Here is a 102,649-nt window from a genome sequence, read left to right on the forward strand (position 1 = left end):
GAGCTGTATGCAAAGCAAATAGTGTTGAAAAGGAGGGGCTTTTTTCAACCAGCCAGTCAAAAACAGCTCAAGAAAGGTTGAAGAGGCAAAGTAGTGCCATTGAAGAGGCAACAGTGTCAACACCGTAGGTGCCGACATGGGTTCGTTCTAACCTATAGTAGGTTTACTGCCAAAAGACAAGAGTTTTTGTGTAGAGAAATAATGGATGTCCACTTTCCAGTTTTATTTTATCATCCATTTTATCATCCATCCATTGTTTAACCATTCCAACTTCTCCTGCACTCAAAGCCGTGCTTGTTGGTAGAGCCTTCTCCAGCTGTCTTTGGTTGAAGGCAATGTACACCATGAACATGTTGTAGAGTGTGAGATTGTACCAAGCGCTGTACAAAACAAGACTGGAGTAGGAACAGTTCAAATGTTTATAGTCTTGAAGGTCAAAAGTCCCAAAACAAACGATAACTCAAACGCTGCGATGGCGAGCACTGTTAATGGGGCGAAAAACGATTGGAAAGTGAATCCTGGCAGACAATGAGTGATAACGATAGGCAGAAGGCAGTTCAGAATACTGGGGCAGAGACGGGGAGAACAGGTAATTCTGCATAAGAGGAAGTAGCAAGCTGGTAGAAATAAGAGTGTATGAGGGGGAAACCAGGAATGAACTGCGCTGGACCATGAGACATGACACGTCTCATGGTCCAGTCTATTGCAGGGCCACATAGAAAGACACACAGATTCAAAATTTAGAATTTGTAGAATTTAGCAATCAATTTTATTTTCAGCTATAACTGAGATTCCCTTTTTTCAGTCCCACACATGCATTTTATTATTATTCTTAAGAGGCGACATCCTGCTGAGGTTGCAAAGAGCAGTTCTCTGTATCTGCATGTTTTGAGGTCGCTGAGACTTTTCCATCACACTGCAGCTGGGATGGAAACTGGTGACAGGGAACATGTTTAAGGCGTCACAGAGTTTCTCATAAAGTTTCAAGCTCGCTGTCGGAATCAGCGACAGAGGGAGCAGAGACGTACTTCCTGTCTGTTTCATCTTCACAGAGTGTGTGGCTTTGATTTACCGTTAAAGGAGTCTCTGCATTGAGCTTGTTTTGTTTTTTAATCTCCCCTTCTTCTAATGAGCCTCAAGTCTAATTTGTTCTATAACAAGTGGTGCTTTTGAAGGGTACTGGTTTTGGGGCTCGGCTGACATGTTAACATAGTTAAGTGGTGGTCTAACAAGAAGTCACTATAAAGGGGACAGTGTATCTACTTCAAAAGCTGTCATTTCATATTTTACATGTGGAATCTGTGTTTCATGCCCGTGGTAATATAAAATGTTTTACAGTCACGTTTTACATTTTAAATAGCATGAAGCATTTCCAATAAACAAAGAAATGTGTAAATAAAAGCAATTCATGTAAAAATATTTAGGGTATAAACATGTATTGAAATTTATTTTGGAAACACCATGAGATTCTGCACAAAGTAATTCTGTAAAATCTTACCCATAGCCTCTGCATAAACTTAGCTTTTATTGAAATTGGTTATAAAAAGCAGTAAGTTGGCATAAAGTATACAAATGAATCATAAATAAAGGAAAACTTTAACTTGGCTTCTTTTCATGTCAATTGTGCTTCTTATCTGTATCATCTCAGTTGATTCAGATTTGCCATCCTGTGGGAGTGAGTGTGCGAGAAATCCCATCATCTGTCTACATGAATACAGTCACGTACGGCCTTCATTTGTTTATTGCTGTATTTACTGTCACAAACACAGGCGCTGTTGAGCACTCACATGCATGGACGCACACATGCACGCCACATATTTTCACAGCAAGTGACCCTAAAATAGGATGAACGACTACAATTGCAAACTTTTGGTGTTTTTGACGGTAAACCCACATTCATGCAGTATATAGACGGTAGGATATTACTTGTAGTTATAGTAGTAGTGGCAGTTTCTGACTTGGTGTAAAGCACTGTATATGATGTCTGGCATTGCTTCAAAGACTCCAGTAAAAAAAACATGTCAGTTTGTCGCTAAATGCTGCAATAAATTTAACTGCCTCAATTTCCACAACGCTGTTTAATAAAGGAGCTCTGAAGTGGGGAGAGGTTCAGAGCCACTTCTTGTCAGAGCATTTACGAGTTGTTCCACTGCAGACGAGTGAAAAAGCAAAAGGAGACAGACAAGGTCAAAAGAAGCAACAAGGGGAGGGAGAGAGAGGAAGAAGTGATAAGAAGAGAGCGGAGGGAGGAGTGCAGAGGACAAGAGAGGAGCGGAGAGGAGGCGACAGAGGACAGACTGATATAGTGCCGGGAAGTGTGCTGGTTTCAGCTGAAACCTGAATTCCCTGAGCTCGACTTGACAAGGAGTGATGAGGCAGAGCAGCTCAAGTGTCAACTGGCAGGATTTAATATGACATTCTCATAAACGGGTGAGATTTTTTTTTTTAATTATTGTTATTATTTCTCAGTGTTTCTATTGTCTAAAATCCAGGTCCAATTGAAGGTTTTGAGCCACAAAGCTAAGTATGTCTAAACCAGAGAGTCAAAATGATATCTATATATAACAGACTTCTTCTCCACTTTGCCATGGAGACTTGGCTGAACTTTGTTTGTTTGACCTTCTGGAAGAATTTGTCTTGAACCTTTGTCTGGTACATGCTGAAGACATCAGTGCCATATTATGGCCCTCTTATGTGTTCCAACAAGTAATCAGATTCATGAAGAGATCTGGATTTGAAGATCTGGTCATTCATGAATAGAATGAATTTTAGTTTTCATTTCAGAGTTTGTAAAAAAAAAAATTTTTTAAAAATGGTTGTATTGTGACTGTTTCTTTCAATCTCTTCTTTCAGATTTTTTTCCCAACTGGCACAAAGAAAATGCCAGATTGTTCTTTGTACCTGGACACCCTCTACTTTCGCTACTGATTTTCAACTGATCCACTTTGAAAGCATCCAATTAGTGGTTAAACACACTCAGTCGCTGCCTATGAAGTGAAAGGAGTCAGGTTTAAAAGACAAATGACAGGCTTAAGAATGGACTGCGCATTCAAAGATATGGACTCCACCAAAAGCTTTAGGATCCTGCTCCTTGTTGTCTGGTGTTCTCTCTTTGTCAGTCCCGGGGCCTCTGACAAAAACGCATCTTCTGACCCATCCCAAATACTGGACAGGATGATGGCAAGCATTCCAGATTTCCTCGCCACTGATGTGCCTCAAGCAGCAGTGATGGACCATCTCTTCGAGTCCTCAGACAGAAAGCCACATCTTGTACAGGACACTCTGAATAAGGCCTCGTCCCCGGCAGAGAAAGGAAAATCTAGTCGCAGGCTAAAACACGAGCGTGAAAGGAAACATCATCAGTCTCACTCCAACAACTCCTCCACAGACACACAGACATCATCAGTTCCGAGATGTCTGCAGGCCAACAGTATAAGGACGACCACAGCCTTCAAGTGCATCAACACAGTGCTCTCATGTCTGATATTATCTGTGGGGATCATTGGAAATGCCACCCTGCTCAGGATTATCTGTCAAAATAAAAGCATGAGGAATGGACCCAATGCTCTGATAGCCAGTCTGGCCCTGGGAGACTTGATGTATATCACCATTGACATTCCAATCAATGTCTACAAGGTAAGGCTCAGAGTATTGTACTTCAAGAAGAGGGAAACTTATTTCTGGATTAAGAAGTTTGACTGCAGCAGCAGAAATCTGCTGTGGGAGCAATGAGAGTGTGTGTTTGGTGTCTCAGTCGGGAGGCTGAGTGTTACAGCGATAACAGTAACTAAAATATCCCAGAGTGCCACTGATAAGACACCGCCTGCGTGTGCTGTGACGCTGACCTGCGAGTGTGTGTGTGTGTGTGTGTGTGTGTGTGTGTGTGTGTGTGTGTGTGTGTGTGTTTGTGTTGTTGTGCAGCTCCTGGCGATGGGCTGGCCGTTTGCCAACAGTTTCTTGGGACTCTTCCTGTGCAAGCTGCTTCCCTTCCTGCAGAAAGCGTCGGTCGGCATCACCGTGCTCAACCTGTGTGCTCTGAGTGTGGACAGGTAACACATGCAACACAATGTGTACTCACGGTGCAGCATTCATGGTGAGCATTTGAAATGAACTGTCCATCATTTAGATGGAAAGTCAGCCAGCCAGGTGGGACAAACCAAATAGAATTTATACACATGAAAAAAGTGAATTGGAAAAAGTATTAATAGTCAAGTAAATTACTATTTTTTCACACATTTTTATTACCAAGAGTGCAAGAGGAAGCTGGTATTGAAAATGGAAGGATGGATGGGTGGCCATTTCACATACAAAGAGGAACATTGAAATATTAACATCCCCTTTGACCTCAGGTATCGCGCAGTGGCGTCCTGGTCACGGGTGAAGCAGAGAGGTGTTCCCACTGTGACGGCAGTGAAGATTGTGGTGATCTGGCTGCTCTCCATGGTGCTGGCTGTGCCAGAGGTCATCGCCTTCGACATGAACAGTTTCGTCTTCAATAACGCCAACATCACCACCTGCATGATAGCGTGGCCCACGACACCCTTCATGATCGTGAGTGTTTACAGCACGTGGGTGTGTGAATGTTGTGGCCGTCTGCACGTGAGCATGATGGAGCAGTGAGAGCGTGAGTGTGTTTTGTTTGTGTTTAGCTGAGAGTGCAGACTGCTTCAACACAACACCGTTTTCTATAAACACTACCTTATAAGAGTGATGCTGTGAATATATTTTTGCTGCTAACTTAGGGCTGGAAGTGTCCACCACACTGATGGCTCAAATCCCCAGAGGTTGCCTTCAGGTGCAGGGGTGAATCAGAGTACCTCAGGCGCCCTGATGGGCAATACTGGTGGATTGGTCCCTTACTGCCAGGTTGTTCCACATAACTCATAACAAGTAGCAAGGCAGGTGGACTTCATAAGTGATGTGGAACCTAACTGGAAGCCAGGAAAAGTTAATTGAATAGAAATACAAGAGCAAGACAGACAACAAAATTATTAAAACACCATAGAATTAAAAACAAACATAGAACAATTGTAATATATTGTAATATATAAAATAAAGTGTCTACTGTCTTTTTCATGAATGAGGCTTGGAGTGACGGAAAGATCTAGAGAAAAGTCGGGGAAAACACACCATTACTTGAATGTTACACATGCTGGAGCCTGTCAAAGGCTCTGTTGGGACCAAGAACAGGTCTGCATCGCAACAATCCAGCAGGGATGTGATAAAGCCAGTGATGCAGGTCTCAGCAGACACAGAATCTCAGAGGCAGAGAGACAAAGTGTCGGGACGTTTCTAAGGGCACATATTTAAACAGAGGCATCAATACTGTGATATCACAAGACACATGTTTGACAAACATGACCTAATGCTGAGGTATATAATAGACCACAATATGAACCAACAACAAAACTTTTTTTTTTAATGCTTTGCAGTATGTGATACCTGATCAAATACTTCATTTTATGCAATGCTGTCAAATCTTTAAGAAAAAAATGGTTTGCTTGTTTACTTTCCTGTAGGGTGATATATGCTTTAGATAGAGAGAGAAGGGGGAAAAAAGACAATTTTTTTGGGTAACATTGTCAAAATTCTCCAGTTCTATCAGAATGCCAAGGACTGGTGGCTCTTTGGCTTCTATTTCTGCGTTCCTCTTGCCTGCTCAGCCCTCTTCTATGGCCTGATGACCTGTGAAATGCTTCGACACCAGAGAGGAAGCCTGAGGATATCATTTAGCGAACATCTCAAACAGGTAGTCACACACACACACACACACACACACACACACACACACACACACACACACACACGCACGCACACAGGACAGATTTCTGATGGTCTGTTTTTCTTCACAGCGTAGAGAAGTGGCTAAAACCGTGTTCAGCCTGGTGTTGATCTTTGCTCTGTGCTGGTTCCCACTTCACCTGAGTCGCCTGCTGAAATGGGCCTTCTACAAACCCCATGATGCAAACCGCTGTGAGCTGCTAAAGTATGTGAAAAATTTTTTAAAAATTGCATAGAAAGCTACATGTGTTCTAATGGCCATGAGTAATTATACAAGGAGGACTGATCCATCTCTCCAACCTCCAACAGACTGTGGTAGTGGTATTTATTTTTTAAATCAACCTTAAGATTGCATTGGTACATTGGAACCAAGTAGCTTTTTTGAGGTGTGAAAGAACCAGGAGGAAAGAAGACATAAGCAACAACTCATGCTAAATAGATTAGCATGTTTGCTGCATTATCAGCTGTTTGAGCAGAAACTGGCTGCATTTTCAACATAATAAAAAAAAAAAAAAAATCTAATAATAAATTGCACTGTGGGAGTTTATATCAGTGAATGCTATTTTGATTTGTTTCCAACCTGTCATGGCATATTATACACGCTGACTAGCCATCCATGTACTTTAAATAGTGCACTTTAACTTTTTATTTTTGAGAATAAAGCTACTAAAACGTGATTGAGATTATTTTTGTTTACCCTTTCACACATTCCCCTTTTGTTGTAAAATTATAACAACCCTCTGGCCCTCTATCTTCCATGGTTGCAGTTTTCTGCTAGTTCTGGACTTCTTCGGCATCAACATGGCAAAAATCAACTCCTGCATCAATCCCATAATCCTCTACTTTGTGTCCAAGAAGTTCAAAAACTGCTTCAAGGTAAAATACAAAATTGCTTTTTCAAATCAATGTTTTATGTTGGGGACAGCTGTGGCGCCTTTTTCAGGGTCAGTGTGACTTCAGAATAAGGTCAGCGAGGCTGTGAGACATAGAAAGGCGGGAGTGCAGCAGGGACATGATGTCGAATGGTTTGCTGTAACAAATGTTTTGAATTTGGTGAACTTTTGAAGACACGGGTCATAAATTGTGCTTCAAGCTTGTGAGACGTGACCAGAAACATGTCTGTTTAAAAGGGGCACTTTGTTGACATCATGAAGCTTTTTCTTTTCACCCAATGGAAAAGAATTTTCATTTCTGTTTAAGACCCTCTGAAAAGTTAGAAAATTACAAAAAATAGTTTTTTCAATTATGTGGTACTACCAGCATTTTTTTCTGCTTTTGCGAGGAATAGATAACAGGAAGTACATTTCTCTAAACAAAAACATGTTTTATATAAACAAAAATTGTCAACCAAATGAGTCCATGGTTTGGAGCTGAGACAACTATGGTTGACCATTGTGTGCATTGTGTAACTGAGAATGGCTTAAAATCAAACTGATCAGAGAAACGGCTCAAAATCTTCAAACCATGATTAAAATTACATGAAGTTGAAGAAGAGAATATTCAACTTCCTACTTTGACTTTGACAATTCAGATCATTATCTCCCCTCTGTGCAAACACAGAAGAGAGGGAGATTATAGCTGAAGCGACGTCCACCAATGAGGAGCAGCTGAAGGTGCTTCATTGTCAATATTATGCTGCTTTTTTGTCTCCCACTTTTGAAACTAATCAACAGTATATAGCATCTGCTAGTACCATGTGATGGTAAGAAGGCATACTGCAAACATGTCAGTGTCAATTTCTGCTGTTCTATGCCATTCTCTATTCCATTATTGCAGTTGTCAGTGGTGCTGCATCAGATCACGGCTGATTTCTTATTGTGCGCATGCTTGTTACAGCAGAGTAGTATTTTACATGTTAAACAATGTGTTCAAATAGGTAAAAATGTCATCTTTTAGCCTCTGGTTTGGGGTTTAGTCATATCTTTGCAAAAATCTGTTTAAATCTGTGAAGTTCAAATCAATGGATTACACCTTTTATCAAACCCACCCTCTGTCTGTCTGTCTGTCTGTCTGTCTGTCAATCTGTCTGTTTGTCTGCCTGCCTGCCTGTCTGTCTGCCTGCCTACCTGTCTGTCGTTCTGTAGTCCTGTCTGTGTTGTTGGTGTTATTCTGGCTCTCTCTCCAACAGCATGCTGCCTCTCAACCATGGGACAAGCCTGCAGTACAAACACACTGACCACTAAGGAGACAAAGGGAGCTGCTCACATCCGCTTGCGCAACACCCGAGGGACACAACGTTTATTCTCTCTCTTTTTTTAAAAAAATGTTCTGTTGTCTGCTCTGTTGCACAGTTTTAGCATCAAATTGTGTCTGTATATTATTATTGTTATATGTAATACTGTTACCCAATACAAACAAAAGTTTGTGGTGACACACTTTACTAGTTTGCTTTGTTTTACATCAAATATTATGTTCTTCGGACATGGAGTAACAGGAGTTTGAAAGATTATTAAAAGTCTAAACAAGGCGGGAAGTCAAGCATAAAAACAGCCAAAAATTAAGGTACTTAATAACAAATGAAAGATAACTATAGGAAAGCAGGCACACATGGTGAGAGCAGGTGAAAGAAGAATTAAACAAATGATCAAACTCAGGAACGAAGAAGGAAACGGAACAAGGACAGGTGTTCAGACACACAGAGAGAACTTTCACAATAAAAGAGAAAAAAAAACAGCCAAGCTCAAAATTCCTGGACAACGTATTTTTGAAGGTGCTTTTAATTAGTTTTTTGTTATTATTTCCATCAATAAAAACATTTTTCTGAATATTCTGAACATTGGTTGTTTTTTTTTTCAATATGAGAAGCGTTCGAAATGTAAAAGACACATGACTGGTACACAGGCACACAATTTAAAGCTAAAATTATACTCATGCCACTGATATTGATAATAATGACATAATAATTTATTACTAATGTTCATTAGCTTTTCTGTTATTTTAGTCAATATTCCTCTTCTGTCCAATTTAAATTCTAAAATTTTAATTATAATGTGTATTTCTTTCCAAAGATAAAAAAAAAAAAAAGCAGACGTCATTGTGAAGCCTTTAATTAATTAAACCTTTTATATTTAAGCCTTTAAGCCTTTAGTTTGATAACGACATTGGCTTTGATTGCTTTAATGTAATAAGAAATCCTAAAAAAAAAAATAAATAAATAAATGTATCAATATAAATGAAGAAAAAGGTTGAGGTTTTGTGGGGCGTTTGTTTACCCGCTCCCGTGACCACGTGACTGATGGGGCGCGATGACTGAGATTCGTACCCGTGACGTGAGCGCGTCAACACGGTGGACGGGAGCGACAACGTAGGACAACAGCATCCGCTGCCTGTCGCTACAAGTCTTTATTCCGCGACACTTCAGTCACTTTCTGCGATCGATTCGGGGGTTGATCGGCCGGTGTTCGACCAGTGATCGGCGGCTTTAGCTGCACTGTGCATCTGTTGGTGGTGGGTGGTCCTCGCCGGGAAGAGACATGACTGATGGGGCGGGACTGAAGAGGAAAACAGGCCAGCCGTCGCCCTGAATCAACATCCTCAGCTGCAACGGTACAGAAATGATTCACCATCCCATCGTAGCAAGGCTACATATTTTTAAATACGCAATGTCTAGTTTAAATCTACCTAATAAAACTGGCTCCGGTAGTTAAGTATGCGATGGTCATAGCATTAGAAGCATGTGACAGCATCTACACACAGGTGTGAGCATTTGTTCATCTGACGTTGTACTGTACTGTTACTGTTTAAATCCATATTTTTAGATTGTCATAATCCTCCTGAAAGAACTGACACATTTAACCAGAGACTGGTTAGTTAACCGATTGGAAAGCCAGAGCAGGGACATGCTTGAAGATCACCTGGTTGAAAACAAAGTAAATCACAAATAACATGTTTCTAGAATAAAATTACATTATTAATGAAGGACTATTGTTTGCCTAACTTGTCCACAGCAGGGAGGAAAAAATGTGTACAAAAAAATCCACATACACAATAGTCTTTGTTTTGTTTTTTTCCTTTGGGACATACAGTTTAGAAGAAAAATGCATGTGCTAGATTGCATGAACAGGACAAGGAGCAGGCCCCATTCGTTTTCTGTTCATCAAACCTTTTAAAGTACAATGCAATTAATGGAAACTATACATCTTTTAGACATAAATATGTGCTGCAAGTAATCGCAAACATTGACTTTGCGTATCAAATTTTCAAAACATGACCCTTCAATTTAACACTGATAGACACGTATCTCTTTGTAGAGTAAAACATGGGACTCACATTCCTACGTTATGCAGCTTGCTGTGGCAAACAGCTTTTTAGTACAGCTGACCGTAGACAGTAGACACTTTGTTTTTTTGTCAGCACACTGACTTTTCCATCCTTGGTATGTGCCTGTAGCCTGCCCTGAGGCTGAAGCTGCCAATATGCCCTGCTCATGGGCAGAGTGGCGGAGGTGGATCCGCCCACTGGTTCTGGTTCTCTACTGTCTCCTATTGGTGGCCGTGCTGCCCCTGTGCATCTGGGAGCTGCAGAAAGACAAGGTACACCTCACATGTGGATGAGTAGTGTCCGTTGCCCCCTGGTGGTCACTGTGCTGAGGGGCAATTTAACCTCGTGTTTTTTGTTTTGTGTTGTTGTTGTGGATTTGACACCCACTTCCCTCCCACAGGTCGGGACCCACAGCAAAGCCTGGTTCATAGCCGGTGTCTTTGTCTTTCTGACCATACCAATTTCTTTGTGGGGGATTTTACAGCACATTGTGCACTACACCCAGCCTGAACTGCAGAGACCCATTATCAGGTGACCAAACTCGTCTAACAACTCTATTATAGGACCAGTTACCCTACTTGACAAGACAGCAGTACACACTGTACATTCTAAAAAATAAAAAGAATGAAATAAAAATAACATTATGTTGCATTGAAATAATGCAAATCAGTTAATAATATAATAATTACTCTTCATATTATGATCTTTTCTTCTCTTTTTCACCAGAATACTGTGGATGGTGCCGATCTACAGTCTCGACAGTGTGAGTTATAATGCACACTCTGATCAGAGAGTGAGTGAGAGAGAGAGAGAGAGAAAGAGAGAGAGAGGGAGAGAGAGAGAAAGACAGAGAGAGAGAGAGAGAGAGAGAGAGAGAGAAAGAGAGGAAGTGACATTATTTGAATGCTGCATCATATTATGTTGCCTGGTAACATTCCCTAATCAGAGGTTGTTGTCACAAGACTGGACTGCTGGTCTGTTTTTAATGACCTCAAGAGGATTAGCAATGACTTGACTGTCCCATGATAAACATCTGTTGTTTTCATCACCTGACTTACTACTGTGTTTTAACCAAATCCAATGCTGTGATGAATCCCATCCCTCATCGTCCAGCCATAATTACTTACCGGTGTGTGTCACACTGCAGCTGCCTACCACACACAACACAGCAAACAAGGTTGCACTATTAAGAATAGACCCCTCTGCCGCACAACCCTGCCGGCTCTCACCACAGGGTTGGATTTGGTCTTGAGGCTAAAGTGAGCTTGTCCTTGTGCGTGTGTTGTCGACCAGTGGCTCGCTCTCCGCTATCCCAGCCTGGCCATCTACGTGGACACATGCAGGGAGTGCTACGAGGCCTACGTCATCTACAACTTCCTGGTGTTCCTGCTGAACTTCCTCAGCAACCAGTACCCCAGCCTGGTGCTCATGCTGGAGGTGCAGCAGCAGCAGCCACACCTGCCCCCGCTGTGCTGCTGCCCTCCGTGGGCCATGGGAGAGTAAGACGAGGAAGGGCATGGGGTCAATACCCGGTGGATGGATGGATGAATGGATGTTTGTTAAAGGGATTTTCTCTCGTTCTCCAATAGGGTGTTGCTCTTCAGATGTAAGCTGGGCGTTCTGCAGTACACTGTGGTCAGGCCTGTCACCACGGTGATAGCACTGTAAGTGTCCTAGCACTCAGTAATTTAGTACAGAGAGAAGAGTTTGACAAAGTGGTTAAAGTTTTCCCTTTCCACTGCTTCTCATTATGTCCTTACAGTGATACTTTCATCTGCTGCCTTGCTGCTGTGTGAGTGCTAAGATTTGCAACAAAAAAAAAAGTAATTGTTTGCTTCCTGTATTGTTTTCTTATTTGTGTGTAGGATATGTCAGCTCTGTGGAGTTTATGATGAAGCTAACTTCAGCTTCAGAAATGCCTGGTCCTACCTGGTTATCATCAACAACATATCCCAGCTGGTAATTTACATATGACATCATAATGATGGGCTAAAACCCTAGAATTGTGTTTGTTCTGCTTTAATTAAATGATCAAGACCTGCATTTATATACTTTTAAATCCCGCAGCTTCAACAAAAATCCAAGGTGTCTATTTTAGGAATAGGAGAAGTTCATCACTTTGTGCTCTGTGTCGGTGATTTGACACACAGCAAATATTTACTACTGTGGTTTTGTTGGCCATCAACTTGCTGGCAGTGGGAAATGAACTACATTTTGAGAAATATAGTGAAGCTTTTCTTCTCGGTGTTTGCCTCCCCCTCTCTCTAGTTTGCCATGTATTGTCTTGTGTTGCTGTACCGAGCACTCAAAGAGGAACTGATGCCAATCAGACCTGTGGGCAAGTTCCTCTGTGTCAAACTGGTGGTCTTTGTTTCCTTCTGGTAAGAACAGACTGATGAATCTAAGAGCCAAATACATTTTGTGATACATTTCTGATATGTTCCCAACACTTTATTTAATACATTCATTATACAAATGTTAAGCTACAAAAATGATTCTGTTTCTCCCTATAGGCAGGCGGTTGTAATAGCCTTCCTGGTAAAGGTGGGCGTCATCTCCGACAAACATACCTGGGACTGGGACAGTGTGGAGGCTGTGGCTACTGGACTGCAGGTGTGCACCCACACTTGGCCATTTTATAACCATGAATTTAAAATAAGAGAATAAAAGAAAAGCGATCTTTTAAGATTTCAGACGTAAAGGAGATAAAAACTCACTAACTGACGATTGATACAGGACTTCATCATCTGCATAGAGATGTTCCTCGCGGCCATTGCTCACCACTACACCTTCACCTATAAGCCATATGTACAGGTAAACCTGTGTCACTGACTGGTTCTGTCTAGCCATTCACCTTACATTGAACGTAATCTGATGAAATGGTCAACGTTTGCCTTTCCTCAACTTCCCCATCCAGGAAGCAGAGGAGGGCTCATGTTTTGACAGCTTCTTGGCCATGTGGGATTTCTCGGACATCAGAGCAGATGTAACAGAGCAGGTTCGCCATGCAGGTGCGTGCCTCACTCATCAATGTCATTTTTATCTTTTTTTTCATTCTGAGCCAATAACTTACTGTGTTGTTTGTTTTTTTATTAGCTACCTCAATTGTAACGATTACCAGCATTCATCCATGCAGTTACACAGAATTAATGGTAGAGACAGTGGCAGACACCAAACTGAATGACAATAAAATGGCATAAAAAATTCAGAGCTAGCACGTTTTTCCCTGTCATGAAATGAAAAATAGAAAAAGGGATGAACAGACAGACAATAAGATGCAGACACTGGACAACTAATACACTACTATTACTAATACACACATAGGGCAGGTGGTTTAGTTGACTTAGTTATAATGTTCTTTCAAAATATAGAGAGGACTAGAGCCAAGTACTAGAAGAAAATCAATAAATCAACTTTTATGTTTTATGTAACTCACACCTCTGTGCCATCCATAGGGCGGACATTTCTGGGGCGTCCCAACAAGATGTACTTTGGGTCGGTAGCCCGTCCTGAACACACAGAGCACACCGGCCTCCTCACGGCCACCTCGCAGGACCCCCTCTCTGCGGCAGCCACCTCGATGCCCTCCTCCCCTTCCTCAAAGGGCCGCTACCAAGGCCTCGGACACACACCTGCACCACACTCGATCTCTGCCCCTGCTGGATTCACTAATTCCTCCTGGGAGGACGGGGACAACTCACCTCCCAGTGCCGGGGACTCCCATTAACAGCGTGACACCTCTTGCAGCACAGGGGCAGGAGTTGGAACTTGTCTTTGTCTCTTTATGGCTCCCTCTTCTGATGTGCTGTGTGGCTATGGATAGTTGAATTCTGTATCAACAGGGGACTAAATATATTGTTGTGAATACTCGTCTCAAAACTTTGTGAAAATGCGACTTACTATTAATAATCAAAGGAAAGCAGAAGGAAGAGACTGCAGTCAGTGGTGTCAAAGCCATGGTTACCGAGAACCACATTTTTAACATGACTCAGAGGTAAATGTTTGAGAATTGTATTTTGAAGTGCAATGATGTAATTTTGATAAACATATTGGTTGAAGGGTAGTTGATGCTGTTATCAGAGAAGCAGCAGCTTGTTTGTTTTGTCCACATACACGGTGCTTATGTAAGTGTCCTTGGGCTGATGTTGATTTTGTTCAAAATCATAATAAACAGGCTCTTTCAACTGGACATACACGTTTTAATTGCAAACATTTTTGAGAACAAACATTTCAGTTATAAAACAAGACCTATCTTTTGTTCATCAGTTCTTCTCTGTCAGGTGTTGGTGGACTCAAATGCACGACAACCACTGATGCAGTTTAAGATGTTTATTGAAGTGGGGAGGTCGGGCAGTCCATGGTCGAGAACCAGTGCAAGCGGTGGGAGAGGCAGGCGAGATCGGCGTCAGGGACGGGCTGTTGTCAACCGGGGAATGAAGGAGCACAACAAGGAGACAGGCGCTGGATTACTGGTGCAATGTAAAACAGATAATCTGGCAAGGGGGAACATGGGAGACTGGTTAATAAAGGCGGTGCAGATGACAGGCGCAGACTGTTAGCTTTATAGACCGTGACATTCTCAATGACCCCAAGGTATATACATATCAAAAGTAAAATGAATGAAAGTTTAGAAAGAAAAAAATTAATAGATATCTGACACCTATTTTAATGAAATTGGCATAATTCACCCACCCCTGTTGTCATGCCAAATTTTTTTTGTGCCTCAAAAGCAATTCAATTGGATTCATTGACCCCTAAAATAATTTAATGGAAGCAAAGATACGTATTCTGCTGTATTGCTGAAAATGGTAGTCAATTTTCAAAGTGTTCAACCGTTCAATCATGACTTGAAGGTATTGGCATATTTTTAGGCATCAACCCCTTTACTGTATACTGAAGCTTGTTTCTGATTGTAGAAGAAAACAAATATTCTTAAAATAAATCAAAATGAATTAATTCATTTTCTATGCAGCTTCTAAAAGAAAGAAAATACATAACTAGCTTTAAATGGAATGGTTGTAAGCAAAATATTGTTGAAACGCCAAATGATGTAACAAATGGGTGGAGTTAACCAACTGTCATGAAAGCAAAAGGCGCGCGTGCGCGAAGAGGAACCACGTGACGCTGGTTTGTTTTTGTTTTGTTTTTCCTAAAGCAGGTTTGTTATGAAACTGAAACGCCAGCTGTTCGAAGAACCGAGGACGCGTTCTTTTGATAAATAATACTGGTTGTCTACTGCACTTTGGACTTTGGTAAGAATGAGGCGCTGATTTTCAAATTTGTCAAAAATATCTTTCAAATTTGTCCGATGTTTTCGTCGTTTTGTGTGATGCATATAATTGCACCGTAAAAAAACGCGTATTTCCGCAAAGTTTGCGCTTATGAAACGCTGGATGTTTGTACTACACAGATCTTTTAAATGTATTTTTGCAATACAAATATCAAGAAATGACTTGCACTGTTAGCTAACTTTGTTATTTAGTTAGTTCAGTCGGAACGCACAATTCGACGCTTTTGAACAAGGAAGTGAAAAGGAACAGGCGACGGACATTGGCTTGGGCGTTGTTAAATCCATAAATACATGAAGGCTGCCTCTGAAATTCCTGCTCTTCTGTTGTTCATCTGTATTATGGAAATAGCTGACTTGAAGACAAATGTGTTGAAAAGAAAAGAAAAAAGTATAATTCACATTTTCCTATGCGCTCCAGCTGCAACCAGGATCTTCATTGCCGTTTGTACGGTTAGGAAGGTAAACCGCCGCCTTCACTGACCCGTCGGTCAACTAATCTCACATTGCCAGTGCCCAGCTCTGACGTGTTGGTACTACTTTAAGAGCAAGGACGGAATTTTGAATTCAGAAGTGGCCACAACTGGCCAGAGCCGCGGGGCGGGGACCGGGGGGGGGCTGGTATCACCTCAAAGCAATACGAAGTTAAAAAAATATGCGTACAACCACAGCCTAAACTAGAGGCTTTTACATACAAAGTTGTCATACAGAAATTTCACATGCAAAAAAAAAAAAAAAAAAAAAAAAATCATTAAATCTCAAACTCTTTCAATCTCTCTTTCCAATTGCCACCATTACCACCAACACTTCTTTTTGGTATGTATGGTCAATTGACCTCATATATGTAAAATTATGTCTCATTTTTTTTGTAAAAAAAATAAGCAGAAATTCTGAATTACTTTGACTATACTTACACTCAGACATATAAATGGATAGATTACTGCAGACTAGTATAGAATCAAACAATTACATAATATGAACATATGCAATACATAAGTTTATCATAAAGTTATAAAATAATTTTCAAAAAATTAAAGTCATAGTATTACTACTAGTAGACTAATAATAATAATTATAAGTGAAAGGTGTCCGAGATGTCAGTTGTGTGGGGGTCAAGGTTCTGAGTTTGTTTTTGAAGGAGGTGAGTGAGTCTGAGTTTCTGATGGATGAGGAGTTCCAGAGGAGTTCCAGAGGGCCAGAGTGTAATGCGTTCCTTTGAGTAACTTTACACTTTGACTTCTAAAGAAGTCTCTTATGTCCATTTTCCTTTTTTTGGACAAACAGACACCTGGTTGCGCCTAATTACCAATTAACACACAGACACACATTCAAATGTTAATGTAAATGTGAATGAAACCTCTGATATTAAAATCCTTCTACCTGACGTGACCCAGGCAGAACAAACGCCCAACATGTCAACAACTTACAGTAGCAGATCGGACTGTAGCGATGACGAGCAACGACTTTCTCTTTTCTTTTTTTTCCACCGGAGAGCAAGTAGTCCACGCGCTGTTGCTAACCATATGGAGTGACAGCGGGGACAGCCAATCACACATTATTAGCAAGAAACAGCAGAGCCAATCGAAGAGCTTGGGGGCGGTCTCGAGGGAAACAGGCTTCAGTTAGAGCGGCCGTTTTCCGCTGGGTCCTAGTGCATGACCCGTCTCCATTTAATATAGCGTAACATTGTTTTTGGACAGTAAAAACTGCGGGGGACCGAAACTGCCTTTTGAAAAAGTGGGCGGGCCTTTAAGGCATGTTTCCACTGGCTTGCTTGGTGTCGGAAACACCGTTCCTTCACAGACCATCTTCTGATTGTAAACGCTCATTAGAGCCCGCTAGTGGTCAGATTTGATTGGCTCGGAAACTCCTCCTAACGCGATGGTTAAAAGTAAACCGAAACTCAGCTTATCATTAAAATAGAGAGGCGCTCTTGTTAAAATATGCAACAGTGATTTTCATATTCTAAATAAGAAAATACACACAATACCAATTTAGAAAAGACTTGCGTTTAATGCAAACAGTAATAAGTCAAAGTAATGTTTTTGTAGGCAGGATTTCATTTAGTTTTGTATGTTTTTAATGAGGACATTTTCTTCATACATTTTTTTTTTTAATTAATAAAGGATATAACAATGTTAGGCAAAATGCTAAAAGGGACATCCTTGTGTTTGCACTGTTTTGTGCTTTGGTATTTGCAAGGATACTATATATGTTTTTGGCTGCTGAAACTATTATGAGCAAATCTGTGATGGTGGGCATTTTTGAGACAATTAAACTCTCTATTCACAGGTTACAGAAGAGGAAAGAGTGCAACAAAGAGAGTTCAAGCAGTTTCAACAGTGATTTATCCACAGAGCACACAATGCCCTCAGTTTCTGAAAAGAAAAAGAGGCGGTAATATGCACTTCTTTAGAGCTTAAACTATTCACATTTTTATGTTATGTTCTATTGTTTGCCTGGAATGTTTTTTCTAGCTAAAGAAGGTTTGACACAAAACACACAATAGTGTTCTGTATTTCTAAGATAAATATTCCCCTCACACACACAGACACACACACACACACACACACACACACACACACACACACACACACACACACACACACACACACATAATTCATTCATTAATCCTTTCATTACTATTCATCCTTTAATTATGTCACATATCCACTGTTCTTTTAGCAAAAATTCAATATTTTTTTTCCAAACTTTCCAAAACGTATCTATGACTTATTTTAACAGCCTACAGGGAGCTGAGGAGGAGCCCATACAGCCCAGCTTTGTCTCTCTCAAAGGTTCTAGATCTATGGACGAGCCAGTCAGCTTTGGAGTTGATAAAACAAAATGGTACACATTTTATTCTTCACAATGAGTTGAAATTCATCAACACATTCACAATATTATGAGATTATTGTGTTTTTGGTTGCTTAAATTGTTGTTTTACATTGAGAGACAGTTGTATCCAGTTTCTAGGCTTTTGTGAGTTGATGAATCCTCTCTAAATAGTTTCCCCGTTCATCGGTCTACTGTCGGTTACAGTCGTCTTTCCTCAAGCAGTAACCGATCCATGGATGAGCCTCTCTCCTTTGGTGTTCAGCAGTCAAAACAGAGGAAGTTCTTTATGTAAGTATTACTGAATGTGTTGCCTTTTTTCAGATGAAATAAGCTGCATGAAGTTTTCCTTGTGGTGTCAACTAGAACAAAGTTAGGTAAAATGCTAAAAGGGACTTCCTTGTGTTTGCACTGTTTTGTGCTTTCCTATTTGCAAGGATACTATAATTCATCCATTAATCCTTTCATTACTATTCATGAGATGATATTAGAGAGAGGATATTGAACGTGTCAGATTTTGGACAATTCTAAAGTGTATTTTTTCTTATTACCCTGCAGCTGCCATGAAGTGCCTAGTACAGCTTCGGACAAACCCCAGAGAATCCTGGGTTTTGAGGATTACAGAGGTAGGTTTAAAAATCCTCTTACTACATCTAACTAGGTAGTAAATCAATTAAATAAACTACAACTAATCATTTGTCATATATATATGAATATATATATATATATATATATATCATCAAACCAAACAAATAATGTATTTTTGAGTTAATTCCAGATCACGTCCACATCCACTTTCCAACTCTTAGTTGTCAAATTCTTAATTCTTTATTCATACTTTAGAGTTTCAGTAAGCTGCTGTAAAGTTTTCATGCTGCTTTCATTCAATTATTGTTTTTTTCTTACTGAGTGCCAGACCTGTCTTGATTGTCTACAGAGAAAGTTTTGAAAGTGACCCAGGCTCACAAAGAAGCAATTAGAAAGCGGGTCACATTTACTTCTGAGGATAAGGACAAAGGAATATATTCAGAGCTTATCATCACCATTGGAGAAAGTGAAGGGCCACATGAGGAGCATACATTCAGGAACATGAAAAAGAATGAGATGTGGGGACTTTCGAGCATCAACCTTGCTGACATCTTCCAGTCTGTGTCTACCCAGAGTGGGTCCCACAGAACTGTCCTGACGAAGGGGGTTGCAGGCATTGGGAAATCATTCACTGTGCAGAGATTCCTTCTTGACTGGGCTGAAGAAAGAGCAAATCAAGACACAGACGTCATTTTCAGTCTTGTTTTCCGACAATTAAATCAGATTACAGATGACAAAAGCCTGCATGACCTCCTGGTTGAATTTCATCCTGAATTCCAGGATTGCATAACTTCAGATTTTTGTTCCAAAACCAAAATCATAGTGATCCTGGATGGTCTGGATGAGAGCAGCATTCAACTGGACTTTAGGAATAAGGTCATAACGTCTATTTCTGAGAAAACATCTGTTGGAAATCTCCTTGTAAATCTGATCCAGGGTAACCTTCTCCCTGATGCAAAACTGTGGATAACAACCCGTCCAGCAGCAGCCAGTCAGATCCCTCCAGAGTATATCAACATGGTGACAGAGATAAGAGGATTCAGCGACCAACAGAAAGAAGAGTACTTCAGGAAGAAATTCAGTCATGATCTTGGTCTTGCTGATAGGATAATTTCACACGTTCACTCTTCTCCGAGTCTTGACATCATGTGCCAAATCCCAATCTTCTGCTGGATATGTGCTCTGTTATTTCAGGAGATATTTGATGGGGGTAAGGTGGCTAAAGTCCCTCAAACACTTACAGAGATGATGGCACATTTTCTGCTGGCTCAGACAAAACGCAGAAACAGAAAGTATGAGGCAGAAAGCGCAAGTGACGGAGAGGGACTCCTGAAGAAATACAAAAATTTCATTCTTAAACTTGGCAAGCTGGCATTTGTCCATTTGCAGAAGAATAAGCTCATCTTCTACGATAAAGATCTAGAAGATCAAGGTATTGACATAAAGGAGGCAGCCATTTACTCTGGATTTTGCGCCACAATTTTCATTGATGAAGGAATTATTTCTCAGAGAAAGGTGTATTTCTTTGTGCACCTTACCATACAGGAGTTTTTTGCGGCTCTTTTTGTTCATGACTGTTTATCAAACAGTCATAAACAACAAGAACTTAAAGGATTCCTCAGTCTGGAGGATAAAGAATATGCCGTGCCTGATCTTCTAAAGATGATAGTCGACAAAGTGGTGACGAAGGAGCATGGCCACCTGGACTTTTTCTTGCGATTCAGTCTTGGTCTAATGGTCGAATCAAACAGTATAGTGCTTCGTGGTCTTCTGGAATCAAGAGAATCAAACCAGGAAACAGTCAAGAAGATCCTGATTTACCTGAAGGCCATCCATAGGAAGGGTCTCTCCCCAGACTTCAGTATCAGCCTGTTCCAGGCCATGGTGGAGATGAGAGATCATAAAGTCAAAGATGAGATTCAGGAATATCTCCAAAATCCAAGTGGTTCCCAAGCAGAACTTACACCAATGCATTGCTCTGCACTGGCGTTCATGCTGCTGGTATCAAAGGATGATCTTGAGGAGTTGAACCTGAAGAAATATAAAGCTTCAGATGAGGGCAGACGAAGGCTGATACCAGCTGTAAGGACGAGCAACAAGGCAGTGTAAGTTCTTTTTTAATGTTAACATTGACATGTTTTCCCTTGCCACCAATAAAACCTAAGTTCTAGTTTTATATTCTCACACTCTTCCACCCTATAATTTCACCCACCTCTAGATTAGCACACTGCAGAGTGACTCAGGAGTGGATTGAACACTTGGCCTTTGGTCTCAAGTTTCCCTACTTGCCTTTAAGAGAGCTGGATCTAAGTAACAACGACTTGACAGATTTGGGAGTAAAGCAGCTCTGCAATGCACTGGAATATCCGACATGCAGGCTGAACATCCTGAGGTACAGTATGCAATGGCCTTATCTATCTGTTGTCAGTTTACTTTTCACAGAGATGATGGCACTTTTTGCAGTTTTTGATTATTCCCTTCTTTTAAACATATAGCAAGCTTTTGTCTTATGTTAACACCATTTATCTTCCAATTTCAACATCCAGTTGTAAATCTATTACTTCATCAGCAGTAAAACAATCAATAATGTGAGTCAGTTGATTTGAGTTTTAAAAATCTTTTGTTTGTTTCTTTGTTTGTTTAGGTTGTCCGGTTGTCTGGTCACTGAGGTAGGCTCTTCCCATCTGGCCTCAGCTTTAGATGCCAACCCCTCCCATCTGACAGAGCTGGACCTGAGCTACAATCACCTAGGAGACAATGGGTCAAAAGTGATGATTCAGCAGAAGACTGATGAAAAATATGCACTCACCAAACTTGAGTGAGAACAACTCACCTTAAACTATTACACTTAATGTAGAATTTAAAATGTGTACACTATGTAGTCATGCCAAAATGGCAGAAAATACTGTAAATAACTGTCATTCTTTCCTTTATTTGTTTATTTAATAAAACTAATAGTTATTTTTTTCTGTGTTTTATTTCCCAATTAGTGTTAAATGGGGTGGAATTCAGCGGATGAAACCTGGACTCAAGAAATGTAAGTAACAGAAAGTCTTAAAGTGGCATAATAAATTATAATGGTTTTACATTATTACTGTATGCCCAATGGTTTAGAGTAGTCATTTTGTCATTTTCTATCATCACCAGTCCAAAAAGTACATTTGTGCTATAGTCTTTACATCAGCCCAGACAACAGAATTTGCATTCATTGCATATTTGATTGTTTTTTTCTTAAGATTTGATTCTGTATAATGTGCTGTAAAGGATGCATTTTTGTGAACTCTAGCCTCCCAGATATAAATGCATTTGATAAAAAGAGTCTTTACTATTATCAGTATGAAGTTTTTGCCTCAGTGTGCTATGTACCTCAAGGTCAATCCAATCTTAACTTGTCAGATACTTGTTTTCAACCCAGGTTCTGTTCCTCAATTCTCTTTACTTTAACAGATGCCTGTGATCTTACGTTTGACCCCGGCACAGCCCACAAGAACCTCTGTCTATCTGAGGGAAACCGAAAGGTCTCCTGGGTGAAAGAAATGCAGAATTATCGAAACAACAAAGAGAGATTTGAAAACTTTACACAGGTGCTGGCTTCACAGGGTCTAGAAAGGCGCTGCTACTGGGAGATGGAGGTGATGGAGCCTTTCACCATTGGGGTTGCTTACAAAACAATTGGAAGGAAAGGAGTTGAGGATGACTGTAAGCTTGGGCGGAACGACAAGTCTTGGTGTTTGACCTGTGGTGATGATGGCTATTATGTTTGGCACAACAACGAGAGCGTCAGTGTTTCTTCTCACTGCTCACGCTCCAGTCGGGTTGGGCTGTATCTCGATACTGTGGCAGGCACTTTGTCCTTCTACAGAGTTTCCTTGAACAGTCAGTTCTGCCTGCATACCTTTGAAAGCAGATTCAGTGACCTTCTGTACCCTGCAGTGGCACTTGACAATGTATCATCTGCAATGTATTGTCAACCAGAGTAGTCTGATTTTTGAGTTACAAAAATTTAAAATAGTGAGCAGGGCTGGGCTCACGCTACAGGAAAAGCACGATTCCCCCATTCCAAGAATTTGGGGAGTGGCCACCGACTCTCAAGGCTTCTCAAGGCCGATTCTCTGCCCAGATTATCTTGTAGTGGCTTAAAGATCCATTCGTAACCTCCTCGATCTGCATGGAGGCAGTCTGGGCGCGGCGGAACACATTTGATAACCGGGAATTGGAGTGTCCGCCCTAGGACTGGAAGGTTGTGGGTTCGATCTGCTGCTGCTACCCGCTCCCTCAGGTGATGCGTCAAATGCGGAGAACAAATTTCACTTCCTTTGGGACATGACAGTCAGTGGGACTTTAACTTTAATTTCATAAAAATTATTAGGCTGGGCAAGCAAGGCTTACCACTACTTCTACTACTACGTTCTTGTAACATTACAACTTTACAACCTGAACTCCTGTAGTGTGAGTCTGGCCTAAATCAAGCTGGATGATTAGATTAGATTGTATTCTTATTGTCCCGGTGGGAAATTATTTTCCATCGTGCTCCTCAAACACAGTACATACACACTTTAGACAGGACAGGACATATTGACATAGACATACTGTAGGCATAGTGCAGTTCATCGCCTTTCTCTCTGGGGTCTGTTGTTCAGAACCCCTCCCTTAAATGCTCACTGCCCAATTCTACATTAATACATTGGAGAGGTTGATGGCAGTTTTGTGTTTTCACACTTCACATTTCAATAGTTTTAAGTCTGTTTTGACTGTGCTTTCATAATCAAAATATACAATAAGATGTTAACAGTTAGACCTGAAATACATGTTGATGTGTGTTTTCCTGTAACCAGTCATGTTTTTTGGGGGAATTGTTTTAGCAGGTGACTGACTTTGCTTAGTTTTACGTTGATCACACTTAAAATTTATACGATTTTAACAGCTGCGTTTATTTTGTGTGCTATCATAAAATGTACAATAATCTATTGTACACTGTATTCAGAGTTTGTTCTAAATTGCATTTTGATATATGTTTTAATGTGGCCATACATTTTTAAAAAATTGATTTAGCCGGTGATTGATCCTTCCATGTGTACAATAAGATAATATACAATATGTTCACAGTTACACTTAACCGGCACAGTGCTGTGTGATTTTGTGTGTTTTCATTTAACCATTAAATGAAATAAAGCTTGACCAAATATTTCACTCTCAGACTCCAATTTCTGGTAAATACATACACTTCTCGCGCATGTCTGTCCCAGTGGCCGTTTTTCAGGTGCAACACTAACCTGTACAACTGGTTGACAGCTTTCCACTTATTAATACTGTTGATGTAAATTCTACAGTCAGACTGGTATGTTTCATTTTATATGTGCGGAGCAAATGGTTTAAGAACCATCTGAAAGCAAAATAGATGAGCTCGTGAGTTATTTTGTCTTGATGAAAATACAAAATTGTCTTGAAAAATTCCATTATGTCCGTTTTTTCACATGCATGCATTAACAAAAATAATCTGAATTCGTTTTTCCAAAGTTAACATTTATTTAAAATACAACATTTTATATTTATGATTTTTCAATTTTAAATAATATATTGAGCTATGCATAAACTCCTTGTACACACCTATACTCATACTATAACTAGCAACAACAAAGAATTTGAACTATTTTACTTGCCATTACAGAACAACCACAGTAAACAAATCATGTAGAATTGTTGCAGATGCTTGCTATGCTGCTGTGACCTTTTAAACAGTATTTAAATATTTGCCCACCTGACTGAATGCATCACACAAAACAAACAAACATCACAAATCCCTTTGACCACAAATGGTAATAGTAATGTAGTTTTGGGGTTAGTTTTTTTGCCTGACCCACTGTTTCATGGATAGTCATTTTTTTTAAAGTTAAACTGTAAATGCATGGCTGACACTTTGTTGATAATCAACAACTTAAAATTTAGGTTGATTATTGTCTGTGTAAAGGAAAAACTGACTGGGCCTTATCAAAGATGGTACATATTTAAGTCTGTATTTTTTCTTTCAAAAGAATTGCATCTTAATAAAATGTCGAGTTAAAAATCGTTACGACTATGAAAACAGTGGTATTTATCTTGTATATCTGTATTTAAGTGAATCCACTTAATAACATAGTTATCCAATTGGTCTTTGTGTAAAGGAACACAATAGCACTCCCACCTTGTCATATCTGGATGAATGGTTCAGTGGTTTGGCTTGAAGTGCAGGGCGGGGTCGTCTGGCTGCCTTGGGTCCCAGCTGTCACCCTCAGACATGCTGAGCAAGGGTGGGGCTTCCTTGTCACAATGAAACACAATGACAGCTCTGACTGTGGATGCCGGAGCAATACATGAGAAACATAATATTTCCAATTATTTTCAAGATACAACGACTGATGAAACATACTGGTGGCTTTAAAGCTTCTGCTAAAAAAAACAAAAAAACAAAATAAACCAGCAAACAAAATCCAAAGATTAGTGATCTTATTTCTGGGTATTTACTCTTAGCAGCACTAACAATGTTCAAAAAGGCCTTTGGTCCAATTGACATAAATGGGGTTGATCTAAAAAGGTTTCCCCAAAAACGTAAGAAGCATATTTGTCATATTGACTGGGCTTTGGTATGAACACATTTAAATGTTAATGACAGTGGAGGCTGTACTGTCTTTTAATGATATAAGGTTTTTGTAAATGGAAGCCAATATGTTGATTTCTTTTTGTTTGTTTGTTTTGATGTGTTAGTTACTCAAAGAGATTAAAATAAATCTATATCACATGGTTGCTGGAAGAATATGATGACATTTCCAGAAATCAGTTTTTTGGAATTTCTGAAACCATCTCTTGGGTGCTTTTGGGAGCTGTTACCATTAAGGTGTTGACTTTGTACACAAAACAAAGCCATATTCGAGTGTGATTCAGAAGTTACAGAAAAAGACCATAACACAATAATTATAACAACTTAATTGCATCATAGCCATGAAGAGGGACACCTTGGTGTACCCCACAGAGGTTAAACCTGGGGTTACAAAACTAACTTGAAAACTGAAGAAGCCTTAAGACAGTCACGAAAAGGAGTATTGACGTGCTGTGGCATTGACATGCAGCATAACAGTCATGTTAGCAAAAAGTTACAGGGAGACAGGAGCATTGGATTTTTTTTTCTTGGCCAGAGTGAAATCATGACTTACAATAAGTAAGATACCTGAAATGTCTACATTCCTTTTTTGTTATTTTCTTTTTAAAATATTATTGTAATTGTTCCTGTTGTTTGTATTTATCAAATCTTTTCAGAGTGACCTTATAACAGTAGGTCTATCATCATTACTATGAATTAAAGTGCAGCAAACCCTCATCAATGTTAATATTAATCATACTATAACTATTTCAGCTTGTTCCTGTTGTCATAGGGTCAGGGTTACATTCAATTTCTTCATTGAGTGTCTTGAACAAAAAAATCCAGGCCAATCATTGATGAAGAAATACATGTTGTTGTTGTTTTTTTTTCCAAAGATACATCAATCAACAAAGATATGACTGGAGATTCCCCCCCCCTTGCCCTCCTCCCCAACGCCATCCTGAACGACTGCAGCTATTGGGTTGTATAAATTAGCAGGTTCTTAACATTAGTCTTCCATCAACCAGAATTTCCCGTTCGTGGTCATGAAACGCTATTCGACGGTTGGGTGTGTTAATGCCCTGTGTCGAATCAGACTGCGTTCTGCAGTCGGGACAATAGAGGGTAGCTGAACTTGAATTCCACACACCGAGAACAGAACGACAAAAGAATGACAGGCAGGGAGGGGTAGAGAGGGCGGGAAGGAGGGCGCGAGGAGGGAGGGACGTTGTCATCACGTAGGGCCGCAGATGAGGAGGCAGGGGCGGGGTAGGGAGGCTGAGTCGAGCCGGTCTCTTCCCTCCCTCTCTGCTGCAGCGGCCATGCTGCTCTCCACCGCCCGTCTCGGTGCATCCCCCCGGTCTTCCGCCGGTGTGACCTGCTCCCGCTACAGCCATCCATCCCGGGTCGGCGGACCGGACCGGACCGGGCACTAGTAGTGGCTGCGTCTGCCCGGAAACAGCAGATCCACCGGAAGAGGGCAGAAAAGCCCGCACCGGGAGGAGAAAGAGGTGGGAACCTCCTTAGCAACAAACCGGCTTCACAGCATTATTGGTAGGTGTCTCCCTTTTAGTGCGCGTGCATCTACGGTGTGTGTGTGTGTGTGTGTGTGTGTGTGTGTGTGTGTGTGTGTGTGTGTGTGTGTGTGTGTGTGTGTGTGTGTGTGTGCCATTGATTGTGCGTTGTTAGTAAAGCGCAGCTTAGCGCTGTCTGTGCAGATGAATAAAATGAAGTATTTTCGTGCGTTGGACAGACCGGCAGCGCGCAGGTTTCACGACATTTACATGCGCAAACAAGCCCACGTTTGCAGGGATGCGTGAATTTGTCCGGGTATTAATCTAGTGGATCAATACGGGAAATCACAGCGAACTAAAATGAGAAGGGCGTGTAAGTCCTACACCATTCGCATGTTCTCCTTAATAGGATTACATCCATACATTACAACTATGCAGTGCATGTACAGTATGTCACTGACAGGGAGGATGGAGATGATTTCCAGAGAAAGCAAATACGAAGCCTCATTGAAATGCTTAGAACGACATTATCCTGCAAATTACTCTAATGAATATGACGCCAAATATGCCAATTTTTGAATTACAGATGTTGGTTCTCACTAATTAAAATGAATGTAATCTGTTTCTGCCAGCAAGGGAGGGATGTTGCAGTGGAAGCGTGACCAGGACGTGACTTCCACCACGGCTCTCTTCTGCCAGGTCCTGCAAAGGGTCCTCACAAAAATCTAGAACCAGATCACTGGGACTACTGCCGTTGCTGAGACAGCAGGAAGGTCACTGAGAGGACTCTTTGAATTTCGTGCCCTTCATGTTATTCAGTCAAGCTTGAAATTTGCAGGAAAACCGAAACAAAATTTGGAACCTAACTGCTTGAATTGATGGGTAAGTCCAACACTGTCCTGTAATTAGGTAGTCTGAGGTTTGGTGACACTGACATGGGTATACCAGTCTAAAGCCAGCATTGCAGCTTTCTTTAAATTAGTGAGTCTGTGGACTTGGATGAAAACATAGTAATTGAATTTCATACATCAGCAATTGAAAAGTATAAAATTTACTTTTTCGGTTATGTTTGAAGTTGGCTAAAATATAACTAATTTTCTTCATCAGATCTACAGACAAATTCTTAGATAGTTTCCTAAGGCCATAATAAGTTAAGTATTTATTTTGAAACAAGAAAATTGTGTTTTTTTTTTCTTCATCTAGATTACTGCCTCTACAGTTGTGCATGAAGGATTCTGACATATTGAAGAGTTGGAAGGTTTAACCTGTACTAGTTCTTCAAGCAAGTCAACATATGCAACACGTGTCATTGGGAGAAGGTTATTCTTCCTGGAATACATTCACGACTTAGTTCCCAGGGTAAGACTCATTTAAGCGAAGTGGATCATGCATTCGGAATAACAGAAGCATTCCTCTCAATACTCCTGGACCATTATTCATCATGTCTTTGAGTAAGACCCTTGAACTGGAGCACTTTGAAGAACGTGATAAGATTCGTCGGGGACGCTCCACCCGCACTAAGAGAGATGACTCCATTGCCAGTGCTGGCGGTGGGGGCTCTGGACCCAGCTCAAGGGGCAGCAGCCTGGTCCCTAGTCCTGCCCACAGTGCCAACTGTAGCTACTACCGTACCCGTACCCTTCAGGCGCTCACCTCGGAGAAGAAGGCCAAAAAGGTGCGCTTCTACCGCAATGGAGACAGATACTTCAAAGGTCTGGTCTATGCTGTCTCATGTGACCGGTTCCGCTCCTACGATGCGCTGTTGATGGAACTGACACGCTCGCTGTCAGATAACTTGCATCTGCCTCAAGGGGTGCGGTCGATCTACACCATCGATGGCAGCAAGAAGATCACCTCTTTGGACGAGCTAGTGGAAGGTAAGACTGCCTGCTCAGTTTCTTAGAATATGTACAGTCTTTGGGGCCCTACTATGGCCATTTCAGATTTAATAAACAGCCCTTATGATTGGGCAGCCGCTCACTACTAGCGCCAGCGAGTGGGGAAGATGGCTACTATCTCTCATGCAGTGTGGCCTCACCCACATTAAAAAAAAAGAAAAGGTCTTCAGGGGTGTTGCCATGATAATCAGCTCAATTTGTAGAAAATTGAGCGAAATCTCAACAGCTTGTTTCAGCCCAGTAACACGGACAAAGTCAACCCATCTAGCATTGCACATGTTGTCTTTTTTTCTACTTCGTGTGCTATAGTTGGCATGCCAGTAATGCATGAAGACATGCTAAAGAGCTGAAAAAGTCAACAACTCTGGCCATTTTTGGAAATTCACTTTAGAAGACTGAGGATATACAGCTAGCTGGTCGCCTTGTTTGTGCAATGATAACTAGTGGCTTCTGTGCTTAAGGGCACAGATGTTCAGAAAACAACATAGTGAACGCATGTATCTCCAAGAATATACAGCATGGCCGCAGCAGAGTTAATATAGGCTCTGATAACAAATGGTACACTCTGGTGTGTAATCAGCACCATGTCCATTGTCACTCATTCTCAATACACTGTGGTTAAGGAGGTTTCAACCTACTTATTAGGATCAAGACTGTCGCTGTCAGACTTTAAGATATAGCAGTTTGTTCAAAATAGAAAGGCCTGTTTCTGTCCCTATCGTTGCAGAACCAAAGTACAGTCGACAATGAAAGAAAAAGACATGAACGAAACAGGAATAGAAACTAGGCCCAACACATGTCTGTCGTGTGGTTACTTTTCTGTGGTCGTGAGGTCATGACTGTCATTGGGGCTTTAAAAAAAAGAAACGAAAAACTCTTGGTTAAGAAAACTGAATACTGCCTTGAAATGGCCCGATTGTGACATTGTAGCGTAAAGATAGGATATTGTGAACACAATGCAACTTATTTTTATGTGTGGAGGAAAATCACAATTACAAACATCAGCTGACAGTCGGGTTTCCCCAGTTTCTACATGTCAAGACAATCTGTCATATTCTTCATTGAAGCCTGTAGGTCTCTTCCCTCCTGCTATGGTTGTTATAATAAAACACAAGGACATATAAGTTAAATGAAGCTCCCTCCATAGACAAATGCCAGCCAGTTGTTTAAGGATAGTGATGTGTCAGCCTTGCCAACCTTAGAAATCTTATGCACAATTTGATGGCCCGGGTGAAGCACTCTACAAATGAAATAATGACCCTTGCCATGCCTAAAGAGAGCAGTACCATCCATTTCTCTAGACTTTTTTTTATAGGTACTGGACAGGGTGTCTTCCAGACATGTATATGTTATACTGTGTCCTGTTGTCTTGTGACAAATCATATGTCAATTTAACTTCAAAGACAAGCCACCTCTTATTTAATATGTTTTATGACATAGCGAATGTGAAATCTGTTCTAGCTGCTCTTTATTCCCCTGTCTAAGCTCATGAAGCCAGAGGCAGACCAGGGGATGAGTAACATCCTTTATTATCAATATTGATGTTTGACTGTGTGTAATGTCTGCTAATGAGGGTGTAAGAGACAGGAAGCTTTCAGCCAGGCACACACTAAAAGATGGATGATCACTTGTGAGCACTTTGTGGCATCAAACTACTGGAGAAGATTCTAATGTCCGGCAAGTGGAACATTTATAGTTTGTGTGTGCATCCAGGCTGCAAAAATGAATAGAACGGGCCTGCAAGTCGTGCAGATTGTTTCGCTACATTCCGGCCCTAGATGACTTTGAGGAAAAATAACACTGGTTTGGGAAATTTGGTTTAGTTGGGTGATAATTTGTGTCGTCTAAACGCCAGCTGAGAAAGCTTAGGTTAAGAACTGTATGAGCTGTGTGAGGTCTCTAAAGCCACGTTCAGACTGCCAGCCAAAATCAGATTTTCATCCCATCTAGATTGACACCTGATGGCTTTTTTGTAGTCTGAACAGTCACAAATCACATGAAATCCGATTCTTGCACGACGGATTGAAACCACCTTCGGGAGGTAGTTTCAATTCGCATTGGGACAGATGCGTCTCAGTCTGAACAACTCCAAACACACCGGCCGTCGCTTGACGTCACTCCAGGCGACGCAAGACCCAATGTGTCAGACCTGAGAGCGGTGGTGTGGAGCTGTAACGTCATGGATCAGACAGAAGAAATAGAAAGCAGCAGTCCCTGGACAGAGGAGGAAACTCATTGGCTCATCAGTCTGTGGGGAGATACAGTAGCTCCATTCAAGCCAAGCTTCAGGACATGTATCGCAGCAAGTCCTTTTAGTTTTTTCCGCCGTTGCAATAATATGACGTCACACACTACACGTGCTGGACAACGCTTCTGCTGCGACGTCGTTGCTCCAGCAACGTGTCAGATGGGTCAATAATGTGGCCCAGTCTGAACTGAGCGACATCCCATTTGGACACTTGCTAAAAACAGTATGGAGAGTCAGCCCTGCAGTCTGAATGCAGCCTAACAGACTGAGACACAAAGGAGAATTTTGATCTATTTGGGAGGATGTCGCCCAGAAGGGAGAAAGTCAATCGTGTGGGCAGCAGGGTGCCTTTGGTCTCGAGTAATGTCGCTTGACTTATCCAGGATCCTCTGTCTGAAGATGCTTTCCAAGCTTGGCAAAGTGCAGCCCAACAGTTGCATAGAATAGTGATATGATTTGTCTGACTCGCCTTTCTCTGCCCTGCAGTTGCAAGACAGGAGGTGTTCTATGCTTAGTGGGTCACATACTTGAACAAGCAAAGGTAGTCCTGTGCACTGGATTTAAATGACTGCCTGCAGAAGGACATTTTAACTGCAGAGAGATCCGATGTTTGGGGTTTAATGTGTAAAGAAAGCTGGGAGCTGGGTGAGGTAGGTGTGTTTCTGAGCACTGTACAGCCTGGCGGGTTCAGTGAGAAAGGTGCGTGTTTGTGTGTGTCTGTCTGCGTTGGAGAGATAGTGAGCATGGCTGAGAGATAAAGAGAGGAGGATAGAAAGAATAGTGAAGCAGAAGGTGAGCCATATTTATCCATAAAAGGCAAAACCACATCAGGAGTGTGCACGTGACTGGCTACAACCTGCAGGCGAGTTTTAATGGCATCGTCAGTTTCCTCTCAAGTTAAGGCTTACTGAAAGATAATAATAATGATAATAATGACGACTGTGTAAAGATGTTTTTTTCAGTTTAGCTAATTTGCTCTGGTGTGAATAGTTCATCTTTTAAAAATTAGTTTTTGAGGAAGTCCACATTGCATCCTGCACAGTGGATGAAAGAGGACAATACCCTCAGCAGATCATCCGCCGGCGAGGCGTTTCCCACCTCATGTTAGCGGCAGAGGGTCAACTGTGCAGGGAGACGAGAGAGGATGTGACGTCTGCTGTCACCTTCACTGCAGTCACTGTCCACTCTCTCTCTCTCTCTCTGTCTCTCTCTCCCAGACACACACACACACACACACACACACACACACACACACACACACAGACAGAGGGTGTGTTTCTAGAGTTTTTGACCAGTCTTTAGCCCTTGAACTGTGGTCCAATTGCAGGCGCAAGGCAGCAGAAGCAACTCTTGTTTTCTTTCTGCTCATTTTAACCGTTGCAGAAATGAAAATGAAAAGCGTATTCACTCAAAAAACAATTCTTCTTCTGTTCAAAATAACAAAAGAGATTGTTGGTTGTTGGTTCCAATTCATTTTTAAGCACAATAAAAATATAAAAAATATGTGGAGGAAAACAAACATGATTTTTCAATTTCCTTTGAAAATTGATTTAAGACTTTTGCTGTTTTATTATTATAGTTTTTTGTAGAAAAGCACATACATTTTTTTTTAATCACAAATTGAATTACTTTATATCATTTTGATCTTGCCTCTGAATCTAATTTATTAAAATGAAATGTCTTTTTGAACATTTATAAAGTGAAGGTTTTTTTTGTTTCATGATCTTTTATTTCATTGACTCGCCCTAAAATTTCTAAAGCTGTGGTCTCTGAAACATTTCACGGACCTTTTGTAAAAACAAACAAACCAACATTTGCTTCCTGTTTCTCCATGAAGGTGAATGCTACGTTTGTGCCTCCAACGAGCCCTACAGGAAGGCCGAGTACACCAAGATCTCCATCCCAAGCTGGAAGCCCGGCGCGGTCTCTGGCGCTGGGCCAGCGGGCGCCGGCCGTCCCGCAACGGCGTCGGCCGGGGTGTCGGCGAGCACCGTCCCCAGAGATCGTCCCGACGGCCGAGAGGGCCGGGAGAGCAAGGACTTCATCAAGCCCAAGCTGGTGACGGTGATCCGCAGCGGCGTGAAGCCCCGGAAAGCAGTGAGGATCCTGCTGAACAAGAAGACGGCTCACTCCTTCGAACAAGTGCTGGCCGACATCACCGAGGCCATCAAGCTGGACTCCGGGGCCGTCAAGAGACTGTACACACTGGACGGGAAACAGGTGAGGACGCTTTTCAGGTAGCACTTCTCCTCCATTATCGATTCATAAATTATATGGGAAGTCTTCTGCTGGTGGAGATTGAATTCTTTTGAAAAAGAGGGATCAAACTTTATTTCTATACAAAATGTTCCTGTTTCTTCCTAAAATGTTGATTGTCTTGATTAATAGAATTAATTGTATTAAACTCGGCTTTGATCGTTCATCGGTCACGACAGAACAAACAAAAGCTGCCAAAAGGTTTTCGCGTGTAAACGTTGTCTCAGGCAAACAACTGTTTTCTGAAATCTGGAGCCATTTTGCACAGATTGAGTTTCCTCTGCTCATTGTGAATGTATCCATCATGCTCAGCTCATGATAGAATCAGACAGAAAGGCAGCATTGGTTCACTGGAGACCAGGTTTACAGTATTTTGGTACCAAATAACTCTTGGAGTCGATTAAACGTACGAAGGCACAGCCAGCCCAAGCCTAACACTTCATACTTTTAGCCCAATCTGGTGTCTGTGTGTGAAGTTCTAAAATGACTGCAGTCGCTGCTGAGACTTTGGATATGCGCCGATCTTCTTTGAATCCCTTTTTGTGCACTAGTAATGAGTTGATAAGTCATTAAGTTTGTGGCTTTTAGTGTTCCATACATTCTATTTTTAACACACACACACCCACACACACCCACACACACACACACACTAACAGAGTTAGGTTGTGACACAAGACAGAGCTGAAGGAAAGCAGACAGAGCAGAGCGCTTGTTTGAGGGCATTGCTGCTCAGATTTACTTGCAGACAGACAGACAAAACGGAAGAGGAAGGAAGAGGTTTCTGTAATATGCATGACACTCATTTAGAAAACTGTAGTCTTTTGAAAGATAGACACACCAGCCCATAAGCTTTGGATGGTAATTAAATGGAAACAAATTACTTATTTGTGTCATTAGTTGAATGGATTTTCATGCATTTTAATGTGAAAATAGTGTTTAGCTTGGTCTGAAAGAAGGCTTTTATTTTGAAAAGCTGTGTGCCACAGCAAAGGCCCAGACGCCGTGCTCTCTTTAGACTAAATCTGTGTGTGTGTGTGAGTGTGTGTGTGTGTGTGTGTGTGTGTGTGTGTGTGTGTGCGTGCGCGCGCGTGTGTGAGTATGTGCGTGTGCTTGTGTGAGTGTGTTTTCCCTCCCTGGGCCCTTTCAGTATGTGCAGTCACTTTATGCATTGGGACAGAAAACCAGTCTCTCTCTCTCTCACACACGCACATATTGACACTGCAGTGCAGTTACCGTGGCAACCAGCCAGCCAGTAACGACTCATCTCTTACAATACACAGCATGCACACACACACGCACGTGCACACACGGAAAGAGCGTGCAGTTCTGGAGAAGTAGAGTAAGAGTGAAAGTGGAGGAAGAGGAGGAGGAGGAAAGAGAAGAGAAGAAGCAGAGGTGGAGGAGACGATGGAAACGGTGAAGTGAAGCAAGAACAAAGTGAAGTTTTGTGTAAATACACACTCTCACACTTGTGTGGTGTGTGCGTGTTTGCACATCATTAAAATTCATCCCTAGTACTCCTCCCTCTCTCTCCCAGGAGATAATTTTATGTTTTTGTCAGACAGTTCAGAAGATCGACACAAATCCTCTCCATTTATGAAAAGAATGAAATGCAACCAGTTGTTTCGCTCTTAAAAAAGAGAGAGAACTGCATTTTTGCTATTACTATTTATTTACACGTTTCTGGTGCAAACATCTTAGTGTAAATAAAACCTTGCAATCTTTAAATCTAACTTTGGTGAGTTTCTGGTTCAGTTTTGGAATGTATTATAATGTTAATTGTGGCCCTTTCAGAGTTTGGTTAACAGCACCTGGTTACAATCGTTGGCCCTCTTTCTTAAGTCAGTAAATTTAACATTTCAATGGAAACAAATAGCTAATTGTTGAATTAATTGTAAAGACAGTTTTATCGAAATTGAGGCCTGCAAGCTGCAAATACAAAATGTCGCCTCAATAATAATGCACACAGTGAAATGTGCGTCATTATTATTGCCTCTGCTGGTAACTTGTTCTCATTCCTGGGCAGTGCCATGACTTCGATTAGAAATGTATTGTGCTCATTATAGTGGCTCTTAAAGATGAAATGAAAAAAATGGAACAGTTTTTGCCAACAGTGCGTATACACGGTGACTTCTTTGTCAATCTGATTGAATAGTTCAGATTCTCCTGTTTAAAAGAACCATGAATGAAGAGATCGGAGTGATCTGTGGGTTCCGCTTCAGTCGTGCTCGGTGATCACGTCACAAATCTCTGTCTGATGATCATGATCACATGATCCCATGCGCAGCTACTCCTGGAATTTCACTAATATTTAAAATAGCGTTGTTAGCTGGAATAATCAAGCTGGTTGTGTTTGGTTTTGTGTTTCTTTTGAAGTGGTGAAATGAAACTGCCTCCTTGTTTAAAATGTCAGGGGGAAGAGCTGAGCAGGGAGCCATGATCTCTATCCACGATGTGACACCATCGTTTCTGTAGTGAGAAGACATCCGATGAGCCGTTTACACTCCGACCAGATCAAAAACAAGGCTGAACCTCCTCCTGCTCCTTGACATTTCGATCGATGAGGGCAATTTGATCGTGTTAACATGATGTGACTTAAAAAAAAAAGATAAATCAGGTCGCTGCAGAACCTGATTATTTACGGTCCATGTAAAGGCACATGGTGGCCATGTGTTGGCCAGATTGTGTCCTGCTCAGCGATTTATAATTCAGCACCACGGACAGTGACGGAGGCCTCAAGGTCAAGCACGTGACCTCTGACTATTGTATTGGGATTACTGATTAGGACACATGGCCTCACAGAGATTACCGCTGGTTTGCTTTCAAATGTGACTCGCGTAAAAACACCTTTCCCTTTTTATATCTGTTACAATCACCTCAATGCAGCATATGGATCAGAAAAACCTGTTCCAGCTCCCTCTTTAAGCCTTCCAGCCGCTCTGCTGTCTTCTCCTCGTCAGCCTCCGCTGGAGAGCAGCAAGCTTTCTGCTGCCTTGACACATTTGGAACAGCAAAATTGATTGTCTGAAAGTGAATAGCGGCGTCATTAATTAAAGTGGCTTCACCGTCAGTTGACATTGTTAATATGCTGCCGCGAGAGGTGGGAGGAGTTAAATGTCAAGCTTATTAGTAAAACGAGAGAACACACCGAATACACACGTCTCGTCTGCCGACTGCTCTTTTATATCGTTGATCCGAACCGTCTTTTTACATTGAACACATCACAATATGACTATAAACTCGTATTTCAGGTTTCCAGTGTCAACATCTGTTTTTTGTCTCTCATCATTCATCATTATACAGCGTCTTTGTTGTTAATATTAGAGTCCTGGTGTTGTTTTGTTTTAGTCAAACCGTGACCGTTTCTTAACGTCCGCTCATTTCCCAAATGCTTTGACTCTCCACTCAATCTGATTTGTATTTTAATCCAGGAGACAGTTCCTCGACAGCACAGCGTGTGTTTGTTCCCGCGTTCGTGTCCATTGAAACATTGCCAGTGGCCAAACATGATGAGAAAAGTCCTGGCTGTTTTCTGCCCAGTCACTAATGTGTTTTGTAAAATCTCTCTCTCTCTCTCTCTCTCTCTCTCTCTCGCTCTCTCTCTCTCTCTCTCTCTCTCTCTCTCTCCCTCTCTCTCTCTCTCTCTCTCCCTGTCTCTGTGTGTGTGTGTGTGTGTGTGTGTGTGTAGCTGACCAGCCTGCAGGATTTCTTTGGGGATGACGATGTGTTCATGGCTTGTGGGCCAGAGAAGTTTCGCTACGCTCAGGATGACTTTGTGTTGACACACAGCAGCAAAACACCAGCCTTTGTTAATGGTGAGCGACGCACACACCCTCACACACACACACACACACACACACACACACACACACACACACACACACACACACACACACACACACACACACAGCTAGGTATCTTCACAATTAATCCATTATTAATTAATTGTCAATTAAGAATTTAATCGATTATAATTAAATTAGTCGCAAATGAATTGAACATTTTTTACACGGGTAGTTGATATCATGATAACAGTGTAGGGGAAAGAAAGAGCAATTCACCTGTAGATACTGTGATGGTCATAATATACCTAGAACAAGTTACTTTTAAACAACTTAGAGGTCAACTGAAAGTCAGAGGATAAATGTTGAGGGTGTTTTTACTGTAATGTAAAAATGTGTCACACTGAACCCTCAACATTATTTAAGGTTTTAACTAATGTGTTCCTTACGTATTTTCCACAGTGAAATTAGGTTCTCAGGAAAAAACGCTGCTTATCAGTTAATCGTTAATCGATCGATAAGGTCAATCAACTATGGATTAATGAATTAATCTATAACCTGCATCCCCAGGGAAAGGTCAAGTCACTGGTCACTGGAGTGTGTAGATAACATCCTATTGACTCTTTCCAGAGTGCAGAGCTAAAGTATCGCGCGCCGCTGCCCCCCCCAAAAGTGGCAAGATGCCCAGCAGGACTCCACCCAAGAGCCTGTCCAGGACAAAGTCTCCAGGTCTGAGGAGGAGCCAATCACTGCCATCATTAAAATGTCACAGATGACATCACCTCTTCCTGAAAACTCACCATTGGTATTGCCCCTTTCTCTCTCGTGCAGCCAATGAGGCTTCAGGATCCCAGTCAGCTGTGAAGTCGGCCCGGTCCAGCCCCTCCCCCACCAGCCCGGGGACTCGGCGCAGCCTCAAGGTCAGATATTGAAGGATTGATTGGCTCTGTGACCAGTCAGTCATTCGACCATTACTGGGATGCTTCTGCTTTGGATTTACGTTGAATGTTTCTTTCCAAAGTCCTTTATTTACGAGCCGTTTGATGATTCTTTGGCTCAGACCGAAACATGAAATACCTCAATCCTCACAGTCCACATTTTGTCCCTTTTCCACTTGTGCATCCCAACTCTTTAGCCTCTCCTGAGTCCCTTCTTCTTAAGTCCAAATTCACATGATTAAAAAAGAATGTTGCCTCTCTTTGCTATTTTCAGATGTCTCCTCGTCGTTCCTCCTCCACTGACGTGAATGGAGAGGCCGAGCAGCCAGACGAGCCTGTGGAAGGTTTGTCTTTGTTGGTGTTTTGATGTACGCAAGCGTTCACGTTTTTTGGGACCAATTTGAAACTCCATTTGAAAGGCTTTGGAATTACAGCTTGGGTTCAGTGATGACGAGTCTCCGATTGATCAGAGTGCTTTTGTCCCCCACAACTGTGACATCCAAGCCTTTAAAAATATCTTCCTGAAACAGTGGCTGGGTATCAGGCAGCTGCTTGGAGGTTGTGAAGCCTGGAGTTTGGCAAAAATAGCATCCCAAAAAAGGAGCAGCGAGACGTTGAGAGAAAAAAGAAAGTCTGTATGTGTTATAATTCTGTCATGGTGTGTTTATTCAGTACATTGACTTAAATTAAGCCCCTAAAGCAGAGCAGGTTCTGTGCCTCAGTGTGAGTTTCTGGGTTGTCGCAGTGAACTACACAAGCTGACACGCCAGTGGAAGCTTTGTGCGAAGGTTACATTTGTGTAAAACCAGTAAGATACAAACACTTTGTCTTTTCTTCACACCTCACAGTAAATGGGAATCGGTCCGTTTCATCCTCCATCATCAACGACAAGTACCAAGTTGGAAAAGTGATTGGAGATGGAAACTTTGCTGTGGTGAAGGAGTGTGTGGAGAGGTGAGCAGCAAAACATCCATTTGTTCTGGCAAACACTGATGTTCATTTCAACATCTTTTCCACTGTTGTCTACTATGTTTACACCATAATACTGCAGTCACAGCAAGTGAAGGTGTGTTTCACAGACGAACTGATGGTTTTCTGTATTTAAAAAAAATAATAATTCAGGTTCTTTCTGTTCTTTAACAGATCAACGGGACAAGAGTACGCTCTGAAGATCATAGACAAGGCCCGCTGCTGTGGGAAGGTATGAAGAGCACTGACCTATTTCTCATGTAATACTTTGGAATTTTCATTTAGTCATTCCTAATTTAACTCCTTACAAAAAAGTCTTATGTTTTATATACTGAATTCACTGAATTCCCCTCCAATGTCTTATTTAATTTCACCAGGTTGGTCCCATTTAGATTAAGAGCTAAAGGACAACCAGCATCAAGTCAAAGAGAAAAGACACAGCTTGTGTCATTTACTTTATTAACTTAAATAGGGGAGCAAACCCCAAATTGTTAACCTGCATGGACTCCAAATCACAGAATTAGGTAACACTTTATAATAAGTACACACTATTAAGCAGTAGTTAATCATTAATAAATACTGAATGCATCATTTATAAATCATGTTTCTGACATGAATACTCATTAGTATGTAGTTTATAAACCCAGTTATAAAATCTATTGGATTGGATCTATGGATGAGCTTATTAATGATGAGTAAAACATTTATAACTATATATTATAACTGTGTCTATAAACTACATACCAATGATTATTTATGTCAGAAACATGATTTATAAATGAAGCATTCAGTATTTACTGATCCATAACTACTGTGCTTATTAATGATGAGTAAAACATTTATAACTGTGTTTATAACTGTGTTTATAACTGTGTTTATAAACTAATGAGTATTCATGTCAGAAAAAATGATTTATAAATTATGCATTCAGTATGTATTAATGCTTAACTAATGCTTACTAGTGTGTACTTATTCTAAAGTGTGACCCAAAACTAAAATTTTAAACTGCTTTATTCAATTTATTTCTATTGGAAGTGATTTAAAATAGTCCTAACAGCACCTAAATCTTTCTGATAGAGTTGTGGGAGCTGCTCCAGATCCTTTTAGTTTTTCATTAGCCTATATTTACCTTGAGCTCTTGATGTGATGGTGTCTTATCAGCATCAGCGTCTGCATCAGCATCAGCATCAGCAGCTGTGTCTGTGTGTGTCAACAGGAGCATCTGATAGAAAATGAAGTGGCAGTGCTGCGCAGGGTGCGACATCCCAGCATCATCCAGTTAATTGAGGTGGATGAAACTCCCAGTCAGCTCTTCCTGGTCATGGAGCTGGTCAAGGTAGCCCCTTCCTCCTCCTCCTCCTCCTCCTCCTCCTTCCACTTTTCATATCCTCGACTTGTTAAATATATTGACGGCTCTGCCTCTTCAGGGTGGAGACCTGTTTGACGCCATCACCTCATCCACCAAGTACAGCGAGCGGGACGCCAGCGCCATGGTGTACAACCTGGCCGGAGCCATCAAGTACCTGCACCGAATGAACATCGTCCACCGAGACATCAAGCCGGAAAACCTGCTGGTAGGCAAGCACACACACACACACACGCACACACACGCACACACACACACACACACACACACACACACACACACACTGTTTATTTTCTCTTTCAGTTTCTGCTGAGAGAAATACTGGATGTAAAATACTGAAAACAAATAAAGTAGAAACATAGTTCAAAGACAGACCATAGTAACTCAGTCAGTTGGGATAATGTGAACCTGTGAGGTTAAAAACACACTAAGGAACTAAAGGGGAAAAGCAAGTTTTGTATTGCTTTTTTATTTTAATACCAGAATTTGTTCTGTTTCACTGTTGTATAGCATTATGGCATCTTTTGAGTTGAAGTGAAGCATTTGTGCACTGCAGGTTTGTGAGTATCCAGACGGCACCAAGTCGCTGAAGCTGGGTGACTTTGGTCTGGCGACGGTGGTGGAGGGGCCGCTCTACACTGTGTGTGGGACGCCCACGTATGTGGCGCCGGAGATCATCGCTGAGACCGGGTGAGACAGCGGAGACGTTCAAGATCTCTCGGCTGGGGAAGAAATATGCAAGTATTTCAGTTGATGCCTAACAAGGGTGTGTGTGTGTGTGTGTGTGCAGTTATGGCCTGAAGGTGGACATCTGGGCGGCCGGAGTCATCACCTACATACTGCTGTGTGGATTCCCGCCATTTAGGAGGTTTGTGCATTTAGAACGTTTGAAATGACGACCATATTCTTCTTCAGAATAGTGTTTTCAATCATACGCAAACTTGATTTTACTGGGTTGGAGCAATAATGTGGCCTCGATAAGCCCTGTGAAACACGCTCTCAGTCTCTAGGAAGAGCCAAAGTGATGAGACACCAAATTAGCAAGAGAAGTAATGTTAACTGATAAATGATCGTTTGACTGAATAAGTTAAGGCAAGTTACGTTACGTTATGTTACGACAAGTTAAGTTATGTCAAGTTAGGTTAGGTGATGGCAGGTTAAGTGCAGTTAAGATACATCTAGTCATGTTAAGACAATGTAAGTCATGTTCAGTTATATTAGGGTGTGTGGACTTAAGTTGTGTCAAGTTTAGTTTGGTTATACTAAGTTAAGCCTAGTTATGCTAACTAACAGCAAATTGTGTTAAGTAATGGTAAATTGCGTTAACTTATGTTACGCTATGTTACATTGTGTTTGGTTATGATGCTGGCTCCCAGAATTGATCATTCCTCTTGTGAAGCTCATCCACTTGAGTCTGACATAAAGACTAGGTGTGTCATGTAGGAGCCTTCCAAAGCTTGCTCTGCTGTTGCCTCATAAACCTGTCGTCAGCTGGGTGCACTTTGGTTCCAGTCTTCTGTTCCTGTTTCTCCTCTCAGTGAGAATAATGTGCAGGAGGAGCTATTTGATCAGATCCTCAGAGGGAAGCTGGAGTTCCCGTCCCCGGACTGGGACACCGTAGGCCTGCCAGCAAAGGTACAAACTCAAGTCTGTGTTTACGAATGAGGCATTGTGTGCATGTTGCATTAAGCAAACAGAGCTTCGGGGCACCTTATGATTCAATAAGGAGGCTCAACTCTTCCTCTTCCTCTTCCTCTTCTGCAGCTGCTGATCAGCCAGATGCTGCAGGTGAACGTGGACAGTCGTTTCACTGCAGAGGAGGTCCTGTCGCACCCTTGGGTGACGGTGAGAGAGCCAACGCTCACATTCACACACAGAGAGAAAACAGGAACTTGACAAAAAAACAGAAATGTCATTTCCTCATGAGAAGCGTGATTGTGTTCCTCATTTTCGAGGAAAATATCTCAACGCCGAGGCCTCGGCTGGTTTTGTTTTTGCACAACTAAAAACTAACTCAAACACAAACCTGCACGTGCGCATTTTGTATTCAGTTTTCTATACCTCCCATCCCTGTGCGTGTTCAGGACGAGGCACCCGTCGACTCCAACACTGTGAGCAGCACCGAGGACCAAGCCAGCGGAGACACACTGGAACCGGAGCACGAGTCCCCCGCCCTGGAAACCAAACAAGTTCCTTCACCTTTGGTCTGAAAAACACCCACTTTCACAGCGGCCATCGAGCTAACGACGACTCAGCAGATCTCCTGACACACCGTCACCTCTCACCCCGGAGCTGAGCGTAGACCTCACCGTGACAACACTGAACTGGAGTGACCTCCGGCAGAGAACATGTCAGGACTTGGCCCCTTTTGGATACACGACTCACCTTCTGGAAGCCAACAGGTGCGCCGTCATCTCCGCCCGGAACCCATTTTTACTACAGAATGCCAAATTACCTCTTCATAAGCTGACAATGATTCTCTTGGTTCACCTGCAAGCTTCACATCATGACAGCTGGGGGTGAATTTTTACAACAGATTACAAATAAACCCTCCGTCACTACTTTCCATAGTGTTACAACTCCCCAGAATCTGGCTGAAGTTGAATCTTTTGCGATGCGCTGACGTCAAAATGAAGTTCTCAAGGCTTTGAGTGAGAACGAGCTGAGGGGCACAAGCTGTTGGTTTGAGCCTCTTTCGCAGTCAGCGATTATCCCTGTGTTTGAACTAGACAGACGACAAGCCGCTCGACTTACTACTGTGAAATGCTTCCTCTGCCATAGTTTGGTTTCCTTGACACGTTTTGTCTGAAACACTTGAATGTTAACAGGTGTAAATGGGGGACGACGTTCAAACGTGCAGCGAGTCAGTCTGTCTTGGCGCGTTTGGCTTAGAACATAGCATCATTTCACTCATCACACAACGCCAACGGGTTCCCCCATCCGTGGTCAGATGTTCCCTTTTATTCACCTGAAGTGAAATCTTCTGAAAATCTGCAATAGTAAACATCCGACTTTTAGCGCCAGACGTCGGCAGACATGTGGCTTCTTGACTTCAGACTTTATCTGCAAGTCTTAAGTCTTGTCTCAGCAACGTTTCTTCTCGCTTCTTTTTCTCATTTGGAGGAGCTTCGTTACAATGTTCAGTGCTGTTTAAGAGGCAGCCATCACATCCAGACTGGGACACCATGAAGGTGCTATGGGACACATCCTGTCTCCTCGCCCACTGTGCCATGGGACCTGACATCTCCTGAGAGCGACCCCGCTCTCCATAGGATCAACTCAGAGCCTTTTTTAGAGAACAAAAAAAGCTCTCACTGCTTTGATAGGAATATAAACAGTGCTCGCTCTAAAGAGGGGGATTATTTTCTCTATAGTCGCTGCCGCTTGGCAACCTGGATGTCTTCCACTTGTGATGGGAAACGGCCCATTTCTCCAGGATTCAGTCCCTGCCCTCTCTTTCCTCCGCTGACCTGAAGGTCTCACTTCACTCAAACAGGAGGATTGATTTGAGAACCGTGCCTGCTTAAGCTACTCATGAGTTCCTTCCCATAACCTGAATCTCAGCCCCCTCCCACCAGAGTCCAGCGCTTTGCCACTGGCTGTAGAGACAGAACAAGGCTTGTTGCTTTCAGTTATTGATTGATTGATTGATTGATTTGGCAGAAAAACACTGTTGCAGGGCAGTTAATCTTGTGAATTTAACAGTTTTAATGTAAAAAAGAAGCCAAAACCACCTGAAGTAAACCTGTAGGAAATCAAAGAGACAGCCAAGAATTTAAAGCGTCTTGGACCTCTAAATTTCTCAAGCTTGTCGTTGCCAAATTCACGACCACGACTCTCAGTGAAAACAATAAGCCTTGGCCGCATAGACTCCACCTTGTCTTGACTGAAGGACGCTTCCTGTCTCCTCTTTCTCTGTACTGTAACTCAGATTGTCTGAGGACCTCGAAAACCTCTTCTCCGGCACTCACTTTTCGACCTCCTCGAGGTTTTTACCTGCAGTATGGCCGAGGCCAAGGGCGCATTTCAGTCCGAGCCCAGAGCTCCTCCCACCTGCAGTCAGCAGAGAACACAGTGTTATGTAAATTATGTAAATATCATGCTGTCTGTCTGTGTCTGTCTGAGTCTGTTGTGCAGTAGGGAAACAGTAGCAGTTTGATGAAAATAAAAGAAATACGAAATTGAAGCCTCGTTCGTGACCTGACAGCAGCCCTGCTACGCCCTGGCCTTCCTAAACAGACACAGGCTGCGTTCAGACTGCAGGCGAATCGGATTCAAATCAGATTCCTTCTCAAATCAGATTTTTAGGGCTGACTGTCCACACTGTTTTAGCAAGTGTCCAAATGGGATGTGGCTCTGTTCAGACTGGACCACACATAGACGTGTTTGGAGCTGTTCAGACTGAGACGCATCTGCCCAAAATGCGGTTCCAAACTGCCTCCCGAAGGAAGGTGGTTTAAATCCGTTTTGCAAAATCGGATATTATGTGATTTGTGACTGTTCAGACTACAAAAGAGCCGTCCAGTTGCAATCTGGATGGGGTAAAATTCGGATTTTGGATGGCAGTCTGAACGCGCCCAGAGTGTGGCGTGACAAAAGGGACCTCATCGCATTATCAATGAATCTTTTAGATCCAGGAAGTCAGAGGTCATTTTCTTGATAAAACTTTTTAATGCTAAAAATTAGCTGTGTTGTGCAAGTACTTCCCTCTAGCTAAATGACCTTAGTGCTACTCCTTTACTTCTAAAATACATAGTTTCTGTCTCCACCTAACTGAGATGATAATGATATTGAAAAGAGGCCAAGTGTTTGTCAGGGTTGCTGTAGTGAAAGAGTTCTTACCTTGACCAACGCCGACTTCCTGCTTTTCCATCCGTGGAAACTCTTTCCTTCAGGTCATGTGACCGTGAGATTTGACCAATCATGGGTTCCATTCTATCATGTCTGTCCATCCATGCATCCGTTATATTGTGCGTTCATGAATTGTTGAATATGAAGGAGTCGCTGTGTGTTTGTAAATAAGGGTGCGAGATTTCAGTACTGTGATGTTTTAACTTAATTTCATGAAATGATTGAGGTTAACGATGTGATCTTTTTTATGACTGTACGTCTGCATTGAAGGGGTGGGGTCGAAGAGAAAACTTGAAGTCAGGATGCGGATGGATAAATGTGTCGACCTGATGCAGTGTTATGACCTTACCATGACCTTTGAACTTAGCACGATCTTTCCATGGCCTTGACCTTTGGCTGAAGCAGCTGATTGAAGAGTTTTGGGATCATTCTGATGGAGGTAGCAGTGTTTGGAGGGACGTTTCTTCTTCTTTATAACCCCAATTTGATTTTTTTTTTTTTTGTGTTTCATTTTGTCTTTAATTGTGTAAGATAATCTATGGAAGATTAGTGACGGAGCTCTTATGTTACACTAATTAAAGGTCTGAAACAACCTCTACTATTGCTTTGTGACAGTCTGCCCGCTCAGACAATCCCATGGCTAACTAAACATGTGGAAGGCACAGCGAAGCATCACACTCAGTGGGAAGCTAAAACAGAGCTTTTTGTGGGAGGCTGTAAACAGATGTTGGAGTGTATCATGGAACAAATAAGGATCTGAAAATGGGTACGATGGCAAAGGATCAAGTTTTGACAGTGTTTTTTCCCCCCCGTCGTCCCTACGTATTTAAACTTTGACAGAACTTATCACTTTGAATATTTATTTGTCCCCACTGATAGAAACGCACTGAGAGAGCTGCAGCTGAAACTCTTCCAATCAGCCGCTCGGTCTTTGACCTTCTATGCCTGCTATGAGCCCAGTAGTCTTAATTCCTTTCTCTTTGCTTTAAACCAAAAGGAGCCTTTTGTTCATGCTGTTAGCAGTGCAGCCACACCTGTGTCCTTTGTCGTGTTAATATGTTGTGGCTGTTTTGTCTCACTGCCACCCTGTAGCTTACAAAAAGAACTAGATTTGCACAACCGATGCAGTCGTCCTGTAACTATTCTGTTTTGTCACATTGGAAGATATTATATCCGGTTACTGTTGTCAGTAGATTCACAAATCGTACACAAAAAAAAAAAATCTGCTTTTTCTGTTTTGCATTAAATCTAAATAAATCGTGCCACCAAGTAAATTAAGAACAAAAATAAAGCGCCTCTTTTCTGTCAGTCTCTCAAACTGACACATTTGAGACTTGGTTGTAGCGATGGAAAACTCGCAGGTGTCAGTGTTGCTGCTGAGCGTTGTGACTCAGGGTGGCTGCACTGTCGAGCCCGTTGTAATGCTATGTGTGTGTAAATATGTATGCGTGTTTATGATCATTTCACATCATGCCTCATTTTAGATATTGCCAGATTTTTTTTAAGAGCAGTGGGAAATTTTGAATTTCGAACAAACTAGGCTGCGTTTATGTTCACATCAATTGGTACTAAAGGTAAAAAACAACAACTTTATTTTCATTTTTCTATCTGGTAAATATTTGCTTGAAATCAAAGGCAGCCTAGTCCAGCTTCTTTGAAATTGACAAAAAAAATCTAGAAATTGTTTTCTGCAATTCTTAGAGAAAATTGAAGCCATTTATTTTTCACTCTCTCAAACTTTTAACAGAGTTGTTTTTTCCCCCGTTTGTCTGTTTGAACTGCTTTTAGGAAAACCTGTCCTTTGTTGAAGTGGTAGGAGATGTGAGAAGAGTATTTCAAAGACATGATGTTGACATGTTACTGATAGCTAATGGTTTGTAATGTGGTGCGTGTTGAATCCTGAAGTATGATTTTTGGAATCAGGGTGTGAGGAGAGGTTAAAAAAAAAAAAACAACAAAAAAAAACCCGAGACCCCGACCTGGTTTGAGAAAAGATGCTTTCAACTGTGAAAATAAAATCTGATGCAGCAGCGTCATGTAAATCCCGAGTTTGTCATGTTTGAGCCGACAGTTTTCTTTGCACGCTGTGGACGATCAGTTAGACTTACACACAAATTCACTGTATTAACAAAAGAAATCTATGCAATATTTCTTTGGTTTGCTTTCCCACTGAAAATGTGTACAACATGAGGCAGCTGCTTCTGCCCTCCAACCGTCCGTTATTACTGATGCAGTGTTGCTGAAACGAGCCATCAAACACCTTAAAATCAACACATGACACACACCTGACACTGTTCAGCACTGGCTGTCATCAGATAACATTGATGCATCCTCCCACTGTTATTTGAATGAAGATGATGAATAAAGCAAGAATGGCCCCAGTTTGAGCTCAACATGACGGATTTTACACCGTGTGCTGTTGTTAACAAGCTAAATGTACATTGAGACTCCAACTCTTGGCTTGTTACCTGGTTTACTATTTCATCACCATGTTGAGCAGATGGTGGTGATCATAGAGTGATTCCTTGCCATTAAGAAAAATCTGTTCTGATACAGAATGGGAGAAGTACACATGTAGAAAAACCCTCAAACTGCAGTAAAACTCTAAATTGTTTGTGATTTTGACTAAATGGGACAGGAGTTTGATTCCGTTCAGAGTGTTCACAGTGTTGACACGTCTACATGCCTTCTCACAACACGGACACTGAACAAATGCTACAAAGCCAGTAGGGGGACAAAAACATGTATACATACAAAATGTCTTAAAACTTTATTTGTATTAAAAAAGTTGGAATGTTTGGTTACGCATACAATCTAGAACACACAGACACACTGGAGCGACACTCGTTACCTCCCAAAACAATCAGAACAGGTTAAAGGTGTTGCATGGGAAATCTTCTCTTTTGACGAGCATTAAGGAGGAGTGACGATGCTTCACTTCACAGACGCAAGTGAAACAAGACGAGAACATATTGACACACAATGACCTCTCGGCGTTCACGTCACTGTTTTGCCATTCCTTCTGTGAAGTGGAAAACAGATGCCCTTAAAGATGTCAAAAACACTGACAAACATTTAAATCCTCACGGGCCACTCTTTTCTGACTATATGTACCTTAGGAGACGATTGTTCTTCTCACACACTGTCTGATAGAAACCAGGTCAACCTCAGAGACTCAGCTGAGGACTGGATTCAGTCTGGAAATGCTGCTGGTGAGTTTGGAGTGTTGACACACAAGACAATTGCATGTTTAGACCCAAAGCTTAAGGCTCAGTGTTTAAGGAAGAGATCAAGTTTCATCATGTGACAAAGGAAACAGCTTGACGACATTGAAATGTGTAAATGAACAAACAAAACAAAAAATTGCTTGCGCACAGGAAATGAACTGAACTGAACTTGCGGCTTTTGCAGACCGTTGTCATGAGAGAAAGCAACAAATATGACCCACTACGATGAAAGATAAAGATATTATATGGTAACAAATGCGACGTTCAGCTAATCAGACACATCGACCCACTTTGTAGTGTGAACTTCTATATTGTGTTATATCATCATACTGTAGTGCAATATATTATCAGTCCCATTGTTCCACTCTGCAACTGCATTTCACTGTTGTTTTGCAGCAGTGGGCCACACACATGTAATAGTGTTGAAATACCATTGAACGAGGAGTTTCACAAAAGGTGAGCTGTGTGAAATGCTGAATTGACTTCAGGCATAAGAACCTTCATCATGGCTATTGGTCATATAGGTTGTTTTTTGAACACACAGCTAGTTTTGAGATTTTAATCCGATTGTAAAAAAAAAACAAAAAAAAAACTGTCACTTTAATCATGACATTCCATTTATCAGGACGACAATATGGCTTTAGAGAAGGATGTGCAGAGGTGCATTATTCCATTAGGGATGACAAGCAGAAACAGCCTCAGTGTTTAGTGAAATGATCGGGGTTAAGAGTCTAACCTGGAGGTGAGGTCCATTATAAATACACCTTTGTGTTGAAGAGGAACAACAAGTAGAAGCCACGTGCAAAAACTTGTGAGAAAAAGACTTAATAAATAGTGCGTAAGGTAAAGCCATTAATTAGAAGATGATTGCTTTTTTTTGCTTTTTTTTTTTTTTAATGATTTCACTGCTGTGCTTAAACATGGCCACTAGGTTTCTTACATGTGCAATTTTTAAAGTGTGAAATAATAACAACTACTTTGAGGCGGCTGCCAGCTCTACATAAAGCACAGCTGGTGCTTCCTGCTTCCAGGCGTCAGCAGTGACACACACACACACACACACACACACACACACACACACACACACACACACACACACACACACACACACACACACACACACACACACACACACACACACACACACACACACACACACAATATTGTTAGAATCCAGGCAGCAGATCAGCTTAAAGTCGTTCATTCTCATTGGGTTTTAAAATTCAGTTTTCTTATCTTGGGCCTGGGCTCGAGGAGAGAGAATGATGTTCTTTGCGGTCCAGTTTTAACTTGGTGAGGTGAATAAGCCCTCAGCTCTAAACCCTGCCGAGGTTGAATTTTCCATCCCAAATCCCTCCAGCCGCCGTGAAAATCATTCCGCTGACTCCGAGTAAGAAAGCCTACGTCAAACATCTGTGCAGCTAAAGCGGCCCACTGAAGCAGATGTTGAGGCATATTATCTATGCATCCTTTGCCATCACTTGCGTCCAGGCCAGTCGTGCTCTGAAGCAGCTGATGTTGAGCTTATTAGTTGAAGCTTACAGACGCGGAGACGGTGAAGAGTCTGAACTGAACGGTGTGAACACAGATCAGGGAGTCGCAGGGTAACACAACATTGAAGATGAATTGCATAGGATGAGTTTGACACCGTCGTGAAGGCAAAGGAGGTTGGTCATTCCAGTAGTAGGTGAACGGGCCTCGACTGAGCGCTGAGGAACCAGCCAATCGCAACGCCGAATTACTGTTTCTACTGGGTTTTGTGAAAAATGTTGGACAAATACACACGAGCACGTCCACGTGCACGTTGCAGGCACAGCCAATACCTCTGTCGCGTTCACAGGTGGCTGGTATTGTCAGTTCAAAGGCTTTGCCCAGCCTGCTCGTTGTTAAGGGATGGAAATGAAGCTTTTTGGAACGATCCCCCGCTTGCCGCCAGCAAAGCCCAGAATCCACTGCTCGTCCACAGACTCCACCTGTGTGATGACGTCACCAGCCTGCGGCAGGACGATGGAAGCAGCCCATTTACTCACCAACATAAATAATAAAAAGTGAAAATATTCCGCATTTTTAGTTCAATCAAAAGTAATTTAACTTTCAGACAATTTTCATTTCTGAAGCTATATTCAAAAAGCAAATATTAAACAAAGCCTTTTATTTCTGGCAGGCACAAACCTTCAGCGTTAGCTCATCCTCGCTCTCTGCTGTGAAGTCGAACTTGGCCACACCTTTCACCGCTGACTGCTCGCCTGGGATTGGCTGGCCTTGGGAAATGACACCAGAGAGAGCAATCATCATTTTACCAGGTCATTAACTGTCCAAGCAGTGCAGACAAGAAAACACTGATCAACACAAGTGTCCCACAAAACACACACAATCTCTCTTTTTAGCTTCAGGAAGCAGCTTCCCACTGTGATAATGACAGTGTCAATTTGAGAATAAACCGCAGGTTAATACAGAGTAAAATCTCACATTATTCAAATGTGATAAAGCTCTCAATGAGTTTAAACTGTGTGTGTGTGTGTGTGTGTGTGGTACCTTGGCAGGACTGTGTAAAGGCAGCAGGGTAGAGGCCCTCCTTGCCCTCCACTCTCCCTCTCCTCCACTCAGCATCAATGTGGTCGAGCACCTGGATCATCGCCCCCTTGTGGAAAGACAGGTCCTCTGCCGTTTGACCAGGGAAATCAAACAGGGCGACGGCCCACTCTTTAGCCTGCGCGAACACGAAGAGACACAAAACACAACAAAATCAAATGCTCTAAAAATCAAAACAACAAACGAGTGCAGATGATGAATAAAGCAAAATGCTCACTCACCTCGGACTGGAGGCCGTGCAATGTGTTTGGCTCTGTTGAGGACCACAGAGATTAAAATGATATTTCATTCTTAAGACAGTGTGTTGAAGCTGCTTGGAGTAATTGCACTGTACTTAGAGAAACAGATCAATGATGAAGGCTCAGTGACAAGACAGGGCAGTCTAGGTCATCACTCAGTCAATGTTAGCGTTGCAACTAGGGCTGTCCCGATCCGATATTGATATTGGTCCGATATCAGCCAAAAAAGGAATATCGGATTATATCGGACGTCATCTTAAGTCTCCGATATTAACACTCCGATAGAAAGCAGTCCATTCTACTCCGGCGCTTCTGCCCTATGCAAACAGGTGACTGCGGTTCATACTCCAACACAGCGGTAGGTGGTGGTAATACACCTGGTGCGCTCGCCAAGGAAGAGTGCTCGGCTCCAGCATGTAGAGCTCACATGACCTCAACAGTAACCGTCTATGTGCTCTAGGAAGAAATAATGTCGGCCGTGTGGCAGTACTTTTAGAATAAATAATGAAAGTATGTTTCATTTGTAGCATGCTGATACCGGATTGATATCGGTATCGGCCGATATTCAAGGTTGAAATATCGGTATTGTATCGGAAGTGAAACTACAGTATCGGGACAGCCCTGGTTGCAACGGTGCATGTGGCTCACCAGTTTTGCTCGTCATCTCCGCCGATGGGGACCCAGACTGCGCTAGCGGCTCCACCACCTCTGTGAAGCTGAGGGGAAATATTCCCACTCTGCCGTGGATCTCTCCTCGCGCCCACTCCTGTCCAATCAGCTGCAAGAGGGCGATGACGTCCCCCTGGGAGAACGTCAGCTCGTCCTCCTCCTCCCCCTCGTAATCAAACAGAGCCACGCACCTGGGACCCCTGCACACACACACACACACACACACACACACACACACACACACACACACACACACACACACACACACACACACACACACACACACACACACACACACACACTGAGGGCTGACTCTCCTAAAAAAAAATAGTATGAAGCAGGAAGTCCAGTTTGTCATTGTGAGTGTCTGACCTGGCTGGAGAAAGGTCTGGCTGCTCTTTCTGCTCAGGAGGCTGCAGAGGAAGAATGGACTGAAAGAAAAGGACAGCAAAGCTCACATCAATTTTTCTCCCCTTTGGAATACAGGAAAACAAGCACACCAGGAAGTCAAACATGTTTAAGCTAAGGACAAAATATAATATAATATAATATAAATATTATCACTGTAATGAAAATTGATCTCAGGTAGAAGCTCAACTAGCAAATTTGCAGCACATGGTAATTTACAAATGATTTAAAAGCTATTGTTGTTTAATGTAGGGACGGGCATTTGAAATGATTTTTGTGTTTGACGAAAGAGGCAAATTAAAGTCAATTCATCAAGAAATCATCATGAATGCTTGCCCTCCACCCAGATCATAACAATTGTAAAAAAAATAATAACTCAAATTTAACAGACTTTGCATAAAGTTTCAAACAAACTGCAAAACAAAGAAAAATATATCATGTTTATGCAAATAAACACACCCAGACTAAGCACATCCCTAACTGAAACTTTCTTGTGCTGCTGTTAGAATACAAAAGGCAACTTTCTGTCTGGTACCTGAGCATCAGGCAGGCTGTGGTCCATTAAGGCGGGTTTTGATTGGCCGTCACCTTCCGGCACTCGGTTTGGTTGGATGTCCAGGTCCAGGAGACACTGTGATGGGCTCATTATTGGAGTGACAGCGGTTTGACTTCTCCCGTCACCTGACGGATCCTCAGATGGCTTTGAGTCGTCCAGGACGATCAAGACTTCCTGTTTCTGTTTGAGCAAAGCGTCGAAAATTAACGGGGACGCTAAAACTCACCTCAGTGACAAAGACCTAGCGTGTAGCAGTGTGTGTGTGTTCATTACCGTGCAGCTGTTGAATAGAGGATGTCCAGGTTTGGGGCGCGGGGGCAGAGGCGGCCCTTTCTTTGGTGCCCTCTGAGTGGCTGAAACTGCAGAGGTAGCGTGTGAGGACAACGCCTTGCTGGTGGACGCGGGGACGGGAGTCGCTTTGGAAGCAGGGGGGGTTGTCAGGTGGCTGGAGGAGGTTGAGTCGATGGCTGCAGTGGCAGGAGGAGGGGGCCGTCCTGGGGTGGATTTAATCGGTGGAGGACGGAGAGGAAGCTGCTTCGTGTTTGAAGGGCTTTGAAAAAAAAAGAAAAAAAAAGTAAAAAAAAAGTAAAAAAAAAAAAAAAAAAAAAAAGGCACCCCAAAAGCCTTTCCTTAAAATCCCATGAAATTAAATTGATAAACCTTTGCCTTGCCCATTCAAAACGTCTCATTGCCATGTACTGGAAGAACACATCATGTCTCCCTATTAGTCATTGGCTTAATGAGTTATCATTGTGTCTGGCTTTAGAGAAGCTAACTTACAGTATCAAACAAAAACTTGGTGAATTCTATAAAATCTGGGGTCTTTTCTTGCAATACCTTCAAAGCACGGAATTACAGTCCACTTTAAACTCTTGAATCTCATTACTTGTCATTTGTTCTGCATTCTTGGGACTGCCACTCTGCTGCCTGTACATTCCTTTTTTTTTTTTTACATTTATTTTTTATTATTATCTATTTTTTTTCTATTATTCATCTTATTGTTCTCCTTTTATCTGTTGCTGCATTGAGTGTTTAATCCTAATTCTCTGCATTGAGTGTATAATCTTATATCTCCGTATTTCCTTAACTCTTGCATACTGTCGATCTATTTATTAGATACCTTCCTGTCTTTTTGTTTCTTTCTGTAGAACTGTTGGATGAGAGAGGGGTGGGGTTGTTCAAGTTTGTGTTTGTTTGTGTTTATATGTTAATGTTTACTCTGTATACCAATCCAAAATGTCAATAAACATATGTTTTAAAAAAAAAAAGGCCATTTGTTTTGAACAAGTTTCAAGATAAAGTCTGGTTATGAATTTGCCGTTCTTACCGAGGAGGAAGAGGAGGGTCTTCGTTGGTATTTTCTGGTTGGGGCTGGATCACAGAGCCTTTCCTCTGGGCTGGAACTGGAGCTACATGTTTCAAACTCGGACCTGCTCCCGGAGGTTTAGGCAGCGTTGGCTCTGAAGACGATGAAGAGGCTAAAGGCTGTTTGGTGGTCAGATTTGGAACTGGGATGGAGAACACGTTTAAGAGGTTAAGTGTTAAATATGTGGAGATTTTGAAGAAGAAACAGTGACATCAAGTGGTCACATTTTAGATCGCAGCGTATTTCACTCTCAAAACAGATTTTGGAAAAACGACAGGTTATTTAGTATTTTTTTCCTTTGATTTTATTTTGAAAAACGAAGGCTGCACAGATTCTCATCCATCTTGTTCTTCGTTGGTTTATTTGAAGATGCGAGCAGTCACTTCTTGTACTGTGATTATACACAATTATAAATGTATTTATGGGCAGTATATAAATGTTTTTGTTTTTTTTTTACACCAATTTAAAAAAAAATCATAAATCAAGCCAAATACTAGAAACTGGACCTTTAAGAGTTCTTTCATTGCCATTCAAGGGGATCACGTTATCCCATCAAACTACCAAATCATACAACTGAACTGAGGATGAGGGTAGAGACGGCAAACCAGATAAAGAGAAAAGGCGAGAAACTTCAGAAGGTATATTAGGTTTACAGTGACAAGGCAGGCCTGCAGTAACACAGCATGAGTTGTGCAGAGCCATGTGGCACAACTCTGCGTATCCACTGCTAACTTCTGACACTGAGGGTCTTTTTCTTCTTACACAATCGCAGCATTTTTCTTTGACAAGTGTGAGACGGAGCACTGCAGCCCTCTAATCTCTCTCTGGTGTTTCTGAAGCACACAGAAAATCTCTGCACATGTTTGCATATTTCTGTGAGAGGAATGAGGCAGCGAGATCTATGGGTCAAGGCTGTGAAGCGCTCCATTGTACACAGCATATCAACAAACACACACACACACACACACACACTTACCACTTGCCCTGCGCGGCGAGCTCAGTGCTGCTGGTTTAGCCGGGAGGCCGGGCCGAACACTTCCTCTCACTGGAACATCAACAAACAACATTTTGTTTGAACTGGACATGAATTCTTACAGATCACACCATGAGATGCTGCCACTACCTACTGAATGATTAAATAATGCACAAGCAACGTCCATCGAAGCGTCAACAGGTTTCAACAGTTCTCTTCCACGTGTAAGCGGGATGTTTTAAAACCTTTGCTGTTTAATACACCAACAATATTATTTACAATTCATTTTTCTTGCCTTTGTTTTCTGTTCCGCTGGCATAAACAGGGATTTTTGTTCCGCTTAATCGTCTCAGGCTACAATGAAACTCTTGTTTAGCAGTCAATCGGAGGCATCAGCAACAGCTCACGTCACATGAATACCAGACGAGTTTCAGGGTAAACACTGGAAAGTGTTTGTGTGTCAGCAGCAACACTCCTCTCATATTTCAACCGATGCATCACCCAGAAGTCCTGCAGCCTGCGTCAGGCACTCCCATCTGGATTCACGCTCAAATATTTGCCTAAACATGACCCCATTTACAATTCCAAAAGCCAAGACCAATGTGTATGTTGATCAAATCAGATTAAGAGTCCAGGATTGGTCTGGGACTTATTGACCAGAGAGCACCTGAATGACAAAATACACTTTCATATATTTGATTGTTTGCTGTTTAAAGAAATACATTGAAATAAATGAGTATGAAAAATAGCTGCATCATTGCAGATGGATAGAAAAGGTAAACAAATCTGACCCATAAACTAAACACAGCCAGGAAGCCACCAAAGTCGTCCAGTGACTAAAGCACCGCAATGAGGAAATGATACAGTCCATTCACAGCTAATGTCAATATTGAGCAAATCATTAAGTCGGCTGCAAATTTTTCAGTTTAATATTATCATGAAAAAGGTCACAGTATATGTTGAATGTTAACTGCAAATAAATGGCCAACCTTTAATTACAATACAAACCACTGTTCCAGAGTGTTGAGTGCGCAATCCACTGGAATTCCCTCCTCAATTACTTTTCCAAGGTAGAGAAGCTTCACTTAGCTTCGTTATCGAATAGAAAACAAATGTCACCTTCGAGTGCTGTGGAACCTCAGTGGCTCTTGGATTTGTGTACGTTAGTGAATCCTCTGAGCAATCCACTGATGCAGTGAGGAGGGAAACACTTACCAGTCGTATTCACAGCGTCCTGTGTCCCATCGCTTCCACTTCCTGCCCGGGTTCCACTACCGGGTCTTGGGGGCAGCGATGGAATGGTGTTCCCAGCCGGAGCGTCCATCTCCTGGTTGGCAGGACCCGCGCTGGCCCTGGGGGCCACGGCAGGTCTGGGGGGCAGTCTGGGCTGAGGTTCAGCTTTAGGCGGAGCGGGTCGGGGGGCCGGGACGGGGACAGCGGTGCTGGACAGGAGGGCCTCTGTCGACGGTTTTTGACTTAAAGGAGGTTTTTCAGTTTCTTTGCAGGGTTGCAGTGTCGAGTCTGAGCAAGATGTTGCGGTCAAAGAGTGCCTGTGCTCATCAGTCGTCTGCAGAGATCCTGCTGCTTCCACACCGTCGGAGCTACACGAGTCCGACGCCACTGGATTCGAGTCACTGGCTTCCCAGAACAGCTTGGCGGACGGCTTCGCGGTGTGCGAGAAGTTTTTGGGCTTGGGGGCGATGGTCGGGGGGGGAGATTTAGCGGGTTGCGGCTGGAGGCGGGGCCGTGGCCGAGGCTCGGGTCTCTTCGTGCCATCAAAGTCTCCGTTGTTGCTGCTTCCACAGCTTCCATCAGAAACTGGCTGCTGCTCAAAGGCTTGGATCCTGGCTTTTAAGGTTGCCATGTCTTGCCTGTCCTCCTTCTCGTCGTCCTCCTCGCTGTCCGATTGGCTGCACTCGCTGCCGTCGCTGCTGCGCTCGGGGAAGCCCCAGTCGTCGGCGCTGAAGGCCTCCAGCAGCTCCTGGAGGTACCTCCCCTGGCTCACCCCCTGGCTCACCCCCTGGTCGGCCTGGCTGGCTCCGGCTTGTGCAGCTAGCGTAGCCAAACCGTCCTCGCGCAACTTCACCAAAGTCTGAACTTTGACCTCGCTGCAGGTCGGCGGTGCGCTGAGTCTGGACCGGGGCCGTGGTCGGGGACGCTCCTGTGCGATCTGAGGGGGCGCCGCCGCTGACACAAAGGTCGGCTCGGTCTGAGCAGCAGAGTTTGAAGTGAAAGGCGAGCAGAGTTCAGGGAAGAGGTCACAGTATTGTGAGCGTGCAGGGCCGGATGTGTTGCCCTCAGGCAGGGCGCTCAACACAATGTCACTGTCCAGGGAGGTGCGTGGTGACTCATTTAGTAAGCCGTCATTAGCAGTCGCTGGTTTCAAAGGGTGAGGGAGAGCCGGCCTCGATGGTCTCACTGGTCTTTTCACTGCTGACAAGAAGACAAACATGTTTCAGCCACAACCACGGCAAACAACAGCGCACCAGAGAACAGCCACAACCACGGCAAACAACAGCGCACCGGAGAACACACACACACTTCTCCTCACCCTCTGACACTGGGGCAGATCCTGAGTCTGTCTGGGTGGCGATAGTTATCGTGGAAGCTGAGTGTGAAGACGAGGCACAGGAGGATGAAGAGGAGGAGGAGGGAAGGAGACCCTGCTCCTGTGTCTTCTCTCTGATCACCTCCTCATACGATGGTGGGGGCTAAGTTGGAGAAACGCAGCAAAAGCAGAATGTTTTTATAACAAATGTCATCATTTGAAACTGTTTTACCATGTTAGTGTCATGTAAGTTGCCAACCTGAATGGAGGGTGGGATCGTTGGGCCCCAAATTTGTGCCGCAGGCGGAGGGGGAGGTGGGAATCCTCCAGACGTTCCAGGAAACCAGGACGTCGGGGTCAGCGGCTCTGCTGACAGGATGGTGATCTCTGGTCGCCTAGCAACAGGGTGACAACAAAGGAAAATCACCCTCAAAGTTGCGCATGTATTTCTTTATCCCGAGAGCAATTAATGAGAGAGTTACCTCCTGTCTCTGTGCCTGTCTCGCTCTCGCTCTCTGGACGGCTCAGACGGCGGTGTGGTCCTTGCAGAGGCTTCATAAAAAGTCAAGCAAAAGACACATTTCATTATTCTACCTCGCAAAATGGACAAGTCAGACTTTTAGTAACTGGAATTAATACTCACTCCTCTTGATAGCTGCTCTGATGGATGAAAGAGGGCCCTGGCTAGAGGAGGAAATAAAGAAAAACATGAGTCACATTGGTTCAACAACAACAGCCTCGTCATCTGAGCCCAGTCTGACTTTTTTTCCGTTGCTCTTCCAGTCCAAGTGAAGTCTACCTCCAACATTTTCTAAGACTTCCATTATGTGTCGTCCCATGTGTTACTGCAGGGCACCGTGGCACTTTACAATAAAGATGACAGAGACAATGGCTCTATTCTTAAGAGCACATAAACAGAATCATTAAAAGGAGATTACGACCACCCTGTCTGTGAGTGTGTGCATAGATGTCCACGTTCCTGCAAACTCAAGCAGGTAAACTTGTCAATCAATTCCTGAGTCTGTGCTGCCCTTTCTAAATGTGCACAGGCCATTCTACTGACCTACAATCAAACATGACACATGGAACAACAAGACACAAATCACTGCTTAGACATTTACGAAATGTGCAGTGACAGCTGTGTGCTAGATGTGAGAGACGCGTTTCAATTTAGCTTTTGTCAACAGCTAACAGTGGCAACGGCGGCTGTTCTGACATCAATTTACGGCACACAAAAACTAAATTTTTTTTGTGGTTTCAGGTCAGAAATGATGCAACAAAAACTACAAGTTTTTTTCCACACAGATTTCAAAACAGTAGAGGAGGAGCTGGGAAACTTTCCAACACTCTAAGGTGGAACCTAAAGGCACGGAAGGAGCTTTTCAAACCGGGCTGTTGCTAGGCAGGCTGGGAGTGAACACTCACAGACCCCCCCCGCACGACAAGAGGTCAAACCTCTTTGCACTGCGCCTTCCCCACTGCTTTTCATCGTGTCTGGGGCTGCTGCGCTTTGTCTCAGGCTTTAGTCTCCCACACTCTACCTGCCATTGGGATGTTAACTACGAGCAGACACACATGACTCACCCTGTAATGGGCGATGAGGGAAGCTCCCCTACTTCACTCAAGCAGTTTGGTCATTTTTGAGGCTTTGGTTTGCTCTTTGATGGAGTGAGGGCTGTTTTTGTTACTTTTTGCTGATGCTGCCTTCCTGTGTCTCGCAGACTCCAAGGCTTTTTCTCTCTTTATTCCATTACATCATTCCGAGTGTGTGCCGCGAGGGTCAAACGGCTCAGATGGCACGACAAATGCAATAAACAAAAGTATTTTGTTTCTAAGAAATTCAGTCTTCACTAAACAAATGGAGACAGTGAGGTGGGAATTATAGAATGTCTCTATAGCACATTTTAAACACTAGAAACAAAGACACCAAAAAGTTTGTTCAATGTGACTTGACGTTGTCAACAGGCAGCTGCTTGTTCTTCGTCCCGTTTCTCTGTATTCTAACAGGCGAGTTTCTGTATTTCTATTTTTAAAGTTACAACCCAAAGTGTGGCTGTTTTCCCAAACCCCCTGTGCCCGCACCGACACTCAGGCACACAGTCTCAAACACTGACTTCTAAGTCAGGCTGGTTGTGTGTCAGAGTCTGAGACTGAAGAGCAGAAAAGCAGCTCCTGACAGCACTACAGAAAGCAGCCATCTGGAGAAAGATTGTTCACGTTCAAGTTCATGTGCAAAACAATATCACCACATTGGTGGCAAGGCTTTTAACACTTATGTGAAACTTAAAAATTGAGGTGAAATAAAAACAGGATAAAGTTTACCTGATGCGGTGCTCTGGTTTCCGCCTATTTGGACGACCTGAGAAAAGAAAGGAACAAAGCTTCTTTAAGAAAAATTAAAGGCAACAGTTGGGGTGCAACTGTTGACAAACTCATGAAAAAAATTTTCTCCTTGAACAAAAGGTGAAAAAACACAAACATCTCTCTTTCAAGAATTCTGCAGTATGTGGATCTAAAATCAAAGCTTCCTCAGCAACAATGATGATTTTTATTTCCATTAAAAGCTAAAAAAGCAGTTTTTTGACACAACTGGACAATTTTTCCATGTGTGTGCATTTTTCCATTCCCTACCCCCTCTCCTGTAACCGTCCGGCCAGCTGAGCGTCCAGCAGAACCCACAGCAACTAAACGTTGACTTGTTTGCAAAATGTATCAATAAAAATCTCTACTTTACCTTCTTTCCTCCACCCTGCAGTTTAAGAAATGTATTTTCTCTTCACTATGTTCGTCTTTGACTCTCTTCAACGCAGTTTTCTCCTTAGGACTCTATTTGGACTGCCCCTCTTTTCAGGCTACCTCACTTATTAGCCAAGAGGATACAGGAAGGAGGGCTGTGATTGGCTGCTGGGGGATTCTGCTGTAGTCATCGGGAGTTTTAACACTTCCAGATGTTTGTCCTGGAGCAGGATGGTAAAGCCCTGCGCTGAATTACACCACTGCAGACCGCAGCAAATTCTCTTGAGCCTTGGTGTTAAACGGGTGTCTTGTTTGACACGGAGGGGTGCAAGAGTAAGAGCCAGAGATCTTTAACTGGGCCACGTTGACGTGAGGTTGATCGACATACTCAATTTCCTTGAAAATACATTTTAAAACGTCAATATAGGAAAAGCCACGTTTAAAATGTGATTATGAATAAACAAAAGCGTACAAATTAAACTAGAAAGCCCAATTAGTCATTGTGCTCTTCAGGCTCAGTTGAGCCGGGACACAAGCCATCACGCATCTGCAGTGAGCTGCTGGTAAACAGTCATTAAATGACATTTCAGCCAAAGAGGAAACTTAGGTCACTGCCTTTTCACCACCATGCTGATAAGAGGTTTCCTTTTCAAAGCAACACTTACGGCACGTCACAAGAAAAAAAAAAACAACTGAACTTTGACCTCTGCGCAGAGCAAACTAGTCAAAATCAAGAATGTGTGTGTGCACTGCTGCTGAGACTCAAGTCAGTGACAAACTTTCAGCTCAACTTGACAAAACAACACCCCTAAAAAAAAAAAAAACTGTATGTGACTATTGTACACAGAGCAGGTTGGAGAAGTATGCGAGGGATGTGTCTGAAGGCGCTTTGATAATGACAGTGGTGGAGCTGCATTTTAAAACTTAGTAACCGACCAACCAGCAAGAAGCACATACCAACTCACTGTTTCTTGCCTGCATTTCCATGTTGCTCAGTTGCTGCAATACTGTGCTGCCGTCAGGTGACATTGTGTAAAATGAAACTGAGCATCGGTATCAACTGAGAAGTCGACTATTTCTTAATGAACAAAGACGCCAAGAACCCAAACAACTCACGATACAGCTGTAGTAATGGTACAAAATGTATTGCTGACCTAACAGTGTTCTAAGTGTGCAGTATTCCATAGCAGGGTCGCGTTCTGACAGACGGCCTTCAAAATATCCTAGATACTAAGGGAAGTATTCTCAAAGTCTTCTGCCACAGTTAAACTATAAAGGGCACTTAGACTTGGCCATAATTTCCCCCAGAGTTATTTCCAGCGCTCGTAAGAACCTCTTGTGGGTCTGTTCTCACACACTTGATACTCAGTGTGTGTGTATCAAAAAAGAAGCTTTGAAAAACCCTGTCAAAACTATAACTTGTGTTTACTTGAACGTGATCACAGATTAATGTATTAATGCTCACAATTGCTCACCAAGGCAAAAAGACCCTCCCCCAGTCACGCGTTTTTAATAACTGCATGTGTAAACTTTGACCCAAATGGTGAGGTTTCCACATGTTGATGCAAGAATGTATCACTTTGGTTACACCCAAGTTCACAGACAGCGCAGCCTAAAATTTGAATGTCTTTCGCAAGTTGTTAGAAATCCTGCTGAGATCCTCAAGTTTATTTTTGTTGTTGCAAGATTACAGTTCTGTCTTGCTATAAAACACTGAAAAATATCCCAACTGTGCGAACAGGCTGTGAGAACAAACTTAAAATTTCAGGCTGCACATTTGTTTTAATCCGGTTAAGACCTTTAATAAAACTCATTTCTCTGTAAAGTGCTCGATCAAACCGCAGCATCATTCCCACGAGAAATCATCCAAGCTTACAAATAATGTCACAACTGATTAGATGCTCGACTCGATGTAATCATACAAAGGCCAAAAGTGTCAAAGACTGAATATTGGGGACAATTGGAACAACATGCAGCAAATCTGAATGGCACCATGTGGCAGGTGTTTTCAGCAATCTCGTTAAAAAATTTTTACCATCTTGCAGGTGTGTCGACGTCTGTGTTTGGGTTTGCGACAAACTTTTCAGATGACACGGCAAAACCTATTCCACAAATAACAACGCATTACCATTTCCCCCATTACTGTTTAATTTGCTTTTACCTCCGGAACCGTTGGACTGTCGTCGAGCCACTTGTTGTTCCCGGGTGTCCCTCGTCATGTTTTCGTCCTCTTCTTCGGACCGTGCTTCGGCCATTTCTCCTCACTTGGTTCAACCAGCGGCTCCCCGCCGTTGAGAGTTTGTGTCTGTGGCCGCTGTCGCTGTTATTCCCTCTGCCGCCCGCCGGGCTTCACCAGGCGAAAATGGAGTCGACTCAAAACACAGCCAGTCTCAGCAACATGATTCCTCCCTCTTGTTTAGTCGACGTTAAAAGTCTCCGCGCGCGCGCGCGCGCGCGCGCGCGCACACACACACACACACACACACACACACACACACACACACACACACAGAGAGAGAGGGAGAGAGAGAGAGAGAGAACTCGGGATATGCTCGCCCAAACACCGTCAGTCACTCTCGAAACCGTCGGAACGTCTCGTAGCGTTGTTCGAAGATAAACTTGGACTCGGTGTTTACAGCCACTGCAGCGTTCCGCTCTAAAAAGTTTGTTACGTGTCTGGAAAGCAACAACAGCAACAAGCCACCGCTGGGTTTCGGTTCGACGCCAGTATCCGGGCTTCCCTGTTTGGCTCCCGATTCTCGAGTTCCTGATGCAGAGCCGCACGCGCGCCGGCTGCGTGACGTCACCGAGTGAAAACAAAACAAAACCATGAGAAAACAACACTATGACACAGTAAAAAGTAGTAGCTGCAAACTATTTTCATCAAACACGCAATTACAGACACATTACAGTTCATTAGTTTTGGTAACCAAAATGCAAAGCTTCATCACATTTTTTACAACATGTAGATTTGGATGAAATTAAATTATAAGAGATTCCTTTTCAAACGTGGCACATTGTTTCCATTTAATTGGATATTCAGTAATTCTTAAAATAAACAGTTTAAATGCTGACAAACACGAATCTACCCAAGAAACCAATTAAATTAACTTGTTGAGACCAATCTTCCAAAATGGCTAAAGAAATGAATTGCAATTTGGATATTCTACCGCTAGAGTGCAGCACTGGTTCCTCTGAAAGGTCCTGAACCCAGTTCTGTTTTTATGTTTTTATATAGTATTGTATATTACTAATTTATTTCCTCAGAGTTGCGTGATGGACAGTACGGGAATATAATTTTAAAAATGGTAATGCAATGTAACAGAGAACAAACAGCTTAAAGTTGTAAAACCCTTCCTTATTTCCAGCGCACCCAGTGAATTGCACCGCTTATCCCGCTCGTGGAAACCTTTGCTCCCGATCTCTGGACTGCCATTGGCTTACTAGATGTTAGGGGGCGGGGGCAGCAGCGGAGTGATTGACAGCTGAGCGGTTTAAATCCCTGGAAAAGAAGTGACGGTGAGAACCCAGGGAACCTTCTGCTGTAAAACGGGGGAAAAAAACCGTGGGATGTACACGTTTCTTCCGGAAGGAAATCTAAAGTCACCTTGCTAAAACTTTGTTCCTTTGTTTTGATTCATTTGGAACAAGGAGCAACAGCCAGGAGGAGTGAAATTCCTCCAGTGGAGGTAAGAGCTGCCTGTCAGTGTGAGTTGTGTCGAGTATTGAAGTATAAATTGTTTTAAAAGTCCAATTTTTAAAAATCTGACATAAATATGATTTTTTGTAATCGAAAAATAGCACCGTTTAAACTTAAATTTCAAAAATAATTAGAAGAGGTTTAACAAAAACATAAAACTTTTCGATCAAAAGTGATAAGACATCACATTTGTTATTGTGAACTCACTGTAATGGACCGGTATATGAAGAAAAAAAAAATTAGTAAAGCTCATATTGACATTTCAGAAAATGCAGGGCGAGTTTACAAACGTGCAATACTAATTAATGCTCATAATTATAAATTAATAATTATCAGTTATATTGTACAAATAAAACAATGGTACAAGTAAGGAGGTAAAAACGAAATAATTCTTGTTAGGAAGTTGTATTATGCTCATCCACAGTATTCCACTGGCTGCTCCAGATCAGGTTCTTGCTGAGTAATGCTGAATACTTGTACACATGCATGTGTGTCTGTGTCCTTCTCTTTTTCTCATTCTTTATGCAGCGTCCAGGGTCAGCTGTAGCTTTTTTGTTTTAGTGATCTAATAATGTGACAAGCCAATGCGATGACTGTCTTTGATTTATTTATGTATATATTGTTATTATTATGTTATTTTTTGACTGCTAATATTAATATTGGTAGGCACAACCTAATGATTTTACAAAGAAATGCTTCCTTGAGGCAATTCTTTTGCCATTATGAATGCCATAAAACCTGGTATTGCAGTACCAAACAAGCAAGAACAAAAAATACGTCAATGGTCAACAATTATGTCAACAATTACGTCAACAATTTCAACAATTGGGGCATCACAGATTCAACTACTGAACTAACTACTAAAAAGAGCTCTTAATCAGACCACGCACTGCACACATGGTTTTCTGTGAGAAACTAGCACCTGTGTTCACTGTGAAGTCACTCACTGGCATGAGATAAAACTCAGAAGCAGTGCCTGTCACCTGGTGTGAAGGCAGAACACTGTGCATCAATATTTCTGCAATTGCTGCAGGTTTGCCCTTCACATCAGACCGTACGTGACCTCATTATCAGAACAAATTTATTGCTCAATCAGTTAAATGCCTTCAAACACAGCATGAATTAATAACAATACAAAAAAAAAAACAAACAGGTCAGAGATCTGCAAACCTCGGGTCAGTGTGTGTTTAAGCTTCGTGATGGTGCGCACACACACACACACACACACATATACACACACACACACACACACACACACACACACAAGTGTTGGTTTGGGATTAAACACCACTGTCTCATCTCAGATTACTATTCTCTATTTTTTCTCCATCATCCTTTTTTAGCAACTCTATGACTCACTTCCCTCCTGAATGTGGCACGCACACGCACGCACGCACGCATGCACGCACGCACGCACACACGCACGCACGCACACACACACACACACACACACACACACACACACACACACACACACACACACACACACACATAATAACAACTACATTGGCAAAACAGGACAGTGGACCAAAATGCAGCTATTTGTCTTAAGCGCACTGAGATTAGAGACCCAGATGGTGAAGGATGGATTTATAAACTCTCTCTCTCTCTCTACTTCTCTCTTTTTCTCTCCCTCTTGCTGGGAAAAACAGACAGAGAGAGAAGTAGAACCTTTGGCTAACATCTCTTCATCTCTTCTCTCTCAGGACAACAGGCAGCGGGCCAGTTTATCCATGTCTCAACATCAGCACAGAGGTAGTTTCACCATTAAGGAATTCTTGGAGAGTCGGGTTTGGAATTTATGGAATGTCCTGGAACACCCTGGGTGGGACTTAGACATGTTCCTGTTTCCTGTTTGACTGCTACTTCCTGTTCCTTGTCGTGGTTGTTGTGGGAAAAGGAAATGAAAAGACATAAAGATGGACTGAAACACTTAGTCTTGCCAAAATTAGAAAGACAGTGGGCCAATAGTCCAGCCCAATAATCAAAAGACAACAGTTATTTATTTTACTTTACTTTACCTACTTTATTTTCTTTCTTGTGCAAGTCATTCAGAGGGTCCATCCATCCATCCATCCATCTTTTGTACTCATTTCGTCCTGCGCTCAGGGTCGCGGGGGTCCAGTTCATCGCAGGGCCACATACAGTAGAAAGACAAACATACACACACACACCCACACAAACACAAAAGGTAACATTTAGAGTTCCCAATTTGCCTCACATGCATGTTTTTGGACTGTGGGAGGAAACCAGAGTACTGGAAGAGGATCCATGCAGACACAGGGAGAACATGCAAAGCCCACGCAGAAAGGCCATTAGGATAAAGTTTTATTTTTAACAAACAAAAACAAATATCCTCAGGGTTCCATGAATGCAATACAACTCCTCCTCCTCCATGTATTACATACTAAGCATGGGTTGACCGTATTTACAGAAACAGCTGACACAGACCCCGAGCACTGCACGTTTCACAGAGTGTCTTCTCGGTCCTCCTCCGACAGGCTGGTCATGAAGGCCGGGAGAGGGGGGGGTCAGATTCATGGCTGATTCAGGCTGCCAATGATGTCCAACATCCACCCACCCGTCCGCACGCTGAGCTGGAACATGCGATAGCCACCTGGACACCAGTCAAAATGATGGCCTCGGTGGTTGTCGGGGGAACCCGGAGGAAATCTCTCACGCTGAATGGGGTGGACCCAGAGACCTGCATGATTGTGTTCAAGAACCACTGGGCTCAGGTAAGCAGGTTCATCTACTGACTTCCGTCATGTCCAACTTATTACTTTACCCACCTCTCGACATGCCAATCCCAACAGGTTTTCTCTCCTGCGTCTCCCTCCATCTCTCCACTCTGTCCTATTTTCCTTATAATGGCTGGCAGACAGCAAGTGTGCGCGTGTGCATGTGCGTGTGTTTTACTGACCCAGACTTTGGCTCTTAAACACAGGATCCATTTAGAACAAACCTCCCTCTCTCTGCCTGCCAAAAAGACCAAGCACACTCTCTGACATTGTGTGCACAACGCATGGTGTGTGTGTGTGTGTGTGTGTGTGTGTGTGTGTGTGTGTTTGTGAACTTAGTCTTAGGCAGTTAATGTCAAAGGTTAGCACTAATCCAAGCATATTAAATTCCTGTCTCACTTTGTTATGTTAAAAACGATGACAGTCACATTTAACTACACTGCTTTTTTTTATTTTTACTACATAAAATATGATTGAATTAATGGTTAAGTCTCATCCAAAAATGTTCTTTTATTTATTTATTTATTTATTTATTTGGTTTTAATAAATGGACATGCTGAAAGCTGAAATGTGGGTCTGTGCTGCTGGTATTAGGGACAGGTGCTTAATGCAGGGAAATCCATTTTTTGGCTAAAAGCCTGATTTCCTGAGGAGATTATGAGGGATGAGCAAACAGTAAAAAAAATTATACAGCTGGATGAATGTGATTGGTTGATACAAATTTCAGCATCTCAACACACTCCCCTTTAAATATATATTTTTTAAAAAACAAGAGAGACGAATATGGTCTCTGAATTTAGTCTTTTAAATGTTAATGTCTTATCTAACAATTTGAGAGATTTGAGATTTTCTATTCAGCATAAAACCTTATTTTGTTATGCTTTGTTTTGAATAGTTTCATATTTGAGTTTTACTAGAAGTTCAACAAAATATTGCATATTTTACTTTACTCAAAGATCTGCAGCTCTTGTGCAGACAGTGCATCACTGTTGTCATTTAAAATGATGAATCAACAAAGACCAAGCAGTACCTCAAAGCTCTTAGGCAACTTTTAATAATGCTAAGTTAAGAGCATTATTAAAATCCTGCTTTCAAAGAACAGCATTTGGACAGAATGCTGTAGGTGATCACATTAGCATGTTTGAAAACCATGGTGACATTTTATTCACATGCAAATGCACACAACTATTAATTCACTAAGTTTGATTTCACCAAACTTTTGAACATTGTATTTCGACTGTGACCTTGACATTTCTACCACAGCTTCAGCTTGACAAAATAGTTGCTGCGACAACGGGTTGTCTCCGTGCAGGTGGCGAAGATCTTGGAGAAGCACGAGCCAGGTCGCAGCGGCATCAGTGCCCTCAACTTCCTCACTGGTCATGTCAGCGGCGGTGGCAGCTGCTCTGCGGGGTTGCGCCTTGGCCCCATCCCTGCGGACGAGGCCAGCGCTGTCCAGAACTATGTGGAGCACATGCTCTTCCTGCTGATGGAGGAGGAGGCGGGCCAAGGTGATCAAAGAAGAGAAGATGGAATCAATTTGTGATGCAGTTTTAGGGAGATACGGAGGGTTTGATCCTTGTTTTGAACTGTTAGGAGGAGCCATGGGTCCCATCCTGGAGTTTGTGGTGTTGGAGGGTGTGATGGAGCGCCTGTTTCTGTGGAGCCTCAGGAGACAGTTCACAGAGGACATGAAGCTAGAGCAGCTCAGGATGTACCAGATGCTGCTGTCTCAGGCCAGGCAGCCTCTTCTGCACCACAAACCAGTTCTGCGGCCACTCATGACACTTCTGGCCTCCTGCGCCGGGACGGGAACTGGTGAGCTCTGTGACGATATTTAAAAGTGCTTGGTCATCAATCTGTCAAGAAAAAGGCAAAGCAAAGTCCAACAAATGTTAAATTATTCAATAAAAATCTCAACTGCTGCATCAGTATGAAGTATATATACTTATTAAAATGGAAATACATTTGGATCCTTACAGACTGTGGTGGTGTGGTGGAGTCCGAGCTGGTTTTTCTCTTGAATCAGCTGTGTGTGGCTCTGGTCAAAGATCCCTCGGTGCTGGAGCTGTTCTTCCACACCAGTGAGGACCAGGGGGCTGCCAACTTCCTCCTCTTTTCCCTGCTTATACCATATACACACAGGTAGGTGTGCACAAACAGCCACACATGGCAGATTTACATTCGAAGACTCACCGACACACTTGCAGTAGCGGACAAATGCAACTTTTTTAAATTTTAATAAAAGTGTGACTATAAAATGCTATCAGAAGTAATGTACAGACTTTATTTTACATTGACGGTGTTCCATTGAAGCTAAGGTCTCAACCGAAAGTAATGGTTTTGAACTAAATCTCTCTTTTCCCTCAGACAGGGTTCAGTCGGTCAGCAGGCCAGAGATGCTCTGCTGCTCATCATGTCGCTGTCGGCCTCTGACCTTCGTGTTGCCCAGCACATCGCAGAAAACACTTACTTCTGCCCCGTAAGTCTGAGTACACACACTCGAGCTCACACTAAAATGGATGCTGGAGCCTAGAATGCTGAGGTCCTTGGGCAGGGCGTTGGAATGCATCATCGCTAAACCTTGATGGATCATTCCATGATGGCTTCTTACTGTCTATTGGCTCATGTTTTCATGGTCAAATGTCATCTGCCAGGTTGTCTGCTAGTGCTGGAAATGCTAAAAATATTTGTATTTTGCACGTTCAAACTTTGACGGTGACTCACCTCTCCTGAACATGTTTATTAATCCTATCAACCAGCTATGAATAATTAAAGTAACATTTATCTATCTATCTATCTATCTATCTATCTATCTATCTATCTATCTATCTATTACGTAGTTAAGTGTCAGATGTTTCAATGCTTCAACCATCTCTCCCAGTGAGTGACAAGGCCAGTTAAATCGTCAGACTGTGTTGCTGCTCTGCTGCAGCGCACCATTCATCTCCCTTATGCTTTGTAATCTCATTATCACTATGTGTTATGTTATGTAATAAACCAATGAGCTCACACTCCTTAGGGAGAGTTGTGTGATTCTGTCAGAGAGAAGGAGAGAGAGAGAGAGAGAGAGAGAGAGAGAGATGAATAGAGATTAGAAGAAAAAACATATATACACACACACACATATATATATATATATATGTATGTATATATATATATATATATATATATATACATATATTTTTTACTTGCTCACCACACTGACTGTATCAGCTGTGATTTTGATCACATTAGTTTTAGCTGTTATTGTTTGTCACAGTGGCAAGGCTTGTGGACAAGGAAGGAAAGAGATTTGTGCACATTCCACCTATTCATGTGGGCATGCATGTAAGTGTGTGTATGTGAGAGAGAGAAAGAGGGGGGGGGCAGAGAGAGAAAGAGAGAGATTTAAGCCCATGTAACCACACTCTGACCTCAATCTTTGTGCAGAGGACAGATTAGCAAACCAGCGTGAGATTGGCACGTACACTGAGAGGGATTAGCATGTCTGCACGTGATTGGACAGATGCCTGACTGTCAACAAGTCTGCTTCCCTCGATGATGTTTACATTATTCTCCAGTCTTCCTCTACCCCTTTTCTCTGTTTATCATTCTTTTCTTACCCCCCTGCCATGCTGGTCAGTCACTGCCCTCTCTCTTTAAAGGGGCAGTTCTGCATATTTGGAAATTGACCAACAGCTGATCAGACTTGCCCCTGATGCTCAGGTCCTTATTAGAGTGTTTGTGTGTGCATTTATAGGTGTTGGCCACAGGTCTGTCTGGTCTCTACTCATCTCTTCCAGCCCGACTGCAGGTTTACAGTGAAGACTGGCACTGTCTGGACCAGGCTGACTGGCAGCAGGTAACACTGAATGAAAAATCACTAACAGAGTTTTGGATTTAAAAAGTGGTTTGGAATGTAACAATGTATCTGACTGTTGAACAATAAGTTTCTCTTTTGCTGATTGTCTTATCATTAGTTTTACAGATTGACATAATGGTATTAGGGGACATTAAAATTCCATAACATTTAAAAGCAAAACTAACTGTATTGGAATTTATTGATGACTTGGTGAAGTATTGAAGTACTTTCTGTGTAATTTAACTAATAAAAACAGAACCAACCTCACTCTCTGTCTCTCTCTGTTTGGGATCAACAGGTTCCAGCACTTGTCCACTTCCTGCACTCACTGGACTTCTGTAGCACTGTTACCAAGGTAGCAACAACACAACAAACACGTTCCTTAAAACACAAGCATCAAAGCAACCCACAGCCTTTACCTCCATCTGATTGAACTTTTCCCAGGTGGCTCATCCTTCCATCCGCTCTCAGTTACTGGGATACATCTACAATGGCTTCCTGGTGCCTGTACTGGCTCCAGCTCTGCACAAGGTACCAACATTTGATTACATGCAACTTTCCTTTAAATGGCCTTTCCTAGTCAGAAGCACCACTAAAACAGTGGTTAACAATAGGTTAATAAAGTTACTAATATGTCAAACCTTTATAACTTCAATTTGTTTACACTTTTATATTCATCACCTTTAAGATATAATCAGGCATGATATGGCAACAATTCAAGGACCTGTTTATCATAAACAAATTCCTGCTACTTCCTCCATCTCACCATCAACTTAGAGGAACGGTCCATTACTAACATGGACTGAATGAATGTTTTAATAAATGGAGGTATTCCTAATAATAAAAATTAAAACAAGAATCAGAATTGAGTTTATTTTGTAAAATTATCTTTCCATTAAAGTAACTTGTCTTAGAATTTGATGGATAGATAATGATGAACACAGACAGTGACAGACATGAATAGACACCGTTAACCATGCATTATTTTTTTCCCCCAGGAAACATTCCTCTGTTTATTATTACTAGAAATGCATGAGTACTTTGACCCGACAGAACGATTACATTATGTTTCCCAGTTCTCCAGGTAAAATTGATCAATGTGTACCATTGTGTGTGTGTGTGTGTGTGTGTGTGTGTGTGTGTGTGTGTGTGTGTGTGTGTGTTAGCTGACAGTGGAGGAGGTGATGACCACCACGGCCTACCTGGAGCTCTTCCTGCGCTCTATCTCTGAGCCAGCCCTCCTCCAGACCTTCCTGTCCTTCATCCTGCTGCACACACATGACAACGTGCACATCCTCGACACGCTGGTCAGCCGGGTCAACACACCTTTCCAGGTAACTCTCTGAGCTCTTCAGCCACCTTTGTGACGACGTCCAAGGCAGGAAACTGTAAAGCTGACTTTTACCCGTCTGTCTGTCAGCTGGGCACGGTGTCCCTGGCCCTGTTCAGGACTTTGATTGGTCTCTTCTGTGAAGATGTTATGCTGCAGCTAGTGTTCAGGTGAGTTTATATACAGTATTGGTTGATTGATTAATGTTTCATCATTGCAACAAGATGGAGCAGCATCTCTGTTTCTGCAGGTATCTAATTCCTTGTAGTCACCTGAGCAGGATGCAGCGCTGCCGCCTGAGGCAGAGAGACTGCTGCTCCTCCAGCGCTGCGTCTTTCCTGCTCCTCATGCCCTCCTGGTGCCCTGGCACACCCAACCACACTAATTCACACCTAAACTCAGATCACATCCACTGGCCTAAAGGGGCAGGTCAGTAAAAGGGACATGCAAGCATTTATAAAGATCTACTTACATGTACTTCATTTGTGTATACGTCTGTGTTAGACCTGTCAGTTTCAGACAGCGTTGGTTACTGCCGAGGTTTGGACTTTCTGATGGACGTGAACTATCTCCACTACCTCTGCGACGCCAGGCAGGCAATCTCCACTTCTCAAAGGTCAGTCTGCATATCTGAATGATGAAAGAAAGAAGAAAGACGTTTATTGTCACACTCAGAGGTAGTGGCCACGTCATGTCTCATCTCAACATATGCAGTTGATGTAAAAATAAGAACTTTACAAGACCTTCAGTGTTGGAAAGACTTCCCAATTCAGAACAGTTTATTGTTACCAAGTATTGACTGACCTCTGTCAGGAAGAGCCAGGTGTTGCATTTATAAGAAACAAAGAGTTTTTATTTTTGACCCGAAAATAAATTCTAACAAGTTTTTTTTTTGTTTTGGTTTCATTTTGAAAAAAAAATTATTCAATAATACTCAGATTCAAATCTCACAAAACTAAAAGCAAATTATAGTTATAAATGTCATAATTTTTTTTTTTAATCATTTGTATTATTACCATTGTTGGTAATATTAATAATATATAATATATAATATAATACAATGGATGTAAAATTTACGTTTTAAGTTTTTAATGTCAAAACATTCATGGTTACTTACATAAAAAATACTTCTTCTTCCAGTTTTCAAATTAAATTTCTACTCTGACACATTTCTTGATCTGCAGAGCATGTCTGCTGTGGTCGGCTTCGTACGATGGGATCAACCCTTCACCTCTGCAGTACCGTTGTGACACACCAGGCCATGACACAGAAGAGGGAGACGAGATGGTGGAACAACTCAAGAGTGACTCGGTCAACTCCTTGACCGTCACTCCTCCCCCGCTCGTCCTCTCTCCTACCCCGTCCTCCTCAGACACCGTCTCCACCAGCACCCAGACGGGGAGAGCCAGCTCGGCCTTGGAGCTGGAGTGGGACGACATATTTGCAGATGACGAACCGTCACTGTCAAGCCTGCTGAGCAAGGCAGCGGCAAACGCCTGCGAGTCCATGGAGGTGGACAGATGCACCCCGTCGCCCGCGCCCCTCCCCCCCCGACACATCCAGGAGATGCGACGCACGGCCACCAGGCTGGTCCACGGCTCCTACGTGGAGGAAGCAGAGTTTCAGGACGACGTTCTGGTTTACGACCTGGTCGCCCAGAAGGACACAAAGAGCGCCATATTGGAACGAATCATAGCGGCGACCCGGCAGGCGCGGGCGGGCGTCTCCGGCCACAGCCACCGACCAGGGAAGATGGTCATGGAGGCGGTCAGCAGCATCATGTCCACGAGAAGGAGGAGCGAGGACGGCGTGCACGAGGGGAGGAGATGCAGCGAAGAGCAGGGGAGGAGACGGAGTGACGGCTGTGGGAAGGAGGTGTGGAGAATCAAGGAGGAGTGGGAAGACGAGTTCAGGGAGCAGGAAGCACGAGGAGAGACAGGGGGGCAGCCGTGTGTCACCAACGGGTTCGGCTCCGAGAGTCACATCCTGGAGGGATACGAAGAAGCTGCTGATGGAGATGGAAGCAGCAAAGGTCGTGACCTCGCGGACGTGAGCCACGGCCTCGCGCACAACCGGCAGCTGCACGGCGAGCACGCAGAGGCGTTAGTGAACGGACACTCGGACTCTGGACCACGAGACCGTTCACCACCGAGTCCGTCGCAGGGCAAAGCTCCCGCTGACGACGACTTCCTGTCCTGCTACGTGGAGCTCATGCGCTCCCTGGGCGTGGAGCCGGACTACGACGACGTCACCGACGACATCGGCACGTTCAGGAGGCGCGTGCGGGTTCTGAGGAAAAAGATAGAAGCGGAGGAAGGGCCGACGGAGGAGTTTTTGCTAAGCGCCATCAGGAACATCCAAGAGGAAGGAAGAGAGGAAGAGGATATTTGGGAGGAGGAAGAGGGGGAGGAAGATGAAGGAGAGGAAGAAGAGGAAGTGCAGAAGACAGTTAGCAGCAAGATAAGCAACACAAGGCATGGAGCTCTATTTACAGGCAAGTTGGCATGGAAATATTTATTTAAAAATAAGATAGATAGATTTTTTTTGAAGAATCTACCCAGAACAGCGTTTCTCAAATGGAGGATCGGCACCCAATTTTGGGTCTAGGAGCTGTTTTGATTGGGACGCGGCTTCATGGGCAAGAAAAAAAAAAGTATTTTAAAAAATATATATAGATTTATAGAGAAAATGTTGGGAATTAATTTAGCAAAACACACAATTCAATTCAATAACTTCAATAGTTTATTGACTAGAAATTATAGAAAGTGGGCTCGCGGTTTTATTTTTTGTAGAATAAATTTGGGCTGCGAAAACAAAGTGGGTGCTGAGACCCCACCAGTTGAGAGCCACCGACCTAGACTACCCAGGTAATGTGTGCATGTGTGATTGACGCTCTCTCTCTTGTCAATGACGCTGACCTGCAGCCTCCCATGATGCCACAGGCCCGTTCATCAGCGTCCTGCTGTCGCGGCTGGAAAACCTTCTGGAAAACTCCATCGCCGTCAACCTGCTGGTGACGGGCATCCTGGCCCAGCTGGCTTCGTACCCGCAGCCTCTGCTCAGGTCCTTTCTGCTCAGCATGGACACACGTGACCAGCCCAACGTGCGCACACTCCATCAGGTAACAGACACGCAAAGGCGTACGCGCACACGGCATTCATTCCTCGTGCATTTAATTCTCTTTTGGTTGCGTGTGTTCCAAGGTGCTGGTGTCTGTGCACGGCCAGATAGAACGCTACGTCGCAGCCAGACCAGATTATCCAGCGCTGGTCACTCAGGCCTGGAGATTCTTGCTGGTCAAAGACCAAGACAGCAAATTTAGAGGTACATCAACACACACGGCAACACACTTCTACTTTTAGGTGGCAGAAACTGCAACTGCCTCTGGAGGGAAAGTCTGCATTAGTTTAGTTATGCCAAGCCCATACAACTTTTCTTGCATGTTTTCACTCTCAAGGTTTACTCAATATGTTTACAGCAGCTGCTAATTGTCAGCTCACCTTGCTTTCTCTGTCTAAATCCAGCCCTGTAGTGTTTATACTGTTAAAGGTCCAGTGTGTAAAATTTGGTTAGATTTATAATTTTTACATTGGTAAAAGCTTAACAAGCTGCCCATAAATACATTAATGAAAGTGTATACTTGCAGTACAATAAAAGTAATTTGATTTTCTTACCGGAATGGTTCTCATATATATAAGAGTATACAGTACATAGCAAGGGTCTTGCTCCTGGTTACTTACCATTTTTTAAGGAAACCCGCCTTTAATATGACACACTGTTAGTTTCTTAAAAACATTTACACACTGGCCCTTAAATGTTACTATTATGTGTTATACTGCATCACCGGATTTTTTTTTCTGCCAACTGCCAAAAGATAACCAAGAAGGCAGTGGTGACTTCTTTAACACAGGATCAAATGACATGCAAGTCTTAATTGCTAGCCTAAATATGACTAGGGTGAGGAATAGTATACATTGAAGCACTTGCAGCTTTAGTAGGTCCAGTTTAACCGTCTTGCAGGAACTTATAACATGTTAATAACATGCAGACAGCTGCATGATCACAGTTCTCATGGCAGCACAACATTTCCCTGGTGTCTCAGAATGCCTCCAGTCGCAGGGAGGGGACCTCATCCTGGACCCGTCCCTGCCCAACGGCTCCCTGAGGAACGCTCTGCCTTTGCCTCCTCTGGGTGTCCTGCCGCCCTGCCCACCCATTGCCCCTCAAGCCAAAAGCCGAGTGTTTGCCATCATCCTGTATGCTGAGTTCCTGAAAGAGCTGGCAGCCATCGCCCAGGAGCACAGCGTCGCACTGGACCGCTGTGCTGAGGAGTAGCCTCCACTGATCACGCCGCTGCCTGGAGCTGCTCGTTGGCCTCCAGTAAATCACAGAAAAAAGCAAAATGCAAAAACCCTGCAGTATCCTTTTATGGAATGCATGTATATTACATATATATGTATGTCACATATTTCATGTATGTATGCGAGTATTTCATGCAAATAGTGTAAAGGATGTTGTAAATATGTATAGCTTTGAAGAAATGTGTTTTTCCTGGAAGAACTTGACTATTTTTTACATTTTCTCATCTGAAAATGGATTATATTTATATCTGAATGACAGTGATCTGAAAAATGATTTTGTAAATTTTTTGTCGCATTATGTGAATAATCTCTGAGAGAACATTTGCACTACTGGCAACTTCTCACAACTTAAAGTAACAACCTGATTTCTTTTTTTTTTTTTTTTTTTAGCTTGAGCTTGTGTCAACAATTTTAAAATCAGTATCTCTCTCAGGGTCTAAACTTTCTTCACAATCTAATGAAACTGAAGCTAACGTTGCCTCAGCTTTTCAGGATTCAAGTGACTTCAGAATATTATTTATTAACAGAAATAACAGATATATAAATGGATACCCAATTAACAATATATGATGGTGTGAAACTAAATGGGCATTATTGGGAATGTTATATCTGGAGAAATTATTCAACAAATAAAAAACATACTGTGAAAATTAAAAATTAAATGACAGTTATAATTTATACATAAATTATTCAATTAAAAATAGGTAAAACTGCACATCAAAGAAATATATATATAAAAAAATTACATTTGTGACTTCCTGTCTTAAAAATTCCTTCTGATGTATTTATGAGCACGCTGGCTAATTAATGCTATGGCCTTAAAATGCAGAAACGTTTTTGCTAGAAACCAAGATGTAAAAATGCACAAATATATTGTCTTTTTTTTTTAACAATTTGTTTATTTTACATTTGTGGTCATTAAATGTGAATTGTATATTTTTTTGTGCAAGTGTGTTGTGCTGTGAATGAACTATTCGATTCCAATGTGATTATTAAACAAAGCTCAGTGTGACAAATGCAACAGAAATTATGGTTTTCAAAGTGTCTTCCAGCAACTCTCTGCATTACCAACCTCTTTTTGTCCCTCAATCTGTTGAAGTAGACCAGACTCTAAGCTGGTCTACACGTTCATGTCGATAACATGATCAACCTTTCTTTTGTATTCTGTCCTTTTTCTCTTTGTTTTGAATAATTTAACGCCAAAATCACTTGAAAATAAAAGCAATGTTTTTGACAATGTGATCTTTGCTTGTTTGTTTTCTTTTTTGTATTCAAGCCAATATTCAAATTGGGAGCAGGAGCGAATCATAGTCTAAAACCTGACCACTAGATGACACTGTTGTTCCCAAAGTTTCTCAATTTCACAAACTGCGCCTTAAAGTCTAACGTGCGCTTGAATTAAGAATCCACCATTATCTCCCTTTCCTGAAAAAACAGTAATGTTTTGTGATTCTGAGACTAATTAACTGTGAAAAGCCAAAGATACAAAAGCATTCCTGTGATTATGTTAGGTGATAAGGTGAGTGATGGTTTGGTCCCATGTATGGTGAGTTGGTTCCTGTTTTTGCAAACAAAGATCAGACAAACATCTGGGTGGCAGAAACAGAGTTGCAGCACTTGGTCTGGAAGGAATAGGAACATACTATAACAGGAACAGATGATACTGGGAAGGATTTTAGCAAAACCTGCTAGTGTGCGCAGTTGGTGAGTCTGTAGAAAACAAATGTGTTATGTGTTTTATTGTACAATGTTTGTTGGACCGTTATCAACTTGTTGTGAAACTGTCTAAATAAGCCAAGTTAAAAGAGCATAATAATAATAATAATAATAATAATAATAATAATAATAATCAATTAATAATTAATGATCGGTCAATGATAAATAATAAATGGATTTCGGTGTCAATCAATCAAACATGGTCAAACCTATGCAACTTGCTGTGTCAGTTGTTTTAACATACCGAATGCTGTCAGTCTTTTTGTAACTAATAGTACTGCAGATGATAACAGAGCTGATGGCATCGAAGAATATAGCACTTGAAGCATGTAGCTACTGAATAAAGATGAAACTGTGTAGTGTTTGACCCACTCCTCAGGTATGGTAGGCACAAACCCGATTCTTATCCACTATGTTCATTGTGCAACAATCAACCAAATGCTTAGATTTGCTTTGTTTTCAATCTCATTTGATCAGCAGTCATTCAGTGATGTAACAGATTTTCTTTAGTCTGTGCACCCTATAGCACCCAGTGTCCAGGCCATGGCAGGCAGGACCCTGAGTGTTCCTGATTACCGTCGTCTGTAACAATCTCCCTCGCCACCAGCGCTAATGCATGCATGCATGCATGCAGCCTCAATTCATGCACGTGCACCAGTTTAGGTGGCAGCTGGTAAAAATGGGTTGAGTTTATTTTTGTGTTCTTTTTTATTCATTTAATTATCTATTTGTAATATGCTGTACTTTTATCTGTCTGCATACTGTATGTGTGTGCATATACAGGAATAATATATGATATATAACAATATATTATACATTATAAAATTTGCTCAGTTCAAGCAAGCCAACGTTATGTTTCCATGACATGAATCAAGTTCAGGCAATAAACTCATGCAAGCGTTCTGTGTCACTCCTGAACAAGGGATGTGGTTTGTGACTCAGTTCCTGAACACAGACAGAAAGTCAGTGTCTGCTAGCGTGGCGGGGCGGGGGGAGGGGAACTAAGACAAAGTGTGCCAAAGTGAAGATGGTAAAGATCACAAGAGTTGGACATAATGTTTAAGAGGAGCAAACAAATGAACATATGTGTATATGCAAATCATGGCCCCTAATCGTCTGCACTTGGGTATTAGAATTTCTTTTGGCAGAACTTTTAACCAGCTGCAATGTGTTATGTCGCCCAATGAGCATAGAAAAAATGAAAACCAAAAAAACAAACATACTAAAAACTTTAAAACGTCAAAGTTGATGAAATATTTCACTAGAATATTGCGAGAGTTCTTAGATATCAAGGTACCTTCTACTTCGCCCCATTGTGGCAAAAATCTGCCTACCTGAACTTGGTCAAAAACTTTTACTAAAGATTGATGAATTGGAGTGAAATGAAATTGTAATTAGTTATGATAAGTCGTACTAAGGCATATTTCTGCTGATTACTGTTGAAATGACCTATTTTAACAAAATCAAAAGTCACAATTCCCTATATATCACAATTACAATAAGATAAAGTTAATAGATAATTCTTTAGAAGTTGTTTTCTTTGTTGGCTACACTTGTGGTCAGATTAAAATGATCCTATCTGAACACAAGCTGTAAGATATGCTCTTCTAAGAGCATGCAAGTATAAGAAATAAAGGGGGGCGGAGGGGAGGGCAAAATACAGCAAAGTATATGTGATGTGAGAGTGGATGAAAGCGGAAGAGAGGCAGAGCGCGCAGAGGTGTTGTGAGGGCACACACAAAGGACAGAGGTCTGGAAGAAGAAGTGAGATAGCAGGGAGGAACAGAAATAAAGAATGCAATAAATAGAAACACCCTCAGCAGCCTTGCTGATGACCACCTAGCTTTATTAACAAGAGTTTGAAAAAACAACAGTGAGTGAGTAAAATAAGTAAATAAGAGAAGAAGAAAGCACGAATCTGTCACAACGATGACGCTGTGGAGTCACATCTGCCTCCTGGGTAAGTTGAAACAAATGGCAACTCGTCCGAGGTTTTCAACCGGATGGTCCGTCGCTGCTTCGAGTGATGAATAACCATGGAAAGCATCTTGGGCCTCCGACATCAATGGATAAGCAAAACTGGAAGTGTCCTCGTTTCTTAGTCAAAGCAGATGCCTCATGGTTCAGTACAAGTGCAAAGTGCTGTTGACTGTTTATCTCTCTGTAGTTTAATGTGTAATGCTACCATGAGTAAATGTTTTGCAAATTATCACTATTATTATTATTATTGTTATTCTTGTTCAATAGCATAATCATTATATTTCATATCATGAGTACGTATAATATGTATAATTTTTTTTATAACTACTATATTGAACTGCCTTCGGTGTGGACAAAAAAAATAAGAGTGTGTATGTGACCAGTCCTTTTGTATTGTGTTTGTCTCACTTTTCTCTTTACATTGTAATGCCAGAGCTTGTCTTTTTTTACACATACGAAAAGCACTGCTCCTTGAAACTAAACCCACAGTAGTTAACGCACATTTGTGATGTACTTGGTGCAAAGCAACCAACGTTTACGTTTTTTCCACAACCAACATTTAGTGGCCCCAGTAACAACTGAAATATATATCTTAATAGCTTCATAATCCTTTAAATTTTGTAGGTACTTTGTGTACATAATTAGACAAATATCAAAATTCCGTATTTATTTAAAGGCCTCATCTGTAACTTGTAATTGCCTAGGAAGCTACTGGCATAAAATAGAAAAAATAATAACTACAAATTGAAAAAATTTCATCCAATAGCAACAAGAGTTATCATTCACATAACAACAATTGCCAATTAGCCTCTCGTGCATGTCTTTGGAATCATGGGAGGAAACTGGTGGACCTGACAGAACCCATGCAGACACAGAGGGAACATACAAAGCCCACAGAGACAGGACCTGGGCTGTAGAATGAACATGCGACTTTCTGTCTGTGAGGCAACAAAGTGAATGACCCAACAGCATAAGAAATTAACAGAACAAAGTCCCAACAATTGGTTTCCACTCCATACAACGGAGATCTGCTTCCACTAATTGCTGCCACACACAAATTGTGCCTAATTTTCTGTTTTTGTCTCAGTTTTAGCAACATCATCTCGTTCCAGAGGACAGGATGGACCAAGTGGTGTTGGTCACAAACCTGATGGTATTCGCTCACTTGCCAAAGGTTCAACTGAATCGCCAACAAAGGATGGAGACCAAAATTACACTCTCAGCACACCACAAGGATTCTCTGTTACCCAAAGTCCCACAATGGATAATCAAACAGAGCCAACTGCACCAGACGTAAGAAATACCCAGAACCGAGCCAACCAAGTACACCTTATCATGTATCACATGGACTTCAACCTCTTGTTGGCAAGATTAAACTTCAGGATACTTCATGATGCCATTTGCTTTTGAGCAGCATGGCCATGGAGCTGAAGCACTAGTTGCCATTGGTTAAAAAAACCCAAAAACAAACAAAGAAATGCACTTTCAGAGCTCTGTTGTTTAAGACCTTTTAACTCGAAGGTAAAGCCATCCTTTTCTTTCAGTTTGATTTTAATATTCAATGATGTCCTGGAGGGAAGACCGACAGTAGATAAACTAGGCCAGAGTCTTATTCTGAGTATGCTATTGTGTTGAGATGTACATGCTTGGCTATATGAGGGCATCTAAAATGTCAGCCATGGCATCGCTCCAGGCTGTAACACCGCGCCATTTGATGTCGCTCACAGACCAAAACGGAAGGCACTCGAGAGGGAGATGGCAACAGCACGGCGACCACCATCGTGGTGACAAGTGTCTCGACGGGCCGCAGCGTTGCATTTGTCACAACGGACGTGTCCAAGGCAACAAGTCCTTCAAAGAAAGGTACCTCAGTCTGCCTTCCTGTGTGTCAAACCACACGCACTTCTAACTGTAACTGCAAGACCTCGTTTCTCACACATGCACATGCAAACGCGTTGTCACTTCAGGAAAGTGTTGCCGATGCAGCACAGAACGATGTGTATACACAGTGGTAAAAGTCCATTTTCACTTGTCTGATCCTTTTGAGAGTTGAAAGAAACTGAGAAATCTGAGTTAGTTAAACAAAAAACTAAATGTCTGAATTGTTTTTTGTTTTTTGGACTGCTAAAAAAAACCCAAAACAAGCAATTTGAAGACTGAATTGGACATTCCTCGCTTCTTGCCCCGTCATTACTATCTATCTCTTTGTATCATCATTTTTTTTTATCATAACTAATAAAACTAATACACTACAAAAAACACTCAGCTTTTCAGTGTTGTTGCCTATGTGAGGTTTGGAAGTTTGCATATTGTTCTCTATAAATTGTCCACTACAGAGCAGAAATCCAGCCTCTATGAAGTGAGTGGCTGTCACTGAACCTCTGTGCTAAACCTTGTAGGTGTTTCCGTAGATGAGAGCAGCGAGAGCCAATCATCTGGGGGTGAGAACATTCAGCATTTTTAATTCATTTAAAGTATCTGTTTTGTTTTCATTTTTCAATGTTGCTGCTGTATGGTATCTGTTGAAAGAAATTGCCTTTACCCACGAGGTGCAACTAATATATTGTAAAACTCTGTTTAGTACAACAGTCGTTCTAGTGATCTTCAGGTCCAGTGTGTATATTCAGTAGTTTCTAAATGTAAGGAAGCATAATGCATTATTACGATTATTTATATCTATTACTAATTTATAACAACAACTACTACTACAGTTGCTGCTGTTACTACTACTACGATCAAAACTCTTATTCAATGTATGGTCATTTATGCCTGTAAATGTTAGCTGCTGGACCTTTAAAGTAGCATAAATACTATAGTTTTAATGGAAACGTTTCTGGGGTAATGAGGCCACTACACTGAAAATGGTTTAATCTTCTGAGAAATTGCTTTTCTATAGACTGGTACAAGTGGCCTTAAATACTTAAAGGCTGATAGTAACATTGCTTTAACATAAAAACACCATAGACAAAAATATATGTTTTTACTTCTTTAAAGTTGCACACAAATTGAATACAAAATAATATAGGATAAACATTTACATTTAGGATTAGGCCAAGGAAGCAACTATATTGTGCAACTAGGAATATGGATATGCACAGAGTCTCATGATTTTACCCTGACGTCACAACTGGTCAAAGATAGATTTGAGATCAAGTGGGACATGAGAATAATTATCGAACCTTCAAAACTCTTGTTGGTTCTGAATGTATCTACCTGAGTGACCCCCTCTAATTCTACCTGTAGGTTATGTGATCTTGGTGTTAATCATCGCGTTGATTGTTGGCCTGTGTGTGATCCTTTACCTGCTCAGGAGAAGTTCCAGGGTAAGATTCACAGATCAAAGGGACTTTGAAAATACAGTTCCCATCTTGTATTCTTTCAACGCACTGAAAGCTTGACCTTCTGTATTCCCAGACATACTCATTTGATCTCCAGCGGCCTCTACCTGTCAACTATCAGAATGAACCCACCGGCACCTTTGAAGCAGTTCACCTTGATGACTTGGGTGCGTGTTATTTCATTTAAATGACACAGATATGAGCAAGAGTGTGCAGTCTAAAGTGTATGTGTGCGTCACTGTCTTTGCTCAGAGCCACCAGTCCAGTTTGACGACGTGGCCACAGATGACCTTTCACCCCCCTCAGTAGGCAATGGCACGACTGCACAATCAGAGGAAAGTGGCTCTAATGGACTGAAATGTAAGATGCCTAATGCATAATGGAGACATCAATTGTGCAGACGTCGGGATTTAATGCTATTCAAATGAGCAAATACATCCTACCCCCGTTTTATTTGAACCACCTTGTTTGACTTCAGCTCCAGTGGAACAGCAGGACGTGAACGGTCTAGAGACATTACCGATCAGTCCCCCAGCAAGTGACCAGTTGGTTGTCTGCCCACTGGACAGCGTCACCTTACTCAGCAGTGGTGCCTCGGAGGAGGAGCAGAACGAAAACAACAATCACCCATGTAAGACATGTTAAAATGATGATAGAAATGGCTATACATGCAAAAGTTGGCCAAAAAGTAATTACTTTCGGAAAAGAAAAAACGTGGGAAATTATTTTCAACAACAACTTAAATAGGGTTTTCAAGTTTGTTTTTTGTAACTGCAAAATACTTAACACAACATTTTTGTTAATTGAACTTCATGTAACATTAGTGCAGAATAACTAAAATGTGAATTTTTGATGTTGCCAAAAATAAGGACAGGCTGATATGATATCATTTTAAACTACTTTTGTTTGTTAGCAGTTTGCCCGAGTGACCTCTTTGTCGATATAAACATCAATGAGCCAACATGGAGTGACCTTCCCCTCAAATGAGGATTCCACCTACAACCTCCCTGACATTTGCAACCAGTGTGTATTACTGTGCTTGGATGTATTTGCATGCACACTGAACAATTAAGATATTTCAGGTTCAGAATTACAACTTTTGTTAGCTATTCATCACCAGCATCCCATGATGCAGATTTGTAAAATTGGGAAAAACAATGTTTTAGACAAACTTTTCATATGCTGTACAAAAAAACTATACTGATGACTTACAATTATCTGTATGATGGTTACATTTGAGTCAATGTCATGCTTTATATTCTGTCTCTAGCCTGGGTTAGACATGTTCAAATGTTTGTTTTTCATTGTGCGGTAAAACCCTAACTTTTTCGGTTAAAAAACAATATTGAATGTAAAAAGTGTCCCAATTAGCAAACTTTAAAATAAAAAACATTTCTTTTACTTACTGAAATTTGAGGAAAAATGGAAATGACAACCAGTGTACTCTTTGTTTTTGTTTTCAAGTTTTAAGCAAGGGGTGCACGCACACCGCTATATAAGCCAGTAAAGGTAAACAATAAAAACCAGCATCTATGATTTAATAAACAGCTGCAGGACTGAACCGCTGCTTAAGTTCGAGGGGACCAAAAGTGCAACGGTCACTTCATTCCCAATAGAGCACAACAGTAAAAAGTGGTCAGTACCTTGTACAGTGTCCAGGGAGGCCCACAGCTCTCGGCTGCCTGTCCAGCAGGTGGCGGTATCAGTAGAACACACTCACGGTGGGGTTTGGGTGAGTATCATAAACAGAGGAACTCTGAGCTTCCAGGATGGATCAGATGGTGCTTCTATTCGGGTCGGAACACTTGCAGGTTAAACTAGTGGTGTTAGCCGGGTTAGCAAACAGCCGCTCGTCTCCGCGCCGTCCACCGCGACTGACCCACTCGCTTGACTACTCGACACTCGAGTGGCTGTTTGAGTTTACTTCGGAATACGTCGGGTAGACGTTTTAGTTTGTAACATAAACGGCCTGGTATATTAACTTGCCGTGAATCCCAGTTTTAGTAGCACAACTTTCCTCCACGGCTGCGGGCATCCACGCTCCCTCATTCACCTGTCACACCGTCTTCTTCTTCTTCTTCTTGTTCTCCTCGTACACATGCACAAGTAATCATGCAAGGCTGCACCGCCGAAACAATTGTATGCAATACATTTCTGAACAATCTGAAAATAGGCATACTATCACATGGGAAGTTGTCTTTAGCTATGCGTTTGTGTAAAGTTTTCTCTAAATAAAACATTATTTCTCGCCGCAGCAGGCAAACGGAGTGCTTTCGTTTGTCTGCCAAACGAACCATCAGTTCGACAAAAGCGGTCGAGGCAGCAGACACTCGATTTCTGCTTGCTCTGTGTACACAAGGTATTACGGTAACTGCTAACTGCTTCGCACAATGTCAGAGGGAGAGAGAGAAGCGTGTATCTGTACTGGGTTACTGATTAATATTACTGAAATATTTGTAATTGTCACTTCACGATTCTTCTGCAATTGGGTCGTACACAACATCAGGATGTTACACAATAATTTGCAGAAAATTCTGATGTAGCATTTCAAAATAAAGCTCATCCAAAAAATATATATATTTTATTGTTGTGCTGTACTGTATTTCAGATTAATATTTCTGAGAAATTCCGAGTTATCCATCAATGATTCCACTGGCTGTATGATGTCAGAATTTTCTGAAAATTACTGTGGAGCATCCTGGGGAGGTGTACTAGCAGCCTGTAGTGGAATTATGGAGTGAAAACTCTGAAACCAAGTACAGAGAAAAGCGATTCTATCTAGTTTCTCCATTTAGTAGTACAGTGATTACTGTAATACTTGGTGTACAAGGAGCCTGCAAAGAGAGTGTCTGCTGGCTCGACCGCTTCTGTCGAACTGTTGGTTGTCTTGACCGCAGTAAAAAGGCAGATGTCTGAGTGTGTGTAGAGCTTGTGTAATTGCATCCTATTTTTAAGACAACTACTATTATTGGTTATCGGCCATTGTTTTGCTATATGCACAACAGCAAAAAAAAAGAGAGAATCAAATTAATATCGGAAACACTTTGAGATTAATGTGTAGTGTTTATTCATTGTTCACAAATGGAGAGTCATTACTACAATCACATTTTGTCATACAGCAGTGGTAAACTATACAGTATATTGTCATCACTGTCCCCCCTTCAGCAGCATTTTGTTTAAAGACTGACTGTAATTTCTTCTTATTCTTGCTTGTCTGGGTTCATTTAGATTTTGAAAAGAGAAGCCCTGAGATGCAGAGGAGTATTTCCAATCAAGTAATAATAAACAGATTCACAGATTCTGTGCATACTTTGTTGTCATTACTAATGTCAATACTGTTTGGAGAAATAAAAAAACAACAACAATGGAGAGTGTGAGCCTTTTTGGCATATCAGTGCACCTCAACGAAATGTAGCTTAAAAAGTTTTTTTTTTGTTTAACATTTTTTTTATTTTATTTTATTTTTTTTAGATATATTCATGCATTAAAAATTTCCAAAAAGGACAGACATACTGAATGGCTTCTTTCTTGTAAGGAAACCCTGTTATCATTACAGTTGAGTTACCACTTAACACAATATTTATGGATGTTTGTCTCAGATTGCTTTCACAGGCTTTTTTGTTAGAGATAAATAAGGTTTTCTATAAATAAAACATGATTTCTTGCCGCAGCAGGCAAATGGAATGCCTTAGTTTTAAGACACACAGTTTTAAATTGTGGATGTAACATGGACAGAAGTCTTTGTTTCTTTTGGACTAAATTTAGTTTTCCTCGTTCCTCTTGAAAACCTCCTTGCTGCTCTCAAGCAGTGACTGACATAACAAAAATCAAACATGTAAATACCCATGAGAACTTTTGTCTATATTGTGTCGCTGCACTGTGTTTCCAAACGCTAAAATAAAAATAATTTTTAAAAGCATATTTTAGCATATTTCGAGTTAGCTGACATCTCCACAGGGAAAATAAAATCAATAAAATGGTTCCATAATTTAAGGGAAAATGTCTTCTCACTCATCAGCATTAGCATATTCCATTGGCAGTGTGGCTATTTTAAAATCGTTCCATCATTCTTTGCCTCCCCACTGCACCTTTACATTTTTATTATTGTTTCACTGAGAGTCTAGCAGTGGTAGAAACTACATTTGGCTCTAACAAGCTACCATATGTTTGTGTTTGAATCTACCTGTGTCTGTATCTGACTGTAACACTTCTAGAATTTCTCTTTCTCCGTAGACATCCGCCCATCATGCCATGCTTCTCTGGTATTCCTCAGGGCCTTAGTTCTTTTGGGATCGACCACTACATAGTCCACGCGTGTGCGGCTGCCCTGCACTCGCTCCTCGCCACTTCCGACCCCGTCGTTAACGCCGCTTCCACCTTCAGCTGTGCAACGTTTCTGGTTAAGATAAGACATTGAGTGAGTTTTTTCTCCCTCTTCCTTTACTTTTTACTTTTTATTATGTCATTAATGTTCAGAGTGCTCTCTGAATAGAAGCAAAATTAGAGTAATAAAGTCGACATCTGAAAAAAAAGCAATACACACACTTGCGAAAACATATGTGAACACACACACACACGCACACACACACATTCAAACAAAATGGACAAAAATTTCAAGACGCTCAAAGTTTTGTTAGGCAATTGACTTGTGGTACTTAAAATTTCACAAATGAGAAGTTGAATGTTAATATGGTCACCGTGCTAAAACAACGGCATGAGTAAGTCACCTTCTCATGATGAGTTGGTTCAGTTTTTGGTTTTCTAAAAATTTAGTTGCTTTTTTTCCCTTTATTCTAAAAGGGCATTAATATGACATAAATAATGATTTGGTGCCTCCTAGAGGCAAAACACACACATGATGTTTTGTGAATAAATTCTGTTTCTTTTTCATGATTTTGCAAGAAAAAAGAAGACGATGAAGAAGAGAATCACCTGTCTTGGTGGAGTTGATCGTCCAGTGTGGAGATCAAGATCCAGGTACTCCACTGGCTTGTCTCTGGCACGTGGTAGCAACGGGCTGCAGCTGATCCCACCCTCTGATGCCCGGTGCAGCATAAGCCTCAGAGACTACGTACAAAGTTGAATTAATATATTAATCGCATTAACTAAGAGGAAGAACAAAACAAAATTGTGGTGGGTGGGTTTCAGTACCGCTTCTCCTGCACTGAAGCTGAGGTTGGAGGTTGTCATGGCGACATAGCTCTCATCCGGATCGTCAGAATCAGAAGAAGGAGAAGAGCTGTGAGCGGACGTTGGTCTGGCTGACTGTCGACATGAAGGACTGAGACATACACACACACACACACACACACACACACACACAGATAAGATGGATGATGCTTTTGATGTTGGTAATACAGGGCAGTGTGTTTGTGCGTGTGTGGTTATATATGACCTCTGTCAGAGCACTTACAGCTACATCTCCTAACTCTACTTCTGTTGGTACAGCACATTAACTATTGATCACTTTTTCCTTTTCACTGACAACAAAAGTGTCGACAATGTTCAAGCTACTCTAAAATACACACAAACTCACCCTCGTGTGAAAGTCCGGGTGACAGGTGAGCGGACTGGGGGCGGTACTTCTTGCCAGTCCTGTGCTGAGCTGATGTCCAGAGGAGCTGGTTTTACTGAAGGAAAAGAAACAAGATTTATATTTATAACTCAAGTAACTACAAGTTCCCTCTGTATGTCCAGCGTGTGGATGTAACCACACATTGTGTTAACGATGCACATTATTTCAAAAAGATATGGGTCAGAATTAAACGTTTGAGAAAAATCCAACCGGGGTTGAACAATCAGGACTCTCAAGCATTGCTAATATTTAATGGGAAGGACTGACAGGCTGCAGCTCTATATTTGGTGTGTACATGCCTGTCATGACGCTGTACCGTAGCCTAGTGAGCAAAGTGGGTGCAGGTAAATAATTAAAAGTAGTAGAAGCCAAAGGGAAACATGGGGGAGTGAGAAATGACTGGGAAAGTCACGAAACACTCGACACAGAAAGTTGGCTGCAGGTTATGTTTACTTCAAGCGTGAAAACCCTGACAACAGGAGGATGAAGCATATTTGTTTGTTATTTATTCGAAATTTTATGTTTAGCCATAATTTTGCAGTTGGAGCAGTATTGTGCTTTCTATACATATACAGTATCGTGTCACATATACATGTGCTGTATGTATTGATATGTATTTTAAAGAATTATTGAGATGAATAAATACATTCTCACTAGAAAGTTCTAAAAAAATACAAGAACAAAATATCTGACAGTGAAAGCTACAATTTTCGGATTACAGTTTTTCCAATATAAATGCATCTATTTGTTTTATGTTGCTTCATTTTCTTTCTGCTTTAAAGGTCTACGGTACTTTAAAATATTTGTTGTCTCTCCATGGATGCAACATGTATTATCGATAAAAAACAAACAAATAAAAAAGGATGAAAACATTGTGGAGTACATATTAACCATAAGAAACCATTGTCTTAACATCACTGAGGAGACTCTATCAGACATCACAAAAGGGCAAAACCAAGGGCATTTCATTTTGCTTTTGTAGATTGAGGGGAAGTGGCAAAACTGAAGTGACTCATTTTTACCTTTTGTTTTCTGTTTAGGCTCTTCTGCAGTTTGAATGTCACCTCTCCCTGCAGGCTGACTCATTAAAACTCCTGCAGTCAAACAATCAAGAGGAAAAATGATTGATTTGTTTTTTGAAAAAAAAAAACTACGTCTAACATAACACCCAAAGTCCAATACAGTCTTTTGAAACCTGCATGGAAACATACCCTAAAGCTTCATGCTCATTTAATATTTATTGTGCTGCAGCATTGACGGTGTTTACGCATCACAAAAGCCCGTGAGCCAAATGTTTTTAGTTGCTCGTCACAACTGCTTGTAAAAATAAGCTATATCATTTTTAAGCTTACTCAAAGCTTTTCCTGCTTTGTATTTGTATTCAAACACCAATATCACATCAAGACGCTCTGATATCTTTTAGAGGTGTTTTTAAATTGAAATTGTTAAATGTGTGAGGTTACTCCTGACAATATAAGGAGCTGAGAATTTCTTACATACCAGATAATGTAATGAACATTCAATTATCGCTTGAAAATATTATGATGCTGTAATTTAGATTTGACTTCCCTGTACACACTGTGAAATGGCAGAAACTTCTACAAATAATTACTCTTTTACCCACTGAAACCTCACCACTGACCTTTGCGCTGCGGTTTCAGATTGCGATGAATCGGAGGGGGCGTGGCTTCGACTTCCGATCCACTTGTCGTATTGACAGAGTTCCTCCGTAGCGGCGGTGTGAGCGGAGCGACGGGAGTCAGTGGGGAGTTACGAAAGCCCATGTGGGCCGGTGGGGGGACCTGCCTCCCTAGGGAAGCATGCTCGCCTGCGACCGGGAGTGGGGTCATGGGGACATAGTTGGCATCTTGGATAGAGGGCTCAGAGGAAGCAGCTGGAGGCACCCTGGGACATCAGAAGCATCTTTTTTAAGTTTGAAAGCAATTACATAAAATAGCTAAAATAGCTGTTGTTTTTTTCCCCCTTCACTCACCTCGGTGCTACAGGAGGCTCAGTGGTGGCAGCACTCATGGGAACATAGTTCTCATCCACGTCGTCGTCTTCAGCGCAAACACTTCCGAGAGGTACCATGCCTTTGTTGAACTGATTTAGAGTTAAATTGAATGATCAGCTACTTATAAATATGCACATCTCTAAATATATTTATTTATACGCATGTATATATATGTATAAAGAAAAACTATATTGATTGTCAGAGAGAATTCTACTCACAAAGTAGCTGTTGAAGCTCTCACTGAACTCAAACATGCTCGCTCTGTCGGACCGAGGGACGTTGAAAGTCTCACAAGCTGAAACATACAGAACTCAGAGATTCAGAATTTGGTGCTGAGTTGAGATGGTGATATAGAAAAGGTGTCAGACTGTGAAACAGACTGCTGACAGTTTGTGAATGAGGAATTTAATTTTTTTTTTACATTTTTTATTAACCTTGCACAGCAACATGATTGTTCAGACTTCAACTTTGGAATGTAATTCCTTCATAGTGGTAAGACTTAACAGACAAATTGGCCAGAAGAAAAATTGAGAAACGCGTGGCCATAAACATACTGACAGACAGCAGATGACTGAAGACACGGAAGAAGTCGCTTTGCTAAAGAGATTGCTGTCGTTGAAACAAACCTTCTCTCCCCTTTCTAAATGCTTCCCATGGCCTCTCTCCCTGATTAGATAAGTAGATAAATCCAAACAGGATGACTCTATAGTATATCTACATCTAATGTGTAGAAAACCTCCTATCTGTTGTGTACTTCAGAAATTGCTTCTATAGCAGAACTAGCTATACATTTTCTGCCCTGCTATTTGCAGTTGGCAGCTGGCTTGGCCTTGTAATCTCATTATATAAATTGCCAATAAATATTACATAATTCTAAAGAAAGACTTATTTGGAACTTTAGCCTGGTATAGCCATTATTGTATTGTGAAACTGAGGTCTCACATTATGAAAACCATTGGATTCTAGAAGCAGGTCAGGTAAAAAAAAAACCCACAAAAACTCTGTTCTTTGTTGGGCAATGGCCTTGGCTTAATATAGGGACCTAATGCCAATTTAACTGGTAAAAACAAGCACATAAAGGATCAGCTGTGAGGATATAAGCCATTAATTCTTCAGAATAAATCCATTTAATTACCAACAATCCTTCTCTTTTCTCGCAGTGACTAAAGGGATTGTGAAACTTTATTAGTAGTATAAAACTAAAAGGATTCATTTTAAATAACTTGAATAAATACGTATTGGTTGATCTAAAAGCAACCAAAAGGCAACGGCTGACATTTCTTTGTGGGGAATCTCCTGCATCAAAGAGAACAATCAGCTTTACTCACACATTCCAGCATAGTTTTAGATAACATTAGCATATCCAGCTTGTTCACTCAGCATTCACATGCTTGCGGCTAATATACTTAGCTCGTCACTTTTTTTCACACATTATTTTTGCTTGCTCAGTGTTTATTGCTTCCCATATGATACGAGGAAGGTGGCCAAGTGAGTTGAGAGGAGCACAAGTAGGTGGGACTCTGAAGCCTTTTTATTTATTTATTTTTTGGTTTACATGCTGTGCTCAACTGCATTCTCAAACAGTGAAAAATTGTAAATAATAATCCTCTGGCCGTACTGCGACTGCTCTTCTGTGTTTTTAAGAGTAGCCTCCAGCATTCACACTCTGCTTTAAATGGAATACTGGTTGGTAACTTAGTTCTGACATCAGTTAAACACGTTTTTGGTCAGAGCTTGTGAAGATGAAGACTTGAGAATTGAAATATGCCCATAAGCTCTTGTCAAGACGTATACATTTGTAATACAATCACACATGCCAAATGGGTCTCCCCTCTAACCTGTTTGACTGCGTCCAGGTGAGGTGATGGTGTTACTCCTCGGCAAACCACCTCTGCCGCCCTCCACAAATCCGTCCCTTCCGCCCGTCTCTGAAGCGGACCTAGGGAGCATGCTGACCGCTGAGCTTTCCACCTGGGCTGCAAACGTTGAAGGCTTCGGCGGGCGCGGAGGGGGAGTCGGGGTGGAGGCGTGGAGCTCCAGCGAGTCGACGCTGGGAGTGGAAGATGGACGGCGCGGAGCCTGTGGCTGTGGGGTGGAGGCCGGGCGTGGGATCTGGTAACCGCTGTTGGTGTATTTGTGCGTGTTGGGATGCAAGGCGGCGAACGCATCATCCGTGAGCGAAATGGCCACCGGCCGCAGATGGAAATCCAGCGAGTGCTTCCTGGGGTGAGGAGACGGGTGACAACGTGGCCTGCCGGCTCCTTTCTTGAGGTCAGAGGTCATGCTGGTGTCCAGAGAGTGGCTGAGTGGGCCCGTCATGCAGGCAACAGTCCAGGGCGCCGTTCTAGAGCCGAATGAGGTGGAGGAAGACGGAGGTGGGAGGCTGTTGGGGGGGAGTGAGGGAGAGGAGGATGAGGAGGAAGAGGAGGAGGTTGCAGAGGGAGGAGGGCAGAGGCTGTCGTTGTAGTCGGTTTCAAGAGAGTTGGAGGAACCTAAAGGAGGCCTGGGGGGGATGAAGGTGGAAAAACAGTGTTGCACACAGATCAGACCAGAGCAACGTACAAAAACAAAACCTCTTCTATTTATGTGTTCTGCTGAGTTGATGAGTTTGTTGGGTTGCTGTGGTTTCAGGAACATGTGGGTGTGATCCTGCCTATTTGGATAGAACAGGTCTAAACCTGTAGTGCTGACTGCTAGTCTGCTCTATTCACCCTCTACTGGTTTTCCTTACACTGGACCAGAAAGGGAATAATGTTTTTTGCATTCACAAAAATTAGTGCTTTACTCAAAAGTACTACAGCATTTAAAAATTAGTGAACTAGATTTGATCAGTTGCTTTATTTATTTATTTATTTATTTATTTATTTATCTCTGCTTTTTGCCCTCACAGGAACTCTGCCAAGAGGAAAAATGCAGTTCCAATGTTTTCTAGAATGGAATTTTTCACTCATTATTTTTTTCAAAATTCTGATGCAAAGATTGAACATTTAACAACCCCAAAAAATGTAAATACATTTGTAAATGACATCTATTTGTTTTATCTTTATTTATCTCTGTAAGTTTTAGTCTCATTGTTGACTTCTGGTCAACAGTAACCTCTGACTGTAGTACGACAGAAGAATGAACTTTCACTTCCTGGATGGGAATTACCTCAGTTGACTCTGGCAGTGTGAAAGCCACAGATAATCATCCTCGCTGTTGCCTTCATTCTCCTTGTTTCGTACTCTCACGGGATCATACGGTGCTGGCAGTGACCCTGTTGCCATGGCGATGGTGTCACTGGTCCTGGTGGTGGCTGGGATGGACGAAGAAACAGGAAGTCTTTCTGGAGTCAGATAAAAAAAAAAAAAAAATTAATGCGTGATTAAATAACAATGAGTTATTTTATTGTTCCTGTTGGCAGTGTCAAAAGTGAACATGGCAATTAAAAACTATTACCAGGGGATGAGCTGTGCGATGACAACAAGTGATTGATTATCGGTGTCAAAAGTAAGTACAAGCTTTAATTGTTAGAAAAAAAGGATTTGAACTGTATGTTTTCTAAATTGCATATATCATAGGCACAAAATTCAATCCTTATTGGCATTTTGCAAGGACACGTCCCTCTCTTGCTCAACATGTTCTGTCACTCCTCCTACTTGTTTTCACACTGACTCAGCCACAACCTACACATGCACCAATTTCACACGCAAGTAAAAAAAAAAAAAGCTGTCAGGGAGATTTGCCGCCCCTCCCGCTGCCGTACCCTCATCAGTCTGGTTAAAGCCACAGAGCAGGCAGATGGACGACACCCAGCGATTCATGTCCTCCTCAGACTCAGCCACCAGGTACCAGGTCCGCTCCTCTGTCTTCAGGTCGAAGACGAAGGTGCCCTCCAGCTCCTTCTTGGTGAAGGACAGGCCAGCGTCCACCTCGAGGACAAGGGAAAGAGACAAGCTGATTGACAAACAGTGGGGGGGATATTAGGGAAAATTACCAATCACTGTAGTTGACTCCTTGTGTGTGTGTTTGTGTGTATATCTACCTGTTCACACAGGTTGAGGTTGATGGTTCTGATTGGCCGTCGGGACTGCTGGTTCTTGTAGTATTGCAGGACATCAGGCTCCCCACTCAAGCGGCCGCTTCGCAAGACGAACCAGCGCCTTTTCCAGGCCTGGTGGTGATGAGACAATAATTAATGTCCATAAGTAATGAGTTGTATAGACAGCGCCATGAATGTCACAGTGGCAAACAACTAAAACAAGTGGTATGTACCCACATATATTACAGTGTGCTAACAATATGTTTGTGAAAACAAGAAACTTTCAAAATTAAACGAGGATTTAAAATTTGTTCAACAGCACATTCACCTGAGGAATGGATTCTATTCTGTGTTTAAAACTAAAGCAAATGAAAGTAAGTTACATTAATCACAGAAATGCAGGCTTAATAAATTCACTGTCCCTTTTGTTAAATGATTGAGTTGCTCATAATTTCTTGGTTAAAATGTTTTTGTTTTTTTAAAAATACTTTTATACTTTTTATACTTCTTTACTTTTTATTTTTTATCTTTTTAAATTTTGAAAGACCGCCCCAACTTCTACGTTTTAGACTCACAGTGGTTTCTCCCTTTCTCCTGAGTTACACATCCCAGTGCTTATGAATGTCAACAAAATGTTGCACATGCGCACCCCCATGAAGATCTGCTGGATGTTTGACATTTCTGCGAGGTTGTTTCCATCATCGGCTGAGGACTGTGGGAAGGGTCCAACTCCCTCGAGTTATCAAAGGACGACACCTCATATTTGAAACATGACTCACTATCACTCTCTGTGCGTGTGTGTGTGTGTGTGTGTGGCGAGATAGTTCGAGGTAGAAGATCTGTGAATCACACACCACAATCAAACAGCGTCAAGAGAATTTTTTAAAGTGAGCGAGCTGAATCTGAATCTGGGCTCCGACACCATGATGTGTGCTTCTGTTGTGCACCCCTGTGTGTTCTGGCCAATGTGTTGGACCCGGGATCTCTCTCTGTCATTGCTTAATTACTTCTCAACTCAACAGCGTGATTCTTCAGGCGTGCCTGAGTGTGTGCGTGCGTGTGATCAAAGTGCACAGCAATCAAACACTGGGGAACTCCCCCTCCACTCTCCCTGCTTTCTCTCCAAACACAGCGAGGCAGGAAGAGGAAGTAGCTGGCCAGGAAATGCAGGAAAGAGATGGCAGTCATGTGTGCTTTTTGTCAGTCCTCCTTGCTCCATTTGATGGCCGCTGGTTTTTGCAGGCGACCGGCCAAACAAAAGCAGCAGGTTGGAAGCAACAAGTGAGGAAATATTCACCCGTGTCTTCTTCTACAGGGACTAGGGTGACCAGATGAAAAATGTGATGTGGATAAAAGATTTTAAGGTGTTATCATCTAAAACAGTTTATGAGAATCAAAATTACGGCAAAGATGTATATAATATATATATATATATATATATGTATATATATATATATATATATATATATATATATATATATATATATATATATATATATATATATATATACATATATATATATATATATATGAATGTGTGTTTTTTCTTTCTTTCATTGCCGCTTCATTTAAATATACTGCATGAAGTTGCATGAAGGACTTGTGTCAGGAATCATAACGCCATGTAATTTGATTACATTGAGCAAATACATTAAGATTTCCAACGTTTATTTGATGCATTCATTTAAATATTTGCTTAATGAAAGGCCTTTTGGGTGCGAAAACAAAACAAAACAACAATTTGTAAATGCAGCTACTGATTTATTGTTTTGGTGATTTAGGTTAATTTACTTATTAATTACATGGGTCCAAAAAGACATCCGTTTATTAGCAAGCAAAGGCTTTGAAGCCTTTTGTGCCAGATGAACTGAATCTGTTGCTCTGTCCCTCAGCTGGAAAGACAGTATGAGCAGTATGAGAAATATATATTTGGTATTTTCATGTTATGGTGTGGGGACATTTGATGTTACTCTGCAAATATCACTAATGGTCGTTCTGGTCAACAAAGCTGTTGATGCGTTGCTATTGACATGAACAACAATAAATTCTATGAGCGCGCACTCACAAACGCACGCACGCACACACACGCGCACGCAAACACACACAATGTCATGCTTTACTTATAATAACTGAAATAAAACAATCTTTTCTCCATATTTGGCATCTCATCCTTTCATTTATGTTTTGTTCCTTCTGTAGCCTTTGACCCTGACAGGAAGAGGCCACAATGGGATCCAAAATAAAACAAGTACCTCCATCCTGCCTCCAAACCAGTATTTACAGCCGTCCTCAAAAACAAAGTTTTCCTCTCCTCAGTTCCTTATTTTCAGACCTTCCTTTTACAGCCAGTAAGTGTGTGTGTGTGTGTGTGTGTGTGTGTGTGTGTGTGTGTGTGGGGGTGGGGGGGGTGGGGGGGGGGTGATGGTGAGGGTGTGGGTGTGTTCAGTTTCAGTTTCATTCAGAATTCAGCACTTGGTTGGGTATTGAATCCAAACTGAAAGTTTCAGCAGACTTGGCATACAGAAAATAACTAAAGTCTAAGTCTAAGTTATGAAAATGATTTTATTTATTTTATTTTAATCAAACTCCTTCAATCCCTAAGTGAAACGATGTGATCCATTGATACCATTGGGAATGGCAGTTCAAGAAAAAGTTTTAACGCTGTGGTGGCACAGACATTTTTTTTTGTTGCAAAATTTGCCACATGCAAATGTCTTTTTCCTTACATTACGTTGACAAAAAAATTTTGATGTTTTTTCCTCATGTTAACAAAAATCGAAGGCAGATAACCACAAATTAGGAGCAGTTTATATAAAAAGATTGCAGGTGAGTGTTAAAGGAGCCTGAAATTCATATTGGAGTCTCAGGCTCTGTCTCACTTCCCTGGAATGTGGTGACAGAGGGAAGTGGCTGCGTGTTTTGTTTTGTTTTTTGAGACATCATGAGTTCTTTTTGGTCGGCATTCAACTGGAGTGTGTGACATTCTTTGTTGCACTGAAGTTTGTGGAGAGTTTCTTCCAGGTTCTGCTCCTGTTAATGTGTGTGTGTGTGTGTGTGTGTGTGTGTGTGTGACAGACACTGAGTGTACGCGCATGAGTTTCTGCAGCTTCTAAATCTTCAGGGAGGCCCTGTTCTTCCCAGCAGGCCCAGCTGAGAGCGATTAGTTTATTACATAATGCCACGCAACACACACACACACACACACACACACACACGTGTGCACACACACACTTTTTGCCTACACAGTAAAATGAGGTACGGTTTGTGAACTCTGGCTCTAAACTTAACATAAAGACTCGAGCATACGAGCTGCAGCAGCCATTACAGAGGACTTTATTGTGTGTGTGTGTGTGTGTGTGTGTGTGTGTCTGGTTTGTGTTGATAGTTGAAACACAGCTGGCCAGACGCTATGTGTGTGTGTACACACTCCATTGTGTATACCGTCATGACTTGATGTATACAAGTTCTGGACAATGAACTTTATGGTTTTTTTTTTGCTTTTCCTTCTTTCTTCTCCTTCTTCTTCGCCACCTGTTGAGGTGCTGAAGAGATCTCGACTTAAGTGCAGAACAACAAAGTGCTGGCGTCATACAAGCTTTCACAGCTGGGATAAATTCTGTTTTAAGGAATTCCTTGCGACGTTGTCCAGACCACCAGTACAAAAAAAAAAAAAAAAAAATCACATTTTCTTTTTTTTTTTATCAATTCCACGTAAGTCATTGTGTGCGTGTTATCTGTACATGTGTAAGCTTACACAGACAGAGAAGGAAAAAAGGTTCAGATAACTGTGTAAAAGGTCAAGAGGAGAGGGAAAAGGAGAGGGAACGATGTTTTGAGATGGAATATGGGTGAGATGAGATTAAGTCAACTCACTGGCAAGGCATTTCAGATATGCAGTGTGTGTGTGTGTGTGTGTGTGTGTGTGTGTGTGTGTGTGCTTTGAGCTTTGAGTGGGTAGGTGCCTTTGTGTGTGTGACCAAGAGCCTAAGCTGCTTCTTCTTTGCAAAGCGAGCCATGCTGTCAAAGTACAAACACCAACCATGGTGTTAGGAATTGACCTGCCAGCACGCATCAAATACACAATTCAGCACTTCCACTGAGCAGCATTAGGAATGTGAAGGAGAAATACATTTTTTATTTAGTCACCTTCTTTATTTTGCTAATAGCCAGGTGGTCCAGGTTTCAGATGTCAAGCATGCAAAGCACTTTGACATTTAATTAGCTTGTCCAATGAGAAACAGCTGTATCTCTGACACTTCTTGTTGCCTCCTGAGGTATCAGTGTGTGGGTAACTTTTTAGAGAACAAACAAAACCACAGCTTGCTCAAGTAGCTGTTTTTTCTGGAACTAAGAGATTCGCAGAAATCTAGTTCCTAAAACTTAATGACTTTTATTCCCATCATTAGAAATGCTGTCGGAAAACCAGCATATGATCTTACGTTGGAAACGTTGCGCAACTGACTGGCGCGTGAAACATGCCCACCTGTCACACAGCAACACATGGTTTAGCGAGGAATAGAAGTTGGGGCAGGCCCGCCTCTCGGTATATACGCAAGAAAGCTGGTATTTTGCTTGCGAATAATCACATAATCTCCTCATCAACCCAAAGTAGACAGTGTTTAAAACAATTCTCCCACTTTCATGATCCCGAAAGGAATTTATCGTCCTCCACTGGCATTACAAAGTGCAACTCTGAGACTGTTTATTTTTTACCTCACTGGTTTACACATAAGCTAGTGTTACTTCTGTTTTTTTTTTCCTCCTTCTGTGTACCCTTAGAATGACTTAAGATATTGTGTGATCCAAAAGGATCCCAGTAGAGTGTTGAAAATTAGACTTAACAGTGCAGGACGAAAGGCAAAATCCTTTTTTATCCTCAGGACTGCATTTTTGTGTGTTTATATTTGCTGAGAGCGAAAAGACAAGATGACTACTCACATAACGGCGCAGTTTCTTCTCGGGTGGTGATTTTCGGAGCCATCCCTCACACACCACCTCCTCGACTCCACTCATTTCGAGGACACACACCCCTCAGCGCAACTTTCACTCAACCCAATGATGCAGCTCACAGTCCCTGATGAGACCCCCAATCCAGTGGGTTGAGTTTGTCAACCAGGATTCCCAGCAGTCGGCTGCAGCCAATCAGGCATCAGGTGAAAAGTCGGTCAGGCAAGAGTTGGATCTGATGATGGAAAGAATTTCAGTCATGCCTGTAATTTCACTTCAGATTTGAGCCAATGATTCAATCAGTCATCAACCAAAAAGGGATTTAAGCTTTAAGATGTTGCAAAAACAGACCAAGAATATTTAAAATAACTCATTTACGTCTCTTTTACCACCTACTTGCCATGTGGTCATTGTTTCTTGTTGGCACAACGTCTGTCCGAGGGAGCTGTTCCTGTGTCCGCCTCATTCTGAGAGGGCTCCTACTTCCCGGCAGAGTCTCTCCTCTCCCTCTTCCCTATTCTCCCAGGCTGTGCGATAACCAAACACAATACTTCTGCTCGGACATTCCGTTTCTCTCTCCTCCCACTTTCCCCTCCTCTTCCTCTTACCGACTCCTCCCCCTCTGATCCTTTCCTGTATAACAGGAACCCCCCTCTCCTCCCGGTGGATATGCGCCATGAGAGACACACTGCTCCTTCAAAATGACAATGTGGGAAAGACATTTTTTCACTTCTAGACCATTCTAACCCATTCAGTCAGAATACATTGTTGATGCATGGAAATGCAGGGAAACACATTTCTGGTCATAATTGCAAAAAAAAAAAAAAAAAAAAAAAAGTGTTATAAATAGCGTATTACAGAGTAGCACCACTTGATATGATTCCCCCCAAAAAGAACAAATGCATCTCAGGTAAACAAAAAAAGTCAGAGGTTTGCAAACACTTCTAGCTATGTAAAGTTTATGGTTTAGCTCAATAGTGGATGGTATACCCACAGCTGCAAAAGTAGAACAATCTTTATGAGGTTTCTCCACCATTTGACCACTGTGAGTCACATACGGAATTGGATGAAATCAGCTCAGAAAATCAAAACTTAACGCAGTCAAAGTTTCTAAATTTTAATATTGATTTGGCACCTTTAATTGCTACCAAAAATGAATTAGTGACTCCAATAAGACATCATTTAAAAATCTTGAAACGCGGATGAAATGGACTTAACGCGACAAAGGTTAATTTTGTGAGAAATGTTGACATCTTGTGGCTCTTTTATGGACTGCACCAGCTGTACAATTTCAATTTCTGTCACTTCACCACGTGTGGCCCTCTATCACTCCCCTGTCTCCTCCAAAAGTCTCTCCACCCTTCCCGTTGTTCTCTGTTTCCACTTCACCATACTCAACTGCTTGAAGACACAGCTGAAGTTGTTCACGTAGCCTAGACAAAGCAGACATTACAATAACAGAAAAAATACAATAATGTTAAAATAGACTTCACGAAAACGGAGTGGCAGTTACGGACACGGATACTGAGGCTCATTTTGCTCACTGTGAAATTCCAGCACGTAGTGAATCACACACACAGTGAAGTTAGGACTTCAGAGAGACCTATAAGTTTTTTTTGTTCGTCCCACCCACTTAACATCAAGCCGTGATTGGTCAATTCACCCCTTACTGTGAATGAAATAGGACAGGGAAAACGAGAGGAGAATTTGGCCTTCTCCTCGATTCAAGAAGTCCAAATTATTGCAGCTTGGTTGTGTAGTTTTGTGATAAAAGCAGCCTGGTTTGCAAAATTGGGTTTTGGCAATTGGGGAAAAAAACTGCGAGTCTTTGGCTGTGTCTCAATTCAGGGTCTGCATCCTTCAAAACATGCATTTGAAGGACAGTTGCGGCATAGCACTGCGCGAAGGCTTGTCCCAAATCACTAAAATTCGAAGGACCCTCCAAATGCTTTGCGTGCTGCTGCAAAGTATCGTGGGATCCTGGGAAGTCAGCTGAAATCGCAGAATCTAATGGCAAAAACATGACATAAAAAATTAAATATTCAAATTCCACATAAAATATTCAGTTTTTACTGTAGGGTTTGTACTTATTTGAACATCCAACGCTATGGTTGGATGGCGAACCAATGGTTAGCTTGATGCTATAAAAACGTCACTTCCGGGGTTAGCCAGCAGTAGGGAACAAACCCTACAGTAAAAACAGAATATTTTATGTGAAATTTCAATACTTAAATTTATACATTGTGTCTTTGCCGGTACATGCCGCAGGGGGTCGCAGGTGGATCCAGCTGCAAGCCATCAGTCATCACACACCTGCTGTTGCACCAGCTGCTGCTACATCGGACTTCTGACCACTGTGTTTACCCAGATCTTCACCTGTTCAACCTCCTGGCCTGAACATCGCCTGCTCAGTCTGCCTGCCAGATTGTTGTCTGCTCAGCCTGCCCACAGTGATCCCAGTCCTGCCAGTGACTAAGCCTGCCAACCAAGATCACTCGCTTCTCCACCCATCCAGCCTGATAATCCTGATTATTTTGTTTTGCAGTGGTAAGTGAAGTTAACTCCCAGAGGAATGTGAGTAA

General features: G+C 42.0%; 8 protein-coding genes and 1 long non-coding RNA gene across 17 annotated transcripts; 6 read left to right on the forward strand and 3 right to left on the reverse strand.

The window, feature by feature from the left end:
- The first annotated feature begins 2,859 nt into the window (after positions 1-2,859).
- Positions 2,860-8,548, forward strand: LOC142893523 (endothelin receptor type B-like). Its single transcript, XM_076034170.1, has 7 exons — positions 2,860-3,636; positions 3,922-4,049; positions 4,350-4,551; positions 5,597-5,749; positions 5,853-5,986; positions 6,549-6,657; positions 7,866-8,548. The coding sequence occupies exons 1-7, from the start codon at positions 3,022-3,024 to the stop codon at positions 7,962-7,964; spliced, it is 1,440 nt and encodes a 479-aa protein (XP_075890285.1). The 5' UTR covers positions 2,860-3,021; the 3' UTR covers positions 7,965-8,548.
- Positions 8,549-9,774: 1,226 nt separating this feature from the next.
- LOC142893526 (uncharacterized) lies at positions 9,775-15,996 on the reverse strand. The gene is made up of 5 exons (XR_012927717.1): positions 15,757-15,996; positions 14,617-15,629; positions 12,612-14,309; positions 11,169-12,442; positions 9,775-10,298 (listed from the first exon to the last, which is right to left on the reverse strand). It is a non-coding gene; the product is annotated as an uncharacterized LOC142893526 (long non-coding RNA).
- Positions 10,180-14,230, forward strand: LOC142893525 (transmembrane protein 184C-like). 2 transcript variants are annotated; one of them, XM_076034175.1, is made up of 11 exons: positions 10,180-10,313; positions 10,442-10,572; positions 10,768-10,804; positions 11,335-11,540; positions 11,631-11,705; positions 11,907-12,000; positions 12,310-12,422; positions 12,555-12,654; positions 12,778-12,855; positions 12,959-13,052; positions 13,497-14,230. In XM_076034175.1, the coding sequence occupies exons 1-11, from the start codon at positions 10,197-10,199 to the stop codon at positions 13,766-13,768; spliced, it is 1,317 nt and encodes a 438-aa protein (XP_075890290.1). In that variant the 5' UTR covers positions 10,180-10,196; the 3' UTR covers positions 13,769-14,230. The 2 variants fall into 2 exon arrangements, with proteins under 2 accessions (XP_075890290.1, XP_075890289.1); XM_076034174.1 differs by having other exon boundaries at positions 10,208-10,572.
- Positions 15,184-23,936, forward strand: LOC142893524 (NLR family CARD domain-containing protein 3-like). Of its 2 annotated transcripts, none has more exons than XM_076034172.1 (10): positions 15,184-15,293; positions 17,621-17,725; positions 18,074-18,178; positions 18,338-18,454; positions 18,722-18,789; positions 19,101-20,856; positions 20,970-21,143; positions 21,396-21,569; positions 21,742-21,788; positions 22,199-23,936. In XM_076034172.1, the coding sequence occupies exons 2-10, from the start codon at positions 17,694-17,696 to the stop codon at positions 22,729-22,731; spliced, it is 3,006 nt and encodes a 1,001-aa protein (XP_075890287.1). In that variant the 5' UTR covers positions 15,184-15,293; positions 17,621-17,693; the 3' UTR covers positions 22,732-23,936. The 2 variants fall into 2 exon arrangements, with proteins under 2 accessions (XP_075890287.1, XP_075890288.1); XM_076034173.1 differs by having other exon boundaries at positions 18,371-18,454.
- A 2,638-nt stretch (positions 23,937-26,574) lies between these two features.
- On the forward strand, positions 26,575-47,228 carry LOC142893529 (serine/threonine-protein kinase DCLK2-like). Of its 2 annotated transcripts, none has more exons than XM_076034180.1 (17): positions 26,575-26,918; positions 27,511-27,760; positions 28,082-28,755; positions 32,862-33,244; positions 36,969-37,095; positions 37,693-37,791; positions 37,894-37,982; positions 38,275-38,344; positions 38,849-38,954; positions 39,144-39,201; positions 40,186-40,305; positions 40,397-40,543; positions 40,892-41,025; positions 41,126-41,203; positions 41,874-41,970; positions 42,100-42,180; positions 42,420-47,228. In XM_076034180.1, the coding sequence occupies exons 3-17, from the start codon at positions 28,320-28,322 to the stop codon at positions 42,543-42,545; spliced, it is 2,151 nt and encodes a 716-aa protein (XP_075890295.1). In that variant the 5' UTR covers positions 26,575-26,918; positions 27,511-27,760; positions 28,082-28,319; the 3' UTR covers positions 42,546-47,228. The 2 variants fall into 2 exon arrangements, with proteins under 2 accessions (XP_075890295.1, XP_075890296.1); XM_076034181.1 differs by having other exon boundaries at positions 27,515-27,760.
- Positions 47,229-47,929: 701 nt separating this feature from the next.
- On the reverse strand, positions 47,930-62,934 carry LOC142893527 (uncharacterized). Of its 4 annotated transcripts, none has more exons than XM_076034177.1 (17): positions 62,662-62,934; positions 60,087-60,123; positions 58,408-58,448; positions 58,247-58,316; positions 58,024-58,159; positions 57,768-57,927; positions 56,432-57,646; positions 55,220-55,288; positions 54,205-54,385; positions 53,151-53,427; positions 52,857-53,057; positions 52,286-52,344; positions 51,893-52,113; positions 51,227-51,258; positions 50,949-51,123; positions 50,586-50,674; positions 47,930-50,407 (listed from the first exon to the last, which is right to left on the reverse strand). In XM_076034177.1, exons 1-17 carry the CDS (start codon positions 62,753-62,755, stop codon positions 50,300-50,302), a joined length of 3,165 nt encoding a protein of 1,054 aa, XP_075890292.1. In that variant the 5' UTR covers positions 62,756-62,934; the 3' UTR covers positions 47,930-50,299. The 4 variants fall into 4 exon arrangements, with proteins under 4 accessions (XP_075890292.1, XP_075890293.1, XP_075890291.1 ...); XM_076034178.1 differs by having other exon boundaries at positions 54,205-54,337; positions 55,223-55,288; positions 56,432-57,649; XM_076034176.1 differs by having other exon boundaries at positions 56,432-57,649.
- A 3,764-nt stretch (positions 62,935-66,698) lies between these two features.
- LOC142893530 (FHF complex subunit HOOK-interacting protein 1A-like) lies at positions 66,699-77,718 on the forward strand. Its single transcript, XM_076034182.1, has 16 exons — positions 66,699-66,938; positions 68,254-68,452; positions 68,538-68,759; positions 68,924-69,086; positions 69,312-69,423; positions 70,684-70,785; positions 71,084-71,140; positions 71,230-71,316; positions 71,952-72,119; positions 72,206-72,285; positions 72,366-72,544; positions 72,620-72,731; positions 73,300-74,609; positions 75,058-75,236; positions 75,319-75,439; positions 76,218-77,718. Exons 1-16 carry the CDS (start codon positions 66,834-66,836, stop codon positions 76,448-76,450), a joined length of 3,429 nt encoding a protein of 1,142 aa, XP_075890297.1. The 5' UTR covers positions 66,699-66,833; the 3' UTR covers positions 76,451-77,718.
- Positions 77,719-79,747: 2,029 nt separating this feature from the next.
- Positions 79,748-84,945, forward strand: LOC142893532 (uncharacterized). 2 transcript variants are annotated; one of them, XM_076034186.1, is made up of 9 exons: positions 79,748-80,152; positions 81,260-81,465; positions 81,900-82,035; positions 82,572-82,613; positions 83,416-83,495; positions 83,587-83,677; positions 83,763-83,870; positions 83,989-84,141; positions 84,424-84,945. In XM_076034186.1, exons 1-9 carry the CDS (start codon positions 80,122-80,124, stop codon positions 84,495-84,497), a joined length of 921 nt encoding a protein of 306 aa, XP_075890301.1. In that variant the 5' UTR covers positions 79,748-80,121; the 3' UTR covers positions 84,498-84,945. The 2 variants fall into 2 exon arrangements, with proteins under 2 accessions (XP_075890301.1, XP_075890302.1); XM_076034187.1 differs by having other exon boundaries at positions 79,754-80,152; positions 84,427-84,945.
- A 1,612-nt stretch (positions 84,946-86,557) lies between these two features.
- On the reverse strand, positions 86,558-100,612 carry LOC142893531 (GRB2-associated-binding protein 1-like). 2 transcript variants are annotated; one of them, XM_076034185.1, is made up of 14 exons: positions 100,464-100,612; positions 100,059-100,302; positions 95,124-95,252; positions 94,845-95,010; positions 94,250-94,424; positions 92,938-93,482; positions 91,318-91,394; positions 91,079-91,188; positions 90,728-90,990; positions 90,108-90,179; positions 89,047-89,140; positions 88,662-88,791; positions 88,443-88,577; positions 86,558-87,906 (listed from the first exon to the last, which is right to left on the reverse strand). In XM_076034185.1, exons 2-14 carry the CDS (start codon positions 100,131-100,133, stop codon positions 87,721-87,723), a joined length of 2,157 nt encoding a protein of 718 aa, XP_075890300.1. In that variant the 5' UTR covers positions 100,134-100,302; positions 100,464-100,612; the 3' UTR covers positions 86,558-87,720. The 2 variants fall into 2 exon arrangements, with proteins under 2 accessions (XP_075890300.1, XP_075890298.1); XM_076034183.1 differs by having other exon boundaries at positions 92,938-93,602.
- Between the last annotated feature and the right edge of the window lie 2,037 nt (positions 100,613-102,649).

Source organism: Nelusetta ayraudi, unplaced genomic scaffold (assembly GCF_046127955.1).
Source record: "Nelusetta ayraudi isolate G7.1 ecotype Tasmania unplaced genomic scaffold, CSIRO-AGI_Nayr_v1 ptg000042l, whole genome shotgun sequence".
Classification (NCBI taxonomy): Eukaryota; Metazoa; Chordata; class Actinopteri; order Tetraodontiformes; family Monacanthidae; genus Nelusetta; species Nelusetta ayraudi.

Bases quoted from the DNA above. Each gene is read 5' to 3' on its own strand.
- LOC142893523 (XM_076034170.1), top strand. From the start codon at position 3,022: ATGACAGGCTTAAGAATGGACTGCGCATTCAAAGATATGGACTCCACC. The intron at 4,552-5,596 runs GTGAGTGTTTAC...AAAATTCTCCAG, and splicing joins CCACGACACCCTTCATGATC to TTCTATCAGAATGCCAAGGA. The intron at 5,750-5,852 runs GTAGTCACACAC...TTTTCTTCACAG, and splicing joins TTAGCGAACATCTCAAACAG to CGTAGAGAAGTGGCTAAAAC.
- LOC142893525 (XM_076034174.1), top strand. From the start codon at position 10,208: ATGGGCAGAGTGGCGGAGGTGGATCCGCCCACTGGTTCTGGTTCTCTA. The intron at 11,706-11,906 runs GTAAGTGTCCTA...ATTTGTGTGTAG, and splicing joins GTCACCACGGTGATAGCACT to GATATGTCAGCTCTGTGGAG. The intron at 12,423-12,554 runs GTAAGAACAGAC...TTCTCCCTATAG, and splicing joins GTGGTCTTTGTTTCCTTCTG to GCAGGCGGTTGTAATAGCCT.
- LOC142893524 (XM_076034172.1), top strand. From the start codon at position 17,694: ATGCCCTCAGTTTCTGAAAAGAAAAAGAGGCG. The intron at 18,455-18,721 runs GTAAGTATTACT...ATTACCCTGCAG, and splicing joins AAACAGAGGAAGTTCTTTAT to CTGCCATGAAGTGCCTAGTA. The intron at 21,789-22,198 runs GTAAGTAACAGA...TTACTTTAACAG, and splicing joins GAAACCTGGACTCAAGAAAT to ATGCCTGTGATCTTACGTTT.
- LOC142893529 (XM_076034180.1), top strand. From the start codon at position 28,320: ATGTCTTTGAGTAAGACCCTTGAACTGGAGCACTTTGAAGAACGTGAT. The intron at 37,096-37,692 runs GTGAGCGACGCA...GACTCTTTCCAG, and splicing joins AACACCAGCCTTTGTTAATG to AGTGCAGAGCTAAAGTATCG. The intron at 38,345-38,848 runs GTTTGTCTTTGT...CACACCTCACAG, and splicing joins GCCAGACGAGCCTGTGGAAG to TAAATGGGAATCGGTCCGTT.
- LOC142893527 (XM_076034176.1), bottom strand. From the start codon at position 62,755: ATGGCCGAAGCACGGTCCGAAGAAGAGGACGAAAACATGACGAGGGAC. The intron at 58,449-60,086 runs GTAAACTTTATC...TTCCTCCTCTAG, and splicing joins AAACCAGAGCACCGCATCAG to CCAGGGCCCTCTTTCATCCA. The intron at 58,317-58,407 runs GTGAGTATTAAT...CTTTTTATGAAG, and splicing joins CAGAGCAGCTATCAAGAGGA to CCTCTGCAAGGACCACACCG.
- LOC142893530 (XM_076034182.1), top strand. From the start codon at position 66,834: ATGATGGCCTCGGTGGTTGTCGGGGGAACCCGGAGGAAATCTCTCACG. The intron at 71,317-71,951 runs GTACCAACATTT...TGTGTGTGTTAG, and splicing joins TGGCTCCAGCTCTGCACAAG to CTGACAGTGGAGGAGGTGAT. The intron at 75,440-76,217 runs GTACATCAACAC...CTGGTGTCTCAG, and splicing joins CCAAGACAGCAAATTTAGAG to AATGCCTCCAGTCGCAGGGA.
- LOC142893532 (XM_076034186.1), top strand. From the start codon at position 80,122: ATGACGCTGTGGAGTCACATCTGCCTCCTGG. The intron at 83,496-83,586 runs GTAAGATTCACA...CTGTATTCCCAG, and splicing joins TGCTCAGGAGAAGTTCCAGG to ACATACTCATTTGATCTCCA. The intron at 83,678-83,762 runs GTGCGTGTTATT...GTCTTTGCTCAG, and splicing joins AGTTCACCTTGATGACTTGG to AGCCACCAGTCCAGTTTGAC.
- LOC142893531 (XM_076034183.1), bottom strand. From the start codon at position 100,133: ATGAGTGGAGTCGAGGAGGTGGTGTGTGAGGGATGGCTCCGAAAATCA. The intron at 95,253-100,058 runs GTGAGTAGTCAT...CATCACCACCAG, and splicing joins AGAAGAAACTGCGCCGTTAT to GCCTGGAAAAGGCGCTGGTT. The intron at 95,011-95,123 runs GTAGATATACAC...CTTGTCCTCGAG, and splicing joins ACCTCAACCTGTGTGAACAG to GTGGACGCTGGCCTGTCCTT.